The sequence below is a fragment of the Ylistrum balloti genome, unplaced genomic scaffold (genome assembly GCF_031769215.1).
Source record: "Ylistrum balloti isolate Yb309-2 unplaced genomic scaffold, AGI_CSIRO_Ybal_v1 Utg370126, whole genome shotgun sequence".
Classification (NCBI taxonomy): Eukaryota; Metazoa; Mollusca; class Bivalvia; order Pectinida; family Pectinidae; genus Ylistrum; species Ylistrum balloti.
The window spans coordinates 1,431,777-1,575,955 of record NW_026782140.1 but is presented as its reverse complement, the minus strand read 5'-3'; the positions used below and the strand labels follow the sequence as shown (position 1 = coordinate 1,575,955).

The following is a 144,179-nucleotide window of genomic DNA, read 5'->3' as shown; positions in this document are numbered from 1 at the left end:
CTCCAGCCCCCCGCTGTGAGTCCGCTGTTGGCCTAGATGATTCGGGCGAAAGAGTTGTATTTGCTGCACGTAATGGATAGAATTATCGCAAACAAACACTGAATGCAGCATTAGGTCGTTTTAGAAGTTGGAGATTCATTGAAGTATTCTAAACATCTATTTTTCGGCTGTTATCGGATCTCCCATTAATCTCTCCTCATGCACCAATTTGCTCGATGTGTCATCACTTTACGAGCTGTCAGCACGTGATTGCGTTTTCATCCGCACGTGCACGAATTTACTGACCACCAGTAAGTGTGTAAGTAGACGCACATCAGGAATTATTTTTCGAAGAGGTAATCTTGTAAATACAACACAGAACAGTTTTAGTGGTATACCACAAAATGGCTTTGTGGAATTTTCATGATCAGAAAAAAATGTTTTGGGAAGAAGGATCTTTGTGTTTGAAATTGTTATGACGGGTTTGTGTTACAATTTTCATATGTAAAATATCTACTGGAAATATAATGAGGGTGTTGTTTTCTATACATGTATATCAATTAGAATTAGTAAGGGCCCTAGTTGTTTTCTATACATGTATATTAATTAGAATTAGTAAGGGCCCTAGTTGTTTTCTATACATGTATATTAATTAGAATTAGTAAGGGTCCTATATACATGTATGTTTTATATATACATGTATATTAATTAGAATTAGTAAGGGCCCTAGTTGTTTTCTATACATGTATATTAATTAGAATTAGTAAGGGCCCTAGTTGTTTTCTATACATGTATATTAATTAGAATTAGTAAGGGCCCTAGTTGTTTTATATATACATGTATATTAATTAGAATTAGTAAGGGCCCTAGTTGTTTTATATATACATGTATATTAATTAGAATTAGTAAGGGCCCTAGTTGTTTTCTATACATGTATATTAATTAGAATTAGTAAGGGCCCTAGTTGTTTTATATATACAGGTATATTAATTAGAATTAGTAAGGGCCCTAGTTGTTTTATATATACAGGTATATTAATTAGAATTAGTAAGGGCCCTAGTTGTTTTATATATATATATATATATATATAAATTTCAAAGTTCATTGCTTTCCACCTAAGACCTTATGGAGAATACCTACCATCTTACTTGAAAGACACCATGCAGCAATCTACCTGAAGATACGCTCTTGGTAACTATGGATGTAGTCTCCCTGTACACCCAACATCCCACATGGAACACCAGGGAGTCCAAACGTCCTTCAACAGATAGTCTGTTAGAACTTTTGAAGTTACTGCTCATGTTGAACAACGTTCCCGTCAACGGAGAGTATTATCTACAAATCAGATGTACTGACATGGGCACCAAGATGTCACCATCATATGTAAATATATTGATGGACCACCTTGAGTCTAGGCTACTTGCAGCAGCCCCCTCGAAACCACTCAACTGGTTTATATTCATTGATGACATTGGGATCAAGTGGACATCTGGTAGATAATCTCTTGAGAATTTCATTTGTTTTGTAAAAGAATTCAATAGGACCATTACGTTTACTGCTGAAAAACACTTTCTAAGACACTTGTTCATCACGCACCAACGGAGAAATAAGCACGGATTTATACGGTAAACCCACGGATACTCACCAATACCTTCACCCGTCTAGTTGTCTCCCATCCCATAACACAAGGGGCATTCCATACTCCCAAGCGTTGAGAATCAGACGTATTGTGTCTGACGTCAACATCTTTAGACACAGTTGCTTAGAACTGAAACCCCCTCTACTCAACAGGGGATATAAGGCAGCTCTGATCGACAGTGAAACCGAAAGAGTTAAAGAACTAGACAGGACTAGTACACTTGAATACCAAGTCCGACCAAAAACATCTAAATATTTACCTTGTGTGGTGACCTTTCAACCCAGCATACCACCATGTCAACAAACTTCCAAAAACATTCAAATCGTGCTGTCGTTCAGTAAACTTCAAAACATTTTCCCGGAACCACCAATATTAGCTTGCTTATCGCGGACCGAAAAAGATCAATGACTTGGTGGTGAGCGGTGAGCTACCAAGAACTTCTCACACTCCTGCGACTGGCTGTTTCAAAACATGTAACAACAGTAAGAGGTACAAGCTTTGTCCGTATGTGAGGTCAACTGCCAGAACTACCACATCCTCCAGTCTGTATCCTGCATATCGGCCAATTTTATATACTTGATTAGGTGTGCAATTTTCCATTTGCAGTATGTGGGGGGAGACCAAAACACCACTTAATGTTAGGATCAACAATCATCGATGTCCTATCAAAAAGAAACGCCCGGATCTGCCTGTAGTAAGACATTTCAACATGCCAAGTCATTCATGGCATGACTTTCAGGTGGTGCCTATTGACCACTGCAGGAGTTGGGGTGACCAGCAACGCCTCGTAATCACTGGACAACCAACGCCAAACCTGTTACCTACTTGGCATGAACGAGAGACGATCTTGCTATTAAAGACTGGTCCGATCGATCATTCCTGGCAGTCGGCAACTAGTATTTTATCACCCACCTGTCCGTCCCCTTTGAAAAAAGATTTTTTTCCCAAATAAACTTACTTGCTCTTTCTATTGCAGTTTTTACTTAATTACTACATCTTCCTTCCTTCCTTTTTGAGACTGGCGCCGTTTATTAACTCTAGTTCGGCAGTAAAAATATTCGATTTTATGGGGCGACTTTTCATTGGGGGCTATTTGACGATATTCAAAATTATAAATATATATATATATATATATATATTGTGCATTTAACTGATTTTTCTTATCAAATCACTTTGTAGCTACATAAACATTTACCTTTTTTACAATAAATTTTCTTATCTTTGATTAAACAATTCCTCATTTAAAATGTGGCCGAGATATACTGGTAGACTACTTTCCTCGGAGTGTGACAAGCAACTGTTTTCGTTGCGATCACATATACGCTCAGTGTCTAGAGTGAAAAACATACCGAGATTGATATGAAATATTTTGATATTTTAATCACCATCTTCCATACAACTACTTGGGATGGGTTTTTGTTGTTGTTGGTTATGAAGGGACTTTGGCGTCCATCGGCCGAAGGGATTATCGAGACACATACATTTACACCACCGCCCTCGATTTAGATTTGTAACTTTGCATTTGTTTTATATTCTATGTATGTGATGTAATTTATGTAATATTTGTGTCTTGATAAAGGGGCAGGTTGCCTCGAAAATTAGACAGTGTACTTGTCCGTACGGTTGCTATCACTTAATCGATCATATATATATATGAATTGAAAATAGTAGGGGTTCTCGTTACATATGTGTGTGTATGTGACGGAATTCATCATCGCTTTCTTAAAAATAAGTTAACGAGAAAATTGATTTGGTTTCATCAATGTATATCAGTTAAAATTAAACAGTATATGAATTATTTCTTACGGAAAGATCTAAATGAAATCAGATATTGCAAAAAGAAATTAATAACATACAATGTGTGTTTACATGTTGAATAAGTACCCGGAAGTGGACTGTAACGTTAGGATGTACGAGACAGAAGTGACGTTTCTACTCCCGACAAATTATCAACCTTGTTATCTCTTTGAACTTATTCCTCGTGACATCCCAGTAGATAAGACAGCAAACTTCTACACTTGGCTGTGGTCGTATTTTACACTCCCTTCCGATTGTTTTCAACAACAATACTAATGTTTAAATATGCGAGACAGTATACATTTACTACACTCCTTTTTCTCAAAACATTCTAGCGACCAAATTACTACCATGTGTTACTCACAAACGACAAGGAAATTCCGTTGGTTTGATTCGATCTTAGTTTTAAATCAGGGAGTCTTCACGACACTGCCGGGTGTTAGATAGGCTAGATCTGACTGAGGACATCAATCAGTCCCTCAGATACACCAACTCGTAAAGTAAAACCCGTTTTAAACCTTTGCCAATTCAGGTTGGCGCCTCCGAACGAGTTTCATTGAAGCGTAGACCAGAAAAACGGAACCACTTAGGCGCTTCTTACGACTCCAGAGTGATGGAGACACAGGCAACAGGAAAACCAGCGTGTAACAGGATTTAAAGAGAAATTCCAAAGAAATTCGATTCTTTATGAATTGATTGAGGAGATTTCTTATAATGGGAAACAATTTATGATATATCAGTAGTAACGTAACTACTGTACAAAGTATCACGTATGTCACGATACCAAATACATAACACAGAACGTATGTCATGATACCAAATACATAACACAGAACGTATGTCACGATACCAAATACATAACACAGAACGTATGTCACGATACCAAATACATAACACAGAACGTAATGATATCAAACACATAACACAGAACGTATGTCATGATACCAAATACATAACACAGAACGTATGTCACGATACCAAATACATAACACAGAACGTAATGATATCAAATACATAACACAGAACGTATGTCACGATACCAAATACATAACACAGAACGTATGTCACGATACCAAATACATAACACAGAACGTATGTCACGATACCAAATACATAACACAGAACGTAATGATATCAAACACTTAACACAGAACGTAATGATATCAAATACATAACACAGAACGTATGTCACGATACCAAATACATAACACAGAACGTATGTCACGATACCAAATACATAACACAGAACGTAATGATATCAAACACATAACACAGAATACATAACACAGAACGTATGTCACGATACCAAATACATAACACAGAACGTATGTCACGATACCAAATACATAACACAGAACGTAATGATATCAAACACATAACACAGAACGTAATGATACCAAATACATAACACAGAACGTAATGATATCAAACACATAACACAGAACGTAATGATACCAAATACATAACGCAGAACGTAATGATATCAAATACATAACACAGAACGTATGTCACGATACCAAATACATAACACAGAACGTAATGATATCAAACACTTAACACAGAACGTAATGAACACACATAACACAGAACGTAATGATATCAAACACATAACACAGAACGTATGTCACGATACCAAACACATAACACAGAACGTAATGATATCAAAAACATAACACAGAACGTACCACCAAACACATAACACAGAACGTATGACATAACACAGAACGTAATGATATCAAATACATAACACAGAACGTACCAAATACATAACACAGAACGTAATGATACCAAATACATAACACAGAACGTAATGATATCAAATACATAACACAGAACGTAATGATACCAAATACATAACACAGAACGTAATGATATCAAATACATAACACAGAACGTAATGATATCAAATACATAACACAGAACGTATGTCATGATACCAAATACATAACACAGAACGTATGTCACGATACCAAATACATAACACAGAACGTATGTCACGATACCAAATACATAACACAGAACGTATGTCACGATACCAAATACATAACACAGAACGTAATGATATCAAACACATAACACAGAACGTAATGATACCAAATACATAACACAGAACGTAATGATATCAAACACATAACACAGAACGTAATGATACCAAATACATAACGCAGAACGTAATGATATCAAATACATAACACAGAACGTAATGATACCAAATACATAACACAGAACGTAATTATATCAAATACATAACACAGAACGTAATGATACCAAACACATAACACAGAACGTAATGATATCAAATACATAACACAGAACGTAATGATACCAAATACATAACACAGAACGTAATGATACCAAATACATAACACAGAACGTAATGATACCAAATACATAACACAGAACGTAATGATACCAAATACATAACACAGAACGTAATGATACCAAATACATAACACAGAACGTAATGATATCAAATACTTAACACAGAACGTAATGATATCAAACACATAACACAGAACGTAATGATATCAAACACATAACACAGAACGTATGTCACGATACCAAACACATAACACAGAACGTAATGATATCAAATACATAACACAGAACGTATGTCACCATACCAAACACATAACACAGAACGTAATGATACCAAATACATAACACAGAACGTAATGATATCAAATACATAACACATAACGTAATGATACCAAATACATAACACAGAACGTAATGATATCAAATACATAACACAGAACGTAATGATACCAAATACATAACACAGAACATAATGATATCAAATACATAACACAGAACGTATGCCATGATACCAAATACATCACACAGAACGTAATGATATCAAAACACTTAATACAAAACGTAATGATACCAAACACATAATACAGAACGTAATGATATCAAACACATAACACAGAACGTAATGATACCAAATACATAACACAGAACGTATGTCACGATACCAAATACATAACACAGAACGTATGTCACGATACCAAACACATAAAACAGATCGTATGTCACGATACCAAATACATAACACAGAACGTATGTCACGATACCAAACACATAACACAGAACGTAATGATACCAAACACATAACACAGAACGTAATGATACCAAAATACATAACACAGAACGTAATGATATCAAACACTTCACACAGAACGTTTGTCATGATATCAAACACATAACACAGAACGTAATGATACCAAACACAAAACACAGAACGTTTGTCACGATATCAAACACATAACACAGAACGTAATGATACCAAACACATAACACAGAACGTTTGGCGATATCAAACACACAACACAGAACGTAATGATACCAATCACATAACACAGAACGTATGTCACGATACCAAATACAAAACACAAAACGTAATGATATCAAAACACTTAATACAGAACGTAATGATACCAAACACATAACACAGAACGTAATGATATCAAACACATAACACAGAACGTATGTCACGATACCAAATACATAACACAGAACGTAATGATATCAAACACATAACACAGAACGTAATGATACCAAATACATAACACAGAACGTATGTCACGAACGTAATGATACCAAACACATAACACAGAACGTAATGATACCAAATACATAACACAGAACGTATGTCACGATACCAAACACATAACACAGAACGTAATGATATCAAACACATAACACAGAACGTAATGATACCAAATACATAACACAGAACGTATGTCACGATACCAAATACATAACACAGAACGTAATGGTATCAAACACATAACACAGAACGTAATGATACCAAACACATAACACAGAACGTAATGATATCAAACACATAACACAGAACGTAATGATACCAAACACATAACACAGAACGTATGTCACGATATCAAACACATAACACAGAACGTAATGATACCAAACACATAACACAGAACGTAATGATATCAAACACATAACACAGAACGTAATGATACCAAATACATAACACAGAACGTATGTCACGATACCAAATACATAACACAGAACGTAATGATATCAAACACATAACACAGAACGTAATGATATCAAACACATAACACAGAACGTAATGATACCAAATACATAACACAGAACGTAATGATACCAAACACATAACACAGAACACCAAATGCATAACTAATTCCTAAGCTGACAAAATATTACCCTATCTGTCATACAATCTTACCCCAGCTGTCATACAATCTTACCCAATTATTTTTACATGGTGTGTGTTGTTATTGATGGACGTTACATGGTGTGTGTTATTGATGGGTGTGACATGGAGTGTGTTGTTGGTGGGTGTAACATGGTGTGTGTTGTTGATAGGTGTAACATAGTGTGTGTTGTTGATGGGTGTGACATGGTGTGTGTTGTTGATGGGTGTGACATGGTGTGTGTTGTTGATGGGTGTGACATGTTGTGTATTGTTGATGGGTGTGACATGGTGTGTGTTGTTGATGGGTGTGACATGGTGTGTGTTGGTGGGTGTAACATAATGTGTGTTGTTGATGGGTGTGACATGGTGTGTGCTGTTGACGGATGTTACATAGTGTGTTGTTGATGGATGTGACATGGTGTGTATTGTTGAAAGGTGTTACGTTGTGTGTGTTGTTAATTGGTGTGACATGGTGTGTGTTGTTGATGGGTGTGACATGGTGTGTGTTGTTGACGGGTGTGACATGGTGTGTGTTGTTGATGGGTGTTACATGGTGTGTGTTGTTGATGGGTGTTACATGGTGTGTGTTGTTGATGGGTGTGACATGGTGTGTGTTGTTGATGGGTGTTACATGGTGTGTGTTGTTGTTGGATGTTACATTGTGTGTGTTGTTGATGGGTGTTACATAGTGTGTGTTGTTGATGGATGTTACATGGTGTGTGTTGTTGATAGGTGTTACATTGTGTGTGTTGTTGACGGGTGTGACATGGAGTGTGTTGTTGATGGGTGTTACATGGTGTGTGTTGTTGATGGGTGTTACATGGTGTGTGTTGTTGATGAATGTGACATGGTGTGTGTTGTTGATGGGTGTTACATGGTGTGTGTTGTTGATGGGTGTGACATGGTGTGCGTTGTTGATGGGTGTTATATGGTGTGTGTTGTTGATGGATGTTACATGGTGTGTGATAATAACGGATGTGTTACTGACGGGTGTTATTGGTATGTGTTATTGATAGATGTCACGTGATATGGTTTTATTGATGAGTGTTGTGTGATGTGTGTTTTGATGGATGTTGCATGCTTTTTGCTAGTGATGGGTGTAATGTTGTGTCTGTTGTTGACATGTATGATGTGTTTTGTCCCGTTAATAATTTTGTGTGTGATGCTAGAGATGTTGCATCCTTTATGCTAACGGTGGATATAATTTGGTAGGTTTCATTGACGGGTGTTACGTATTATCTACAATATTTTGTGATATTGTGACTGTTGTTAAGAGGATAAAACTGCCAGGAATTTGTGAGATCATTTAGTGAAATATTTGCCCATTACATCAGCCAGATGTGCGATATGTATTTTATACAGAGATAGCGAGTCATTCAGAACACGTGTAATACATATGCGATGTTTATCAATCCAATGTCTTACATGTCAAGGGCAGACAACTTTTCTGGTGCCGGTCGTGTTCATTGATAACATTAATTATCAGCCCGGGGGTTTGATATATACACATGGAGCTGATGACTTACCTCGTTCAGTAAAGAACGGCGCACGTGGTGATTAAACAGAAATTAGTACAGAATGTTTTAGCGTCTCGTAAATAGGGCTGCCAAAATTAATGCATGAATACAAGCTATTTATTTTCATTAGAGCAAATGTAACGAAAACAACATTACGTCATCCTTTATATTTCACTTCCAATGTCGTTATTGCCAAGTAAACACGCTGTTTTATATTTTATTGTCCGTCCACTATCACACCTTGTTTTATATTTTATTGTCCGTCCACTATCACACCTTGTATTATATTTATTGTCCGTCCACTATCACACATTGTTTTATATTTTATTGTCTGTCCACTTTCACGCCTTGTTTTATATTTTATTGTCCGTCCACTTTCACACCTTGTTTTATATTTTATTGTCCGTCCACTTTCACACCTTGTTTTATATTTTATTGTCCGTCCACTTTCACACCTTGTTTTATATTTTATTGTCCGTCCACTTTCACACCCTGTTTTATATTTTATTGTCCGTCCACTTTCACAACTTGTTTTATATTTTATTGTCCGTCCACTTTCACAACTTGTTTTATATTTTATTGTCCGTCCACTTTCTCGCCTTGTTTTATATTTTGTCGTCCGTCCACTTTCTCGCCTTGTTTTATATTTTGTCGTCCGTCCACTTTCTCGTCTTGTTTTATATTTTGTCGTCCGTCCACTTTCTCGCCTTGTTTTATATTTTGTCGTCCGTCCACATTCTCGCCTTGTTTTATATTTTGTCGTCCGTCCACTTTCTCGCCTTGTTTTATATTTTGTCGTCCGTCCACTTTCTCGCCTTGTTTTATATTTTGTCGTCCGTCCACTTTCTCGCCTTGTTTATATTTTGTCGTCCGTCCACTTTCTCGCCTTGTTTTATATTTTGTCGTCCGTCCACGTTCTCGTCTTGTTTTATATTTTGTCGTCCGTCCACTTTCTCGCCTTGTTTTATATTTTGTCGTCCGTCCACGTTCTCGCCTTGTTTTATATTTTATTGTCCGTCCACTTTCACGCCTTGTTTTATATTTTATTGTCCGTCCACTTTCACACCTTGTTTTATATTTTGTCGTCCGTCCACTTTCTCGCCTTGTTTTATATTTTGTCGTCCGTCCACTTTCTCGTCTTGTTTTATATTTTGTCGTCCGTCCACTTTCTCGCCTTGTTTTATATTTTGTCGTCCGTCCACTTTCTCGCCTTGTTTTATATTTTGTCGTCCGTCCACTTTCTCGCCTTGTTTTATATTTTGTCGTCCGTCCACTTTCTCGCCTTGTTTTATATTTTGTCGTCCGTCCACTTTCTCGCTTTGTTTTATATTTTGTCGTCCGTTCACTTTCTCGCCTTGTTTTATATTTTATTTCGATCGCCTTATTCGGTCATCAATAATATTCATCAATTTGAACGTAGTTTCCCATTCAAACATTGAACATCGGTACTTACTACAGTTATGTAGTAATTCACAAGTCACTGCTTGTACCATTCATATTTCTGTAATATTTATAGTCAGTTCACTAAGCACATATCTGTACTATTTATAGTCAGTTCACTAATCATATGTCTGTACTATTTATAGTCAGTTCACTAAGCACATATCTGTACTATTTATAGTCAGTTCACTAATCATATGTCTGTACTATTTATAGTCAGTATATCTGTACTATTTATAGTCAGTTCAATAATCATATGTCTGTACTATTTATAGTCAGTTCACTAAGCACATTTCTGTACTATTTATAGTCGTTTCACTAATCATATATCTGTACTATTTATAGTCAGTTCAATAATCATATGTCTGTACTATTTATAGTCAGTTCACTAATCACATTTCTGTACTATTTATAGTCAGTTCACTAATCACATGTCTGTACTATTTATAGTCAGTTCACTAAGCACATTTCTGTACTATTTATAGTCGTTTTACTAATCATATATCTGTACTATTTATAGTCAGTTCAATAATCATATGTCTGTACTATTTATAGTCAGTTCACTAATCATATTTCTGTACTATTTATAGTCAGTTCACTAATCATATATCTGTATTATTTATAGTCAGTTCACTAATCATATTTTCGTACTATTTATAGACAGTTCACCAATCATAACAACATAACCTTGACCCAGGTTATTAATGAATGATCACGTTATTTTTCCGTTTGTTACTATCTACAAATTTACACGTACAGAGCTGCTGATACCAATCTCATCTGATACCTGTTTTGAAAACATGCCAATGATTTTTTCAAGGCCTTTACTTGTTTTTAAAAAGAATGGAAGAAAGATGTCAAATTCGGGTATGTAATGGTGATCCTTGCTTTGTTGGTTTCCTGCGAGCCTGTGGAATGCGACGGAACAACAACAACAACAACAACAACAACAACAACAACAACAACAACAACAACAACAACAACAACAACAACAACAACAACAACAACAACAACAATACTGAAAGACAAAGAAAATTGGACATTCGAAAATTTATCAGATCATGTAGCTCATCAAGATGTGACTATTTACACACAATGTCAAAGGTTATAAAGACATGACCCTTATATACAATGTCAAAGATCATAAGTACACAATGTTAAAGGTAAAGAATGACCAATGTTAATAACACCAAAGTGTCCGAAGTACATTACCAATCATACACAACTTAAGAACATGACCTGTGATAGACAATAACTCTACATTACATACATGTCTAACTCTTCCCTACATACATGTCTAACTCTACACTACATACATGTCTAACTCTACACTACATACAAGTCTAACTCTACAGTACATACATGTCTAACTCTACACTACATACATGTCTAACTCTACACTACATACATGTCTAACTCTACACTACATACATGTCTAACTCTTCCCTACATACATGTCTAACTCTACACTACATACATGTCTAACTCTACACTACATACATGTCTAACTCTACACTACATATCTAACTCTACACTCCATACATGTCTAACTCTACACTACATACATGTCTAACTCTACAGTACATACATGTCTAACTCTACACTACATACATGTCTAACTCTACACTACATACATGTCTAACTCTACAGTACATACATGTCTAACTCTACACTACATACATGTCTAACTCTACAGTACATACATGTCTAACTCTACACTACATACATGTCTAACTCTACACTACATACATGTCTAACTCTTCACTACATACATGTCTAACTCTACACTACATACATGTCTAACTCTACACTACATACAAGTCTGACTCTACACTACATACATGTCTAACTCTACAGTACATGTCTAACTCTACACTACATACACTAACTCTACATACATACATGTCTAACTCTACACATACATACATGTCTAACTCTACACTACATACATGTCTAACTCTACAACTAACTCTACACTACATACATGTCTAACTCTACACTACATACATGTCTAACTCTACACTACATACATGTCTACTACATGTCTAACTCTACATACATGTCTAACTCTACACTACATACATGTCTAACTCTACACTACATACATGTCTAACTCTACACTACATACATGTCTAACTCTAACTCTACACTACATACATGTCTAACTCTACACTACATACATGTCTAACTCTACAGTACATACATGTCTAACTCTACAGTACATACATGTCTAACTCTACACTACATACATGTCTAACTCTACACTACATACATATCTAACTCTACACTACATACATGTCTAACTCTACACTACATACATGTCTAACTCTACACTACATACATGTCTAACTCTACAGTACATACATGTCTAACTCTACACTACATACATGTCTAACTCTACACTACATACATGTCTAACTCTACACTACATACATGTCTAACTCTACACTACATACATGTCTAACTCTACACTACATACATGTCTAACTCTACACTACATACATGTCTAACTCTACAGTACATACATGTCTAACTACATACACATCTAACTCATACACTACATACATGTCTAACTCTACACTACATACATGTCTAGTCTAACTCTACACTACATACATGTCTAACTCTACACTCTACACATACATGTCTACATACACTACATACATGTCTAACTCTACACTACATACATGTCTAACTCTACACTACATACATGTCTAACTCTACACTACATACATGTCTAACTCTACACTACATACATGTCTAACTCTACACTACATACATGTCTAACTCTACACTACATACATGTCTAACTCTACACTACATACATGTCTAACTCTACACTACATACATGTCTAACTCTACACTACATACATGTCTAACTCTACACTACACATCTAACTCTACACTACATACATGTCTAACTCTACACTACATACATGTCTAACTCTTCCCTACATACATGTCTAACTCTACAGTACATACATGTCTAACTCTACACTACATACATGTCTAACTCTACACTACATACATGTCTAACTCTACACTACATACATCTAACTCTACACTACATACATGTCTAACTCTACACTACATACATGTCTAACTCTACACTACATACATGTCTAACTCTACACTACATACATGTCTAACTCTACAGTACATACATGTCTAACTCTACACTACATACATGTCTAACTCTACACTACATACATGTCTAACTCTACACTACATATCTAACTCTACACTACATACATGTCTAACTCTACACTACATACATGTCTAACTCTACACTACATACATGTCTAACTCTACACTACATACATGTCTAACTCTACACTACATACATGTCTAACTCTACAGTACATACATGTCTAACTCTACACTACATACATGTCTAACTCTACACTACATACATGTCTAACTCTACACTACATACATGTCTAACTCTACACTCCATACATGTCTAACTCTACAGTACATACATGTCTAACTCTACACTACATACATGTCTAACTCTACACTACATACATGTCTAACTCTACACTACATACATGTCTAACTCTACACTACATACATGTCTAACTCTACACTACATACATGTCTAACTCTACACTCCATACATGTCTAACTCTACACTACATACATGTCTAACTCTACACTACATACATGTCTAACTCTACATGTCTAACTCTACACTACATACATGTCTAACTCTACACTACATACATGTCTAACTCTACACTACATACATGTCTAACTCTACACTACATACATGTCTAACTCTACACTACATACATATCTAACTCTACAGTACATACATGTCTTGCTAATTGTATACACAACGATATATGTATTGGTCTTCTATCATATAAACACGATGACAGGCCAATCCTAGATCCATCACGACTTTGTCCCAATATAATTTCTGACTAAATCATATGTCTATTAAATTGGTTGACGATGGGAAAATACATATTTACAAAATTGAGACAGCCTAACCGTAAATAGACTTTAAGAGAATCATTCATGTGGAACGAGGGCGGTATAAAATTGCAAGATAATTTCTCTGCCAAGTGTTCATGTTAATTGTGGGTTTGGATATCCTCATTCGAGGTAAATCAGGAGAGGTGTCATGTGTATGACACGGTGTCACGTATTCCGATCCATGCTGTTTTGCCCACTGACACACTTTTTTAACTTAAATGTTTTTGTTGACATTTCAATAGTCAATTTTCAGCACAAAATACCTGTGAGTATACATGTATATATAAAGTGTAACCTGTGACTACATGTATCGGTTGTTACTTGTGAGTACAGACATCAAGTGTAACCTGTGACTACATGTATCAGTTGTTACTTGTGAGTACATGTTGGTGTTGTTACTTGTGAGTACATGTATCAATTGTTACCTGTGACTACATTTATCCGTTGTTACTTGTGAATACCTGTATTAGTAGTTACCTGTGGGGCGAGGTATTAATTGCTACATTTGACATTTAACAACTGATACACGTAGTCACAAGTAACAATTGATACATGTAGTCACAGGTAACAACTGATACATGAACTCACAAGTAACAACTGATACATGAACTCACAAGTAACAGTTGATACATGAACTCACAAGTAACAACTGATACATGAAATCGCAAGTAACAATTGATACATGTACTCACAAGTAACAATTGATTCATGTACTCACAAGTAACAACTGATACATAAACTCACAAGTAACAATTGATACATGAACTCACAAGTAACAATTGATACATGTACTCACAAGTAACAACTGATACATAAACTCACAAGTAACAACTGATACATGAACTCACAAGTAAGATATAGCGTTTAATGAATATTCTATCACCGTAACTACATGGACAATATTCCAACAGCTCTCTTTATCGTTGCATTCACCTACTCGTTCCGTCAGCTTTGGGTCGGCGTAACGTATTCCCGATGTCCGATAGCGTGAATGACATTAGACAAGGACCATTGCATAACAGGTTATCTGGTATTTCAGTTTCTAGAACATCTGTATTTGGAAATGGCAGACAAGTATAAGTGATGTGACAGTCCCGCCCGACCTGTAGTCGTGAGTGATTACACCCAGAGAACCACAAGTAGTATTTCGCGTGTCGTCTGTCTATCTTCACAGGCTAAACTAACTTCCTATAGGCTGACGGGTTATGTACACCTAATCTTACATTTCAATGGAAACCTATCCCCATGTACTGGCTCTGTATACAATATATCTTGATAAAGATGCAGAATGTTAATGAAGAAACATGACATGCCATTTTAACATGCTTTGTACCATTTACACGCCCAATTCATACGTTTTATTCCGAAAGAAACGTCTTTTGTTTGAAATATCAAATGCCAAGATATTCATACCAAAGAACTTAAAATACCAAATTGAATTAGAACACAAAAAATGATTAAATACATTTACATATTTGACAAGGGGGAATAAGAGTCGAGTGTAATTACATCACCTCATTGATTATGCTTGAACAGCCCCGCCCGAGGTGTTGGTAATGTTGATATCCTATATATCAGGGTAAAATCAATATTCGATATGTCGGCGTGAAGTCTATACCAGGTGTACCGGGAGTAGAGTTTACACCAGTGTACCGGGGGTAGTGTTTATAACAGGTGTACCGGGGACAGAGTTTACACCAGGTGTACCGGGAGTAGAGTTTACACCAGGTATACCGGGGATAGAGTTTACACCAGTGTACCGGGGATAGAGTTTACACCAGTGTACCGGGGGTAGTGTTTATAACAGGTGTACCGGGGACAGAGTTTACACCAGGTGTACCGGGAGTAGAGTTTACACCAGGTGTACCGGGGATAGAGTTTACACCAGTGTACCGGGGATAGAGTTTACACCAGTGTACCGGGGGTAGTGTTTATAACAGGTGTACCGGGGATAGAGTTTACACCAGTGTACCGGGGGTAGTGTTTATAACAGGTGTACCGGGGACAGAGTTTACACCAGTGTACCGGGGATAGAGTTTACACCAGTGTACCGGGGGTAGTGTTTACACCAGTGTACCGGGGATAGAGTTTACACCAGTGTACCGGGGGTAGTGTTTATAACAGGTGTACCGGGGACAGAGTTTACACCAGGTGTACCGGGATAGAGATTATACCAGGTGTACCGGGGATTAAGTTTATACCAGGTGTACCGGGGGTAGTGTTTATACCAGATGTGCCAAGGATAGAGTTTATACCAGGTGTACCGGGAGAGGAGTATATACTAGGTGTATTGGGGATAGAGTTTATACCAGGTGTACCGAGAGAAGAGTATATACCAGGTGTACCGGGAGTAGAGTTTATACCAGGTGTACCTGGGATAGAGTCTATAGCAGGTGCACCAAGGTTGAGTCTATACCAGGTGTACCAGGGTTGAGTCTATACCAGGTGTACCGGGAGAGGATTATATACTAGGTGTATTGGGGATAACATATATTGTTCCCACTATAGATATATGATTGTTCCATACTATAAATATATAACTGTTCCCTACTACACATATTGATATGTTCCCCACTACACATATGTTATTTTGACAATGTCAATCGCGATGTATAATGTTTTACACGAGGTAATGTAATTGTGGGACGGAATTATATTTGACCTTGCAGAAAACCACAGTCAATGTGGCTTGGTCAGACACACGTCTATTTCGGACGATTGCGAGGTGGGTGGTGTACCTTGACCACAGGACTTCCGGACTGGACTTTCCAGACTAAAACGTGTTTGTGTAGGCGCGTGACGTCTAATCATCATTATCTGTAATCAAAATACCCACGTTATTTCCCAATACACCACTACATCCGGAAGTGTAATCGAGCTCTCTCTCTGAAGGTACCGATCACACGAAAGCGGCATGGAGAGCGGGAAGTGTCCTAAAGTATCATCAGTGTTCTTATTCTGCTGAAAAGTGACAGTTGCTGTCCCTTTATTGTACCGTTATATATGGCGTTTAAACCGTGTTTCGCAGAATACGCAGAAGGCTGAGGGGTAACATTTAAGCGAGGCTGATTCAGCGTGTGAACTGTCCCTTCCCGCCTCCACGATCTCCCTAATAACCCCTCCCCAACCTCCCACACACCACATTCCTTACAAGTCAATCATACACTGCCAGGGAGGGGGATAAAGGCAGAGACGGCAGGGTCGGTCCGGTAATTAAAGATGAAAAATTCAAAGCTATCTATCTTCCTTATCTCAGCGGGATGGTTTAGACTATTCAAGAGAAACACATTTGAGATAGTCAAGGAATGGTGACCCGTACGAAGTAATACTATAATATTTTCAAATTGCTTATCTGAGAATCAATGTGTTTGCAATGTACTTAAAATGTAGCGCTGTTCAAAATAAATTATGGTGATTGTATGACGTCATTTGATTACTGTCTTGTTGCTTCCTATGTGAATTGTTTGATGGCTTTGTGACACCGTTTGAGTGCTATTTGATACTATTTAATGTGTAAATATTTGTAACCATGTGACGCTTTCTGATGAATGGAAAACAATTTGATGCTAGATACTGTTTGATGACTGTGATACTGTTTGATGACTGTGTGATACCGTTTGATGACTGTGTGATACCGTTTGATGACTGTGTGATACCGTTGGATGACTGTGTGATACTGTTTGATGACTGTGTGATACTGTTTGATGAGTGTGTGATACTGTTTGATGACTGTGTGATACTGTTTGATGAGTGTGTGATACTGTTTGATGACTGTGTGATACTGTTTGATGAGTGTGATACTGTTTGATGAGTGTGTGATACTGTTTGATGACTGTGTGATACTGTTTGATGAGTGTGTGATACCGTTTGATGACTGTGTGATACCGTTTGACGACTATGTGATACCGTTTGATGACTGTGTGATACTGTTTGATGAGTGTGTGATACTGTTTGATGACTGTGTGATACCGTTTGATGACTGTGTGATACTGTTTGATGACTGTGTGATACTATTTGATGACTGTGTGATACTGTTTGATGACTGTGTGATATTATTTGATGACTGTGTGATACTGTTTGATGACTGTGTGATACCGTTTGATGACTGTGTGATACTGTTTGATGACTGTGTGATACTATTTGATGACTGTGTGATACTGTTTGATGACTGTGTGATATTATTTGATGACTGTGTGATATTATTTGATGACTGTGTGATACTGTTTGATGACTGTGTGATACCGTTTGATGACTGTGTGATACTGTTTGATGACTGTGTGATACTATTTGATGACTGTGTGATACTGTTTGATGACTGTGTGATATTATTTGATGACTGTGTGATACTGTTTGATGACTGTGTGATACCGTTTGATGACTATGTGATACCGTTTGATGACTGATTGATACTGTTTGATGACTGGTTGATACTATTTGATGACTGTGTGATACTGTTTGATGACTGTGTGATACCGTTTGATGACTGTGTGATACCGTTTGATGACTGTGTGATACCGTTTGATGACTGTGTGATACTGTTTGATGACTGTGTGATACCGTTTGATGACTGTGTGATACTGTTTGATGAGTGTGTGATACTGTTTGATGACTGTGTGATACTGTTTGATGACTGTGTGATACTGTTTGATGAGTGTGTGATACCGTTTGATGACTGTGTGATACCGTTTGATGGCTATGTGATACCGTTTGATGACTGTGTGATACTGTTTGATGATTGTGTGATACTGTTTGATGACTGTGTGATACCGTTTGATGACTGTGTGATACTGTTTGATGAGTGTGTGATACTGTTTGATGACTGTGTGATACCGTTTGATGACTATGTGATACCATTTGATGACTGTGTGATACTGTTTGATGAGTGTGTGATACTGTTTGATGACTGTGTGATACTGGTTGATGACTGTGTGATACTATTTGATGACTGTGTGATACTGTTTGATGACTGTGTGATACTATTTGATGACTGTGTGATACTGTTTGATGACTGTGTGATACTGTTTGATGACTGTGTGATACTGTTTGATGACTGTGTGATACCGTTTGATGACTATGTGATACCGTTTGATGACTGGTTGATACTGTTTGATGACTGGTTGATACTGTTTGATGACTGTGTGATACTGTTTGATGACTGTGTGATACTGTTTGATGACTAGTTGATACTGTTTGATGACTATGTAATACCGTTTGATGACTGTGTGATACTGTTTGATGACTGTGTGATACTGTTTGATGACTGTGTGATACTGTTTGATGAGTGTGTGATACTGTTTGATGACTGTGTGATACTGTTTGATGACTGTGTGATACCGTTTGATGACTGGTTGATACTGTTTGATGACTGGTTGATACTGTTTGATGAGTGTGTGATACTGTTTGATGAGTGTGTGATACTGTTTGATGACTGTGTGATACCGTTTGATGACTGTGTGATACTGTTTGATGACTGGTTGATACTGTTTGATGACTGTGTGATACTGTTTGATGACTGTGTGATACTGTTTGATGACTGTGTGATACTGTTTGATGAGTGTGTGATACTGTTTGATGACTGTGTGATACTGTTTGATGAGTGTGATACCGTTTGATGACTGTGTGATACCGTTTGATGACTGTGTGATACCGTTTGATGAATGTGATACTGTTTGATGAGTGTGTGATACTGTTTGATGACTGTGTGATACCGTTGGATGACTGTGTGATACTGTTTGATGAGTGTGTGATACTATTTGATGACTGTGTGATACTGTTTGATGACTGTGTGATACTGTTTGATGACTGTGTGATACTGTTTGATGACTGTGTGATACTGTTTGATGACTGTGTGATACCGTTTGATGACTGTGTGATACCGTTTGATGACTGTGTGATACTGTTTGATGACTGTGTGATATTGTTTGATGACTGCGTGATACTGTTTGATGACTGTGTGATACCGTTTGATGACTATGTGACACAATTTGATGTGTGACTGTTGACAGTGTGACGCTGTTTGCTAACTATGTGACGTGAATTGATGACTATTTGATGACAATTTGGTCCCGTTTGCTGACAATGTGACGCCATTTGATGACCATGTAACACCGTCAGATGACTGTGTGACCCCATTTGATGACCTCGTGATGTTGTTAGCTGACTGTGTGACACTTTCTGATGTGGTTCGGTTTTTGATGACTGTGTGGTACTGTTTGATGACCTGGTGATGTTGTTTGCTGACTGTGTGACACTTTCTGATGTGTTGCGGTTTTTGATGACTGGGTGACGCCGGTTGTTTGCAGTATTTATATCGTTTCATGGCGTGGTCGAAAGCTTTTTTGTCCGAATTATGCAGTTTGATAGTAAACCCCAGTGCAACGCCGTCTACCGACAGAACCAAATATAACATCGTTTGATGACACACATCTCTCCCCGATATAACCTTTTCAGAAGCTGAACCTTCAAAGCGTGTAGTCATGCATGCTGAAATGATACGTACTTCACAAGTGCTTGTGAAAGATATAATATTACATAACAAAATACCTTCATCTACTTTAAATATCCGCTATAAACACTTTGATATCCAGTTTATACGAGTACAGTCGTTAATGTCAGAAGTCGAGGGAATGTTCTACTGTTGTTGACAGTAGCTCTTCAATCTTATACAAACTATTTCTCAGTTTGACACTCTGAATGTGGATAATGTTTACTGACCTCTCACTCAGTCTTAATGTGGATAATGTTTACTGACCTCTCACTCAGTCTGAAGGTAGATCATGTTTACTGACCTCTCACTCAGTCTGAATGTGGATAATGTTTACTGACCTCTCACTCAGTCTTAATGTGGATAATGTTTACTGACCTCTCACTCAGTCTTAATGTGGATAATGTTTACTGACCTCTCACTCAGTCTGAAGGTAGATCATGTTTACTGACCTCTCACTCAGTCTGAATGTGGATAATGTTTACTGACCTCTCACTCAGTCTTAATGTGGATAATGTTTACTGACCTCTCACTCAGTCTGAATGTGGATAATGTTTACTGACCTCTCACTCAGTCTGAAGGTAAAACATGTTTACTGACCTCTCACTCAGTCTGAATGTGGATACTGTTTACTGACCTCTCACTCAGTCTGAATGTGGATAATGTTTACTGACCTCTCACTCAGTCTGAATGTGGATAATGTTTACTGACCTCTCACTCAGTCTGAAGGTAAAACATGTTTACTGACCTCTCACTCAGTCTGAAGGTAGATCATGTTTACTGACCTCTCACTCAGTCTGAATGTGGATAATGTTTACTGACCTCTCGCTCAGTCTGAATGTGGATAATGTTTACTGACCTCTCGCTAAGTCTGAGGGTAGATAATGTTTACTGACCTCTCACTCAGTCTGAAGGTAGATAATGTTTACTGACCTCTCACTCAGTCTGAAGGTAAAACATGTTTACTGACCTCTCACTCAGTCTGAAGGTAGAACATGTTTACTGACCTCTCACTCAGTCTGAAGGTAGATCATGTTTACTGACCTCTCACTCAGTCTGAAGGAAGATAATGTTTACTGACCTCTCACTCAGTCTGAAGGAAGATCATGTTTACTGACCTCTCACTCAGTCTGAAGGTAGATAATGTTTACTGACCTCTCACTCAGTCTGAAGGGAAGATCATGTTTACTGACCTCTCACTCAGTCTGAATGTGGATACTGTTTACTGACCTCTCACTCAGTCTGAAGGGAAGATCATGTTTACTGACCTCTCACTCAGTCTGAAGGGAAGATAATGTTTACTGACCTCTCACTCAGTCTGAAGGTAGATCATGTTTACTGACCTCTCACTCAGTCTGAATGTGGATACTGTTTACTGACCTCTCACTCAGTCTGAAGGAAGATCATGTTTACTGACCTCTCACTCAGTCTGAATGTGGATACTGTTTACTGACCTCTCACTCAGTCTGAAGGTAAAGTTTTACTGACCTCTCACTCAGTCTGAATCTCACTCAGTCTGAAGATACTGTTTACTGACCTCTCACTCAGTCTGAAGGAAGATCATGTTTACTGACATCTCACTCAGTCTGAATGTGGATACTGTTTACTGACCTCTCACTCAGTCTGAAGGAAGATCATGTTTACTGACCTCTCACTCAGTCTGAATGTGGATACTGTTTACTGACCTCTCACTCAGTCTGAAGGAAGATCATGTTTACTGACCTCTCACTCAGTCTGAAGGTAGATAATGTTTACTGACCTCTCACTCATTCTGAAGGTAAAACATGTTTACTGACCTCTCACTCATTCTGAAGGTAAAACATGTTTACTGACCTCTCACTCATTCTGAAGGTAGAACATGTTTACTGACCTCTCACTCATTCTGAAGGTAAAACATGTTTACTGACCTCTCACTCATTCTGAAGGTAAAACATGTTTACTGACCTCTCACTCAGTCTGAAGGTAGAACATGTTTACTGACCTCTCACTCAGTCTGAAGGTACTGACCCTCTCACTCACTCATGTGGGTATTGTTTACTGACCTCTCACTCAGTCTGAAGGTAGATCATGTTTACTGACCTCTCACTCAGTCTGAAGGTAGATCATGTTTACTGACCTCTCACTCAGTCTGAAGGTAAAACATGTTTACTGACCTCTCACTCAGTCTGAAGGTAGAACATGTTTACTGACCTCTCACTCAGTCTGAAGGTAGAACATGTTTACTGACCTCTCACTCAGTCTGAAGGTAAACCTCTCATGTTTGATGTTTACTGACCTCTCACTCAGTCTGAAGGTAGATCATGTTTACTGACCTCTCACTCAGTCTGAAGGTAAAACATGTTTACTGACCTCTCACTCAGTCTGAAGGTAGATAATGTTTACTGACCTCTCACTCAGTCTGAAGGTAGATCATGTTTACTGACCTCTCACTCAGTCTGAATGTGGATACTGTTTACTGACCTCTCACTCAGTCTGAAGGTAAAACATGTTTACTGACCTCTCACTCAGTCTGAAGGTAGATAATGTTTACTGACCTCTCGCTCAGGCTGAGGGTTGATCATGTTTACTGACCTCTCGCTCAGTCTGAATGTGGATAATGTTTACTGACCTCTCACTCAGTCTGAATGTGGATAATGTTTACTGACCTCTCACTCAGTCTGAAGGTAAAACATGTTTACTGACCTCTCACTCACTCAGTCTGAAGGTTAAGATGCTTACTGACCTCTCACTCAGTGTGAAGGTAGATCATGTTAACTGACCTCTCACTCAGTCTGAAGGAAGATCATGTTTACTGACCTCTCACTCAGTCTGAAGGTAGATCATGTTTACTGACCTCTCACTCAGTCTGAAGGTAGATCATGTTTACTGACCTCTCACTCAGTCTGAAGGTAAAACATGTTTACTGACCTCTCACTCAGTCTGAAGGTAAAACATGTTTACTGACCTCTCACTCAGTCTGAATGTGGATGATGTTTACTGACCTCTCACTCAGTCTGAAGGTAGAACATGTTTACTGACCTCTCACTCAGTCTGAAGGTAGAACATGTTTACTGACCTCTCACTCAGTCTGAAGGTAGATCATGTTTACTGACCTCTCACTCAGTCTGAAGGTGTTTACTGACCTCTCACTCAGTCTCACTCAGTCTGAAGGTAGAACATGTTTACTGACCTCTCACTCAGTCTGAAGGTAGATAATGTTTACTGACCTCTCACTCAATCTGAAGGTAAAACATGTTTACTGACCTCTCACTCAGTCTGAGGGTTGATCATATTTACTGACCTCTCACTCAGTCTGAAGGAAGATAATGTTTACTGACCTCTCGCTCAGTCTGAATATACCTACTGTTTGAAGGTAAAACATGTTTACCCTCTCACTCAGTCTGAAGGTAGATCTCATGTTTACTGACCTCTCACTGACAGTCTGTGAAGGAAGGTAAAACATGTTTACTGACCTCTCACTCAGTCTGAATGTGGATGATGTTTACTGACCTCTCACTCAGTCTGAAGGTAGATCATGTTTACTGACCTCTCACTCAGTCTGAAGGAAGATAATGTTTACTGACCTCTCACTCAGTCTGAATGTGGATGATGTTTACTGACCTCTCACTCAGTCTGAAGGTAAAACATGTTTACTGACCTCTCACTCAGTCTGAAGGTAGATCATGTTTACTGACCTCTCACTCAGTCTGAAGGTAAAACATGTTTACTGACCTCTCACTCAGTCTGAAGGTAGATCATGTTTACTGACCTCTCACTCAGTCTGAAGGTAAAACATGTTTACTGACCTCTCACTCAGTCTGAAGGTAGATCATGTTTACTGACCTCTCACTCAGTCTGAAGGTAAAACATGTTTTGACCTCTCACTGTAGGAAGTGTACATTGGTTTACTGACCTCTCAGGAGGTGGACGTTGTGTGGGGTCTGTAGGAGGTGGACGTTGGTTGGGGTCTGTAGGAGGTGTTTGTTGGTCGTGTCTGTAGAAGGTGTAGGTTGGTCAGGTCTGTAGGTGTACGTTTGTTGGGGTCTGTAGGAGGTGTACGTTGGTCGAGGTCTGTAGGAGGTGTACGTTGGTAGGGGTCTGTAGGAGGTGGACGTTGGTTGGGGTCTGTAGGAGGTGTACGTTGGTCGGGGTCTGTAGGAGGTGTACGTTGGTCGGGGTCTGTAGAATGTGTACGTTGGTCGGGGTCTGTAGGAAGTGTACGTTGGTGGGGGTCTGTAGGAGGTGTACGTTGGTCGGGGTCTGTAGGAGGTGGACGTTGGTTGGGGTCTGTAGGAGGTGTACGTTGGTCGGGGTCTGTAGAATGTGTACGTTGGTCGGGGTCTGTAGGAAGTGTACGTTGGTGGGGGTCTGTAGGAGGTGTACGTTGGTCGGGGTCTGTAGAATGTGTACGTTGGTCGGGGTCTGTATGAGGTGTAGGTTGGTCGTGTCTGAAGGAGGTGTATGTTGGTCGTGTCTGTATGAGGTGTATGTTGGTCGGGGTCTGTAGGGGTTGTACGTTGGTGGGGGTCTGTAGAATGTGTAGTTTGGTCGTGTCTGTAGGAGGTGTATGTTGGTCGTGTCTGTAGGAGGTATAGGTTGGTCGGGTCTGTAGGAGGTGGACGTTGTGTGGGGTCTGTAGGAGGTGTTCGTGGGTGTTGTCTGTAGGAGGTGTTTGTTGGTCGTGTCTGTAGAAGGTGTAGGTTGGTCAGGTCTGTAGGTGTACGTTTGTTGGGGTCTGTAGGAGGTGTAGGTTGGTGAGGTCTGTAGGAGGTGTAGGTTGGTCAGGGTCTGTAGAAGGTGTACGTTGGTCGTGTCTGTAGGAGGTGTACGTTAGTCGTGTCTGTAGAAGGTGTACGTTGGTCGGGGTCTGTAGGAGGTTTACGTTGGTCGGGGTCTGTAGAATGTGTACGTCCGTTGGGTCTGTCTGTAGGAGGTGTACGTTAGTCGTGTCTGTAGAAGGTGTACGTTGGTCGGGGTCTGTAGGAGGTTTACGTTGGTCGGGGTCTGTAGAATGTGTACGTCCGTTGGGTCTGTCTGTAGGAGGTGTATGTTGGTCTGACTCTTTAGGATATGTCGGGTGTCTATAATATGATTCAGGAATAAAATATATTAAATATTGATATAAATAGTTTACAACGGAGTGGATGATAGTTATCATAAATTTGTCTTACTACACAGTGAGTTATACAAAGAAGTTCCTTTATCGCTGATACTTCCTCAAGTTGGGTGCTTATCCTGATCGGATGACAGATCGTATGAGAAGAGTTCCGCATGATTTCATTCTAAGATACACGTGTACCTAAATATAGGAACAGCTTTACCGCGAAAGGAGCTATTATGGCCAGTTTAGTGAGGTATTTGGTGAAACGGTATTTACTCAAATAGCCCAATCTAAACCGGAGAGATTCAAAGAGGGTGTGTCTTAGATTCATGCATCAACCCATTGTCCCCTTCAGCCGCTCTAAATGCATATTACATGATCCTATTTAAGATAAATTTTACTTGTTACAGGTCATCCATAGGACTCCTGACCAACACACCGTGAACAACTGACAGACCCTCGACCATATCATACACTTCAGATACCATATGTCGTAAATCTCATAAGACGTCTAGACCGTCGTACACCTCCTACATACCACTCTACCGTCGTACACCTCCATCAGATCACTCTACCGTCGTACATCTCCTACATACCACTCTACCGTCGTACATCTCCTACAGATCACTCTACCGTCGCACACCTCCTACAGACCACTCTACCGTCGTACATCTCCTACAGACCACTCTACCGTCGTAAACCTCCTACAGATCACTCTACCGTCGCACACCTCCTACAGACCACTCTACTGTCTTACACCTCCTACAGACCACTCTAACGTCGTACACCTCCTACATACCACTCTGCCGTCGTACACCTCCTACAGACCACTCTAACGTGGTACACCTACAGACCACTCTACCGTCGCACACCTCCTACAGACCACTCTACCGTCGTACATCTCCTACAGATCACTCTACTGTCGTACACCTCGTACAGACCACTCTACCGTCGTACACCTCATACAGACCACTGAACCGTCGTACACCTCCTACAGATCACTCTACCGTCGTACACCTCCTACAGATCACTCTGCTGTCGTACACCTACAAACGTAACGACCGCCGTTCATCTCATACAGACCTTCCGACTACCGTATATCTCATACAGACGTCCTGACTGCCGTACATCTCATACAAACCTTCCGACCCTTGTACACCTCCTTCAAACCTTCCGACCGCCGTACGTCTCATACCGACATCCCGACCGCCGTACATCTCATACAAACCTTCCGACCCATGTACACCTCCTTCAAACCTTCCGACCGTTGTACCCCTACTATAGACCTCCTGACCGTCCTACACATCCCAAAATGTACTGACCCTGCATCTCCTATATACCTTCCAACCGGCATAAAGATCCCACAATATATCTCCGACCGTCAATCCCTATATACTACTCGTTTTGCCGGAAAATATATATTTACATATATGTACTAATCTTATTGCAAATGAACCGGTATAGACCTTAGTGTATTAAAGCAGTGCATGTTGTATTACTGACTAATAATATCTGATTTTGAAACCAAACATCTTTATTTACAAAATATTAATGCGCAACGCATTTTATCAAAAAATATCGAACCGTAGTACTTTACTGAAAAATGTTTTATTTCAAGACCGTTCCGGGACACAGGGTACGTGTGACCCCAAAATAAGATCACCGTAATTTGTTTACCTAAACCTATGCTACACGTCCGGTGCATGCCCCGAGAGAAGACATAAATGGACTGTGTTTAAATAAACAAATACCGTAGCTCTGTACTGAACGTCAAGTTCTTGGGGTTGGCGAGAACCCTTATCTTCCAGGTGTAAGCAAGAAAGGGGACACCATTTCCGCGGAGCACGTTTTGGAATCAAAATAGATCAAGACTTCTGAAAATAACACCACTTCGCCAGATGGCCCCCTCTGAAGTGAAGGATGCCTTACATGACCTTCTCTACTTCTCGCCACCAGTTTTTTTCCCTTTTAAATGTTTTTTCCCACTCCTGACTACTTAATGGGAGCCTCATGGTTATCTCAGGTTGCTCGTGAACAATATGTTGTTAATGTGCGTAAGCATATCTTCGATTCGTTGACAGGTTTAATGTTTAAATGTGAGATTGATTTCTTTCATCAAATCGATAAAATCTGTGTCATACTCAGCAAGAGTGGGGCACAGAACCAGTGTTCCTGGGGGTAACTTATGTCTGATGTAGAAAATAAACGATGGGTGCTACCGTCTTCTCTGGGGAAGGCATTTAACAAATCGCACAGCTGAGTATTTGTCCTTTACATCCTAGAGGTATTTAAATTGAAACCATAGTAATATCCTAACTTTGATATTTGGTAAGACAAGAAATACAAATCCGAAAAACATTCCAGCACATCATCAGTATGTCGAAAATTGGAATTGGCAAAGGATGTAAAGTTTAAAATCATAAATTGCTGAAGTATCTTAAACTGATTTTTTTCGAAATCAAAATATTAACCTAAACAGCAAGTAAAGGTAGTATTACACAGAAACCAGTAAATATCAACGTATATATACAAATACAGACCTCGACATCAAGTACAGGTCAGCTTATACAGGGACCTCAACATCAAGTACAGGTCAGCTTATACAGGGACATCAACATCAAGCACAGGTCAGCTTATACAGGGACCTCAACATCAAGTACAGGTCAGCTTATACAGGGACCTCAACATCAAGTACAGGTCAGCTTATACAGGGACCTCAACATCAAGTACAGGTCAGCTTATACAGGGACCTCAACATCAAGTACAGGTCAGCTTATACAGGGACCTCAACATCAAGTACAGGTCAGCTTATACAGGGACCTCAACATCAAGTACAGGTCAGCTTATACAGGGACCTCAACATCAAGTACAGGTCAGCTTATACAGGGACCTCAACATCAAGTACAGGTCAGCTTATACAGGGACCTCAACATCAAGTACAGGTCAGCTTATACAGGGAACTCAACATCAAGTACAGGTCAGCTTATACAGGGACCTCAACATCAAGTACAGATCAGCTTATACAGGGACCTCAGCATCAAGTACAGGTCAGCTTATACAGGGACCTCAACATCAAGTACAGATCAGCTTATACAGGGACCTCAGCATCAAGTACAAGTCAGCTTATACAGGGACCTCAGCATCAAGTACAGGTCAGCTTATACAGGGACCTCAACATCAAGCACAGGTCAGCTTATACAGGGAACTCAACATCAAGTACAGGTCAGCTTATACAGGGACCTCAATATCAAGTACAGGTCAGCTTATACAGGGACCTCAGCATCAAGTACAGGTCAGCTTATACAGGGACCTCAACATCAAGTACAGATCAGCTTATACAAGGACCTCAGCATCAAGTACAGGTCAGCTTATACAGGGACCTCAACATCAAGTACAGGTCAGCTTATACAGGGACCTCAACATCAAGTACAGGTCAGCTTATACAGGGACCTCAGCATCAAGTACAGGTCAGCTTATACAGGGACCCCAACATCAAGTACAGGTCAGCTTATACAGGGAACTCAACATCAAGTACAGGTCAGCTTATACAGGGACCTCAACATCAAGTACAGGTCAGCTTATACAGGGACCTCAACATCAAGTACAGGTCAGCTTATACAGGGACCTCAACATCAAGTACAGGTCAGCTTATACAGGGACCTCAACATCAAGTACAGGTCAGCTTATACAGGGACCTCAACATCAAGTACAGGTCAGCTTATACAGGGACCTCAACATCAAGTACAGGTCAGTTTATACAGGGACCCCAACATTAAGTACAGGTCAGCTTATACAGGGACCTCAACATCAAGTACAGGTCAGCTTATACAGGGACCTCAACATCAAGTACAGGTCAGCTTATACAGGGACCTCAGCAGCAAATAAAAATAAGTTGATGTATGGACCTATAATCTGTATTATACATCCCAGGATTTTTTCTCAATATCAGTGATAATGCTCGTGTCAAATTCTGAGTTGAAAAGGCGTTCGTGAAAGTGGGATCGGATATTGGCTATAGGTGCTGTACGAGAGTATTACAAGTATTTAAAGGGATGCAACCCCAGCATTTGTGAGTACTGTAGATCATACAGACAAAAATTTAATATCTAGCTCAAGTCTTTTCGTGACTTATTACAATAGGTACCAAACATCACTTCCTAGTACATATTTTTATTTTTGTTTAATTCATTGTGTTTTTCACTATGTCGATTACCCTTGATTTTACCAGTTGACCGAAATACAGGTTTAATTCGTGTAAACACGAAACAACTGTTGCGTTCAGTATTGTATGTCAACATATCATTCTAAATATAAATTCATGTATCTACATGTCAACAAAATCATAATAAAAACTCACAATTGATGCAATTATTTCACCCTTAATATGTATACAGAAAGTAAGACCAGGTGTTTGGGATGGGTAAGCGTCTTCCGTTTCATTAACATCCGATGTGTAAATAAAGTTTAAATAAAGTAATGTCACCACGTTCTTAAATGAGAACAAGGTATATAACACCTAAACTCAGAGGCATCCTACACATAGATAACCTGATAACCTGCTCCAGGAAATAATGTGTTCCTTTATGAGATAATTATTGGATATTAAACCCCCACAGTCTTCATCAAGCTCCATCTCTTGGAATTCTATGTCATAGCTTTATCTTAGCGACATCTGTAATTTATTAGAAAGGGAAAGTTCCTAACAAACTACAGAAAATTATCGCTCAGTAAGAGGCAATCAAGAAATAAAGAAGAAACATAGAGCATGAACCCAGTATTTAGGAATCGCCCTGAATGTATACGGAATACCAAGCTAAATGGGAGGCCAAGAAATCAAGAAATGAATTTGAAAAAGAGATAGCAAACAAACGTTAGGTAACAGCTAATCCGATTTTGAAAAGCGGAAAGTGAAGTTAGAAATAGCGGACTTAAAACCAACGGCGGGAATCAAACAAATTTAGATAGTGGTACAGAAAAACGCAGATTTGATGGAATTTTCTTACCAGTGATTTCACCACTAGATAAAATACCTATAATATAGAATAATAAAAGTCTTTCCAGGAGTTATCCTTAAACAAAAACCAAACTAGAAAACGTCTTATGAACTTTGACGGAACCATACGAGCAAGATGATTTGCATCCAAATCATCTGAAAGAACTAACAGGTGTCCATAGCCAACCGCTATCATCAAATCATTTACTGAAGGTGTTCTGCTCTGGAAAGAAGCTAATATTAAAAAGAGTTCAAATTCAGACCCAGGAAATCATCATCCTTTGTAAAATAATAGGAAAGCTCATTAGTTATCAGATTTCTACCAGGAGGGTTTCCAATAATTCAGATGTTGATAGTTCTGGACGACTGAACAAGAATGCTGGAGAGGAGGTAGATGTTATTCGTAGATTTTATAAAAACATTAAGTAAAGTATCCCTTCCTCGCTACATCGTTGAGTACAATAAACTGGACAGAAACCTTAACAACAGGCATAAAAGAGTAAAGATGAATAGATTATCATCCAAATAACATGACTATTAAATCGGAATCTACATGGAGGCGTACTAGGCCCTATCCTATCCGTTATTTAGACAGAGCCCCAAAAGAAACGCATGTCCGAATAAAGATACGTTTTGATAAGAAATTTAAAAAGGAATTGAATTTTTACTGAGTTATTCAATAGTTTGTTAAAATTGCAATTAAACAAAATGTGGCTAGATTTCACTTCATAAACTTTACAATTTCTATTGTTTATTTAATGAAGGTATCTCCGTGAAAGGAAAATCACAAATCAGTCAATAATGCGCCTGTCCGCCTTGGGCATTGGTAAAGGCTGTGTAATGTCGTCTTATGGAATTGCCGAGAGGCTGGAAGAATGCCTGGAGCAAATTGTTCTATTCCTTGAGGAGTCTCTGTTCCAGCTGTGTGAACGTCAACAGATTCGACCACCAGCGATTCTTCTCCCAATTTCATCCCACACATGTTCTATCGGTGCCTTATCTGGTGAAAGAGACGACCAAGGCAGGACATTCACTTTATTCTGTGTAAGGAAACCCATAGGTACTCGAGCCGTGTGGGAACGGGCGTTGTCTTGCAGGTAAAACTGCTGTTAAGGCTGTGCAACAAACCAGAGAACGACGTAAGGCCTAAGAACGCCATTCCTGTGTACCACTCCTGTTACACGATTACGGAAGACGTGAAGGGGTGTCAGATGGTGGAAACTAAAGGTTCCCCACACCATCACGCTGCCGCCACCCCACCTGTTAGCATGCAGGACACAGCGACGTTCGTTACGTCGACACCACACACGCACCAGGCCATCAACATGGGAAAGATGGTATCGAGACTCGTCTGAGAAGAGAACTCGTCGCCAATCAACAAGATTGGTCTAGATAAGAAGGCGAGTTATCCGGGTGTAGCAATCTTGGGCCTGAGGTTGTTAATCCTTGGTTTTCCCTTCCGGGATCGATCAGAAACAGAGTCCGTATGTTGAAAGCGTTCAGCAAGACTGTGATAGTGCTAACATGACATACCAAGCGCCTGGCTACAATAGTGGCGGAAGTACCCGCCTGCAAACTTCCAAGAGTCATTCCTCTCTGCAATTGTGTTACTCGTGGCATCGCGTTTCATGAGCATTATTCACGCTACCCTCACCGAATGAATGTTTTTGGGACGGACCACTTTATAAAGGATATGTATCGGTGGAAATTCATACGTATTGGCAAAACCCGTGTATGTACGTGCAGAATAAACGATTTTACGCATTGCGCATGTGTCGGTGTGAACAATGTCGGAAGTGACCAAAAAGCATGTCATTCAACCATTTTCACTCACAACTTATATTATTGATATTGACAGTAGTATACAAAAGGTCACATTAAAAAGTTTTGACGTGAAAATGTACTTTCTATGGGGTTCAGTATATATTTACGACATGCCTGAATAACATACCGAATGAAACAAAACGTATATTGCAAATCAGGAAGATGAAGACATACAAACGGATCTAGTTTCACCAGAACACCTGAATAACATTGACCACCAGAAGAATAAGGAACAGAAGACTTTGGGGGACACCATCAACAGAATCAAAATGACAAAACGAAACCTCTTGAAAATACTGAAATTGAAAAAGGTTTGGGTGTGTCAGTTGGAAAACTGGATTTCGTTTCCACCACCACAGCTCTATATGAACCCTCTGTATACTCAGTAGATATTTTACATACTTGAACGAGTCAATGTTTCAATAATATTCAAACATTTAGTCAGGCCACACTTGGAATATGCAGCTTGTGCATGAAATCGGTAAAATCTAAAAGACATACAAATCATCGGAAATGTCCAACGGGTGCAACCAAACTTATCCTAAAGTTTAGGGATCTTCCATACAGCGAACGTGCCAGGAGGATACTGAAACTTCTAACTCTAAAAAACGTAGAATGAAATTTAATCATCGTCTTCAAATTCATTATATATTGATGGAAAAGTGACCTGTGAACATTTGCTACAAAAGGACATGTGGTCACAACTTTAAACATCACAAATGTCGCTGTAACATAGAACTAAGACGGAAAGTTTTCACATTAGAGTTGCGGATATGTGGAATCATTTGTGAATGTAAATACCGTTTGAACATCAGCTGGTTACACACTACCAAGAAATCATTGATGAATACTAGAACTTATATCAATCCAACGTTGATTATTTGTACATTGAATGTATTTATTTGTTACGGAAACAACTGGCTTTTAGTCAACGTCAATAATTTTGAAAACAGATGGACATGTTAGTGATGACAGTTGGGTCCTGGTCATGCCGTTACTGTTTTATCTTTCCATGTGCCACTCACGAGAATGATGTGTAATATATGTTACAACAAGAGATCCCAGTGGGATCTTGGCGCCCACCATTTGAGGAACCTGCATATGAAATCTGAGAAAGATCCATCCAGTACTTTCCCAGAAATAGCGGTAACAAACTTTTACTTCCAAAATCCAAGATGGCTGCCTGTCGGTCATCTTGAATTCAAATCAGTCCAAAAAAGGTACAATGCACAACTAGGGACCATGGGGAAACTGCATATGAAATTTGAGGGAACTTTCCAAGAAATAGCGGTAACAAACTTTTACTTCCAAAATCATTGCCTGTCGGTCATCTTGAATGAAAAAAAGGTACAATGCACAACTAGAAACCTGTATATGACATTTGAGAAAGATCCATCCAGTACTTTCCCAGAAATAGCGGTAACAAACTTTTACTTCCAAAATCCAAGATGGCTGCCTGTCGGTCATCTTGAATTCAAATCAGTCCAAAAAAGGTACAATAAACAACCATATATGAAATTTGAGAAAGATCCATCCAGTACTTTCCCAGAAATAGCGGTAACAAACTTTTACTTCCAAAATCCAAGAACCTGTATATGACATTTGAAAAAAGGTACAAATAGGGACCATCCAGTTCTTTCCCAGAAATAGCGGTAATAAACTTTTACTTCCAAAATCCAAGATGGCTGCCTGTCGGCCATCTTGAATTCGAATCAGTCCAAAAAAGGTACAATGCACAACTAGGGACCATGGGGAAACTGCATATGAAATTTGAGAAAGATCCATCCAGTACTTTCCCAGAAATAGCGGTAACAAGAATTGTTTACGGATGGACGACGGACCACAGACGCAGGCGATTTGAATACCCCACCATAATCCTAATAAATGCCATCCAGCATGTGACTATCATGATGCAAGCATTTCGGGCACACAAGCAGTGACATTCAAACCCAAAACAGAAGTTCTTCTTGGCTGATTGTCAGTAATGAATAGTGCACTCTAGTTTAACACAGATCTATATCTATGTAAGTCTGTGTGTTAAATAAAGTTATAATTAGCATAGGACAACAAAATGGGTAGGTAATTTAAGTATTGAGCTGTCTTATTGCATTTACAGTCAATATAAATGACAGTGTCTTCCAGGCAAACACACGGCATTGTGTTTCAACCAATATAACGCTTGACAGCAAAGCTTCAACATTTATACCAACAGTAAAAGACATAAGGTTCAAGTTTCTGACAGAACACAGAAATGTAATTGGACAAACACGTGTTTTATTGTCGCAGAATAACAACTGATTTATAAAACAAAAGTAATCTTTCACAAGCTTGTAACTCTCAAGTAACCTGCCTCCCACCCCAATAGTTTCCAATCAAAAGTTACAGGTTGTGGTATTTGTTAGAATGAAGTTAAATGCTGCTAGTTGGATTAGTCAAAACTCTGACATGATGTTTGGCTTCTCCACCATGATCATGTATTAATGGTTTGATGTTAAAATGTTATCTGAAATGAAACAAGACAATATGGAGTATTAAAATCCCCCACCAAAGGTGAAATTATAAACTAAGAATGCACAGATGAAAAATGTGTGCAGGAACTAATTCTAAACATAGAATGTTCAACCATATACAACAATAGTCAGTGCTACTAATGCAAATATTTCTTCCATTTTACAATCAAATCACCCTCAGTGACACCATGAATTCCATGTATCTTGTTGTTTAATTTTTATAAAAATGGTATCACCTATTTCAAGTCTAAAGAAAAAGGTAGTGACCTACTTTTGATAAATGACACACTCTCAAGTTCTAGTGACAAGTTGTGAAGGAAATGGAGCCTGGGGAAAATTTTGTTTTAAAGTTCACTGAAAGGACCTTATTTTGGTTTGTTAAACTGCCTTATCCTGATCAACCCAAGCCCTCAGTATAAAGTTTCAGTGATAAGTAGTTTAGAAAGTGGAGCCAAGATTCTTTCTGTGAGATGTATGTCAAAGGTCAAAATGTAGGACAGAGTGGCATAGTTTTCATGTATGACACCCCCCTCCCCCCAATCTCACTTACGTAAACCCATGCTTTAAGTATGGAGTGACATGTAGTGTAATGTAGGAGACTAAGCCAAGACAAGGTAAAGGGCAGAACAAGAACTGTAGAAGGAAGGATAGAAATATGGAGGAATGAAAGGAGAGATGGACAAATAAAAAATCCGCAACCCCATCCACCCCGTTCCTGATTGGGGACTTAAAAAGTCTGAATACGTAGTTATCGGCATAAATATGACATTTTTGCTTAATTGTTGATTAACAAAACCTGCCACCTAAAAACATTTTAATCTAAATCTGTTATCAATCCATCCTTATCTGTTTTAGGGGTCGATACATCAGGCTGGAATTCATATTTTAACGAGATGCAACTCTCAGTCCCTGAATATATACACAGTCCAGACAATATAAATCTTTCTGTAGAAATATAAAGTAAAATATATAAAATATACCATCAAAAACATGAGGAACATGGTTACTATAAATACAAACAAATCTCTGAGCAGCCATTGGTCATATCTGTTAAATCATAGTCTAAAAAATGATTCACACATTCCTCTGTACACAGCACATACATCCAGAACTAATAAAGAGGCTCTGAAAAAATAGTTTTTAAATGAATATCTGAATATCTGCAAGAATGAAACCATTAACATGGTTCTTTACACAAAGTCCTCACTACATAGCACTTTTGTCAGATTTCCTGACTGAAGTTGGAGGGAAATCTCAGTACTTCTAACCACGGAGACATATATTAGAAGTATGGTTTGTCTTTCTCCCACAGCCCCTGTATAATGGTATCAACATCAGTGGAAGGGAAACGATCAGCGAAGGATTGGATGAGACCAGTCACATTTGAGTCATAACTCTTCAGATCTACTGTGCTGCCTGAAAAAGAAAAAAAACACAAATTTGGCACTTCTAGCTGAATATTATCATGTTTCAAATTTATGATATTGCCTACATTTGATATAATATCCGTCACCGATACAAATCATGTCAATTTCGAATTTGGTGGAAAAAATATAATTTCTCCAATTTTTTCACATAAATAGAAAATTTTGGTTAAAATTCACATGTGCATTTACATACCATTGACGACAGTGTTGTGCTGGACAAACATTTTCCTTGGCTGTTTCCTGGCAAGGACAGTGGCACGTCTCGTCAAAAAGTGGGGTTCCTCGCGATCATGTACATCTGAGTAGTATAAATACAAGGCCTTTCCTGCCTCAACATCACCTGTGGACTTGTACACCTGGTTAAAACAATATCATAAAGGTTGCTATTAGACTTATTAACTTTGTTACTATGATATCATCAAGGTCACTACTGGACATGTAAAACTGGTTTACACATCGAGGTCACCACTGGACATGTAAACCTGGTTTACACATCGAGGTCACTACTGGACATGTAAACCTGGTTTATACATCAAGGTCACTACTGGACATGTAAACCTGGTTTACACATCAAGGTCACTACTGGACATGTAAACCTGGTTTATACATCAAGGTCACTACTGGACATGTAAACCTGGTTTACACATCAAGGTCACTACTGGACATGTAAACCTGGTTTATACATCGAGGTCACTACTGGACATGTAAACCTGGTTTATACATCGAGGTCACTAATGGACATGTAAACCTGTTTTATACATCGAGGTCACTACTGGACATGTAAACCTGGTTTACACATCGAGGTCACTACTGGACATGTAAACCTGGTTTATACATCGAGGTCACTACTGGACATGTAAACCTGGTTTACACATCAAGGTCACTACTGGACATGTAAACCTGGTTTACACATCGAGGTCACTACTGGACATGTAAACCTGGTTTATACATCTAGGTCACTACTGGACATGTAAACCTGGTTTACACATCAAGGTCACTACTGGACATGTAAACCTGGTTTATACATCAAGGTCACTACTGGACATGTAAACCTGGTTTACACATCAAGGTCACTACTGGACATGTAAACCTGGTTTACACATCGAGGTCACTACTGGACATGTAAACCTGGTTTACACATCAAGGTCACTACTGGACATGTAAACCTGGTTTACACATCGAGGTCACTACTGGACATGTAAACCTGGTTTACACATCGAGGTCACTACTGGACTTGTAAACCTGGTTTACACATCAAGGTCACTACTGGACATGTAAACCTGGTTTACACATCGAGGTCACTACTGGACTTGTAAACCTGGTTTATACATTGAGGTCAGTGTTGTATACTAACCATTTAATTGACATCTTGCATTAAGACTTAATTAGTATACAATGAAAAATTCCTTTACAAGAAAAGATGAAATGCAGAAAAGTTAAAGTCTGTTCCATAAAAATTATAATGAAATATACATTGTATCTCATTTTTCTTTGAAATACCAGTACAGGGGATTCTACCTTTGCTAACAAATTTTATAGTCAACATGAAAAACCTACCTGAAGCTTCCTGAGGAAGTCACCAATAGCTGGTTTGCCAACAGAGATGATCTTACTGCGATCCAACTTGAGCAACATGTCCTCGCTTCCATCAGCAGCAGTGAAGTATTTTATTGTGACCAGTCCCTTACCAGCCTCCAGCAACACCCTTAGGATCACAAATCGGGCCTGCATGTGAGCCTAAAATACATAAATGGGTATTAAAGCCCTCTAAATAATAGCAGTAGTAGTAGTAGTGGAAACAATTATCAAATGATAAAAACAAAAATGATGTTATAGAAATAAAGTTAACAAAACATCAACATGTTAAATTCAATAACATTGTGTTACAACTATACTGTTGGCTCAAAATCACAAATCAGGCCTGCTGTGGTTCTACAAAATACAGGTAATAGATTCAAACTCTCAGGAGCACAAATCAGGCCTGCTGTGGTTCTACAAAATACAGGTAATAGAGTCACACTCTCAGGATCACAAATCAGGCCTGCTGTGGTTCTACAAAATACAGGTAATATATTCAAACTCTCAGGAGCACAAATCAGGCCTGCTGTGGTTCTACAAAATACAGGTAATAGATTCAAACTCTCAGGAGCACAAATCAGGCCTGCTGTGGTTCTACAAAATACAGGTAATAGAGTCAAACTCTCAGGAGCACAAATCAGGCCTGCTGTGGTTCTACAAAATACAGGTAATAGAGTCACACTCTCAGGATCACAAATCAGGCCTGCTGTGGTTCTACAAAATACAGTAATAGAGTCACACTCTCAGGATCACAAATCAGGCCTGCTGTGGTTCTACAAAATACAGTAATAGAGTCACACTCTCAGTCACACTCTCAGGATCACAAATCAGGCCTGCTGTGGTTCTACAAAATACAGTAATAGAGTCACACTCTCAGGATCACAAATCAGGCCTGCTGTGGTTCTACAAAATACAGTAATAGAGTCACACTCTCAGGATCACAAATCAGGCCTGCTGTGGTTCTACAAAATACAGGTAATAAAGTCACACTCTCAGGATCACAAATCAGGCCTGCTGTGGTTCTACAAAATACAGGTAATAGAGTCACACTCTCAGGATCACAAATCAGGCCTGCTGTGGTTCTACAAAATACAGGTAATAGAGTCACACTCTCAGGATCACAAATCAGGCCTGCTGTGGTTCTACAAAATACTGTAATAGAGTCACACTCTCAGGATCACAAATCAGGCCTGCTGTGGTTCTACAAAATACAGTAATAATGTCACACTCTCAGGATCACAAATCAGGCCTGCTGTGGTTCTACAAAATACTGTAATAGAGTCAAACTCTCTGGATCACAAATCAGGCCTGCTGTGGTTCTACAAAATACAGTAATAAAGTCACACTCTCAGGATCACAAATCAGGCCTGCTGTGGTTCTACAAAATACAGTAATGGAGTCACACTCCCAGGATCACAAATCAGGCCTGCTGTGGTTCTACAAAATACAGGTAATAAAGTCACACTCTCAGGATCACAAATCAGGCCTGCTGTGGTTCTACAAAATACAGGTAATAGAGTCACACTCTCAGGATCACAAATCAGGCCTGCTGTGGTTCTACAAAATACAGTAATAAAGTCACACTCTCTGAATCACAAATTTCTAATTTGTCATCTAACACATGACATTTTGAAATGTAATGTGTTTTGTTGCTGGTAAGTAAGTTCCTTGAGAACTAGGAATGTCAAAAGTACTTATTGTGTAAGAAAGTACTAACTTGTCTCCAAGCACCTGTTTCTGGAGAGTAGAACTCGAGAGCCAGCAGACCAGCACGGACCATATTCAGCCAGTTGATGTATATTACATCATCAGCAGCATCATCAGTATGGCCAAAGATTCTGACAACAAAGAAAAAGGTGAGATTTACTGAGGTTTAAATGAAACACTGCCTATCTCCAAGCCTTCAGAAACACTGTATATCTACAGAACCTCTAGACGCTTCGAGACTTAGTGAAATCATCATACAAGTAATAGGATTTCCTCCTGTTGTTTTCACAATTCCATAAATTAGACCTAACTGCATGCCATCAATACAATGGCAGCATAAACATCATACGATTACCATCGATTAAATATCATGGCATGTAAGTAAGCAACTAAATCTTAATCTTTGTCCAGGCATTAATTTACCTCGTAACACAGAGCTGATAATAGCGTGCTATTGTAATTTCATTGTAAGATAACAATATCTGAAATTTTGCTGTGGGTTGAAAGAATCCATACAGGTAAATATTTTGTTCAATTCATGAGGTGTCAGTTACATTGTTATCATAGCTTATGGTCCCTGCAAAAACTTCCATACATTGTAAAGTTCTATTTATAAAACTCAATTCATGAGGTGTCAGTTACATTGTTATCATAGCTTATGGTCCCTGCAAAAACTTCCATACATTGTAAAGTTCTATTTATAAAACTCAATTCATGAGGTGTCAGTTACATTGTTATCATAGCTAATGGTCCCTGCAAAAACTTCCATACATTGTAAAGTTCTATTTATAAAACTCAATTCATAGAGGGGTAAGTTAGTAGTAATATGTAGGTTTAAATATCGGGAACACACAAAAACTTTGATACATTGAGAAATTCAAAACATCGAAGTTCGATTCATAAAAGTTTGACTGTACTTCAGTTGTCTACTGATACCTTAGGACCTCTGCAGAAAGACAAAGGTAGATTCCAACACATTCAGCACGACATTCTTCGTAACTGGAAGCTATGGTGGTAAATTTGCCATCCCACGACTCATTGTGTTCATACCACTTCTCTACCTGAAAAAATCAAGTTTGGATGTAAACATTATTTATTTGTCCATGTTCCTTATCAAAACTACTTTTCTATCTGTAACAAGTGTTACTGCCTCTCTTAAACAGGTAGTATTATATATATTCTACAAATGTAATACTGGTAACAATGTTACTTTCCCTCATAAACAGGTACTGTTAGACATATCCTACAAATGTAACACTGGTAACAATGTTACTTTCCCTCATAAACAGGTACTTTTAGACATATCCTACAAATGTAACACTGGTAACAATGTTACTTTCCCTCATAAACAGGTACTTTTAGACATATCCTACAAATGTAATACTGGTAACAATGTTACTTTCCCTCATAAACAGGTACTGTTAGACATATCCTGAAAATGTAATACTGGTAACAATGTTACTTTCCCTCATAAACAGGTACTGTTAGACATATCCTACAAATGTAATACTGGTAACAATGTTACTTTCCCTCATAAACAGGTACTGTTAGACATATCCTACAAATGTAACACTGGTAACAATGTTACTTTCCCTCATAAACAGGTACTGTTAGACATATCCTACAAATGTAATACTGGTAACAATGTTACTTTCCCTCATTAACAGGTACCGTTAGACATATCCTACAAATGTAATACTGGTAACAATGTTACTTTCCCTCATAAACAGGTACTTTTAGACATATCCTACAAATGTAACACTGGTAACAATGTTACTTTCCCTCATAAACAGGTACTGTTAGACATATCCTACAAATGTAATACTGGTAACAATGTTACTTTCCCTCATAAACAGGTACTGTTAGACATATCCTACAAATGTAACACTGGTAACAATGTTACTTTCCCTCATAAACAGGTACTGTTAGACATATCCTACAAATGTAATACTGGTAACAATGTTACTTTCCCTCATAAACAGGTACTGTTAGACATATCCTACAAATGTAACACTGGTAACAATGTTACTTTCCCTCATAAACAGGCACCGTTAGACATATCCTACAAATGTAATACTGGTAACAATGTTACTTTCCCTCATAAACAGGTACTGTTAGACATATCCTACAAATGTAATACTGGTAACAATGTTACTTTCCCTCATAAACAGGTACTGTTAGACATATCCTACAAATGTAATACTGGTAACAATGTTACTTTCCCTCATTAACAGGTACTGTTAGACATATCCTACAAATACAACAGTGGTAGTATAATATCATGCAGTGTGTTACCCACCTTTTTATTTGTTTCTGGGTCAGTCACTGATGCCACATCAAAGTTGAGATTTCCTTCTTTATCCTGTGTAAATGAATATTCAGATATTAGTTATTAGTCACTTATATGGAAAAACTTGATTCATCTTGACTCAGACAGCTGTCCACCACCCCATGGTATATCCAAAATTAATTGTATTCAATAGAACTTGTCAGGAGAACTATGAGAGGCCTTTGTGTATTCAACATTAACAGTGATTGTAACAAGAGTACTACAAAAAACACCCACCTTGACAAACAACTTTCCACTACCATGGCCGAGTAGTTCGTGTAAACCCACTTGGACTTCAAATGTAGTTGTCTTCAGATTAACAAATAATTCCTGCAAGCAAAAAGTCAGTTACTTTTTTAAAAAATGGTAAAAATGCATATTTTCACATAATTGATAATTTCTTCATCACAAACTATTAATGATACAAAATATACACACTGTGATCCTGAAAACTAGATTCACAAACTTTATCATTGGGTATGGATATATTGACGAACTCTGATCCTAAATAAACTGACCTTGTCCTCCTCAGCCAGAAAGCTGATCTTGTCCATGGTGTCCTTGTAGGCAGATACTATGACATTTCCCAGAGACACATTCTTAAATCCCTCTGATTGGCGGATGTCATCGTCTGATTTCATGTTGTATAGAGAAAAATCCATAAAACAAGCCATAACTAGAGGTCAGCATGTATGCATGTAATATATATGTATATACCTATAATATAGCTGTACAAACAACCACTCAGCACGTATAAATATCTAGGACATGCTGTTTCCCTAAAACAAAACCTACAAATGAAAAGTTCTGCAGATTTCTTTTAAAACAATCAAAATTATATTTCAATGGATTGAAATTTCATGATCTTCATGTAAAAGGACACCTTATACCCATGTGTCTCATTATTTCTTTATACTCATGTGTTTCATTATTTTCTTATCCTTACATGTCTCAATATTTTCTTATATCCAAGTGTCTCAATATTTCCTTATACCCATGTGTCTCAATATTTCCTTATACCCATGTGTCTCATTATTTCCTTATCCTTACATGTCTCAATATTTCCTTATATCCAAGTGTCTCAATATTTCCTTATACCCAAGTGTCTCAATATTTCCTTATACCCAAGTGTCTCAATATTTCCTTATACCCAAGTGTCTCAATATTTCCTTATACCCATGTGTCTCATTATTTCCTTATACCCATGTATCTCATTATTTCCTTATACCCATGTGTCTCTATTTCCTTATACCCATGTGTCTCATTATTTCCAGACTTAATTTTTCATAATCATTTTCCTGTACCACGGACTAGCAAAATTATCATCCCCATGACAATAGCATGCTATAGAGTACATCAGTTAATTTTTTTCAGATAAAGTCAGGATTCTTTTAAGACATGAGTCTGACTTACAGTTTGGAATGTTGATTCCTGCTGGAATGCCAGATCCTCCAAATGCAAGGACGTCAAGAGAGGTGAAGTCAGGTCGTAAGAATTTGTCCTTCTCAAATGATGCTGGCCATGGCAACAGTGGTAGAAACTTCTCTGCGTTGGTGACAAGATTGGTGAACTTGGCACTCATCTCTTTATTAACTACGGCCACAAAACCTGACACGATAAATAATTTCATCTACAACACCAATAGTGACAAAAACTTCTGATGTAATTCCAGGTGGCATATCCAGTTTTTATAGTTGTCTGTTTCACTGAAACTAGCTATACCCATTCTTTAGCTTGTCATCAGTAAATAAAATGATCAAATAAACATCTGGTAGAGGTACACATGGTTGGAATATCAAAATACCTACCTTAAAACACTACTCTTGATTTGAAGATCCACTGACCTACCCTCAAACACTTCCTTCATTGTGAAGATCTACTGACCTACCCTCAAACACTCCCCTCATTGTGAAGATCCACTGACCTACCCTCAAACACTCCCCTCATTGTGAAGATCTACTGACCTACCCTCAAACACTTCCTTCATTGTGAAGATCTACTGACCTACCCTCAAACACTCCCCTCATTGTGAAGATCTACTGACCTACCCTCAAACACTCCCCTCATTGTGAAGATCTACTGACCTACCCTCAAACACTTCCTTCATTGTGAAGATCTACTGACATACCCTCAAACACTCCCCTCATTGTGAAGATCTACTGACCTACCCTCAAACACTCCCCTCATTGTGAAGATCAACTGACCTACCCTCAAACACTCCCCTCATTGTGAAGATCTACTGACCTACCCTCAAACACTCCCCTCATTGTGAAGATCTACTGACCTACCCTCAAACACTCCCCTCATTGTGAAGATCTACTGACCTACCCTCAAACACTTCCTTCATTGTGAAGATCTACTGACCTACCCTCAAACACTCCCCTCATTGTGAAGATCTACTGACCTACCCTCAAACACTCCCCTCATTGTGAAGATCCACTGACCTACCCTCAAACACTCAACTCATTGTGCATATTTACTGACCTACCCTCAAACACTCCCTTCCTTTTGAATATTCACTGACCTACCCTCAAACACTCCCTTCCTTTTGAATATTCACGGACCTACCCTCAAACACTCCCTTCCTTTTGAATATCCACTGACCTACCCTCAAACACTCCCTTCCTTTTGAATATTCACTGACCTACCCTCAAACACTCACTTCCTTTTGAATATTTACTGACCTACCCTCAAACACTCCCTTCCTTTTGAATATTCACGGACCTACCCTCAAACACTCCCTTCCTTTTGAATATTCACTGACCTACTCTCAAACACTCCTCTCATTGTGAAGATCCACTGACCTACCCTTAAACACTCCCCTCATTGTGAAGATCCACTGACCTACCCTCAAACACTCCCTTCCTTTTGAATATCCACTGACCTACCCTCAAACACTCCCTTCCTTTTGAATATTCACTGACCTACCCTCCAATGCTCCCCTCATTTTGAATATCCACTGACCTACCCTCAAACACTGCCTTCATTGTGAATATCAATTGACCTACTTCAAACTCCCCTGCCTCAATTTAAATACCTATTTTCTACCCTCAAACTCTCTCCTCAATTTGAATATCAGTTTTCTACCCTCAACCTCTCTCCTCCATTTGAATATCATTTGACCTACCCTCAAACTCGCCCCTCATTCCAAATGGGTCTCTGTATGATTCAATGAAGCCAATGTACCTGTGAACATGAAGGAATGAAAATACTGAAACAAAAATGCACAAAAAACAAGAGTACTGCAGGGCGGAACAATATACGCCTGTCAAAAACTATTTTTGTAATAAACCTTCATATGAAGTTTCAAATTAATAAATGAAAAATTACTCAAGTTATTGAGGGGAAACCTATTTTGCAAATGTACCAAGGGCCATAACTCTGTAAATAATGGGCGAAAAATTTTGGTTATTGATCTTGACCTGGCTCTGGCTTTTATGGTAATAAACCTTTATGTGAAGTTTCCAATTAAACTGTAAAAAATTTGACAAGTTATCGATCGGAAACCTATTTTGCAAATGTACGAAGAGCCATAACTCTGTAAATAATGGGCGAAAAATGTTGGTTATCGAACTTGATCTGGCTTTTATGGTAATAAATCTTCATACGAAGTTTGAAATTAATCTGTAAAAAATTCTTCAAGTTATTAAATGGAAACCTATGTGCAGCGGCCTGCCCGCCCACGTGAAAATATAACATGTCCCGACGGGTGTATAAAAAGGATTGTTCTACAAAATATATATCTTTAATATCGTTCAAACTACGAATAAAAAATAGCATTTAGGGCCATTATAAGTAAAGGTCAATTATAATCTAGTCGAAAAAGATTGCTTTGCTGTGTTTATACTGCCCTGTTAACAGGAATGGGCAATTTGATGTAGGATTTCCTTCTGGTTGGCTTCACTGAACATCATGTGACAAGCTTGCTAAATGTAATCCAGAACCCAACATTAGAAAATGATTTGTGATCTGATGTACATATCTACTGTCAAAGTTATATAATACTTACGTTTCCACAATAGGACCTGTGTTTTTGATCCAATGTCTCGACCCGTTTTTGTGTGAGGGTATAGATCCCGAGGTGAAACTCTCAATGTATTCCTCCAGCATGTTCCTCTCTAGGTCATTGGCAGCGTATTCCTTCAAACATACATCTCATTACACACAAAATTTTGGTACATATTACAGTAAATATAAGAAAATTAGTACGTCTATCTAAATTAAACCAAATTTATCTGTCATTGATCTTCTTCAAGATAAAAACTTCAGTTCTGAAACAGACTTGGTTATTATGTCTGAAGAAAGTCTGTCCATCATAGTGGTCAGTATTGTATATATATATATACTGGTGATTATGTCTGTAGTAAGTCTGTCCATCATAGTGGTCAGTATTTTATATATATATATACTGGTTATTATGTCTGTAGTAAGTCTGTCCATCATAGTGGTCAGTATTGTATATATATATATACTGGTGATTATGTCTGTAGTAAGTCTGTCCATCATAGTGGTCAGTATTTTATATATATATATACTGGTTATTATGTCTGTAGTAAGTCTGTCCATCATAGTGGTCAGTATTTTATATATATATATATACTGGTTATTATGTCTGTAGTAAGTCTGTCCATCATAGTGGTCAGTATTTTATATATATATATATACTGGTCATTATGTCTGTAGTAAGTCTGTCCATCATAGTGGTCAGTATTTTATATATATATATATATATATATATATACTGGTGATTATGTCTGTTGTTTGTGTGTCCATCATTGTGGTCATTATTTTATATATATATATATATATATATATATATATATACTGGTGATTATGTCTGTAGTAAGTCTGTCCATCATAGTGGTCAGTATTGTATATATATATATTGCTGTAACAGATTTTCACTGCTTGATTAACTAATTAAGTATGATTTTATTCCATTCAGTCCCATCTGAATGAATCAGTAGCAACCTTAGGAACATAAGAAAATATATAATTTAAACTGTCCTCGAAATCTTTGTCTGCCTTACGTTACAGCTATCTTGCCTACCTGTGCCTTTTTCAAATTTTCTGCCACCAAGGACATGAGAGGAGAGTAGTCTCCCCTTGTGACACGGAACATACAGGGCTGTGAGGTGGAAGTTGGTGTAAACTCATGACTACCCAAAATTCCTTCCTGACATCCTTTTATTGGTCCATCTGAAAAGTCACAATTGTAACAAATTTTATAATATTACTAATTTTTCCTAAAAGCTGATTGGTCAAAAACACAACTCATACATATATAATTGTAGGTTTGAAAAATTGCCATGTTACACCAAAACAAACAGAATCCATGTATACAAGGTGAATATAACAGTCAAAAATCATGCCAGGTGTCTCATGGGTGAATATAACAATTGACCTTCATCGCTGACCTGTTATTCGATGCTTTTCACATATCGATCATCATTTCTGATAACTGACATTCATCAAAAAAACTATATCAGTCACATATCATGATTCCAGGCCTTCATCAGGAATCATTTGAAGGATTTAACAAATCTGACCTGTCTGGACATGGATATGACTCCGGATCATATTTCTTTTCACAAATATTGCTGGCTTCAACCATTAGCAATACATCGTAACTGTCTGTCTTCTGGTTAAACAGACAAATTTTTCTACTGTGACCTCGAAAACACTAGGTAAAGGTGATTTCTTTTCACAAACTTCATCTGGATTTACCCTAGAAACTTACCACACAACATGGTTCTAGGCTTTTTGGTTATTGAGAAGAAGCTATTTAAATGTTTAAAAATATTTGACCCCTGTCCTGGGACATTGAATATATAAATCAAGGGAACTTCTTTTTGCAAATTTTGTTTGGTTTTATTCCAGGAAGTTACCAGCCATATATCATGATTCTAAGCTTTTTGTTTAATTGGAAGCTGTTTTAACACACTTGACCTGATTTGAGTGAACATGATAATTTAATAACCAGAGAGGGTTGTATGTCCTCGAGGCCATCATTAAACATCACCTTTGAGGAAACAGGTCAACGGTAGTGTAATGGAATAGAAATTTTAATTAAATTCCAACATATATAGGTAAGAAAAACACTCTGGTGTACATTGATGGATGAGTATTTCTCTAAGATTTTACAACACCATCTGTCTCATTGATCTCAAGTTATTAAGTAAGTGGCTAAGAGGTGTATCCTCCTGATTTTTTACCCAAAGCAACTTCTAATCTGAGCTATACAAACACATTTTCAAAAACATCAAAACAAATTTCCCAAGTACAGTCTCAGCATTATGTGTTTACAATACATTGCATAACTAGCACTTTTCTCTCGATCTCATTATAGGTATGCCGTGGGAGCCTCAAACTACCCACGCAGCCTCTTCACTTTTAAACAATATCTGGATAGTGAAGCATAAACAATGTAGGCCGCACTTACAAAAAATACAATTTACAGTGAAGATTTTCGATTTCATTTTAAATATGATTAATTAAACAGAATATTGTTTAAGTTTTAACAATGACATAACCTACCTTTTTTATTAAAAAATGCACAGGTGTAAGTGCCACCTACACATACATGCAGATGAGTACACTGATGCGTAAAAAATTTGCGAAAATGCATGTTAGGATACTAGACAGATCGGGCGAGATAGAAAAAACTAGGATGGGGTATTACATGGGATATTCCTATCTGAGGGGTGAGTAAAAAGTCTGTATTGTATTTATGTAAAAACTTGTTTGTATCTAAGTTAAAGTGGTCATTTTCATTAAACTCTGTTTAACAGTTTAAAAGTGCTATTGGTATATGAAAAGGTCAAAGAAGTTATGTATCTCCCTGTATGTATTGGTGAATTAACAAAAACACTCACCATCTGTTGCTACGGAGGCCAATCTTACTTCATAACTGGTTTTGCCTCCCTGAGTTGTCTTAAACAACCTAGTGTTGTATGGACTCAGGTCCTAGTGTGAAAAAACAAATCATTCTTAAACAGGAGCTATGAAATAGTCAGTGCTTAAATTTTTTTTATGAAATAACCAGCTTTTCAAAATTTTAGACAGAGAGAATCCTGTTACATAAGTCACATGTTATATGAAGAAAAGTTAATTTATTTCTAAAAGTTGGAATATCACAATATAAGTTGTCAGTTGCATGGAAAAAATAGCATTTCACAAATAGAAATAAATCGTTAAATAACGCCAAGTATAATTTATAAAATCCTGTAAATAGATATATCAACTGGCTGTATGCTCTGATTAGGCATACATAAATATATCAACTGGCTGTATGCTCTGATAAGGCATACATAAATATATCAATTGGCTGTATGCTCTGATAAGGCATGCATAAATATCTGCTAGCTGGTATGGAACAAGCGTACAGTGTAATACTGCTGGAGTAAAAAAACAAACATTGATTATTCCTTATGTAGCGTTTGAACAAGGTTTACTTACTTTTGCTGTCAAAAATTCTTGAGCAATCTTTGCATCATCTAAATCACAGTTGGCAGAAAAGTATGATGTTGTGCCCTGTAAATATCATTTACAAAAATCACTGTATGAGAGGAGTATGTATGGTGTAAATACAGAAAGGATTGACTGTGGAGACAATTTACTGTACATATGTATGTATAGGTTTCTACCATGGATACACTACACTGTACATATATAGTTTTCTACCATGGATACACTTCACTGTACATATACATGTATAGGTTTCTACCATGGATACACTACACTGTACATATATATGTATAGGTTTCTACCATGGATACACTTCACTGTACATATACATGTATAGGTTTCTACCATGGATACACTACACTGTACATATATAGTTTTCTACCATGGATACACTTCACTGTACATATACATGTATAGGTTTCTACCATGGATACACTACACTGTACATATATAGGTTTCTACCATGGATACACTACATTGTACATATATATATATAGGTTTCTACCATGGATACACTACACTGTACTTATGTATAGGTTTCTACCATGGATACACTACACTGTACATATATATAGGTTTTTACCATGGATACACTACACTGTACATATATATAAACAGGTTTCTACAATGGATACACTACACTGTATATATATAGGTTTCTACCATGGATACACTACACTGTACATATATATAGGTTTCTACCATGGATACACTTCACTGTACATATGTATAGGTTTCTACCATGGATACACTTCACTGTACATATATATAGGTTTCTACCATGGATACACTACACTGTGCATATATATAGGTTTCTACCATGGATACACTACACTGTACATATGTATAGGTTTCTACCATGGATACACTACACTGTACATATATATAGGTTTCTACCATGGATACACTACACTGTACATATATATAGGTTTCTACCATGGATACACTACACTGTATATATGTATAGGTTTCTACCATTGATACACTACACTGTACATATATATATATTTATATATTTATATAGGTTTCTACCATGGATACACTACACTGTACATATATACATATATATATAGGTTTCTACCATGGATACACTACACTGTACATATGTTTAGGGTAAATATGTACTGTCTAGTCATCATCTTTAACTATTACTTCAGTCTTTCTCTGTGTTGATGAGAACTGCACACAAGTCTTGGGCACATCATTGTCACTAATGCTGTTATTTACATTTGTATTAAGGAAATTTGTTGTGTTAATGTCAGTTTGCAACAATGCTGAAATATGCTAACAAGACTGCACAAAAACTCATTAAAAATGAATGGATGTTTCCTCCAAATTGTTTTCCTGGTCTTTTTAGATAAATTCCAAATGAAAGACTTTTCACCTCAGCAAGATTGGAAAATTGGGGCAAAACAGGGAACACAATTGCTGATTTCATTTTCTCTAAGAAAAAGATATGTCTTAAAGACTTCAGGAATATTGATGAATTGTCAGGGATATAATCTACAGTCCCAAGTATAAGTATATCCTCAAATTCATCCTTTAACATGGTTGAACCGTTATGACAATGGTGCTCCTTGTCGTTATAATGCTACTTGAAACTCTGATAATCAGCAAGTACTCTTGTCATTTAAGGAAAGAAAATAAAGCGTTTAGTTTTTCACATTCCAAGAATCTAAAGCAAGACAACAAACCCTTTCAAGTAAAGTCTTCCTCCCTGTTACTTTGGCATTACCTTCTCTCCAAGTCCCAGTTCTTTTTGTCTCTCAGTTAAACCAAACATCCTCTCACTCACTGACTCCCACAATGCCTTGATTCCAATGGCATCTTTTTCATAAGCAGCACTTTTCATCACCACAGCCTCAAACTTTTCCTGTGTACAAAAAGAAACATAACACTGTTTCTGACAGGGCTGCTGAATAGAAAGTTTTGAAATAAAAAACCTAACACTTAGATAATGTTCAGCACTTAACCAGGCTAATGTTTTATGATATTTTTTGTAAGAAATACAGATTTGGAATTTTGATCCTCCTTAGAGTCAAGTTAAGGATTTCTGTTTAAACCCTGATATTTGAACATGTAATTATAGAGAAGTTAAAATTTTATTTTGCCATCTTCATTGCATAAAAACTTAATAAAACATGTACACAAGTGTATTGATATGCAGTTATATACCCATGTGTATTGATATGCAGATATATACACGTGTATTGATATGCAGTTATATACACTTGTGTATTGATATGCAGTTATATACACATGTGTATTGATATGCAGTTATATACACATGTGTATTGATATGCAGTTATATACACATGAGTATTGATATGTAGTTATATACACATGTGTATTGATATGCAGTTATATACACATGTGTATTGATATGCAGTTATATACACATGAGTATTGATATGTAGTTATATACACATGTGTATTGATATGCAGTTATATACACATGTGTATTGTTATGTAGTTATATACACATGTGTATTGATATGTAGTTATATACACATGTGTATTGATATGTAGTTATATACACATGTGTATTGATATGCAGTTATATACACATGTGTATTGATATGCAGTTATATACACATGTGTATTGATATGTAGTTATATACACATGTGTATTGATATGCAGTTATATACACATGTGTATTGATATGTAGTTATATACACATGTGTATTGATATGCAGTTATATACACATGTGTATTGATATGTAGTTATATACACATGTGTATTGATATGCAGTTATATACACATGTGTATTGATATGGAGTTATATACACATGTGTATTGATATGCAGTTATATACACATGAGTATTGATATGTAGTTATATACACATGTGTATTGATATGTAGTTATATACACATGTGTATTGATATGCAGTTATATACACATGTGTATTGATATGCAGTTATATACACATGTGTATTGATATGCAGTTATATACACATGTGTATTGATATGCAGTTATATACACATGTGTATTGATATGCAGTTATATACACATGTGTATTGATATGCAGTTATATACACATGTGTATTGATATGCAGTTATATACACATGTGTATTGATATGCAGTTATATACACATGTGTATTGATATGCAGTTATATACACATGTGTATTGATATGCAGTTATATACACATGTGTATTGATATGTAGTTATATACACATGTGTATTGATATGCAGTTATATACCCATGTGTATTGTTATGTAGTTATATACACATGTGTATTGATATGTAGTTATATACACATGTGTATTGATATGTAGTTATATACACATGTGTATTGATATGCAGTTATATACACATGTGTATTGATATGCAGTTATAAAAACATGTGTATTGATATGCAGTTATATACACATGTGTATTGATATGTAGTTATATACACATGTGTATTGATATGTAGTTATATACACATGAGTATTGATATGTAGTTATATACACATGTGTATTGATATGTAGTTATATACACATGTGTATTGATATGTAGTTATAAAAACATGTGTATTGATATGCAGTTATATACACATGTGTATTGATATGTAGTTATATACACATGTGTATTGATATGTAGTTATATACACATGAGTATTGATATGTAGTTATATACACATGTGTATTGATATGTAGTTATATACACATGTGTATTGATATGTAGTTATTACCATTATAACTTACCTTTGGTAAATTTGGAATGATCTTGCTGTCTCCAAATGATTTATAGTTCCCCATGTTTGCATAGAAGGCCGAGGCATAAATCAACACTGCCTGTAAAGATACACATTAGGTACAGGTAGTTACAAATTCCTTCATTTTATAGGTACAGGTAGTTACAAATTCCTTCATTTTATACATTATGTACAGGTAGTTACAAATTCCTTCATTTTATACATTATGTACAGGTAGTTACGAATTCCATCATTTTATACATGGTACAGGTAGTTACAAATTCCTTCATTTTATAGGTACAGGTAGTTACAAATTCCTTCATTTTATACATGGTACAGGTAGTTACAAATTCCTTCATTTTATACATTAGGTACAGGTAGTTACAAATTCCTTCATTTTATACATTAGGTACAGGTAGTTACAAATTCCTTCATTTTATAGGTACAGGTAGTTACAAATTCCTTCATTTTATAGGTACAGGTAGTTACAAATTCCTTCATTTCCTATAAATTTCATAAATGTTGCATTTCTTTGATGAAACTTCTCTGAAATCCGAGTCACTTGTGTCTTTAAAAACAATCAATCAATAGAGTTTTTACAATGACCAAATACTGAACATTTCAAATATCAGAACTTATGTAAGAGAATCTGACAAAATTTAATGAGTGGTTTTAATGAAATCTTACAAATCATAAACAACACAAATCCCCTCAGGTTCTACCTTTACTTACGAGCAATACAGAAGGTAGTCAAATGTGAGGAGTTTGGTCTGAATCCTTGAAAACATTAAGGCTCTCGAGTGCTAGACACTAAGATTTTCTAAAAAAATTAATCGCTACCTTGACTCTACAAAACCAAAACTAAAAATAATCTGTGATATTATGGCCCTCAAAATATCAAGTTTGGTCAAAACCCCTCTGACAATGAAGCAGGTAGAATGCTAAATGATTTTATACAAAGTAGTAATGGCAGCCTCGAATTTGACCTCACAACCCTGAAACTCCAACTTGTTTGAGATATTATGGTCCTCTATAAGTGTGGGATGTTTGCTTGAGATGCCTTAAAAAATTAAGTTGCTTGAGCATTGACAAGGAAAAGTATATGTATGAACAGAGAGACCCATGTTTCCCCTCAATGATACTCAATGTAAAGTAGTTGTAAGACAACAATGAACAAACATGAGTTCCTACCTGAAAATCGTCTTCTGTCAGAGCGCCATCTTTTGTCACCGCCTCCTTTAGCTGGTCGACTGTTTGTCCCCGGAAAACTTTTTGCAACAACAAAAAAATTCCTGGTGATTCGGGAGATGTCTAAAAAAAAAAAAAATTAACAAAATTGATAATACTGACCAAAATAAAACCAGAGAGGTTACTGGGGCTTATATATTAATAACCTGTGTGGATCGTTTACCAATAAGTTTATAGAACTGAAATTTATCTATAACTTACCAGTATCATAACTTACTGATGACTGACCTGAACCATGGTTCACCTACACCTATAACTTACCAGTATCATAATTTACTGATGACTGACCTGAACCATGGTTCACCTACACCTATAACTTACCAGTATCATAACTTACTGATGACTGACCTGAAGCATGGTTCACCTACATCTATAACTTACCAGTATCATAATTTACTGATGACTGACCTGAAGCATTGTTCACCTACACCTATAACTTACCAGTATCATAATTTACTGATGACTGCCTGAAGCATGGTTCACCTACATCTATAACTTACCCGTATCATAATTTACTGATGACTGACCTGAACCATGGTTCACCTACATCTATAACTTACCAGTATCATAACTTACTGATGACTGACCTGAAGCATTGTTCACCTACATCTATAACTTACCAGTATCATAATGTACTGATGACTGACTTGAACCATGGTTCACCTACATCTATAACTTACCAGTATCATAACTTACTGATGACTGACCTGAAGCATGGTTCACCTACATCTATAACTTACCAGTATCATAATTTACTGATGACTGACCTGAAGCATTGTTCACCTACACCTAGAACTTACCAGTATCATAACTTACTGATGACTGACCTGAACCATGGTTCACCTACATCTATAACTTACCAGTATCATAATTTACTGATGACTGACTTGAACCATGGTTCACCTACATCTATAACTTACCAGTATCATAATTTACTGATGACTGACCTGAACCATGGTTCACCTACATCTATAACTTATCAGTAGTATAATTTACTGATGACTGACCTGAACCATGGTTCACCTACATCTATAACTTATCAGTATCATAATTTACTGATGACTGACCTGAACCATGGTTCACCTACATCTATAACTTACCAGTAGTATATTTACATAATACTTATGTGCAGTATACTTTATGACTTACCTGTACCAGAACAATTAGACCCCCATACCAGGAGGCCTGAGATATATAGTGTGAATACAGCTTCTCCCTGTCTGTCAGACTCCCAAATGCGGCACAACAGTCCAACAGGCATAGACCAGTGTCATTTGGCATCACATATTGGGAAATGTCAGCCATGGTGCTACAACTGTATGTATAGGTACAGGAAAAGTTACTTCATGTTGAATATATGAAACAGCTTTAAGTATGTGTTATGATAAAAAAAATTTTGAGTAGACAGATGGTCAATGCAGTCCAATAAAAAATGTTTAATCGTGAATGGCTCATCACAGCCTATGCATCGAGGATTATCTTTGCCTTTCAACGTATATTAATGTTTAAGTATTGACAGGCAATGACAACATCGTCTAAATGGTTTTCACTATAGCATGGAGACCATTCACTGATGATAGGTTTTACAGAGTGCAATTTATTATTGGTATATTGATTCCATTCCTCCTGCTACTGTGCTGTTTAAAATTATTTAATAAATGGTTTAAAATCAGTAAAATAAAGTTTAAAAACACAGTTTGGAGCGATAAAGCTTCCTTTGTGGCACGATCTGCTTTTTCATTGCCTGGTATTCCCATGTGCCCAGGAACCCAGCAAAAAGCAATACGAAAGTTAAAGGCAAGTTCATGATATAGTATTAATGTATTAGGAATAAAAATGTTTTCGATATTTCTATAGCTAAGACTTTGTAGTACAGAAAGAGAGTTTGAATGGATAACAGTTCTCATTACTTTATTTTAATATAGGGTGAGTTAGATAGCTCACGCTTCAACCGAGAACATTGAGGCGTTGTTTAGAAGCGGGCATCCATAGGCTTCATCTTGTATAACCATGGCCACGGCAACCTTATCGTTATCTGAACCACCAGAACATAAATGTAGAAATGTTTTATACTTTAACTGCAGTTTCAAAAAGGATGAACAATGGGTGCAACCGTCAGTATCTGATTCAACCATTTCATGAAGTGAAAAGTCAACTTTCTGTGAGTTCAAGAGCCAGGGTGGAATTTCTTTCATTCAAAATGACTGAATTTGGTCAATATCAATATTTGTGTTTTGTAAAAGAATGCTAGTCCATAAAACCGAATGGTGGAATGGTCTTTGGTTTATTTTGAAAGAAGGTTTTATATTTTGGATCAAATACAAATGATTTGAAGAATTTGACTTTAGCTTGATGGTGTATTGCAATGCCGATATATTTCGATGGCTATATAGTGAGTGTTCGTTAGCCTCTACATAGGTCTGAGTCTGAGACCCTGGTTTGATCTAATTAGAGCTCTATAAAGTGTTCGCAAAACTTTTCTATCAGCTCCCCAACCAGTGTGTGACACTTCCTTTAGAATATTCAGTGTTTTAAGGTATTTGGCTTCAAGATATCTTGTATGTGAAAGGAACAACAATTTCCTGTCTGAGAATTCGGTTTGTTCAACAAACGGAATGGGTACACCACAAAGAGATAAATTTGGTTCGTCGTGTTCTTTCCATGTTTGACAAAAATGCATACAAACTATTTTTGATTGAGAAAATCTAGATCCATTTTCATATGCCCAAATTTGTAGTCGATTCAAACATTGTTGTAGTTGTTTTTCGATGGTATCCATATGCTTGGATCGATAGCATATAAAAACTAACATTTCTATTACTACCAGTTTATCACAAACAGAAAGTAAAAATCCCCGGTCGTTTAACCCAAACACATTCTTTGAAAAGTAAAACATATAGTTTTCTTAGCATATATAACTTGATCATAAGAAGCCTATCTTAACATGAAGTAACAATTCTCCGAAAACATGACACCAAACTTACGTTATACACTAGGCCTACCAACGTATTTTCTTAGTAAACCGTAAGCCGGCGTCCGAAAGGGAGACCACTCGAAAGATAATCAGTCACGTTTGTCGTATCAATAAACCAGATATATCTATGTACCTTGGTGACTAATTTAGATCTGTTTCTTGTTTTCGTTTTAATTCGGTTTTCGATCAATTCCCACTATTACATAATTGATAAAACAAATACAAGCAGGAAGTACTTCGATGACATCTATTATATGTATAAATATTAAATATCTCCCCTTTTCAGTATCAATCCTCGGTAGTATAGTGGTGAGTATCCCCGCCTGTCACGCGGGAGACCGGGGTTCAATTCCCCGCCGGGGAGGATTACTTTTTTTTTTTTTCTCCTAATTTCTCCTCCATTCAATATACTAAGTTGTTGTATTTTTTTTTCTGTGCTTTCCGAGGTATCGCTTCTAATGGAACTGTATATTTTTTACTTTTATATTAATATTATCTATTTAATATTTTTTTAATGTGACATTGTATGTCAGATTCGGGATTATATTGAGTATGACATCACCAGACTAAGACGTTTATGGATGGCTGGCACACGTACAGACAGGGCTAGTCATTAAATGGGAATTAAATAAATCTAGATTCAAATTACTAACAGAATTTCTTAACTGACACAAAATTATATTTGTTTTCCTGACTCCATTAACTTTAAAATAAAAGAGCACAGGTGTTGAGCATCTCGGATTGAAAAAAAAAACAACATCTTTTTATTGCACTAACGGACATTATGGGATACAAGCATTATGTGTCATTCCATTAAGACATAATTTTAGGGGGAAAGCTGGTAATATATAATTGAGTTCTTGCTAGTGGAACATCAAAAAGTCTATTATGAGATCAGTGTTAATATTGATGTTAGGTTGAATTGAATCGTAAACATGAACAGGACAAATATTGTTAAACATCATAAAAATGAAATATCTTGTGAAGGTGACAACGTTTTTACAAGTTTTACAAGTAAGCTAGATACTCTGTATAAGATATGGTGACTTGTTCCACGGCGCAGGCTGATGATTATATGTGATGCCTCAGATTGACTCAAGGACGTTATTCTCACGTTGTATACATTTTGCCCATCCATATCTGTATATTTTAAAACTGGACATATAAATGACATATCAATCAAGTTGACTGTTATATATTTTAGTATTCTAGGATGTTTATTCTTTTGTAAGTTACTTTTTATAAATATGATTTACATTATTTGAACAGTCAGCATGACTGCCGAAAAAGATTTGTACATGTATAGCCAAGTTGATGGAATACAATTCAGGATGCAATATATCATAATCATTATTAAAGGCACCGATCACGATGGAATATGTAAAGTGTGCCAGAGAAAGGACATGATCATATCATATTGACGAATCAATAAAAAGAAACAACAAACGAGCTGACGAGATTTCATTTTATTGACATTTCGTACAAGCATGCGGTTGACAAATTAGTTGTTTATACCACACATATTGTTTAAACCAAAGTATCTAGCATACCATGTTCCATTAACGCGTCCACCTTAACTAACGTGAACTCTGCTCCATTAATGCGACCACCTTAACTGACGTGAACTCTGCTCCATTAAGGTGTCCACCTTAACTGACATGAACTCTGTTCCAATAACGCGGTCTATCTTAGTTACCTAGGACACATTGTTCCGCTAACTTGGTTTAACTGCGATGAACTAGATCACCTAGTTCCACTAACGCGTTTTACCTTTGTTACATGGAACGTTGTGTTGAACTAATGCAGTCTAACATTGTTAACTACTGCAGACTTTTCTGTTAACATAGTCTAACTTTGCTACTGCTTAACGTACGCGGATTAACTTTGTTAACAAGGAAATCTTGTTCTATCAGTACACTGTTAATTAAAGCGATCTAACTTTCTTAACTAGGGCATCCCTTTTCAATAACGCGGTCTAACTTTGTTAACCAGGAAATCTTGTTCCACTAACGTGGTCTAACTTTGTTCACACTTGGACACTCCGTTCTACTACTAGGATATCCCGTTTTACTAACAATTTGTTTCTCTGGCGTGACCTAACATGGCTTACTAAGACACCCTGTTCCACTAACGCGGTCTAACTTTATTACACACCCTGTTACACTATGACACTGTTTCTCTAAAGCGATCCAACATTGTTTGCACTAGGGCATCCTTTTTCAGTAAGGAGATTCAACTTTGTTAACTAGGACACATTGTTTCAGCAACACTGTCTAGCATTGTAAACTAAGACATCTCATTTCAGTACCGCGGTCTATATTTGCTAACAAGAACATTTTGATCACTGCCGAAGTCGGGCTAAAAAAGACACTCTACTAAAGACGTTGTACTAAAAGATCCGACTTTATTAATTACGATAATCAGTTGCACTGATGAGGACTAAGTTTGTTTACCAGGACATCCTGTACAGCATGATTAACTAAGACATTTCCTCTCACTAACGCGGCGAAACATTGTTTTCATTAGGGCAGACTGTTCCACTAAGACTGTCCGACTTTGCTAATGACGTTGTATCACACCCGTTTCCCTAACGCGGTCTGATTTTATCAACCACAAACCCTGTTTCAGAAACACTGTGTAACTTTATTAACGAACACAAACGCGGTGAAGCTTTGTTAACTATGAGACACTCTGTTACACTAACGCGATCTCACTAGGATTAACTGGAACATTCACAGAGTTAAACTCTATTAGAAGTAAGACACCGTTTTTGACATGAAAGATGAATAGTATCTCTCTTAGTTAACTAGAAATGTATTTGCTCCTTTCACCACCGTAAATATATCTCATACCAAAACTGATACCAGAAGTATATAGGTCACTCAACTATTGAATATGCTATTTCTGTCACTCGAGTTAGTTATTTTTCAAAAAGTTACTTTAAAGAAACTCGATGGATTGACTTGTTCTATTCCCGCTGTTAGGTATGTGATTATATGACCTGTAGTGAAATGTCACAAAAATAATAATTTAAGAAATATGTGGAAATATCATAATTTATTACGAATCATAACAAGGAATCAACGGCTTTGTTATCTTTATTATATTACAAAAACAATCACAAACTAAATATTACATCGTTTAATTTCCGCGAATTTCTTAAGCGTCCTTCCGGTCAAACTTCCTTTGGCAAGCAGCCAACCAAAAGGCGTTAAATGTGTGTTGATGCGGTAGAAACATTCTTTTAACCAAAAGGCGTTAAAGGTGTGTTGGTGCGGTAGAAACATTCTTTTAACCAAAACGCGTTAAAGGTGTGTTGGTGCGGTAGAAACATTCTTTTAACCAAAAGGCGTTAAAGGTGTGTTGGTGCGGTAGAAACATTCTTTTAACCAAAAGGCGTTAAATGTGTGTTGATGCGGTAGAAACATTCTTTTAACCAAAAGGCGTTAAAGGTGTGTTGGTGCGGTAGAAACATTCTTTTAACCAAAACGCGTTAAAGGTGTGTTGGTGCGGTAGAAACATTCTTTTAACCAAAACGCGTTAAAGGTGTGTTGGTGCGGTAGAAACATTCTTTTAACCAAAACGCGTTAAAGGTGTGTTGGTGCGGTAGAAACATTCATTTGACCAAAACGCGTTAAAGGTGTGTTGATGCGGTAGAAACATTCTTTTAACCAAAACGCGTTAAAGGTGTGTTGGTGCGGTAGAAACATTCTTTTAACCAAAACGCGTTAAAGGTGTGTTGGTGCGGTGCGGTTAAAGGTGTGTTGATGCGGTAGAAACATTCTTTTAACCAAAACGCGTTAAAGGTGTGTTGGTGCGGTAGAAACATTCTTTTAACCAAAACGCGTTAAAGGTGTGTTGGTGCGGTAGAAACATTCTTTTAACCAAAACGCGTTAAAGGTGTGTTGGTGCGGTAGAAACATTCTTTTAACCAAAACGCGTTAAAGGTGTGTTGGTGCGGTAGAAACATTCTTTTAACCAAAACGCGTTAAAGGTGTGTTGGTGCGGTAGAAACATTCTTTTAACCAAAACGCGTTAAAGGTGTGTTGATGCGGTAGAAACATTCTTTTAACCAAAACGCGTTAAAGGTGTGTTGGTGCGGTAGAAACATTCTTTTAACCAAAACGCGTTAAAGGTGTGTTGATGCGGTAGAAACATTCTTTTAACCAAAACGCGTTAAAGGTGTGTTGATGCGGTATAAACATTCTTTTAACTGCGATTAATCTTATTATTGTAATTATAATAATATATATGACATTTTAAATTCAACACGACGTAAATATTTAGGCTATGTCGCAAATCTGATTTCAAATTATAACTAGTTATTGTTGATATTTTTTCTAACTCATCCTGATATAAGATAGCAATAAAACCATTTGGTACTGAATGTCTTTGTGTACTATATAACACATAAAACATCCAGGTTCAACACACAGAATATCTCTGACAAATGTCGCTACAATGCTAAGACATACAGAAACTTACATAGTAAATATATATATATATTTTATACACAGCACAGTTTTACATCTACCTAGTAATTAACGTTTATTTACACAACGCTGTACAAATTATTGTCCGTTTGAAAAGGATAACATTCATAGCAGTTACTAAGTATCATAGCACATTTTGTGTGTTAACAGAGTTGTCTATAGTGTCACACTCCGGACAGCTGTTGGCGGGACGAGAAAGGAGTTGAGCAAGCCGGGTAGAAAGGCATGGGGTTATAATGGTCGGCGAACACACAGCTGGGCGGGGCTTGATCGGCACATATCTGGTAAGAGCTGGTGGCGGAAACCATCTGATGACCTTCACTCATCAGTTGCGACAGAGTCAGCGACTGTGATTGCAGTGACGACGTCATCGGCGACGACAAGGGTGGTGACGTCATCAGCGGCGACAAGGGTGGTGATTGGGGAGGCGAGTTTTCTGCGGGGCACTGAGAGTATGGATAGAAAGCTGTTTCTGGTGGTGCTGGGTAGCCATTTCCACTCGATGATGGCAGCTGATGGGGGACATCAGCCAGCTGATCGTACATGACATGTGTCGGCGGTAGATAATGGAGACTGAAAATAAAACGAGAAGATTAAACTAAAATTGACATCAATTGTTGACTAAATCTATCATTCATTACATTATAGCAGGAAGCAACGTATATGTAACAGAACAAAATTTAGAAAGTAAGCAAAGGGCGCTAACTCCGTTTATTAACTTTATGCTGAGGGATGATTGGCACAACGTCTACATCTACTTACTTGGAAGATGGTCGTCTGTGCCACGACAGGTCGCGTCTACTAGTGATGGGGTACGTAGGTGCCGATAGAACGTGACGCCTGGACACGAACTTTGGTTGGACGATGTTACTGGGAGCGGGAGCTGTGTCCTGGTTAAAAATTTGTTTCCTCATCCACGTCACGTGACTTTCCTTAGACTGACGCTTGAACTTGGAACGTCTGTTTTGGAACCAAATCTGAAAACAGATTAAGATGGCAAATGTTTACATGTTCCTTCGTGAGAATATACTAATACGTGATGTTCGTTATACAATTATTGGGTTTTACGAACATGTCACAAGCTGGTCATGTGACACTGGTCAATATCACATGTATTATATGTTATCTAGTCCATAGGGGAAATCAAGATCAGCATCTAATAACAAAAGATTTCACAAAAAACCAACTACATCTTCGGAGTCCAAAGGTTTTACAATCGATAAGTAACTTAGCTATAATATTCACACTGGTGTAGTACACCATCACCTCACCTACAAGGGCTCGCATACAATGTATAGATATAACCCAACCCCCTCCATGACCCCTGGTCTGACTAAAGAAAATTTTCTTGAGCTATCTTGTATGCATTTCGAAAGAGGATATGTATGACCTTTAGCCCTATAACCTTGACAAATGTACTCAAGTGTTGGACATGATGATTATACTATGATGTGACTATGAACTGTTTGTCCGGAGGTTCGTAAGATATCTATTTCGAAAATGGCCATGGTTGACCTTTGACTTTAAGCTTGACCGATGGCCACCAAAATCTTATCACGTGTAGAATGTGGAATGGTGATTGGAATATGTACTCAAGTTAGGCTGACCTTCATGCGACCTTGACTGATGACCACCGTTTATATCTGGTAGTGACCGGTCGCTTGGCAGAAACACTTTGAAGATCTGCGGTGGAACAAAGTCTGTCTTTGATTCTGCTGCTACTCACTGACCATTGATAACCAGGTTTCTTTTTCACAGTTAACGTTAAGTCTTAGAAAAGGGGGGTGGGGTGGGGGCGTGGTTACAGCATTCCATTTCGTATGATACAACAAACCAATGACATGGGACATAGTAACTTACTGACACCCGGTCGAGGCTGACGTCTAATCCCAGGGCCAAGTCCTCCATGGTGGCGGTATCAGGGTAGTGGGAAATACCGAACTCCCTCTCCAGACGTTCCAACTGGAGATTAAGACAATGACTATCAGTAAATACTATCATTGTCGCCCCTCAACTAACATAAACGCCCGCCTTATCTACTTAGCACTTTAAAGAACGTATCTAAATCCTTACCTTGATACGATATCGTACACAAGAATCTTCTATCCGACACCTTCCTTATTACTGAATCTGTAATTGTCTGTTGGACATTGTATAATTGTTCCTCACTACTGAACTGTTGTCGGCTATTGTAAATTGAGTAATTCGTCCTCATTACTTATCACTGAACCTGTCATCGTTTTCTGTTCTTCTAAGTTTCTACACAATTCCCACTATACACGTGCTATTCACTAACATTTGTACATAATTCCCGCTATACACGTACTATTCACAAACATTTGTACATAATTCCCGTCATACACGTGTGATTCACTAACATTTGTACAGAATTCCCGTCATACACGTGCTATTCACTAACATTTGTACATAATTCCCGCTATACACGTGCTATTCACTAACATTTGTACATAATTCCCGCTATACACGTACTATTCACAAACATTTGTACATAATTCCCGTCATACACGTGTGATTCACTAACATTTGTACAGAATTCCCGTCATACACGTGCTATTCACTAACATTTGTACATAATTCCCGCTATACACGTGCTATTTACTAACTGTTTTATATAATTTCCGCTATACACGTGCTACTCATCAACCTTTGTAAGTAATCCCCGCTATACACGTGCTATTCACTGACATTTGTACAGAATTCCCGCTATAAAAGTGATATTCACCAACATTTGTACATACACCAACATTTGTACATAATTCCCACCATACACGTGCTATTAACGAACCTTTGTATATAATTCTCACTATACACGTGCTATTCACATGAATTAATTTGTGTGTTTTATTTGCACAATGTGTACTGACCTGTTCCGGTGTGTACTTGATCCTGTTCCTCTGCGAGCACTTCTTGTCGGACGGAGCCCCCATGGTCATATCTGTAATCAGACAATATATTATTGAACACTGTAGCTTTTTTTAACGAAAAAATTCCATGTTTGAGAATGATCAGCCAGTTCTTTTACAGAATGACGTTCCAAGGTACATGCAACAATACACATGATCGCGATTATTTCTACGGGTCAGATGTCCAGCTCGCGGCCAACGTTATCTCAATTACGCCAATCTTTCAGATCAATTAACGTGTGCATACCATGCAGACAGAAGGGTGAGAATAAGTTAACGATAGTTATTTTATTCCATTTCACATTCATAAATGTATTGTGATTGGGTAAAAGGAAATGGAGATTGAATTTATTAAACAATTAAACAATTATTGAGATAGCCTACTGCTGTCCGGCTACTGACCTGCCCCGAACAAATACTGTCATGATGTCATCAATTTTTTCGAGCTTGTATTCAATGAATTATGTCTGTATAAACTAATGTGAATGACATCCATATTTTGTGTCCCTTGATCATACCACATTTTGACCGCATACAATTTACGCTAACTAATTAAGCAAAGTAATGTCGGGTATTACATTTTGTAAATTGTGATAATCAAATTCAGTTTCCGTACCCGTTCAACTAATTACCTATAATTAAATTTAGATGATATCATTGTGTATCATGACAAAGATAACGTATATCGAACGTATGTAAAACAAATCCACTACACCACAACCCATTAGCTTCAAAATCTTCCCATGTTTCAGCTTCATTTTTCCTTTTATTTTTTTACGAAATATTGCAACGTAGTTTTTTTTTTTTTTTTTTAAACCTGAACACCTCTCAATAGGTTGTTTTTATTCGTTGCATTGAATTTTAATTGCAACAGCACCATGTGTGCTAATGACTCTACACCAACATACACGACTTCAGGAAAACAATATGAGAAATACACCTAAGGGATTACGATGGGAGTGTCTTTGTCTCAAAATGGAACATTTAAACGTCGCTATGTCCAAATTGTACAACATATTTAAATGAGTAATTAGATATGCAAATTTTACCCGATTTTCTTATCTACGCTAGATCAGATACTACCTATTATGAAAAATGTAATTAACAAGGACTAGAAAGGTTAGTTTTTAATTTACAAGTGATTACTTATGACCTTTTTCATTTTCTATTGAACATTTTTTTTATTATTATTATTGAAACGCAGTAAAATGATCAAATGAACTTGTTTATATTTAATATTATGTCACCAGCCAGTTACCAAGAATCAAAGCAAGGATGTGCTTTTGTAAGGATTATACATAAACATGGACAGTGTTAACACAAACTGAAATAGTGATTTTATACTGTAATACGGGCTATTTTAAAGAATACACAATGAATGTATACTTCGTTTGCTCAATAAAAGATCACACTTGTGTAATGTTTAATATATATATATATATATATATACTCATGGAAAATGTTAACACATACTGAAAGAGAAATTTTCTATGAAATCTTTTTTTCATTATTATTGTTTGTGTGTGTGTGTGTGTGTGTGTGTGTGTGTGTGTGTGTGTGTGTGTGTGTGTGTGTGTGTGTGTGTGTGAGGGTACGTGTGTAAGGGTGCGTGTGTGTGTGTTTGTGTATGTGTGTGTGTGGTGCGTGTGTGAGGGTGCGAGGGAGAGTGCGTGTATGTGTTTTAGTGTGAGAAAAAGAAGTCGTGAGGGAATGGAGTGGAGAGCAACCAAACATTGTTGATGTCGAAAAAGAGAGAAGAATGGATGGGAGACAGGACTATCAAGAAGTGGGGAGGTACTGACAGAGGGAGGGGACCCTTAAAATGGGGAGAGGAACCTTAAGGTGGGAAAGGGATCAGTCAAGGTGGGAGAGAGGACAATAAAGGTGGGAGAGAGGATAATAAAGGTGGGAGAGAGGACAATCAAAGGTGGAAGAGAGGACAATCAAGGTGGGAGAGAGGACAATCAAGGTGGGAGAGAGGTGGGAGAGGACAATCAAGGTGGGAGAGAGGACAATCAAGGTGGGAGAGAGGTGGGAGAGGACAATCAAGGTGGGAGAGAGATGAGAGAGAACAGTCAAGATGGGAGATAAGTCAGTCAATGAAAATTTGAGACATTATCTACATCAGAGTTATGAGAGAGAGAGAGAGAGAGAGAGAGAGAGAGAGAGAGAGAGAGAGAGAGAGAGAGAGAGAGAGAGAGAGGTCAATCTACGTGAGAGAGATAGGGATAGGAGTGGTCGATGTACATGAGGGAGATTCGAGAGCGTGCGGACAATTAATATTGATGAGGTGGTTCGGGAGACAGTGGGCAGGCACTCAAGATGGAGACGTGCGGATAATCTACATAAAGGAGATAAGGGAGAGTGTGGACAATCAGAATGGAGTGGAAAAGGGTTGGTTAAAGAGAGGAAAAACAGGATGGGGGAATCTGGGAGAAAGTAGGAAATCTACGTTAAGGAGATTCGGGAGAGAGCAAAGAATTTACACCAGATATATTCGGGAGAGAGTGTCTGAAAAAAAACCCAGACAAGCCTTGGTACTAAGTAAGCTAACGTGATTTTGTATTTATGGTTGTTAAATAAATATTTTAGGGTATAACAGATAACTCTGTTAATTACTTTCCGTCATTATATAGAATGGAAATATTCCGTCAATAAGTTTTTTTTTAATTTTGTTCGTTCATTGGTCATCTTATTGTTAAAAATGATATTTGATTCTCAGTCACCAAGGGTACGAATTACAGAGCACTATCGCGTTAGTATTAAGTGTATCCACGCGAGGCACTAACCTTCAGGCTGTGACAGTTTAATCTTTTTGTGCTACTCTACAACACTTATCTGTAGATCTCTAAAATTTGAGTTATTTTGTTGTTTTATCCTTTCAAAGGACGACGTGTAACATATATCATTTGAGGCATGACATAATTCTAAATAACATGTTTTAGTTTATAATTATGTAAGGTTTAACACGAGTCCCTAGGGTTCTAACTGTCACTACAGTACAACTGCTGTAATGTTTAACACGAGGCCCTAGGGTCCTAACTCTCACTACAGTACAACTGTTGTAAGGTTTAACACGAGGCCCTAGGGTTCTGTCACTACAGTCCAACTGCGGTAAGGTTTAACACGAGGCCCTAGGGTTCTGTCACTACAGAACGACTGTTGTAAGGTTTAACACGAGGCCCTAGGGTTCTGTCACTACAGTACGACTGTTGTAAGGTTTAACACGAGGCCCTAGGGTTCTGTCACTACAGTACGACTGTTGTAAGGTTTAACACGAGGCCCTAGGGTTCTGTCACTACAGTACGACTGTTGTAAGGTTTAACACGAGGCCCTAGGGTTCTGTCACTACAGTACGACTGTTGTAAGGTTTAACACGAGGCCCTAGGGTTCTGTCACTACAGTACGACTGTTGTAAGGTTTAACACGAGGCCCTAGGGTTCTGTCACTACAGTACAGCTGTTGTAAGGTTTAACACGAAGCCCTAGGGTTCTGTCACTACAGTACGACTGTTGTAAGGTTTAACACGAGGCCCTAGGGTTCTGTCACTACAGTACGACTGTTGTAAGGTTTAACACGAGGCCCTAGGGTTCTGTCACTACAGTACGACTGTTGTAAGGTTTAACACGAGGCCCTAGGGTTCTAACTGTCAATACAATACAACTGTTGTAAGGTTTAACACGAGGCCCTAGGGTTCTAACTGTCAATACAATACAACTGTTGTAAGGTTTAACACGAGGCCCTAGGGTTCTAACTGTCAATACAATACAACTGTTGTAAGGTTTAACACGAGGCCCTAGGGTTCTGTCACTACAGTACAGCTGTTGTAAGGTTTAACACGAGGCCCTAGGGTTCTGTCACTACAGTACAGCTGTTGTAAGGTTTAACACGAGGCCCTAGGGTTCTGTCACTACAGTACAAGGTTTAACACGAGGCCCTAGGGTTCTGTCACTACAACAGTGTGTTGTAAGGTTTAACACGAGGCCCTAGGGTTCTGTCACTACAGTACGACTGTTGTAAGGTTTAACACGAGGCCCTAGGGTTCTAACTGTCAATACAATACAACTGTTGTAAGGTTTAACACGAGGCCCTAGGGTTCTGTCACTACAGTACAACTGCTGTAAGTAATGTAAAAGATGTACAACATACACTGTCGTCCCTTGTTGATACTTCTGTCTGAATTGTGAATTAAACAAATTTTGACAAAAACTTATTTAAACAATCGTAAACATTACCCCCCCAACCCCCCTACCACAGGGACAAATGTGCCATAAAACTCACAACGTTTGTAAACTTCCATCCATAAAATGTACTGGATTCTACTCTATAGGGTTCTTTAGAGACTTAAGGTAGGTTTTGATTTACAATAGGAATATGGTAAACTTATGGTAGATTTTGATTTACAATAGGAATATGGTAAACTTATGGTAGATTTTGATTTACAATAGGAATATGGTAAACTTCAGGTAGATTTAAGGTAGATTTTGAATTAGAAAGCATGAATATTCAAGTCGGTATGAATATTGATATCTAGATTTAAATATCTCATGAATATGCTACATCTAATTAACCTCCACAGTATCCTGTGAATATATATTACTCTTAGATATTACCACGGACTTAAATACATACAAGTCCGTGATATTACATTGCTAAATATCCATGCATGTCATCCTCTCAGAAACATATTTTACAGGAGAAATAATGAAGATTCGTTATGCTTAATTCTTTTTAGACACACATTTGTATGTAATAACTTAATCAACTGTTAAGTCTGTTTTCTCCCGTTTGCATGTCAAATACAGAATCCGAAGAAAGCGTTTTATATAACAACACGTTCTTGTCACCCATTTCGTACCACATGCTAAAAAATGCCGAAATTTCGATCACACGTCGTGTCAGTCAAGCGTCTTCACTAAATGTTGTCTTTTCTCTTTGTACATTGTACTGTGTAGCTGTTCATGGAATGTCCGATATTTTCTACGAATTGAAATAGCATTTATTATAATGTACCACAAACAAAAACTGTATACTTTTTCAGTACTTATATATAAAAAATACTTATGTTATCTAAAAAAAATATGTAATTTTTCTCTCCCGTATACCTATTTCATCGATAAATGTCTATATTCCTTGTGCGACTTAATGTAGAAAATAAAATCATATGGCCTTTTATAAGAAATTATTTCTAGTGAACAAAAATCAATAAATAATAATATCACATATTGCGAATTGGGTAAGTTCTCCTGTGAACTCAGATTAAAACATTGGTTTAAAGCTGTACGCAGTGAGAATTGTTTCCATGTGTTATATATCAGTGTGGTAACTTTAACTATAAGGAATGATTTAAATAATCTAATATTTGAAAATGTATGGTTGAATCCGTGCATTGTTAAAAAAAAGATTAACTTTGTTCAAGAGAAACGCCTATCCGAGCCTCTCTAGATACATCAAGTAATTTTTTTTTCTATATAAACATATTTAGGTACAAAACTGCTCTCTTCAATTCTATCTAAGTATATACTTATTGCTTCGCCAGATTTTGTACTTCTCAATTAAGAACCCATTAGTTACTTTTAAAAGATAATAATTATCTATATATCATGCTATTGTGTATTGTACTCAAAGGGCCAGTGGCATTTTATGAATATTGAAATCTTAATAGCAATTCACTATATAACTAAGTCTGTGAAAATCATTAGGAAACCTGACGTTTTAGCTGTAAAGTTAGGAAATATTTACCGTATATAGAAAGCCCTTGTTCTATCGACTTTTAATTGGTTAAGTTTAATTAGTTTATTAATTAATGAAAAAGAAGCAACATTTGACTCACCTAACAGTGATTGTGGTGTAATATTCCTGGAAAAACAGGCGAATTTCTGCGACAACCTGCCGGTATGATGGTTTCGCCAGTAATGGTAAAGTGTGATGACTGCGTTCAGGTTTTCTTCGTGTTGCATTTCAGCAATTAATTAGATAGAAACAACTCCATTTTACCATAACATACCTTCTTTTTCATGTTTACCGCGTGTATACGTAACTGTGGGTAGGCTTCCTAAACAGGTAGGTCGAGTGATAACTGTTAACACATAAGCCAAATATACAGAGGAAATGACCTCTAAAACAACAAAATAGAGGTCACAAGTCATTAACGAGATACCTGTTAGGGGAATCATCTAAAGACGCCGCCCTGCCCCTCCTCCCTGTTGTTGTCTTAGGGAACTCGCCTTATTCCAACAGGCGGATTATCTCAGGTCTCTGATGTTTCCGATCAGATAGACACATAAACGAGCCAAATCGCTTACAGTTTTATTTATAATATGCATCCCAAATATGTTTCAGACACAAAAAATTCCAGTTTTGATATTCATGAATGTTTATTCAAAAACCCGTTTTTTGTGTATGGATCAGCAATAACATATTACACTGTAGTTATATTTAAGTGGAGTACTTGTCTATGAACTGAATGTTAAATACAATAATCATAAAGTATGGGGAAAAGACACTTTGTTTATATATATTTTGTATACATGTTTAGTATACAACAATGCTATTTAAGAACGGGTATGGAGAAGATTAATACACACTATGCCTGTTATGTATTCCAAATATATATATATCTTTTTCAGGATCAGACGCCGCCATTTCGAATAGGCAGCTTCACATTGTACGTTGCTATCTTGTAAGAACTGCTTACAAAATTACTTTATATTACAAATGAGAGAAAACCAGAAATGGTACAAGGCAATTATTTGACGGAAAACAAACTTATTCAACATTCGCTACATTTGTATCAGTACAGGAAAATCGGCGAATTTCAATGGAGTGTCTAGAAGTCACCGGTTTGGTTGGTCGGTCAAATTTACCAGCTATATCACTAGTGAAAAGAGAAGATCGTCACTGCACTGGTGTGCTTTCGTCAAACTTGTAAATTCCTATATTTCACTGGCAAAATATAATAAATGTATACAAAGTAGGTTTCTCACTTTAGTATGCCACCACGCTGCTTAAGAGAGTATCCCCTATAATTAAATGATATCCATACGTTAATTTCAATACTAATTACTTAATCTCTATAGATCACGGTATTGAGTTTTTTCATCATGAAATATTTAGTCCATGTTGGAGATAATTTTCTATTCGTCCATCTTGCAATAAGACAAACCATCGTGTTCATAAGCCCTGGACTCGTGTTAAATGTAGACATTTTTACAACTTGTATCGACACAATTTATTTTCATTTAATTCCGAAAGTCATACCAACAGGACTTGGCTATGTCTTGTGGGATTCCAATGTAAGTATAAACGCTGTGAAAGGCTGGTTTAATATAAGTAACTGAGATCAGAAGGTGACCATATATGTAAATATGTTACGTAGAACATTTGAACACCGGTGACTTTTTGCAAATAGTGGGGATGACTTTAATATGTCATCAAATTTTCCAGACTACGATAATTTACAGGTATATGATGAATTGTATTATCTAATTACGAATACTGAACAAAACAATGTATTAAAAGTTGCCAAATTAGGTAACTCTCCCGTCATCGTTAACATTCTTAACGATTTTTTTTTATAAACATAAGGAGAGATCGCGCCAGTCTTTCACAATTGTTTAATATTATCTTTGATATGGGCGTCTTTCCCTCGGTCTGGTCAAGGAGTATTGTTTTCTCTTTGTTCGAATAAGGTGAGGCCAATAATCCAAATAATTACAGAGGAATCACTTTGGTAAGTTGTTTTAATAATAGACTACTAGAATGGTCACATTGCAATTTTTTTCCACAAAGTCTATCCAAGATGCTTATCTTAAAACTTATATCGAAATTACGACTTTCATCCCATCTGTATAGAAGAAGGTCGTTATCGTGGTATTCCAAGGCAGAATATGTTATGTCGGTTTTGTAATCGAAATCAGGTAGAAGATGAGTCACATTTTGTTCTGATCTGTCCAATATATGTAGATATTCGTAAAAAGTTCATTAAAAAGAATTATTGGAACCGTCCATCTTCATATGAACTTGTCCAGCTGCTATCTGTATACGTAACAGAAAGGAACTTTGTACCTTAGGAAATTACCTGCAATCGAGTTTATTTGTCTACAACATTATATTTATTGTTGCCTTTAACCTCTGACTACACCACTCTATACATGTTGTTACCGTCCATCCCCTGACTACACCACTCTATACATATTGTTGCCTTTAACCTCTGACTACACCACTCTATACATATGTATGCTCTGTTCGAGCATTTATTTGATAATGTTGATAGTAAATGTTGTCACTTTATGGTTCTATTCTAGCCTATGTATTCTTATGTAAAGTCAATGTACACCTATATTAAGTAACTATACAAGAGCTGTCCATCTTCCGGTCAGTTATCTATCCTGTACATGATAAGGACAGATTATTTACACTAACTAAATACGACCTACACGATTATGCTTTATATATGTTGAAACAACGTCTTTGTGTTTCATATTACTTACGTATCAATTATGTGTTGTTATGAATGCTTATGAGCAGTAAGACTTCAAGTTAAATAAACAATGAACTTCGTCAGGGACGTATAATTTCTGTATCGTACTTTCCTGATGTAATATTTGAAAACTAGAGTGAATTAATGAACTACATTTTACGTTATGAAAATAGAAGATACAAACGTTATTTGGCTTCAGGTGTACTTGTATCAGCTGAAGTGATGTATCAAAACGTGATACTCCGTTTATTATCATGTATATCACACCAGGGTCACCCTGACGTAATATCTGGTGTATCATAACGTGATACTCCGTTTATTATCATGTACATCTCACCAGGATCACCCTGACGCAATATCTGGTGTATCATAACGTGATACTCCGTTTATTATCATGTACATTACACCAGGGTCACCCTGACGTAATATTTGACGTATCGTAATGCGGTACATTTATCATGATGTAAATTAATCATACCATTGAAATTTGTAATCCTGACCATAATGTGATACTCGTTTTATTATGACGCGCATTTATCATATATATGTTATACACATAAATCCTTGTTAACATGACATATATAACACCTGGTATATATGACATGTCATACATAACACCTGGTACATATGACATACATAACACCTGATATATATGACATACATAACATCTGGTATATATGACATACATAACACCTTGTATATATGACACATAACATCTGGTATATATGACATACATAACACCTGGTATATATGACATACATAACATCTGGTATATATGACATACATAACACCTGGTATATATGACATACATAACATCTGGTATATATGACATACATAACACCTGGTATATATGACATACATAACATCTGGTATATATGACATATAATATGCCTGGTTTATTTTATACAGGAATATGGACTACACACATTTATCACAGAGTAACAACAACACCACTTGTAACAATGATGATATTTTATTGAAGTCTATTTTAATCTCCATCTTCAAACACATTTTTAAGAATTTATCTACTGTATCTCTGATCTCCTTGATCTGGAATATTTACAACTGTTCATTCAGTCACAGTCTCAGGTGAGCTTAAACTTCCTTGATCTGTGATAATGTAAATAAAGTTGTACATTCCCAGCACAAACACCCAGTAAATATCCACCAAGGTTTCCTAGTACACATGTTATTGGCCACACCTGTAAAAAATATCTGTATATTATTACATTTCTTTTGCTGTAACGTAACATACATCAAAGGCTATTCCAAAGTAACTTCATTTTCTCCATGTACAAGGATGTAACAACGCCGGAAAACTTTTAAAAAACAATAAAAACAAAAGACCCTAGAGGGACCTTGGTGCCCAACATTGTTCTATCTTCATGTTCTTTAAGAGCTGGAGTTTTTCTCTCTACTCTTCTCTTATTTACTCTTAATTATATGAAATATAACAGCAATAATAATCATTTACGGTCAAATTAAAAAATGGTCACCTTTAAGTATTTTGTTTTTTTTCCAGTCGTTCCCAAAGTGAAAAGGGCACAAGGGATCTGAGGTAACCTACTTAAAAATTTTGAGACATCCATCTTGTACTTTTCAAGAAACAGTGATAAAAAACTTTGATTGTCCAAATTCTTGAAGGTCATCTATCAGTGATCTTGCTTTTTCTGGTACATTTAAATTGAAAGGACAAAACTGATGACCAAAAGAAACCTACATACATGCATGAAATTTGAGTACTTCCAAAGAAATAGCTATAACAAACTTTCATTGTCAATCCAAGATGGCTGTCTGTCATCCATTTGGTTTTCTGATCAATCCCAAAATCAAAAACGGTATAACTAGGGACAAAAAGGGAATCTACATATGGAATTTGAGAATGACCCCTCTCCAGTACTTCCACAGAAAAAATGACTACAAACTATTACTATCAAAATCCATGATGGCTGCCTGTTGGCCATGTTGTTTTTCAGATCAGTCCAAAATTGGGATAATGCACAACTAGGGATCAACGGGAATCTATGTATGAAACTAGAAAAAGTACCATCAAGTACATCTCATGCACAATAAAGATTACAAGAATTTTTAATGGACAAATGGATGAGATATGAACCAGGAGCACGTGGTGATTAGAATAGGTCACCTTCTGATCTGCTGGTGGGATAAAAATGGTTTCCATATTCAGGTCAAAAAGATATCTCCGATAACTGTTGTAAAGATACTGATGGTTACTGTAAAAACATACCACTGATTAGTGTTATTGTAAAGATACCACTGATAACCATTGGTATAATGTAACAGCTATAGTAAAATGGGGATCTGATGCAGCCTCGACCGGAGGCGAAACTAGTCGACAATAAAGTCTAACTAGAGCTGCTAAACCAGCGACACTTGAGTTTTGTTGTACCCTTACTTATAGTAAAAAATACCATTGATGACAGTTACTAAACAGAATCCATGATATTACCAATCTGTCTGGTTCTTACCTGCCAGGGTCTGTCCCAGTCTAGAGGAATGGGCAAGGCTCCCAGCCATGCACCCAGAACACTTCCTATGGAGGAATAGTAGAGGATTGACTCAGCACCTACATCAGGACTGAAAAAGACGGTGAACCCATTGTCACACAGCGTATATGACTATTGTTATCCTTTTGTTCTGATTTTGATACCCAATATGTTTACCAATGTTTACACTGATTCAGTAATTTTGTTCATTCTCATCGATATGTAGAAGAAATTACAAACATTTACCAATTTTGAGCATACACTCTAACCCAGGTTGAGAAGTTTATCCCCAGCACACACAGGCTTGGTAGTACAGTAGTAGTTGTAAGCAGCAGGGCAAAGTGGAATGTTTCCGCTACAGAACTGTAACACAGATAAACAGTGTTTACACATAAATATCATTGAGTAAATTTCTCTGCTACAGATCGAACACCAATACTCTTACCAAACATTTTCCACTAAATGAGTTACATCTTTTGACTTAAATAAAACAGTACTGCATTATCATATGAATGATCATCCAATTTGCATTATCTCCAGTAAGATTAAGCATGAATGTAACATATCAAAGCGAAGATGACCATCTCCAGTTTAGCCATTTTCAAGCCATTACATGACATTACTTCTATCATACTTAATTACTGAATGTCAAAAATGTGCTTACGTAATAAATGGAGCACCAAACAGGACAGCTATGCAGTGGAAGTTGACAGACCCAAGAATGAGAACACCACACACCTTTAGTATATTTCTAACCTAAAACAAATTTCATGCATGATAAATGCAGAATCTTGCTCGATTTATTTGGAGATTAGTACATTTGTATATGAAATAGTAGGAGCCTATAGGATTTGATATGCTAATCAGATCAGTTAGTTTCTTGTCTCCATGGTATATCGTTAATCTCTATATAAAGGACAGCTGTCATGACATGCCTCTCAATACACTTATGCCTTAGTAGCTGTCTTTATAGACAGGTCTGACTACAATTGATTGCCTGTGACATGATCACTCTTCCCCGGGATGTAGTTTATAATCAGAATTAACAGCGATTAATGATAGAGGATGTCGATCTGATCTGATCCTACTACAACGTCGACACCTGTGTCCAGTGGTGCATATTTAGCTTGATAATCCCCTGACATTAGACATTTTAACAGACGTGGCAAACACCCTTTAGTCCAAACGTCAAACTAGTGTGGTGACGAGAAGAAACTTGCGTTCGTTCTTTTTTTTCCATAGCAAATTTTCAGCTTTCTCCAATGAAAATTAAAGATAACTCTGAAGAACATGCATGCAGTTGATGTCAAAATGACTTACTTTAAATACAACGGGTTTAAGCTGTGCATACTTTGGTACTGCAATTGCATTCACAACTATTTGAAATACAGTTAAAAAAACAATGAAGAACTCCACAGCAGTTAGACATTCATTTATAACGTCAAAAGGTAAATTTGTATTCATGGGAATATAAACAATTAAAGTTATTATTATAACAAGACACAAATGCGCTCTAATCAGTAGGTTAAACGTGTCTTTGTTCGGAAGCCGCAAGTTTATGGACGTCGACATCTTGTATTGTGTTTATCCCCTCCACACAGGAAAGAGCGATTTTTCTGACGCGTTGATTACGTCACTTCCGGAGTCGAAACGTGTCAAAACAAAACCATGCTTACGCGTCATGACGCAGCTTGCATCCTTGTTCCCATTTGTGTTGTTAAAAAGAAACTATACAGCGATATGAGCCATAGGATTATATTAACTGATTTGAACCATCTTTTAGATGCAATATTACCATAACTCCATCAAAACATCATAGCAAGTAAGGTAAGTACACAAAAGCTGCCACGCCCCCATTTTGACAGTTAACGGGAAAACCTTATGGTGTGCGTTATAAATAAAACACTTGTTACATCAAGAACAAATATACAAGAACTTTCGTATTCGCCGTAGTCAGAACAATTTTTGATAACAAACACCGGACACGTTTTCCTGTTCAGGTACATGCATTTATGAGCAAGACGTTGACATTTCGACGGACAGATGTCTGGTGTAGGTTTCAGATGAAAATCGAGGTATCTTTTTCCTGCTTGGACCGATTAAACACATATCAAATATAGTGTCTGTTAAAAAATTGTTAAGGGCATGTTTACCATTTATCGTCTCATATATACATATATATTTTTACAATAGTACACGTATGCGGGAGTGTTGAATGTTATGAGCCTGGCATTGTGTCGTTATTGCAATTATATTTTAGGTTACAGAATGAGAGACCTACCTCCCGAGCTCCTGATACAGATCTTTCAGTACCTGAATGCAGTTGATCTGTGCAATGCAGGTGCCGTGTGTAAGTACTGGAGTTCTATCAGCACATCTGAGCCTCTTTGGAGGAGACTGTGTGGCACACTTGAAATGAAGTCGGATCTCATTCAGAATGACCGGGCACTTGGGTACTCTTGGAAGGTAAGACTACACATTACAGGTGTATTCACATTTCAGTTAGCTTTCAGACCATTTGTAATAGTATCAACAGCTGTTCTGTTTTAAACTGTTATTGTAAACAAACCATGTTACTTAGTGTCTTGTGTGTCTTTACCATCTTGTATTTTGTGTTGTCTCTACCTCTTACATATTGTGTTGTCTTTACCATCTGATGTTATGTGTTGTCACAACAATCTTCCATTGTTATCTTGTCTCTGCCAACTTGCACTGTGTATTTTTCTCTTACATTTTACAATGATCTTACAATGTGTCTGTCTCTACCATCTTACAATATGCCTGTCTCTACCATCTTACAATGTGTCTGTCTCTACCATCTTACAATATGCCTGTCTCTACCATCTTACAATGTGTCTGTCTCTACCATCTTACAATATGCCTGTCTCTCCCAACTTACAATGTGTCTGTCTCTACCATCTTACAATCCTGTCTCTACTATCTTACAATGTGCCTGTCTCTACCATCTTACAATATGCCTGTCTCTACCATCTTACAATGTGTCTGACTCTACTATCTTACAATGTGCCTGTCTCTACCATCTTACAATATGCCTGTCTCTACCATCTTACAATGTGTCTGACTCTACTATCTTACAATATGCCTGTCTCTACCATCTTAAAATGTGTCTGTCTCTACCATATTGCAATGTGTCTGTCTCTACCATCTTACAATATGCCTGTCTCTACCATCTTACAATGTGTCTGACTCTACTATCTTACAATATGCCTGTCTCTACCATCATACAATGTGTCTGTCTCTACCATCTTACCATGTGTCTGACTCTACCATCTTACAATATGCCTGTCTCTCCCAACTTACAATGTGTCTGACTCTACCATCTTACAATGTGTCTGACTGTACCATCTTACAATGTGTCTGTCTCTACCATCTTACAATGTGTCTGACTCTACCATCTTACAATATGCCTGTCTCTACCATCTTACAATGTGTCTGTCTCTACCATCTTACAATGTGTCTTGTCTCTACCATCTTACAATATGTCTTGTCTCTACCATCTTACAATGTGTCTTGTCTCTACCATCTTACAATGTGTCTTGTCTCTACCATCTTACAATATGTCTTGTTTCTACCATCTTACAATATGCCTGTCTCTACCATCTTACAATATGCCTGTCTCTACCATCTTACAATGTGTCTGTCTCTACCATCTTACCATGTGTCTGACTCTACCATCTTACAATATGCCTGTCTCTCCCAACTTACGTGTCTGTCTCTACCATCTGACAACGTGTCTTGTTTCTACAATCTTACAATGTGCCTTGTCTCTATGGTCTATTGTCTTATATCATATCTTGGTTCTTGACATAAGATTATTTTAATCTAAAATGAAGAAACATTTCATGCTATGGTTTGGAATTCCAGTAACTCTGTCAGTAATTCTCTCCCATCAATCTGACTTGTTTCAGGAAGTATATATGATGAACCATGGCAGTCAGGGTACAAGGCGACAGTGGTTAAGAGGCTGTCATAGCAACTTCACTTCCTACCAACAACTGCCTAAACAGATCATGTGTACCATGGATGTGGAGGGATGGGGGCAAATCTTTGAAATGGAATTAGAGAGATAATTTTCTGAAATTAGACCATTGTAGTGTTGTTCTGAAGTGTTTGAAGTGCTGACTTTAGTTTTCATTGCAGAATTTTAGTTTTAGGTTGAATCTTGTATGTTGTATTCTGTATTTTGTTTCTGAAATTATGTTTTTGAAAACATAGATGACAAGATCATTTGTTTGTTATTTATATTTCCTAATGTCAAAAAGTCATTTTATGTTATGAGAAACATCTCTTAAGATCCTCAATTTTATTGTGAATGTAAAATATGTATTGGTACCTATATATACATATCAATGTTGTTGTACATGTCATGTATTCTTAAAGCAGATTTTAATATATAATTTAAGTATCATCATTATTACAGGAGTTATGTTTATAAAAATAATCTAGTCAGGAATGTGAGTGATAATGTATGTGATCACGATGTTTGTCCATGAGAAAGATTATTTGATATATTAGGGAGGGGGGTAAGTGTATCCATGTGAGTAATAATGTGTGCCTATGTTAGTAACAATGTGTGCCTATGTGAGTAACAATGTGTGCCTATGTGAGTGACAAGGTATGTTGATGAGAATTGGTGTACCTATGTGAGTAACAATGTGTACCTATGTGAGTGACAAGGTATGTTAATGAGAATTGGTGTACCTATGTGAGTAACAATGTGTACATATGTGAGTGACAAGGTATGTTAATGAGAATTGGTGTACCTATGTGAGTAACAATGTGTGCCTATGTGAGTGACAAGGTATGTTAATGAGAATTGGTGTACCTATGTGAGTAACAATGTGTACCTATGTGAGTGACAAGGTATGTTAATGAGAATTGGTGTACCTATGTGAGTAACAATGTGTGCCTATGTGAGTGACAAGGTATGTTGATGAGAATTGGTGTACTTATGTGAGTAACAATGTGTGCCTATGTGAGTGACAAGGTATGTTAATGAGAATTGGTGTACCTATGTGAGTAACAATGTGTGCCTATGTGAGTGACAAGGTATGTTGATGAGAATTGGTGTACCTATGTGAGTAACAATGTTTACCTATGTGAGTGACAAGGTATGTTAATGAGAATTGGTGTACCTATGTGAGTAACAATGTGTACCTATGTGAGTAACAATGTGTACCTATGTGAGTGACAAGGTATGTTAATGAGAATTGGTGTACCTATGTGAGTAACAATGTGTGCCTATGTGAGTGACAAGGTATGTTAATGAGAATTGGTGTACCTATGTGAGTAACAATGTGTGCCTATGTGAGTGACAAGGTATGTTAATGAGAATTGGTGTACCTATGTGAGTAACAATGTGTACCTATGTGAGTGACAAGGTATGTTAATGAGAATTGGTGTACCTATGTGAGTAACAAAGTGACAAGGTATGTTAATGAGAATTGGTGTACCTATGTGAGTAACAATGTGTACCTATGTGAGTGACAAGGTATGTTAATGAGAATTGGTGTACCTATGTGAGTAACAATGTGTACCTATGTGAGTGACAAGGTATGTTAATGAGAATTGGTGTACCTATGTGAGTAACAATGTGTACCTATGTGAGTGACAAGGTATGTTAATGAGAATTGGTGTACCTATGTGAGTAACAATGTGTACCTATGTGAGTGACAAGGTATGTTAATGAGACAATGTGTACCTATGTGAGTGACAAGGTATGTTAATGAGAATTGGTGTACCTATGTGAGTAACAATGTGTACCTATGTGAGTGACAAAGTATGTTAATGAGACTTGGTGTACCTATGTGAGTAACAATGTGTACCTATGTGAGTGACAAGGTATGTTAATGAGAATTGGTGTACCTATGTGAGTAACAATGTGTACCTATGTGAGTAACAATGTGTACCTATGTGAGTGACAAGGTATGTTAATGAGAATTGGTGTACCTATGTGAGTAACAATGTGTACCTATGTGAGTGACAAAGTATGTTAATGAGACTTGGTGTACCTATGTGAGTAACAATGTGTACCTATGTGAGTGACAAGGTATGTTAATGAGACTTGGTGTACCTATGTGAGTAACAATGTGTACCTATGTGAGTGACAAGGTATGTTAATGAGAATTGGTGTACCTATGTGAGTAACAATGTGTACCTATGTGAGTGACAAGGTATGTTAATGAGAATTGGTGTACCTATGTGAGTAACAATGTGTGCCTATGTTAGTAACAATGTGTGCCTATGTGAGTAACAATGTGTGCCTATGTGAGTGACAAGGTATGTTGATGAGAATTGGTGTACCTATATGAGTAACAATGTGTGCCTATGTGAGTAACAATGTGTGCCTATGTGAGTGACAAGGTATGTTAATGAGAACTGGTGGACCTATGTGAGTAACAATGTGTACCTATGTGAGTGACAAGGTATGTTAATGAGACTTGGTGTACCTATGTGAGTAACAATGTGTACCTATGTGAGTGACAAGGTATGTTAATGAGAATTGGTGTACCTATGTGAGTAACAATGTGTACCTATGTGAGTGACAAGGTATGTTAATGAGAATTGGTGTACCTATGTGAGTAACAATGTGTACCTATGTGAGTGACAAGGTATGTTAATGAGAATTGGTGTACCTATGTGAGTAACAATGTGTACCTATGTGAGTGACAAGGTATGTTAATGAGACTTGGTGTACCTATGTGAGTAACAATGTGTACCTATGTGAGTGACAAGGTATGTTAATGAGAATTGGTGTACCTATGTGAGTAACAATGTGTACCTATGTGAGTGACAAGGTATGTTAATGAGAATTGGTGTACCTATGTGAGTAACAATGTGTACCTATGTGAGTGACAAAGTATGTTAATGAGACTTGGTGTACCTATGTGAGTAACAATGTGTACCTATGTGAGTGACAAGGTATGTTGATGAGAATTGGTGTACCTATGTGAGTAACAATGTGTACCTATGTGAGTGACAAGGTATGTTGATGAGAATTGGTGTACCTATGTGAGTAACAATGTGTGCCTATGTGAGTAACAATGTGTGCCTATGTGAGTAACAATGTGTACCTATGTGAGTGACAAGGTATGTTGATGAGAATTGGTGTACCTATGTGAGTAACAATGTGTGCCTATGTGAGAAATGTTCGTTTTACTCTCAGTACCTGTCAGTATGGATACAGAAAGGATTGATGCATACCTGTCAGTATGGATACAGTAAGGATTGATGTGTACCTGTTGGATGTAACAAGTGTTTGATAGGTTTTATACTCATTTTTTATACAAGTAACATTGTTTGATGCTCATCAATGGCTGTGCTTTACTTGCAAATATAAATATACAAAATATTGTAATATGTGGTCCAATAGTAGATATAGAAACGGTGTGCTCTGGATTTCCCCGAGATTGGATATTCAGTCACTATAACAATATTTCATGGCCTAAATTTCATTATTTGAAAAGAGTCCATAATAAAAAAGTGAAAAAATGAAATAAGATTTTGATAATTTTGGCTTGAAAAAGTAGTTTTAGAGGCCATAGATTTGGTCTAAATCACCCCTTCATGTACATCACTGTCATCAGTTGCAACAAAAACTGCAGACATAGAAACTGGTTTTTTTCCTGATTTTCTGATGGCAGTCCTGTATGAATAGTTTTATTAGAAACTCAGCTATATATCAGAACTGCAGAAATATCTCCAAAAAGAACAAAAAGTAATCAATAAAAACATCAGAAACAAAAATACCAGAAATAACATATTATCTGGTGGACCAAGCACAACACATCTGGCAGACAAAAAACAACCGATTATCTATAGGACTAAGGAACAGTACCTGGAGCACAAAGCACAACATTAATCTGATGGGCCAATTTATCCTGTTTTGTGACAATGTTCAGAACAAATGGCAGCCATCTTGAATATGATACATATCAGGAATTCTATTATTACTAGACCATAAACACAACCCATTAATCACAGTTCTTCCTTTATATACTCAACTAAAAAAGAAACACACAGTTAAATTATAAAAATGGCCTATGGTATTTTGGGAAATTTATACAAAACTTTATATTGATGTGAAGGGACAAGTCTCCTCTTTACAATAATGTAAAGGAAATGTCTGTGTGAAGTCACTCGTGTCGTCAGTAGGTACTCAAAGTGGGATACCTGTGAAAAACAAAACGACACTTCAGTACCTGGTGTGGGCATGGATTCTCCTACTCATTGAATTCATGAGAACAATAATTTGCCTTAAGGGAATGTTGTTCCATTCTTGTGTTAATGCTGCGATCAACTGGGCGCAGTTAGTTGGGGGATTTTGACGTTTCCTAATACGCCTGTCAAGCTCATCCCACAGATGTTCAATGGGAGACATGACAGAGCTATATGAGGGCCATTCCAGAGGCTGAACATTGTTTGCTGTGAGAAAATCAAGACAGACTCTGGCAACATATGATCAAGCATTGTCTTGCTGGAAAATTAGGCTATAACGTCTGAGAAGTAGAAGGACATATGGTTGAAGGATCTGGTCTCTGTATCGAATGGCATTGAGGTTTGGATCCAGGACCATGTATGGGGATTTTACTCCATGGAAGATGCCTCCCCAAACCCAAGCCATTACAGAAGCCCCACCAAATCTATTGCTTTCAACCATGCATGCATTGGCAAACACTCACCTTGTCTACGATATACTCTTTTTCTTCCGTCTGAGCGATACAGACAGAATCTAGACTCGTTTGTGTACATCACATGCTTTCTACGACGCATCCCAAACCCATTTAGACCATGTCTGTACATCCAGTCAAGAGAAATACTTGCTACTTCAGTGGTGTCAGATGTGGCCCGACATAAGGTCAGCATGCCATGATTCTCTCGGCACGCAAGCGGTTCCTGGCAGTTTGAGCACTAATGGGTTTGCCATAAGTACCTAAGGCATGCGAAGCAGTCTCTACAGCAGTCTTGAATCTGTTGTGCAAGTGCGACAATCGAATCGCCCTGTCTTGTTGTGCGGTCTTTACATGCAAACCGCCGATCCTGGGACATGTCATGTGACAGCAGTTTGGCTATGACCATCCATCAACATGGCAATTGCTCCACCTCTCTGAATTTGCATTAAGAGTTGCATTTCGGTCAAAGGCAAAATCAAAATTTCAACGTGGAGAATTAATGTGGCTGAACTTCGAGTATCTGTTGTAATTATTTGTTTGAAAAAATCTGGCTTGCCTTGATCACGCCACATGATTTGGACTAAAGAAGCTTACAAAATCAGACAATGACATTATCACCCTTGGCTGATTTTAGGGTAGATTCCATTATTTCTTAACAGCTAAGGTGTACTGCAGGGGGGACTTTGTGCATTTCTTTTTTTTGTTGAGTATTTGATGGGACAATAAACACAGCTTTTTAATTGGGAGTCCATACTTGGTATGATGGGATCATACACACAACCTATTAATTTGGGTCCATACTTGGTATGATTGGACTATACACATAACTTATCAATCAGAGTCTTTTAAGATGGCAGTTGTGTTGAATGTAACAATGGTATAAATTTTTCTCCTAAACAAGTACAGACAATGTGTGATTAGTTGTGTCTCTGGATTACCATAGACCCAGGAGATGTAGCACCAGCAGGAAATGTTCTAGATGATGACCAGTGTGGCGAGACATAACAAGTCCATCCACCATGAGAACTGATTGTAAATACCCAAGAAACAAACATTATCAGAGTAAAAAAATGTATTAAAAAAAGTTTTGAGTTAGTAACAACCAATAAATATTAATGGAAAATGTCCATGAACAAGTTTTAGTGAAAACAAAGATTATTTCTCTCTCATTCATCACATACACAAATTTACATACCGGTATTGTAATTTGTTTGGTATGATAAATACAAAATTCTGATTTTTGATGAACATTTTAAAATCTGTTGCCAATTCCCTTTTCTGTTTTAAGCATATATACCTGAAGCTAAAAAAATGACAAAAGATTCTTTAGACAACTAAATTCACCATAAGAGGCGTCTGTCCATTCATTATCAAAATAATCATATTAAAAAAGGGACATCATCTTAATATTTCGGGGATAACAAAAACGTCAAAGTGGAAAATATGAAAAGTTAAACTTGAAAAAAAAAAAAACATGAAAATTACGATATTTTGCAAAGGAAATCAATATGTCTCTTTGAACAACTCTTCCATCCTGAAATCTCTTGTACCAATCTACAGAAGAACAATCCCATACAGACACACAGTGTAATTTTCCCATACAGACCCTCAATATAAATCTCTCATCCCTCTCCTCCACTGAACTCTCCTAAACACGTGTATAAATTTCTCCCATACAGTAGAACATTAATCTTACTACTCCCTCACAGAGCTCTCCCATACAAATCCTCACTAGAAATAAAAATCATAATACCCTCAATTTTACATGAAGTAAACTAAAAATAAATCTTAAGTCAGCATTAGTTTTATAGAGGAGTTTCAAGCAAATAAGAATTTCAAAAGTTTAGGAGGAAAAAACCCAAATATGCAGTGAGATAGATAAAAGAATGAGTGATACAGATAATGTAGCACATTATCTCGCTGGTCTCCAATACATGTGGCTATGACAAGAACAGTGTATCTAAGCCAGCCATTGAGCTCTCAAGACACATTCAGAAAACAGCACTTTCCATTCTCAAACATGATGATGTTTGTATTCCATCAAGACATCATGTGATGACAACCACTTAAATAACACACAAAATAAACAAGTTGATGGCTATAGTCTGTTAGGTGTCAACTGCCTTTGGACTGATTTGTGTAGGGTAGTAAGTCTTTGGCGGGAAATCCATGTATTACTAATAGTATTATCACCATGGCAATGAAGGGAGCTAGCAACAACCACTGTAGGTCCTCCATCACAAGGGTGTTAAATCTGGGAAGAGAAAAACCATCATCAGTAAAAGTTATAGCTTTAATACAAGATTATGGTAACAGTGTTCACTTGTTTTTGTTACTAGTCTATAGCTTTTATCTCAGTTACTCCAACTTAACTATCGGGAAATCTGTACTGGGAGACCAAGAGGACCATAACTGACATTTGTTTCTTTATATTAACATTGAATTTCCTGCCTTGGCTTATGGCTAATTTTGGTAAGGAGTAGGTAACTGTAACAGGTGTTACCTATTTTTGGACAGTAAAATTCGAGCTCAATCCAACTGGTGAAAATTTGAAATAGGTGTTGCACCGGAAAACCATGATTGTGCAATCATATTGTAAAATGGCCTCTCTTGATGCCATATCAATGTTTTGACAAGGTCCAAAAATAAGAACACTTTATTGGCTACCTTTCCTTAACATTCCCACCAAATTTTAGCTCAATGGCACCTTTGGAACTGGAGAAAAGTTTGAAATATGTTTTTCAAGATGGCGGCAATTATGGCCATTTGGTCAGGATCATCTCAGGATCATTTCATGCAAGTCTGAGCTCAATCCCACTGATGGGTTTGAAATGTCAAAAGTTAACACACGTTGCACGACAGATGACGACGGATGACGACCGAGCATTATACTCTTGGCCTTGTAGGACAACACCCTCTTTCCCAGATCTCTAAATGATAAGTAATCTACATACCTTAATGGATAGGTATCCTGGAAAATCTGACCATGCTGATTAGTCATGATTACTGTCACATGACCAAGCCTTGGCTCTTCCCAAACTGGAACAATGACACTGTATTCTCCTGGTCGATCATATTCATCAGAAAACAGTAAATTGCTGCCGAAGTACACCTGGATTTAATTCAGAGAGAATAATCTAAAACAATATCACCACAGTTTGAACACAATTTTATCTTCACACCAAGGTTTTATATCCTGATTTTGTAAAAATATAGGAAATGAATCTTTATTGTATGTTGAGCCAGTGATCACTACAGTAGGTTGAATTAGTGGCAACTTTTACCATATTAGGACCACTTCAGTTTGTATATGCCGATCCATACCTACTAAATGTTTTTAATGGACTCAGTCAATATAAGTACCTTGATCTTGTAAGCATTGTTCGTGTTGCCTGTTGGATCAATTATCTCAAACTGTACAGTAAACTTTCCACCAGTTACCTCCCCTTCTGACTTTGTAAACCAGGTGACGTAGACACCAAGCTGTTGAGTACAGAGACCATATAATACTATAGTAATAATGTCTAAAAAATACACTATGTCATGATTATTACATCAATGCGATATTCTATAACATCAACCATATCATAAATATATCAATGTGATACTTTATTATGTCAAATCCTTCTTGTGTCAGTTTGGCTAACCAGACAATGCTGACAATCACTGATGGTAGTCTCATAGAATATGTTTTTTTTACATGAAAAAAATCTGAAAAGTTACATGGGTTTTTACCTATTCCTCAGACCCTCCCCCCTACCCCCAACCCCTCCCCCCAAAAAAAAATGCCTGCATTACAAGTAAATATCTACATTATATTCATATTAAGTATGTAATATGCATATGTGATATGAATCATCCTGCTCCAATTCAAACCTGATGAAGTTTAGAGTCTGATGTCATGATACCATGAGGTAAATATTTACAAAATCTGTTGAGAGATTCCACAGATATGACACTGATTTGAAACAGGAACAAGCATGATGTGAGGGGACGAAATGGGACACAATATGATGGGGGGGAACATTGGCAAAACTCTATATCCCTCCTAATAAAATGGCTGGGGCATAAAAACATGTACTCATCATATTTACCTTATTTTCTGCATATGAGAAGTCATTGGCTGATTTGATGTTGGACTGTAGAGATCGCAGGTGTGTTTCCCTTACATTGTCCTCATCTATTCTAGTAAATGGATCCTCCACTTCATTCTCTGAGCCAAGACAAATAATAGTTCCATCGTTTGTGGCAATTACAAGCTCCATCCCTTCAGCTTTGTCTACAAGATCATGTGACAAGATCTGAACCAATGATGATTCCCCGAGAGGGTATTGGGTCTTACAATCCAAAGTAGTTGATACAACATGTAAAGACCCATCATCGGTCAAGAATACCTGAAAAAGTCATACACATGATAAACATACCTGAAAAAGTCATACACATGATAAACAGTCCTGAAAAAGTCATACACATGATAAACAGTCCTGAAAAAGTCATACACATGATAAACAGTCCTGAAAAAGTCATACACATGATAAACAGTCCTGAAAAAGTCATACACATGATAAACAGTCCTGAAAAAGTCATACACATGATAAACAGTCCTGAAAAAGTCATACACATGATAAACAGTCCTGAAAAAGTCATACACATGATAAACAGTCCTGAAAAAGTCATACACATGATAAACAGTCCTGAAAAAGTCATACACATGATAAACAGTCCTGAAAAAGTCATACACATGATAAACAGTCAAGTTCTGTTTTATTACGTTTAGCACTACACTGTGTATATCTGATACAAGGTGTACTATATACTGGTAATATTAACAAAAATAGCACAAAATAAAATACCAAGTTATATTTTTACAGAGAAGATAACGAAATATATATATATGTCTAGTTCCCATGGACTAGCTGTACCTAGGATCAGCAGAAAATAATAGGACTGCCAAATCATTCTAAATGTATCCTATACATTCAATATTTGATGAAACATATTCTGTAAATTTAATTACTAAAACTTGGATGTCTTAGGGTGTTTTCCCAGGTTTTGTTATTACCATGTCTGGGGCAGAGTGAGTGGTAGACAACTTAGTTATAAGGATATCAGAGGTCAAAGTTCGTCCTGTTCTGATTGGCCAGCCTGGTAAGGTAGATCCATTCTTTCCATCCAGAGCAAAAATATTTCTAAATTATACAACAAAAAAGCACAATAAGAAATAATATAATTGTATTGTACAAGTACAAAGCAGTTATAACAGACTGAGAATTTAGAATTCAACACATCTACCTGTCAGAGGTCATGGTTCATACTCGGTTCTGTTATACACTTCTACCTGTCAGAGGTCATGGTTCATACTCCGTTCTGTTATACACTTCTACCTGTCAGAGGTCATGGTTCATACTCGGTTCTGTTATACACTTCTACCTGTCAGAGGTCATGGTTCATACTCGGTTCTGTTATACACTTCTACCTGTCAGAGGTAACAGTTCATACTCGGTTCTGTTATACACTTCTACCTGTCAGAGGTCATGGTTCATACTCGGTTCTGTTATACACTTCTACCTGTCAGAGGTAATGGTTCATACTCAGTTCTGTTATACACTTCTACCTGTCAGAGGTAACGGTTCATACTCGGTTCTGTTATACACTTCTACCTGTCAGAGGTCATGGTTCATACTCGGTTCTGTTATACACTTCTACCTGTCAGAGGTAATGGTTCATACTCAGTTCTGTTATACACTTCTACCTGTCAGAGGCCATGGTTCATACTCGGTTCTGTTATACACTTCTACCTGTCAAGAGGTAACGGTACATACTCGGTTCTGTTATATACTTCTACCTGTCAGAGGTAATGGTTCATACTCAGTTCTGTTATACACTTCTACCTGTCAGAGGTAACGGTACATACTCGGTTCTGTTATACACTTCTACCTGTCAGAGGTAATGGTTCATACTCAGTTCTGTTATACACTTCTACCTGTCAGAGGTAACGGTACATACTCGGTTCTGTTATACACATCTACCTGTCAGAGGTCATGGTTCATACTCGGTTCTGTTATACACTTCTACCTGTCAGAGGTAACGGTACATAACACTTCTACCTGGTTCATACTCAGTTCTGTTATACACTTCTACCTGTCAGAGGTCATGGTTCATACTCGGTTCTGTTATACACATCTACCTGTCAGAGGTCATGGTTCATACTCGGTTCTGTTAAACTCTAATCTTACCCATCATTGGTAGTGATGATGACATCTAGGGCCGTGTCTCCATTGAAGTTGTACAGACGACTGCCTGGAGATGAAGTACCTGATATTTCTGCCTCCCAGACAGTGTCTCCATCTACACTAAAACAAAGCACATTTCCACCAGTATCCACGACAACTATATCTAATCTGTCATCACCTGTAATGTCTGCCACGGTGATCTACAAAAGAGAAAGATCACTTTACTTTTTAGCCAATAACATTTCCTACCATCATACTGTCAAACTTGTATGAATCAAACTTTGATGATTTGAAATCCTGAAAGTTTTTGTCTGGTCCCCAATTTTATTCCTATGTATTATTACTAACTTATCCCCTTATGAATCAAAGTTTTATAAATTGAAGGTTTCGATGTATCAAAGTTTTTTTCACGGACCGTTAGCTATGATGACACCTCATGATTCGGGCAAAACATTTATTTGTGCTGTACAGGTATTTTCGCCCTGTGACAAAATTTCACACATTTCAACCAAGAGTGCTACTTGATAAAAATTGAATTGCTGACTTACAAGCCATGATATCTATCAAAGATAATGGGACGTTGTGTGATGTTCACTGATGCCATTGTGGTAATGACATTTATTTACGTCTAATTCACGGAATTTGGAAAACAATCGGAGGAAATCCTGTCACTTGTTGGATGATTTCACTCATTCCGAAAGCCTCACTTTTTAGGTTTAAGCATAAAAGCATGAGAAACACAGTGATCTATCTGTCATTCATGCCTTCTCGGACTGATTTAGACTAGCCATTGTCAGAACATTGGCAAACACCCTTATAATTTCTACGACCGAAGATGTGTGATGTTAGTGCTGTCGTTTCTGGACAGAATACATTATGATATTGATTTGCTTTCTTTTGAATTCATTAGTGCCTATAACGTTTATGCATCAGCCTTCAAATAATTACTGCAACATGTGAAGACCACTTTAATGCTGCGCGTCGTTTCTTTTAAAACCGACCCGTAAAATACATATACCATGTGACATGAAGGATCAATTTCTCATTAATTTCTATTTAAAGTTATGTTTTGTTCATGAATGAAAATATTTTGTTTAAAAATAAAAAAAAAAACAACTTTTCATTTACACTTGTGTTTTGGTATTTGTTGTTTGTTCAGGTAGAAATATTGTGTCATCAACTATATATAGTCATAAACACGAAAGCATCCATATAACCAACTTCAAAACATTTAAGTTTTATTATGTATAAAAAACAATTAATTTTTACTGTTTACTATTTTTTCTTGAATCAAAACTGATTTTCTTGTGAAACATCAATGAAAACAAGAAATCCCAGAGGGATCTTGCCACCCACCATTGTTTGATCTTTATATGCTCTTTGAAAGTTGAATCCCTTCTTTTCACTTCTCTGTTTTTGCTCTTAATGATAATCAATTTTACTATGCTTTTGCAGAAACAGCAATGATAATCTTTCATTCCAAATTCAAAATGGCCTGGAAGCTATTTTTTCCCTTCTGACCAGTCCCAAAATAAAACAGGCACAGTTCGGAACAAATGGGAACTTACATATGAAACTTGAGAAAGATCCATCCAATATTTCTCAAGCAATAGTGATTACAAAAATTGTTTATGGACAGACAGACGGACGCACAGACAACAAACAATCTGATGATGGTGGACTAAAAATTACAAATCACTCCGTGTAAGCAACATCCATCAACAGTTTATCACAATATATCACAGACCTGATTCATCAGGAACTACTTTACATACCTGATATCACAGACCTGATTCATCAGGAACTGGTGTACATACCTGATATCACAGACCTGATTCATACATACCTGATATCACAGACCTGATTCATCAGGAACTGGTGTACATACCTGATATCACAAACCTGATTCATCACGAACTGGTGTACATACCTGACCATGGACACTGTTGACTGTGATCGGCCAGCCCTTCCTCATGGCTCCTTGATGGTCAAATACATACACCCTTCCAGCTGATGTTCCCAGAACAACCTCTAGAGTACCACCTTCACTGTCAAGGTCAGCAACAGTTGGAGAGAACAGATTATAGGCCGGAAATACAGACACAACCTTGAAAAACAAAGATTACACACACATATATATATATACATTGTATCATTCATGATATATAGAAGATAGAGCTGGGTAAGCCTATTAGAAGTTGGATGATATTTCCTCAGTCCGCCTGGATACCCAGAACTATGCAGGGTGACAGGAGGATAAATAAGACTATTAAGATGTAGAATCACAATATTGATTGGCTTCTACTCTTTAATATACTTGATATATATTACACCACTTGTAATATAGTGATTCCAGAGAGTGAATCTGTATACTTTCAGGCTATAGTTATCATCAGTCGAAACACCCATTCTTACTACAGTTTCATTATAAATTTGTGAGGCGTCACAATAAGTTTTACCTGGGTAAGGTCCAGCACCTTCGTCCAGAGTGGGGTCAAAGATGTTAGGTTGACCACTGTAACACCAGCCACAACATATCGCTCTAACTCAGTGAAGTTGCTCATCTTGTGTTTCTCCAGCTGCTGAGGAAACCTGCACAGACATGATGTGGCTTCTATATGTACTAAGCATTCTTTCAAGGTTTCTCTATTCAATTACCCAATAGGATAAAGGACAACAAATGTAAAAAAATGTATTTCATGTGACAGAGGCACTGCAACTGTTTTATCAAATAAACAAATCATCTTTAAATAAACAAACATGTTTCATGGACAAGAAAGCATATATATACACAAAACTACATAATGATAGATTAACTGATCAATAGTGATTATTATTTCTGAATTATTTCTGTATAACTATTATTTAGAAGTTATTAACAATAAATTAAAACATATTAGAATAAAAAAGCCTGTCTGTTGCTACTTGTGTTGCCTGAATGACACAAATACAGGATACAAATTTGTATGTCCAAATCTCAGACCATCACACAACCTATTGGTGAAGCGCAACATTGAGAAAATAATTTCAACCTAATTCCAATCACCTGTCACTGTTACCTCAATATAACCTTACCTGTACTCCACACAGAAGTAGAACATTGGTATAACTAGTTCCTCCAGTCACCTGTCACTGTTACCTCAATATAACCTTACCTGTACTCCACACAGAAGTAGAACACTGGTATAACTAGTTCCTCCAGTCACCTGTCACTGTTACCTCAATATAACCTTACCTGTACTCCACACAGAAGTAGAACACTGGTATAACTAGTCACCTGTCACTGTTATCTCAATATAACCAGCCACCTGTCACTGTTACCTCAATATAACCTTACCTGTACCTCCTCCTCATACAGAAGTAGAACATTGGTATAACTAGTTCCTCCAGTCACCTGTCACTGTTACCTCAATATAACCTTACCTGTACTCCACACAGAAGTAGAACATTGGTATAACTAGTTCCTCCAGTCACCTGTCACTGTTATCTCAATATAACCTTACCTGTACTCGATACAGAAGTAGAACATTGGTATAACTAGTTCCTCCAGTCACCTGTCACTGTTACCTCAATATAACCTTACCTGTAGTCCTCCTCCTCATAGAAGTAGGACACTGGTATAACTAGTTCCTCCAGTCACCTGTCACTGTTACCTCTATACCTTACCTGTAGTCCTCCTCCTCATAGAAGTAGGACACTGGTATAACTAATTCCTCCAGTCGCCCGTCACTGTTCAGGTCAGCTAGTACAGGTGTAGACAGAATGTGGGGGTCCACAGCTATATAGTGGTCTTCCTGTGTGTAAGAAAACTCATATTTTGGTACAACCCTACATATTGTACACGTTAATCCCCCCCCAACACAAAATTTAAGTACATATTTCACTTTTTCATACTTTTTTCAATATGCAGGCCAGGGAGTTTAGAATATATCTACACATTTAATGAGTCAGTGCTCCTGATATTTTTTAACTAATAGGTAACTACCCTTACTTTTCAAACCTTAAGGATAAAATCTTATTTTTGCTATGCAAGTATATTTAGTTTCCAGTATGAAATAGGATTGTCATTCACTTACTTGTTCGATGTTTTTTAACCTAATAAATTGAAATGACTGTTGCTCTTTTATTCGAATGAATAACAAATTTTAATCAACATTGCTTCAGAGTGGGAAATAGTGTTGATATAATGCATTTTTGCAACAAAGTTAGAAACGTATTAAAACACAGTCTATGTGGAGCACTGATTAATATTTCTAAACTGCATTTACAAATTCCGGAGTGTGTAAAATATATCTGTACACTATGAGAGTATTTGTAAACTATAGTTGCACACTCTTAGAATATTTTTATCATGTTCCTGCACACTGTGAAAATATTTTTTTTTAATGTATTGCACCCTCTAGGACCAGCATATTTTAAAAATATACCTGAACACTCTTGGGATCAGTCTGGACATATCTGTTGATGTCGTTATGGTGAACAGATATCATGTCCAAGTACCAGGTTCTTGACACAAAAACTGGGGCAACCTGTCAAAAAATAAAACCATATTTTAACAGGCCAGATGTAAGACATATAGTGATGAACTAAACAATCCTTTCACACTGCCTCTGATGACAACAAGAAATTACCAAGAGAGAAATTGACTGTGGGTTGAACAATAAAAAATTAAAATTTCTTCACATTCACACATCTTTTGTGTCAGCTTCAACGAAAAGTAAATATATATTTCTCCATTATATCAATATTGCAAAAAGAAAAAGTTAATTTTATACATTTATCCTGGTCCTGCCACTGTCAGACACACCTAACACATAAAATTCTGCTGTATTTGGAAGTGATGGCAAAACAGCTGTATTTTGGAATGTGCATTATTTTGACCTAATTACTTTCTGATTTATTTAAATATTACATTTAAAATATGAATAACTATTTTAATAATCAATTTTATTTGTATTTTGTCAGGCATAATTCAGCCTTACATCAATATTAGGTTAACAAAGACTGAACAACAAATTGTTGAAGTTTCGATAATCTGCATTTTTAATAAACATTGTGGAATAAATAGAATGCACTTCTGTATATAGACAGTGTCTTAAAATATAAGCTTCATTTTGGCTGAGGTTAAAAAGACAAGAGAGGCTTACATCTGAAGACACTGACCATATATATTCTATATATTAATCAAAATTCATCAGCGAAGGCTTAACCTGATATCTCTTATGTTTAAGTCTAGATCCATCTGGTCGGTAAAACAGCAACTCGCCAGTAGACATGGTAAATAGGAGATCCAGCATTCCATCAGCATCAGCATCAAACTGAAAGTGAGGAAAATTTTAATAAATTACTCTACTGTTCATGTGATTTTTACATTAATTCCCTGCTCTTTTTCAAACTTAACATAAACCATAATATCCTCACTCTTAACTTCAACCCTAAAAGCTCACTATGACTTCAGCTCTGAAGCCCTAACTTTAACTGTAAGACCATTGCTCCAAACCATATCCCTAGATGGTAACTTGCCCTTGATATAATATGACAGAATTTCTTTTCTAAATGTATGTACCAGCCTTGACCCATCTATGACTGTATACAAAAAGGTGTTACCTCCCCTGAAAGGAGCACATTAGTGAGATCAAGATAAGCACGTTACATAATTTGACATGTCGAGAATGGATGATTTGGGTGGTTGGGTGGTGCAGTAGTAATGGCTTTCATCTAGCTGTCTGGGATTTGATTCACGGTACAAACATGAAAAGGTAAGTGGTCACCTACCCAACCAAGTGGGTTTTCCCCAGGTGCTCTGGTTTCCTCTCACAATAACACCCCTCGCACACTTACATCAACAAGAGTGATCAGTATAAGTTAAATATTAACTTTATGTTGTCGTAAAATAAATAAAGATTGTATAGACCCATGATTTGCCTATGGGAGTAACAAGTGTATAATTTTGCAACATTAATGTTATGATTAATAGAATGACATACAGTTCAATTTATCATTGTTTTTCTGAAACTACTGCATGGATCTTTCTCTCAATTCACATAGGTTCAACTACTTGAAACATGATTGTGTAGACTTTACCTGAAGCGGACTGGCGTATATGGAACTATCAAGGTTGAGAGCTGGCCACTTGGACTCTGACAAGACTTTTCCCGTCTTGGCATCAATGACGGACATACTTTCACTAAATGGTGTAGCAACAACATCCAAAGACCCATCTCCATTGACATCGGCTATCAACGGGGCGGAGGCAAAGGGAGAGTGAGCAAGCTCTGCAGTCCACAGCGTATTCAACGAATATCCACATCTGGAAAAATATTGGATTACAGATAAAATTCAAACATGATGATGGTCTTGCATATTATTTTGATTAACAAACTGGCAATGACACATTTGTCTTTTCCAAAAGGAAAAGACAACATGTAAGGAGAAGATAACTCACAAGCGAAATGTTGCATCCTGTAAAAATGTTATAATTGGATAAGGTAATCCATTTCAAAACACATTTTACAAGACAGTTAAGGTGGTGCAGTGTTTACAGTTCATAGTGACTTCCAACATATTTTTGTTATTGGAGAGTGAGGTAAAAAAAAAACACCTCTGTGCAATGTGAAAGGTATACATGTATTTCTAAAGTTTAACAAGGCTTTTTCTGTCTATTCCACAAGATTTTTTTTCCGAGCATACATATTAAGCAGACTCTTGAGAGTATGTTTTGACAGGTAAAACGAGTTTTCGCTCAAGAGAGTTTGAAGGGATTTGTCTATTACACACAAATTAAACCATTTTATTGTTCAACTTCTAAAATTGGCAAATGCAAACAATGGTAAAATGTAAGTCCGGTCATTAATCTAACATTACGTGACACAAACTCACTTTACTCCTGACAGGAAGAGCTGATACATTTATATGGTAATAAGTAACGTACTGTTGTGTAAAATCTGCCCATAACCTGATCGGTCGTTATCATGGCGGGGGAGGGGAGGGGGTAAAGAAACATCGCGTCTTTTATTGGAAGGTAAATCTGAATTACTTCCATGGATTTTGATTAAGTGACATTTGACATATACGACATAATGACAACAACTATTGTACTGTACTGTGTTTATAATAAACATCATTTATAGGCAGTGTGCTCTTGTTATCTTAACCGAGAACAATTTCGGTACGCGAGTAAGTCGAACGGATGCAAAAATAAAAGAATGTTGCTACCTCATTCTTTCATATCCATCAGCCTTCAGCTTCGATGCCAAATGTTCCTCTGCAATTACACCGAATAGAAGAAATGAACTGAAAAACACAATTCTACAAGGTTCCATGGCTTAGTTTGATGCAAGCGGCCATATTTGTCTGTCTAAAGCTAAAGCCAACCGCGGGTCTTAATCCGGAAAGCAGAAAAGGGCACACATATGGCCTATTCTCCCACTTTATAATGTAGGAACTTGGGTAGAATACAGTTTACTAGTTAGCTGTCAGTATCAATGAAACTAATAATCAATGTGCGTCATTAAAGTATCAATCCGTTAAAAGTGTATAAGTAAATCGGTCATATTTTCAATAAATGCAACTGTTGATATCCCGTATCGATATTCTGAACATTAAGGTATATCACTACAAATCATTTTTATCAAAATATCGAATTCTGGATGTAAAGAAATGTTTCTTGTATAAAAGCATGTTTATAAAGATTCGTTACTGATAATACATCTATGATATCATTATTTAGTTAAAAAGATTTAGATATCAGTAATTTCACATTGTGAAAGTATATTAAAACGACTTCTACTTTAAATGACGGTACTTATCTGAACGTCACAATAACACATAACTAAAATAACATTTTCTTTTGGAAACAATGGTAACCAATAAATATATTATATAACCTACATGATCAGGACCATCACAAAACATATAACATCAAAGTTTAGCTACTTTTTTTCCAGGAGTTTCCATTGTTTGGCCTAAAAATATGCCCCCCCCCCCCCACACACACACACACGCTGATCTCAAACTATTCCATTGCTTTTGCTAAATATCAATATTTTGATGCATTGCCCAACATATGTTTTTAAGACAATGCAAATTCAAATGTCTCATTCAGCACAATTTTAAGATTTGTGACGGTGAAGACACCATCCTTACGGTATGGAAAGCGTGTGTTGGTACTGATATTTGTGGTCATTGTAGACAATTGGACGACAGAATACAATTAATTATACATTTTGATTAAATTTAGAAATCTTATTTATCAACTTGTGGAACTAACACAATGTATGAAAAATAACAGGAAACAACAAACGTGTTTACATCGAATCAATAATAACAACAAAAATTGTTTACATACAAAGTACGTAAAAACTTTCTCATTGCCAAAATTCAATCTAAATCTAAATGTTTACAAATGTTAGTCCAAAGACCAGGATCTACTTGGAAATGACGTTTGGTTACTTGGGTGGGTTCTGGTGTCATTGTAATGACGCTAGAAAACATATACCAAATAACACCATCAATCAACGACCAAAAAACCCTGTTCTTTCCTATGCAGTGCATCGTTTTGACCTCAACTGAATCATGATCTATATCCTGTATAATGCCTGGATATGGTCTCCCATCATACTCAACAACAAACCACCTACCAAATTGATCCGGTTCTTGCAGTAACTGGATGAGCCCAGCTGAAGATATTGAGACTTCCACATGACAAGCCTGATTTTCAGCAGACCTGCCTTTGTCACTTCTAAAGGCTACCTCTTCTATATTGGTAGGACCTTCACTTACACGCTCTACCTCATTTTCTTCAGTAATGTGAACCTTTTTCAGCTCGAGACATTCGCATTCACGTGGCCTTTTGCAAAAGGCATCTTACCTTAATGGAGGATGTTCCCCGATCGCTTAAAACCTGATGCAGGGACATTGTACCGGGGACTGCTTTAACTGTACTTGGAATGGTGACATCGATTGCGTGAATAGCAGCATCGGGAATCATGTACAGTTTAACTGACAAATCAAGTTTGGATAGCTCATGAAAAAGAGCATCTGCATCGGTGATATCTTCACCATTCAACATGTACTCAAGAGATAAATAAACAGGGTGACATTATTTCCGATATCTTGTGATAGCGTTGTTAAAAAACAATGAAAAATGGTGAAGCAGCTCTTCAGGTTACAGGCCATCGCGATGATTATGCAAGGTCAAAGGACGTATTGTTACGCGTCTTAGGGAAACTGGGCGGGTTGCTGATAGACCTAAGTCTAGGCGTCCACATGTAAAGTCACAACGCCGGACAGGTTTATTCGTCTCGAGAATTTGCGTAATCGGCACCTTACTGCCACTGAATCTGCCCTTCGTACCATAGGTAATCATAACCGTCATGTTCATGCAAAAACTGTTAGGAAACGATTGCGGGAAGTTGGCCTGCGGGCACGTCACCCGTTTGTAGGTCTGCCCCCTTACCACTGCTCGTCGCCAGCGTCGTATGGCTCGGGTGGCGGTACATGCCCCCAGAATATTACCATGGAGACAGTGGAGGCGGGTCATGCTTACTGACGAGTCCCGGTTCACCCTGTTTCGAGCAGACGTTCGACGTCGTGTATATCGGCGTTTTGTACGTTTTGCCGATTGCTGCGTAGTAGAGACGGATAGGTTTGGAGTTGGATCTGTCGCGACTTTCTCACTAACAACAATATCCACCCACTGGACTGACCGCCATACCGCCCCGACCTATACCATATTGGGACCAGCTGGATAAACAGGTTCGACGACGCCAGTCTCCCCCTGTTACTCTGGCCCAACTTAGAGCAGCCCTCTTGGAAGAATAGGCCAACATCCCAATGAGGGGGATAAACTCACTCATGAATTCAATGAATAGGAGAATCAGGGCTGTGGAGAGAGCGAATTGGGGACATATCCGGTATTGACTAGCCAGCTTCTACAGTCAATTTCGATTTCAGATTACTGTGTTCTCTTACCCTTGCCTTACCAAATCACTTACCAGATACAATTCGTTCATTTTGCAGTTTCTTCTGTATGGAGTAATCTTCATTCTTACTTTAAATTATTGAACATTATATCCTCGACGTCTTGCCTAGAATCATCTTCAAAGTTTAACCTGCGTTTCTTTATCCATTGAGTATATATGAATGTTTAAGGTAAGTATACTCCATCCGAAGACGGGCAAGGACAACTTCGTTTGGTAGTTGTCTCATAGCACGGAGACCATTCACCGATGATAGGTTTTATGGAGCGCATTTTATTATCGGTATATTGATTTCATTCCTCCTGCCACTGAGCTTTTAAAATTGTTTGATAAATGGTTAAAAATCAGTAAAATGAATGGTCTTTGGTTCCTTTTGAAACAAATGTTTATAATTGGGATCAAATACAAGTGAAAAGACAGGATTTCAAGGATTTAACTTTAGTCGAATGGTGTATTGCAAAGCCAATTCATTTCGACGGCTATATAGTAATGGCTAGTTAGCCTGTACATAGAGGCTTGCTGTAGGTGTAGCCTTAAAAGCTCCGGAAGGGAGCCTCAGACCCTGGTGATGAACAGTGTCTAATTGGAGATATGAAGGTCTAGCAGATATACACACAATGGAACCGTGCTCTAATTTTGATCTAATAAGAGCTCTATAAAATTTTAGCAAAACTTTTCTACCAGCTCCCCAACCAATGTGGGACACTTCCTTGAGAATATTCAGTGTTTTAAGGCATTTGACGGTAATCTATTATATATGTGGAAGGAATGACAATTTCCCGTCGAATATTACACCTAGGAATTTGGTTTTTTCTACAACTGGAATGGTTACACCACAAAGAGAGAGATTTGGGTCGTCGAGCTGTCTCCGTCTCCGCATTTGACAAAAATGCATACAAACTGTTTTTGATTGTGAAAATTTAAATCCATTTTAAATATTTCTCAATGAGACAGAAAGACGTTCTAGCCTTGGTTACAGCATCAGCATCATACTCAGGACAGAAAGGTATTCTAGCCCTGGTTACAGCTTCAGCATCATACTCAGGACAGAAAGACATTCTAGCCCTGGTTACAGCTTCAGCATCATACTCAAGTCAGAAAGACGTTCTAGCCTTAGTTACAGCTTCAGCATCATACTCAAGACAGAAAGACATTCTATCACAGCTTCATCACCTTACAAGTCAGAAAGACATTCTAGCCTTAGTTACAGCTTCAGCATCATACTCAAGACAGAAAGACATTCTAGTCTTGGTTACAGCTTCATCACCTTACTCAAGACAGAAAGACGTTCTAGCCTTAGTTACAGCTTCAGCATCATACTCAAGACAGAAAGACATTCTAGTCTTGGTTACAGCTTCATCACCTTACTCAAGACAGAAAGACGTTCTAGTCTTGGTTACAGCTTCAGCATCATACTCAAGTCAGAAAGACGTTCTAGCCTTAGTTTTTTTTTTTAAAAAAAAATTTATTTTATTTTTCAAAGCATTTTAAACATACAGATAAGCAACCTTGCACACTCCACACATCAAAGTACTTGTACACCTCATGCATCCTATCATTGTATAGTCATCATCATCATCATCATCATCATCATCATTATTACTAGATATACAAGTACACAAACTTTCACACCCCCACATACCACAAAATGAGAGAAAAAAAAAATACGAAAATGTATTGAAATGGAGAGAGTAAATAATATGGAGAGAGAGAGAGAGAGAGAGAGAGAGAGAGAGAGAGAGAGAGAGAGAGAGAGAGAGAGAGAGAGAGAGAGAGAGAGAGAGAGAGGGAGAGAGGGAGAGGGAGAGAAAGAGAGATAGTTTACTGGGCTAGAGGTCAGATCTGATCATACTCAGTACAGAAAGACATTCTAGCCTTAGTTACAGCTTCAGCATCATACTCAGTACAGAAAGACATTCTAGCCTTGGTTACAGCTTCAGCATCATACTCAGGACAGAAAGACATTCTAGCCCTGGTTACAGCATCAGCATCATACTCAGTACAACAAGACATTCTAGCCCTGGTTACAGCTTCAGCATCATACTCAGTACAGAAAGACATTCTAGCCTTGGTTACAGCTTCAGCATCATACTCAGGACAGAAAGACATTCTAGCCCTGGTTACAGCATCAGCATCATACTCAGGACAGAAAGACATTCTAGCCTTGGTTACAGCATCAGCATCATACTCAAGACACAAAGACGTTCTAGTCTTTGAGCATCATCATCATACTCCCCCCTACACACACTCACATACACACACGGATATTAATATTAGTGAAGTGAGTGGTTCTGATTTTTCATTTAGTAAACATCAACTGTCATCTGACCCATATAAGGAAAATGATACTAAACATAGTAATTGTCTTTATATTTTATCCAATAATTATCGCTTTAAAAACTGCCGACAAAACGTTTCCAAAATCTGTTAGCTTATCTTCGCATCGAAGTTTGAGGAGGCATATAGTTTTGTTTGCTTTTCCGGGCTATTCCGATATTCGCCGAACTGTCCCGGTTATGAACAACGTGCCTTTACGGGCGTTATCGGGATAGTATTAAGCTTTCAGACAACTAAGACAACTGCAGGTTACGGTGCTTTCGACCTTTTACCTTAGGAAGGAGGTTCCGAGATGGCAGCTCTCGGGAAATCCTCGTTATTTTGCAGGTGTCTGATCTCATCAAAAGTGATCAGGGGTTCCAAACAATTATCACAGGTAAGTTATACCTTAAACCACTACGCTAATACATAAGTTACTGTAGAATACTTCCATTACCCAAATAGATATACCGGTGCGTGTCACAAATCAGAACGCGTGGCCGACAGGTGGTCCTGTAGGGTACCGGCGGGGATATTGTTTACATATGTACATAAATTTAGGATGGACATGTCGGTATTGTATCTATAGATAAGAAAACAATTTAAAGGAAATGGCAGACTTTAAATATCTCATAGGTCGATTCGAAAATATACTGGGTAAAGTTTGATTTATTTGAAATACCAAATTTACACCAGGATATTTTTATTTCTAATGTGCATGTCTGTTATATAACGCTCTGTTGGTTTGATAATGCTGGCACTATGATATCATATTTGCAGTCTCACATATATATATATATATATATACTCAAATTGGTGTAAACTCCGAATTTTTCATAAAAATAGCAAAAGCATATGTGGCGGGTGTCACGTGTTTTTGCTCTATTCGACAGTGATAAAAAACAGCTGTATTTTAGCACGTGCATTGATTCGACAAATTGACTTTCTGAACATACTTAAATATTACGTTTAAACATTTAAAAAGTTGTTGAAATAAGCGATTTTAAATTTTCTAATGAAAATTCACAAAGTCGCTGTTTTATCCTCTGAAGTTCGGAACTATATTTTCGCGAGCAATTATTTTGGCGTCCGTCATTAGGCAATTAACACAGATTGAACAACAAAACTGTTTCAGTTTCAATACTCTGATTTTCAATCAATGTTGCAGGATAAATAGAATTCATGATCAGTGTCTTAGAATATTAACTGCGTTTTGGCGAGAGTGAAGAAGGACAAGCCAGTGAGCCTATGGAGAGCAACTTTGTTTTTGGTCCCAGTTCATGTTTTCTTTATGTATATACAGTTGTACATATAGTAGTATATACATTTGTATATGTATGTACAAATTCACCATTACTCATCCTCTGTATTACATTTCTCTGCAGGATACCGCCATCAGACATGGACTCGTGGGCATGGTTGGAAGGTATATACACACCCTAATTACTTGTCTGTTTCTATGTTTATATAAGGAAACATTTAAGCTTGATATTACGATAATTACTACAACCAGTGCTATCTAAATAGTGGCGATGTTGGACAGCAACGTCGCAAATCATTTAAGTTAAATTCTCTTGAAATGAAGTGGAGTAGTAAAATTCTACACCATTAACCTGCGACAAGGACAAACCACAAAAATTCAGATATAGAAAATAGCCCTGTCTTTCCAACACAGATGTTTGGGAAATCGTTGTAGAAAAGACTCACGGGTGAACAGCACCCTTTAATACAAATTTACAGTACAGCAAGACAACTAACTTAACGGATTCTACAGCTGTATCTTCCTTATGTGTCTCATCGGTGATGCCAAGTAAAAAACGGTTTAGGAAGAGGATAAGATCTGAAGTGTATTGTTCCCTGGTACAATATTGTTTAGAAAGAAGATAAGATCTCAGGTGTATTGGTCCCTGGTACAATATTGTTTAGAAAGAGGATAAGATCCCTTGAGAAATGTTCAGTGGTATAATAATGCCTAATGCTTGCTACCTACCGTGTCCTATACCTTTGCTGTATACTACTGTATCTTAACTGTTATATGTTAACTACATACATCTTGTCTCCTACTGTCTTTCAGAAAGCAAACTTTTACAAACAAACACGGCAACAGTTTAAACGACTTAAGATCAATTCCAGATGTCCTTCAGCAAATTCGGCCTAACAAAGCTAATCTTTCTAGACCGTTTTTCAAGACCAGACATCAATATCTGTCAGATTAGTTGTCTGATATTTTGGTCCTTGTATGTAAACACTGTTATATAGTGAAATACAAAGTACATCTATATACATTATATGTAAAGTCTATTATATAGTGATATACAGAGTACATCTATATACATTGAAGTTGTGGAGAACATATTTCCAACACAGAAACAAATTATTAAACCGTCGTTGGTAACATCGAAACATTGTCTAATTACATTCAATGATACAATCAAATAACGCGGCTAAAATAAAACTGATTATTCATTTTTGAAAAAAAATTTTCCTTTCTAATTATTTTGATTTAGATCTCAGTATATTTTCCTGTTTCTTACAATAATTACATTTTGTTGATAACCAAACTAACTCTACCTACACATCATCCAATTTATCAAAACACAAAATAAAAGAAAATGCCAAAATGTCAATAAAACTAAGACAAAAAACATCGAGAAAATGCCAACATGGCAACACAATCATAATACAAACTCAAATGCCATAAAAGACCAGGTGTTCCGGAAGAGTAAACGTCTTCTGCTTCCAAGTAAGTAATGTCTCAATCGAGAACAAGGAATACAACGGAACCAACATCCACACTAACCAATATTAAATACATCCAGCATCATGTCCAGCAAAATATGAACAAAGTGAGATTTACTCGTGGTGTTGCGGAAAGGTAAGCGTCTGCTTCATCGACGACACCTGCCATGAGAATCTTTGTCAGTCCAAGTAAGTAATGGCACCTCCTCCAATAAGAAAAATGTATTTATCAATGGAATCAACAGGCAAACTTTCCTTAATAAGACCAGACTCTTTGGGAATACCGGTTAATAATAATACGGACCTTCCTCGCTTGTTTTAGATTGATAAACATCACAAAATCCGTATAAACGCACTTCTTTGCTGTCGCGTGTAATTGTTCAAACAAACCTACATGCGAGTTTTTTTTTTCTACCATCCGTTGTACCGTTGGAGCTAGGGTGACACCGTAAAATCCATATGTGGAGTAAACGGGATGGGAATTTTAAAAGAACTCCAGAAATACATTTTGATTCATCTGGAACATCCGTTATTTCATCGATAAGGGCATTTTCAAAACTGTATAATAACCTACTCTAATCTAAAGCAGAAAGGAATGTTTTCTTTCCAAAACAACAATTATATGATTATCTCATTAAGGCGTGTGTTAGGGAACTACGTCTAAAGTGAACATACACTGCGAATGAAACGTTTGATGAATTAGACGGTAAGATCTGCCGAGACATGTTTGACACACCAAAGCGTATTGACTGTCCTACTCTGTTGGCGGACTTCTTATTTTTAATATGCGTGTGTGTATGATTCAGTTTAGTTCATTTTTTGGCAATGCTGTATCTCACTTCTGATTTTATTTTAAGATGCCATTCACTTGTTGGTCTTTTGTAGAATCTGTACATCAAAACCCTCGCTAAATCACTCTAATGCATTAATTATATCGTTAATGTCCTTTTCATTGAACGACAAATGTATTGATCAGGTCCCCTGGATTTACCCTCCACAATTCTAAAGTAAGGCCACAACAGACAAGGTTTGATCGTTTTCTCAGTACACTGTGATCTTATCACTTTAATATCGTATCGTTAATATATTTCTGGATTATATTGTTTACATGTCACAGTTAATTCGATATTCAAAGCCCATGTCCAGCTATCACGATATCCGTGATAGGGGCCGACACCTGACTGGGGGAAAACAAGTCGGGCTTTCGAGAGATATGTGTAAATGAGAAAGTTTCGTCAACGCTGTCGCGATCTGTTGGGATACTTTCCTATTTCCCGTCTTAGATGTTTTTACGTCATTTTTTTTATACACAAACTGATTTCGTCCTTGTAAACGTGCTTTCAATTTCAAAATGTGATATTTCTTAGACTGGGCCAGACTTTTGAAAGCCAGTATTATCTCTTCATTTTCCAGAGCACATTATCTCAATCTCCTTTACACGTGTCTTTGTTCATTATTTTGTTGGCGTTTCATCAATAATGGTATAGAATTTCGACTTCGTCAGCCTATTTTTAATTATCGATAAACGGAACAGTTGAGTAGAATATTTACTTATTTATTAATTTATATGTTTACTTTTTTTTTCTAAATTACAGAACACCACTGATCCGGTTGAATAAGCTCAGTGACGAAACAGGTAATATACTTAGTTTAAAAATGTAACTTGTCTATAATTTTACGATCTCGGATTTCCTGTTTAAACATGTACGTACTTATCAAAGTTTCCTATCACACACAATAATTTATCGCTTCAAACTACTTGAAACGTACATTGTAATACATGTTACTGATTTGAAAGGTTGCGAGATCCTGGCCAAAGCAGAGTTCTGTAACGGTGGAGGCTCCGTGAAAGACAGGGCAGCATTGTTCCTCATTAAGGATGCTGAAGAAAAAGGTGACGTCTCTTTCAGTATTTCTAGTAATTATCAAGTCTATCCATCAGTATTTTAAATTGTAAATGACACAAAGTTACCTTTCAACATTTCATATCTAGGTCTATTAAAACCGGGAGGCACGGTGGTAGAAGGAACAGCCGGAAATACTGGGATCGGACTAGCACACATTTGTCTTGCTCTCGGTTACAAATGTGTCATTTACATGCCAAATAACCAATCACAGGTGAGATCAGCCACAAGTGATTATCCAGTCACAGGTGAGAATAGCGATAAATGATTACCCAATCACAGATGTGTGTGTATTTGTTGGTGTTATGGACGGTTGTAGTGTATGGTGATGTGTGTGTATTTGTTGTTGTTATGGACGGTTGTAGTGTATGGTGATGTGTGTGTATTTGTTGTTGTTATGGACGGTTGTAGTGTATGGTGATGTGTGTGTATTTGTTGTTGTTGTTATGGACGGTTGTAGTGTATGGTGATGTGTGTGTATTTGTTGTTGTTATGGACGGTTGTAGTGTATGGTGATGTGTGTGTATTTGTTGTTGTTATGGACGGTTGTAGTGTATGGTGATGTGTGTGTATTTGTTGTTGTTATGTATTTGTTGTTGGTGTTATGGACGGTTGTACGTGTGTGTAGTGTATGTAGTGATGTGTGTGTATTTGTTGTTGTGTGTGTATGGACGGTTGTAGTGTATGGTGATGTGTGTGTATTTGTTGTTGTTGTTATGGACGGTTGTAGTGTATGGTGATGTGTGTGTATTTGTTGTTGGTGTTATGGACGGTTGTAGTGTATGGTGATGTGTGTGTATTTGTTGTTATGGACGGTTGTAGTGTATGGTGATGTGTGTGTATTTGTTGTTGTTATGGACTGTATGGTGATGTGTGTGTATTTGTTGTTGTTATGGACGGTTGTAGTGTATGGTGATGTGTGTGTATTTGTTGTTATGGACGGTTGTAGTGTATGGTGATGTGTGTGTATTTGTTGTTGTGGACGGTTGTAGTGTATGGTGATGTGTGTGTATTTGTTGTTGTGTTATGGACGGTTGTAGTGTATGGTGATGTGTGTGTATTTGTGTATGGTGATGTGTGTGTATTTGTTGTTGTTTATGGACGGTTGTAGTGTATGGTGTGTGTGTATGTGTGTGTATTTGTTGTTGTATGGTGATGTGTGTGTATTTGTTGTTTTTGTTTTGGACGGTTGTAGTGTATGGTGATGTGTGTGTATTTGTTGTTGTTGTTATGGACGGTTGTAGTGTATGGTGATGTGTGTGTATTTGTTGTTGTTATGGACGGTTGTAGTGTATGGTGATGTGTGTGTATTTGTTGTTGGTGTTATGGACGGTTGTAGTGTATGGTGATGTGTGTGTATTTGTTGTTGTTATGGACGGTTGTAGTGTATGTATTTGTATGTGTGTGTGTGTATTTGTTGTTGTGTTATGGACGGTTGTAGTGTATGGTGATGTGTGTGTATTTGTTTTTGTTGTTATGGACGGTTGTAGTGTATGGTGATGTGTGTGTATTTGTTGTTGTTATGGACGGTTGTAGTGTATGGTGATGTGTGTGTATTTGTTGTTATGGACGGTTGTAGTGTATGGTGATGTGTGTGTATTTGTTGTTGGTGTTATGGACGGTTGTAGTGTATGGTGATGTGTGTGTATTTGTTGTTGTTATGGACGGTAGTAGAGTATGTAGATTAGTGTGTAAGTTGTTGTGTATGGACGGTTGTAGTGTATGGTGATGTGTGTGTATTTGTTGTTGGTGTTATGGACGGTTGTAGTGTATGTTGATGTGTGTGTATTTGTTGTTGTTCTGGTCGGTTGTTGTGTATGGTGATGTGTGTGTTTTTGTTGTTGGTGTTATGGACGGTTGTAGTGTATGGTGATGTGTGTGTATTTGTTGTTTTTGTTTTGGACGGTTGTAGTGTATGGTGATGTGTGTGTATTTGTTGTTGGTGTTATGGACGGTTGTAGTGTATGGTGATGTGTGTGTATTTGTTGGTGTTATGGACGGTTGTAGTGTATGGTGATGTGTGTGTATTTGTTGTTGTTGTTATGGACGGTTGTAGTGTATGGTGATGTGTGTGTATTTGTTGTTGTTGTTATGGACGGTTGTAGTGTATGGTGATGTGTGTGTATTTGTTGTTGTTGTTATGGACGGTTGTAGTGTATGTTGATGTGTGTGTATTTGTTGTGTATTTGTTGTTATGGACGGTTGTAGTGTATGGTGATGTGTGTGTATTTGTTGTTGGTGTTATGGACGGTTGTAGTGTATGGTGATGTGTGTGTATTTGTTGTTATGGACGGTTGTAGTGTATGGTGATGTGTGTGTATTTGTTGTTGGTGTTATGGACGGTTGTAGTGTATGGTGATGTGTGTGTATTTGTTGTTGTTGTTATGGACGGTTGTAGTGTATGGTGATGTGTGTGTATTTGTTGTTGGTGTTATGGACGGTTGTAGTGTATGGTGATGTGTGTGTATTTGTTGTTGTTGTTATGGACGGTTGTAGTGTATGGTGATGTGTGTGTATTTGTTGTTGTTGTTATGGACGGTTGTAGTGTATGGTGATGTGTGTGTATTTGTTGTTGTTATGGACGGTTGTAGTGTATGGTGATGTGTGTGTATTTGTTGTTATGGACGGTTGTGGTGTATGGTGATGTGTGTGTATTTGTTGTTGTTATGGACGGTTGTAGTGTATGGTGATGTGTGTGTATTTGTTGTTGTTATGGACGGTGTGTGTGTATGTATGTGTGTGTGTATGTGTGTGTATTTGTTGTGTGTGTATTTGTTATGGACGGTTGTAGTGTATGGTGATGTGTGTGTATTTGTTGTTGGTGTTATGGACGGTTGTGGTGTATGGTGATGTGTGTGTATTTGTTGTTGGTGTTATAGACGGTTGTGGTGTACGGTGATGTGTGTGTATTTGTTGTTGTTATGGACGGTTGTAGTGTATGGTGATGTGTGTGTATTTGTTGGTGTTATGGACGGTTGTAGTGTATGGTGATGTGTGTGTATTTGTTGTTGTTGTTATGGACGGTTGTAGTGTATGGTGATGTGTGTGTATTTGTTGTTGTTGTTATGGACGGTTGTAGTGTATGGTGATGTGTGTGTATTTGTTGTTGGTGTTATGGACGGTTGTAGTGTATGGTGATGTGTGTGTATTTGTTGTTGGTGTTATGGACGGTTGTAGTGTATGGTGATGTGTGTGTATTTGTTGTTATGGACGGTTGTAGTGTATGGTGATGTGTGTGTATTTGTTGTTATGGACGGTTGTAGTGTATGGTGATGTGTGTGTATTTGTTGTTGTTGTTATGGACGGTTGTAGTGTATGGTGATGTGTGTGTATTTGTTGTTGGTGTTATGGACGGTTGGGAAGACGTCCCGCCAAGCATGTTTCCATACCATTATAATCCACCATGAAATTTGTGGGTTATTATATATCGTTGTTTAAAGGTCGTTCACATTTATGTAACATTAACAAATAATCTGATCAAACAGAAACAGCATATACAGAAAATCTAGCTGAATTCCTTTAAATGATAAATGAAGACATTTATTAAAACGAAGGTCGTCATTACGTACAACTGGTTTTCTTGGCCAGTTTTAATAATCTCCGGTGTCATATTTCATTCATCTTACTGAACCAATCCTAATCTTGTCATTGGAAAGGATTTGACCCGTGGATAGATAGTTATATTAAGGACCTCGGTGACATATAGTATTTATTGTTATACTGATCACTCAGAGGGATGCATGCCATGGGTTCCTCTTTGTTCATCTAACCAGTCATTGGTAATCTGTTTGTGTTATTTAAACAAAAATTGCTTATAATCAGGATATAACTTGACTGGATGTGGACATTACGTTTATTCTAGAATTTTTTATCGTAACGTTACAAGTCTAAAGACCCTTTTTGAAACTGTTGAGATTTATAAAATTGTGTGATATCTGAATGATGTTAGCCTATATTTCAGACTATGACTACCATTTTAATAATTCGTGATGATATAACCATTTCAGATTTTTAGCATTTGTCTTTCACCTTGTAGTTAGCTTGATGTTATTTCCATTTTGGATTACAATGTGCTTCACCGGTTGATGGTCCTAATGATCTTTCATGTGTTTACGGGCCGTAACGATTGCAATAATAATAATAGTAATACTATTATCATTAGGCCGATAGATATGCACAAAGTCTCAGTAACGCCGTATGGACTAACCAGTTTGACAACACAGCCAATAAAAGGGCCCATATAGAGACTACTGGACCAGAGATATGGCAACAGACGGGTAAGTTGTAGCGACGTGACGTTTACCATGGTGAGATCTGACAACAGACGGGTAAGTTGTAGCGACGTGACGTTTACCATGGTGAGATCTGACAACAGACGGGTAAGTTGTAGCGACGTGACGTTTACCATGTTGAGATCTGACAACAGACGGGTAAGTTTTAGCGACGTGACATTTACCATGGTGAGATCTGACAACAGACGGGTAAGTTGTACTGACGTGACATTTACCATGGTGAGATCTGACAACAGACGGGTAAGTTGTACTGACGTGACATTTACCATGGTGAGATCTGACAACAGACGGGTAAGTTGTACTGACGTGACATTTACCATGGTGAGATCTGACAACAGACGGGTAAGTTGTACTGACGTGACATTTACCATGGTGAGATCTGACAACAGACGGGTAAGTTGTACTGACGTGACATTTACCATGTTGAGATATGGCAACAGACGGGTAAGTTGTAGCGACGTGACGTTTACCATGGTGAGATCTGACAACAGACGGGTAAGTTGTAGCGACGTGACGTTTACCATGGTGAGATCTGACAACAGACGGGTAAGTTGTAGCGACGTGACGTTTACCATGTTGAGATCTGACAACAGACGGGTAAGTTTTAGCGACGTGACATTTACCATGGTGAGATCTGACAACAGACGGGTAAGTTGTACTGACGTGACGTTTACCATGTTGAGATCTGACAACAGACGGGTAAGTTTTAGCGACGTGACGTTTACCATGGTGAGATCTGACAACAGACGGGTAAGTTGTAGCGACGTGACATTTACCATTGTGAGATCTGACAACAGACGGGTAAGTTGTAATGACGTGACATTTACCATGGTGAGATCTGACAACAGACGGGTAAGTTGTAGCGACGTGACGTTTACCATGTTGAGATCTGACAACAGACGGGTAAGTTGTACTGACGTGACGTTTACCATGGTGAGATCTGACAACAGACGGATAAGTTGTAGCGACGTGACGTTTACCATTGTGAGATCTGACAACAGACGGGTAAGTTGTAATGACGTGACATTTACCATGGTGAGATCTGACAACAGACGGGTAAGTTGTAGCGACGTGACGTTTACCATGGTGAGATATGACAACAAACGGGTAAGTTGTAGCGACGTGACGTTTACCATGGTGAGATCTGACAACAGACGGGTAAGTTGTAGCGACGTGACGTTTAACATCTGAAAACAGACGGGTAAGTTGTACTGACGTGACATTTACCATGGTGAGATCTGACAACAGACGGGTAAGTTGTACTGACGTGACGTTTACCACGGTGAGATCTGACAACAGACGGGTAAGTTGTAATGACGTGTTGTTTACCTTGGTAACAATTTAATTGATTTTTCTAAATTTTGGACTCGTTGTTGACAACTTTGATGTCGCAAAATGGGAAAGAAATATAAAGTAAAAACGGTCATCTGACAACAATATAATAGCAAACGGTTTATGAAATGTACCGCATCATTGGTACCGAACCAAAGGTACCGCATCAAACCTTATTGTATATTATAGTAAGAGGTGCGAGTTCTAGTATTGTCCTTTTACGCCATCACTTTTCTTATGAACATGTTAGCTGAATCCGGATTTCAATTACATTTACAGCCTACTCAAACCTTGGCTGGCATTGTGCTATTGGGAACTCGATGTATTCACAAAGATATTTTAGTAAAATAAACATGTAAATAAGCTATGTTCTTTTCTTAGCAAGACTTATCGAAAGGGACTTCAGACTATTGTCCTGATTGATAAGTACTTATACCAGGGACTTATACTAGACATATTCTGTATAGTTTCTATATACTTTTGATTTAACATTCGATACTTTACAAACAGATGGAAAGGTGAACGCTGTAGTATTCGGTACTGGAACTGGTGGTACGCTTGCAGGTAAGTAGGCATAAATGAGTACACACATACCCATACTCATCTAGATTTGAACACGGCCGGATTGATATCTAATGATGTTAAATCGACTGAATTACAAATGTCTTTTTCTATTAATTGTCGATAATTTACGCTATGTATATCTTTATATATAGAGTGTACTTTGTTATATAGATAAGAGGTTGATCAATGGTTTACTGTGAAATAGATTTATATACATAAAAACAAGAACAAAAAAACAAGGGAGATAACTACGACAACACAATAACAGCGTGTATATCAAACTCATGATCATATATGTACAGTGTAAATGATACAGATACATGACATACGAGTTCCAATGATTCATAGTGATACAGACGTGTGTTGTTTGGCTTATCACTAGGTGTAAAACTTAGTGTAGGAATGGAAATTGTGTGTATAATTGGAAATTTGCCCGCGGATATTTTCGTTACAAGAAGAACAGTATCCCCCGTAGAAATGAAAAGAAGACTGTGTATATCTCTGTTCATAGTATAGTGGACTTCTTAGAATATAGTGAGTCACATTTTATTATCAAAGGAATAAACACATGCCAGTCCATTTATAAGTTGATTTAGGTGTAAGCCACACACACACACACACACACACACACACACACAAAATTCAGATCCTTACAGGAGTTTATATGTTGACAGTGAGCGACGAGGTAAGGATTGATGTAAGTCTGTAATGGGTACATCATATACTAAGCTCAAATACCATTCTCAGTACTTGTCAGTTTAACTGAAAGTGAAATTGAATTATAAGGTATTTGTGACCTGTTTTGGTAAATTGTTCCGTCTCACATGGAAATAATGACAGATCAGCTATGAAAGGCAACTGGATATACACTAGACTGTGGTAAAACCTTACTACTACAATTCTGTACAAATCAAGCTAGGGATTCTGTAACGATCCCCAGTTTACTTAGACAGTCTCCCTGTAAATCTTTTACCCTGGTCTCAGTGAACGTATTATAGAACCATGACAATGTGTCGGCATTTTGTTGGTTGTTTCCTACGAAATATGCCATATGGTAGTCCACAGTGGAACTCTATTTGTACCGTCGTTTACTTTGTGAAGAAAGTTAAATGTTCTAGACGAGCCATCAATCGAACGATGCTGATATGGATTCTTCCTACTTTTAGGAACAAGTGAGGAAGGTTTGTAATCATTCATTCATGAATTTCTAAATTTCTATAAACTGAAATTACATGTCGTCATAGAGAATTGGTAAGTAAGGGTACAGTATCTATTCCTTTATAATAATAAACTTTATTTATTTTACAACAATTGCGAAGCAAGTTTTTCCAACTTATATTAATCACTCTTGTTGGCTCTGATGGAAGCGCGCGAAGGGTCTTAGTGTGGGAGGAAACCGGAGTACCCAGGGAAAACCCACGTGGTCGGGCAGGTGACCTCATACCTTTTCACATCCCTATAAGAAAATAAGAAATATTCCATTACCTGTTGATATCCAACTTAAACTATTTGATTCACTTGTGTCACCTATTCTATTATATGCATGTGAAATATGGGGATTCGAGAATGTAACTAGCGTTGAAAAAATACATCTACAATTTTGTAAAAGAATTCTTAAATTAAGAAGTAATACCCCAAATTATATGCTATATGGGGAACTTGGTCGTCATCCACTAGAAATTAATATTAAGACTCGAATGGTGACTTTTTGGCATAGAATTATTACAGATGAGAATAAATTATCATGTATACTCTATAATTCAATGAACAAACTTCAGTCACAAGATCAAATCGGTTTCAAATGGTTGAAGTCCATAAAGTCAATACTAGATAACACTGGATACAGCAGTGTATGGAATAACCAACATATATATACTGTTGATAGAATCTTTTTGAAGTCTAAAGTTAAACAAAGATTAATTGATCAGTTTATTCAGAAGTGGTACCATGACACTGATATTTCTTCACGTGGAGAAACTTACTCAATCTTTAAAAGCCAATGGGAATTAGAGACTTATTTAATTAAACTAAACCCAGAAGATAGAAAAAACATTGTGTAGATTTAGAACATCTAATTGTAAGTTACCATTTCATTTCAGTAATAATTACCATAACTTTAGTATGCAAATACAGTACCTACACCCATCTTTGTATCCCAACAACAAAAGATTCAAAAGAAAAACAATCCCGCCCTCCCTACGATCCATGAGCCATCACGGCAGGAACGCAGAGTGATCTCCCTTCCTCTTACCTTTATGGCTGCCGACGAGTGCGGGGGTGTCTGAGCTAAGTGCTTTTCTTACTCCTTCTCTTCGTACTGCCATTGTCGTTTGAGTATATTGTTACTCTATTAGTAGTCTATAAACCCATCTCCCAACTTATATTGTGAAATTAAGTATTGTCATTTGTTTATTTTGACCGTATTTCCGGCCGTTTTTTCCTCCACGTATTCGAGTGCGTGACTACTTGTCTCGTTGCTCGGATTTGCGTGAAGTTGGAATTTGTTTTCTTGCTGCTTTGTCGGCCGTGTTGTACGGCCGTTTTATTTATGCAGTGCAATCTTGCTGCGTACGGTAGGCTTTGTGCTCTCGGTCGTAGTTTTTTGATTGTTCGAGAACTTCGTTTCCGGCCGTGGTTTTCCTCCGTGTGTTCGAGTGCGTGACTACTTGTCTCGTCACTCGGATTTTCGTGAAGTTGAAATTGTTTTCTTGCTGCTTTGTCGGCCGTTTTGTACGACCGTTTTCTTTTTTTGCAGTACAATCTTGCTGCGTACGGTAGGTTTTATGATCTCGTTCGTAGTTTTTTGATTGTTAGAAAACTTTTTATCCTTGTTTTCATTGTTACAATTTTTTATTGTTTCGATGCTGGATAAAGGTGCCGGGTTTACGTCGGGGGTCAGCGCATGGATGTTCCTATTTCTATAGATAATGGGAACCCCATGATACCTGTCCCATTTGCCGACATTACAGCCAGACCTCACTATGTGAACTTTGTTTGCACATGGAGTCTGCTGCTTAGGCTCCCATGCCTTTCCAGCTAACTTTCCGCCGGAAGAGGGATTCGTCCTCTTCTTCCGGTAAGGGAAGTAAGCTTTTTAAGACCTCCCTCCTGAAGTTCTGAACCAGAGCGTTCCTGCTGGGGGTGCTCTCGTTCCACCGAGCTCCGCCCTTCAGCAGGGGGTGGCTCCCCCTGTCCAGGTGCGTCCTGGAGTAGGGGTGGGGGGGGCAGCCCGACCCTGACTCGGCGCAGTCAAGGGTCGAATTGGCCGGTAGCTCTCGATAGGCGGCGGTGTTACCGTCGGAAAGGGACTTCCGGTCGAGGTCTCTGATTCCTTCAGGGATCTCGGCACGCCAGGTGGCGTCGTTGGTGGGGGCCGCTTTGACTCCGGAACTGTGCCTTCGGGTATAGGTTCAGGGGCCACAGACTTTTTGTCAGGATTGTCTGTGGCTACGGGGATTAGTGACACTTGAGTTCACTAATCCTGGTGTCAGCGCGGGGTCTGTTTTCCCACCCTCACAGGCTTCTGGCTCTGGGACTTCCGTCCCAATCCAGATTTCCCAGTGCAGGGTTTCCCAGGGGGTTTTCCTCCAAGGGTTTGGGGCTTCAGGCCAGGAGTCCGGTTTCCGGTCTCCCTTTCACCCGGGCTCAGGGAGTAGGGGTGCCTGCGGGCACTTATTCCTGGGTCGCCCAGGCCAACCTGCGGATGGTTTTGGGTACCAACAGTTACTCAGCAGTTACGGGCTTAGCCCGTACATGTCTGGGTTTCCACCTGGTGGGAGTGGCGGTTCATCCTGGTCCTTTGGACAGGATGTCCAGCCCCAGACTCAGGCAGGCCATCTTGGCCAGTTCTGGGGTCACTCCCGGCCCGCTGGACCGTTCCCATTCCCTCAGGGGTTTGGGTTTTTACCCCATGGGTCTTCACTCGTGGAACCCATAGGGGTTGGTCTCTCCTCTAGGAGATGTTATAGCAGTGCGGAATCCCCCCAATGTTCTGCTACTTCGGGGGCCTTGTTGGCCAGTCCTATAAAGGTTTGCCAGACCTTAAGGACTTCCGCCTCCAGCGCGGACCCGTCGGTCTCCTGTTCCCAGGGGTCGGCTTCGGGTCTCCGACCCAAGCCTACAGCTACAGCTGTTGGTCGCGCTGCGTCCAAATGCCATAAAGAGGAGTTCCCCTCTGCGGAGATGGCTCCTCTGGTGGCCCCTGTTCCTCCCAAGGGGACTTCGGTCTCTATTGAGGAGGAGATGGACATCGAGGGTGCGGGCTCGGCAGAGGAAGACGATGTCATTCATCTTTCTCCTGGGCCAAGAGGGTTCACAAGGGGAAGATGGCCCTGAGACTGCTGAAGCCGAGGCTCAGCATGTGCTTTCTGGGATGCGGGTCCTCCGGGCCAACATCTCCCGGATTCTCAGGGCGGAGGTTTGCCCACCGCCTCAGCATCGTCGGCGCCTGAATCCACCATCCTTCTGGGTTCCCTGGTGGCTCCTCGGGCTTCCGTTCGCTCAGATCGGTCTCTGCCAGAAGGCAATATCATGTCTTCGGTTCTGGCCACGGCCCGGGCTCCGGTTTTAGAGAAGGACTCCTTCTCTACCCGTGCTCCCGGGTTTGTCGGTCTGCAGCTCAGTGTTGGTGAATTGTCGGAGGCTTCAGCTTCCGACTATGCCACACATGATGGGCATCTGGCCTCTCAACCAGCACAGCTGGAGTTGAGACAGCTGGCTGCCTGGCCCGGCAAATCAATGGACCAGGTGGTGCTCGATCCCAAAGAGCACCACAGGATGGAGAGAATGTTGCACCTCTCCATCCAAGTTCTGTCATACATAGACTTCCTGACAGTTTGTCTCTACAGGGTATCCGATTTGCCTGAGTGTCGGTTATCCGAGACAGAACAGCCGACATACAGGACACGGCAGCCTTGCAGGTTCTCTGCTCGTCAATGCCGTGTTGGCTAGGCAGTTTTCAGTTCTGAAATTCCGCCCAGTCCAGTAACCCTACCGTTTCCGCTTGTTGAATGCCCCCTTCTAGGGCTCTACCCTGTTCAGGGGAGCTCTTCCTTGGGTTCAGAAGGATATGAAGGAGGACTCGGTCGCCTCAGCACTTCTGGTGAAGAGGTTTCAGGCTGAGAAGGCCAGTGCCTCGCAGGGGTCAGTGCCTCCTAAGAAGAAGGCGAAGTCTTCGGCTGCTCAGTTTTCTGCACAGCCCAAGTCCCAACCTCACTTCAACGGCAACAAGGGGAAGGGTAGGAAGGGTAAGAAACCTCCTGGGGGCAAGAAGAAGGGTTCCTGACTATTTCTGCTTCTTGGCTGCGAAAGGCGAAGGGTATGGCCGGGTGGACGGTGGTTCTCCATTCCCGGGCTCATGTCCTTCTCCTGCAGGCTCAGGCTCCGGGTGGGCAGATGATTCTCTGGTCTGGCAGGGGCTCGATCTGCCCCATCCGGAACTCCCTGTGGGCGGACGTCTCTCTGCTTTCCTTTCCTAGTGGCAGGATATTACAGAGGACGCTTGGGCTTTTGTCGGTGGTCAGGGAGGGTCTAGGTATTCCCCTTCTTCAGGATTCGTCCCTCGCCTCCTGGCCGTTTTTGTTTCTTTCCTCCTCCCCGGGATTCAGAAAGGGCACGGGTGCTCCAGGAGGAAGTAGGGACCATGCTGCCAAGGCAGAGATGCCCTTGGGGCTCACGACAGCTCCTTTGGTGTTCACCAAGTTGCTACTGGTGTTTCCTTCACTCCTGCAGAATAGACGTCCACATCTATTTCGACGACTCCCTCATGCCTCTTTTGGTGTGGGAATCGTTAGTGAAGGACACTCGTCTGGTCCTGAAACTCTTGCTCAGAGTCGGCTTCATTCCTTCCAGAGAGAAGTGAGAGGTTCCTTCATATTAGGACTTCTTCTTCCTGGGGAACCATTTTGACATGGTTCGGGGCTTAGCCCTTCCACCTCTGGAGAAGTTTGAGAAGGTCAGGGCTCTGGCTCTGACTTTCATCACTTGGTCGCTTGTCCAGGTACATTGGTTCCTCAGTTTTCTGGGGTATCTCAACTCCTTGGCATATGTGGTCCCCCTAGGGAGGATTCACATCGGACCTCTCCAGATGTTCCTCCTGTCTGACTGGGTTCCGTCATCCAGGAGGCCTGGATCCCGCTTACCCAGTCGGTCAGGGAGTTCTCTTGCTGGTGGACCATTCAGGAGAACGTTTTCCACGGGGTACCTCTGACCAAGCCTATCCCCTCTATGATCCTGTTCATGGACGCGTTCATGACAGGAATGTGAGCTTACCTCGATGGCCAATGCCGCTTGGGGGAGTGGTCTGGCGAACAACTCTCGGAGCACATCAGTGTACTCGAGATGAGACTGTTCATTTGGCTCTGCAGTCCTTTAGGGGTATCCTGCAGTCCAAAGTGTGGCTACCGACAACAGTTGTCGCGTATCTGGAGAGACAGGGGCCACCAGGTCTCATGTCCTGTGTGCCCTCTCCATCCACATCCATCTTCTCTGCCAGGACATGCAGTTGACCATAGCGGTCAAGCATCTTTCTGGCAGGCTGAGTGTGTCGGTGGCCACTCTCCAGGCGCCACCAGCCGGTGTTGACGGAATGGCAGCTGTGTCCCTTGATTTTCAAGGGGAATTGTCAGGCGTGGGACAGACCTATTATAGACCTGTTTGCCACTTCCCTGAACAACCAGCTGCTAACCTTCGTCTCCCCGGTCCCAGACCGTAAGGCGTGGGCTGTGGACGCCCTTTCTCTGGAATAGGAAGGGACGTATGCATATGCATTCCCTCCCTTCAACCTGGTGGGCAGGGTTCTACAGAAGTTCTGGGAGCATCACTGCTCCTTACTTCTGAGAGCCCCTCTGTGGCCGAGGCAAGCTTGGTTTCAGGAGCTCTTGTCGTTTCTGGTGGAGGAGCCCTTGGCTCTCCCCACCAGACCGAATCTCCTTCGCCAGCCTTGGCCCAGAACGACACACTCTTGACCAGAGATCCTCCACCTTCACGCGCTGAGGCTATCTCTGGAAGCCACGCCAAGGCAGGCTTTTCTCAAGAGGTGTCAGATTGCATTGAGCAATCAATCAGGGCTTCCTCTTCTGCCGTCTACCAGTCACGTTGGATGATCTTCTGTGATTGGTGTGTCGGCAAGGAAGCTTATTCATTCGAAGCCTCTGCATTTGATTGCGGAATTCCTAATCTCTCTGTTTAGGTACCGCTATCTGCCACCTGGCACTATTGCTGGCTATCGTACAGCTATTGCCAGAGTTCTTGCTTGTTATGGCAGGAAGGAGATCGGTTAGTCCTCCTCTCTTTCTGCCCTAATTAGAGGCTTTGCTATGAATAGAGTTGTTTTTAGCGAAGAATCAGGTTCCGGGGTTCTCGCACGATCCCATCAGGATCCTGGCTGTGACTAGCTCGGAGGAGCGAGATAGGTTGCTTTGTCCTTGTCGGGCTCTTAGGTTTTATCTTGATCTCTCGATCCCGGTTTCCAGGTGGGTTTGCCAGGTGATTTAGTATGCTTACGAGCATTTTGATGATCTGGCTCGGGCGAGAGCGAAAGCGCGGTCTCACGAGGTCAGGGCCCTTGCTTCATCCTGGGCCCTTCTCTCAATGAGTCCTCCTTTCAGGAGGTCATGTCTGCAGTATTCTGGCAGGGCAGGGATACCTTAACAGATTTTTATCTGTGATCCCTAGCTTCCCACTCAGAAGGCCTGTATTCATTGGGACCTTTGGTGGTGGCATAGTCAGTGGCTGGGCCTCCTCGTTAGCCCCGGGCCATGTCTTTCCGTACGGCGGCATGTGGGTACACCTGCTCTTTCACAGAGAGGTCCCTTCCTTCACTTTAGCACTCTGTTCTCCCTCCCTACTACTTTGGTTGTGCTGAAGGGGCTGCCTGGCTTCTAGTCACCACTACGGTAAGACGAATTCGCATACTAAAGTTATGGTAATTATTACTGAAATGAAATTGAGGTTTTTTAATGTAAAACCAATTTTCATGATGTAATACTTACCATAACTTTATGGAGTCCCACCCTATCCTCCCCTCTTCCTTATCTGCCTGGCTGCCCCTCTGTGGGGTTTACGCCATAAAGGTTATTAGAGGAAGGGAGATCACTCTGCGTTCCTGCCGTGATGGCTCATGGATCGTAGGGAGGGCGGGATTGTTTTTCTTTTGAATCTTTTGTTGTTGGGATACAAAGATGGGTGTAGGTACTGTATTTGCATACTAAAGTTATGGTAAGTATTACATCATGAAAATTGGTTTTACATTAAAAAACCTCAAATCGAAACTGGTAGATGGACAGGTGTACCTCGCCAGGAAAGAATTTGTTTATTATGTAATTTAAATATTGGCGATGAGCATCATTACCTTTATCAATGTGAAAACGACTATATTAAAGAAATACGTCAAAAATACTTACCTAAATACTATTACCAACAACCAAGTGTTTTGAAAATGAAAGGAATGTTCACTATTTGTAATGCCCCTTTACTTCGGAAAGTAACAAAATTTATACAAAAACTAGAAAAAATACTTAGTAATTTCTGAATTAATTGTATGTATCTAAAATTATATGTAAGTATGTATGGGCATGTATGTACACGTATGATTGTATGTATGTATGTATGTATGTATGTATGTATGTATGTATGTATGTACGTATGTATATACATTGTATGTAGGTATATGTTATGTATGTGCGTGTGTATGTATGTATGCACGCAGCATTACATGTATGCTGGTATGTATGCACATTTCACTATGTATAATGTATCTGATTATTTGCAGACAATATGTAACAATGTATCTGATTGTATCTTATGATTGACCTCCTGTTACACATTTATGGTGTGTCTGGAGTGATAAATAAAACTTGTAAACTTGTAAACATTCCGGGAATCGAACCCCGGACGGTTAGGTGAAAGCGAGTGCGTTACCACTGCGCCACACGACAACCCCTATATAGCCTTTAGTATAAAGGACATCGGACAATGTCCCCAGACAAGACCAAGTTAAAACCTACATTATTTTTAACACGATATATTACAGGCGATACAAACACCGTCAACTCTATGAAATTTTCTTCGCTTAAAAATGATATATGACAATCCCTTGAAAAATGATGTGGTCGTCCGTAAGCGTGAAGCAGTTTGTTTTTCTCATACACAGCACGTTATGAACGTAAACAACTCCAATCCTACTTTAATAAGTGACGTCATCTTGATTATTTCTCACGTTTCTAATTCCTTACTAAAAAATTAATGACAAAAAACTAAAATAAAAACGTACAGGTAAGGACCATTGATGTGATCACTGAGCGCGAGATGAAAGCTTATGTAACAGTGGAATTACGATGCCTGGGAGGGACGGTGATTGATGGACGAGCGCATCACGTGCATGTATCTATGTGGATTTGACAGCTATGAACTACTGGTATTAATACACATTTAAACACCTGTCTGTGTGCTTTCAGTACATTGTGGTATTACATGTTTATCAACCTTCGATTTAATATTAAGATATGCAAATTAGGTAATTTGTTTGAAATGATTAGAGTTTTAGAATATGATCATGAATAACATCTTATTTCCGTATGGTTGTGTGACCACATTTGTCAGACATCCTAGGTGGCACTGAACCTGCATTGTTTGTCTGTACAGGTGTTGGTACCTACCTCAAGGAAAAGAATCCCGGTATACAGGTGTTCCTGGCCGACCCTCAGGTAACATACTATTGATGAGATCGATGAGTCATTGCTTGTTTAAACATGTACGTCGGTGATATATGAAGCATTACCACCCTTTCATCGTACAATACAGAGATTTATGATAGTTTTAACTGACATGGTTTATTGTGCTCAAATTAATTTTAGTTAATATGCTATGAACACGTGCGTTTGGTGCATACGTCTTCAAATAGATCTTAACAATACGATGGCTGTGTGATGTAAAAATCGCTAAAACTGACTCATTCTAATATATACATAGACAAACACTGAATCAAATTTAAACACTTTGAAGTCTGTATAAAAATATAGTCAATATACGGAAAAGGTTTTTTTTATATTTCAAACATTTAATTGATATGAATATCAAAAGAATGAGACAGCAGAATGAATCTCCGAGCACGAGTTATCTTTTTATATCTCTTTCGTTTCTCGAACTGACATTACGATTTTTCGAGAATATTTTCTGGTGCCAAAGTGTGATACAACATCAGTTAAATAAGGTAGAATTGTGATATAATGAAGAAATCACGTGCTGGTGAACCGTTATCGTGCCGGATATATATACTACGTTAGAAAAATAAACCAGGTTTACGATGACAGGCAGATAGCGTGCTTTAGATATATACCATGTTAGAAAAATAAACCAGGTTTATGATGACGGACATATATCGTGACGGATATATATACCAAGTTAGAAAAATAAACCAGGTTTATAATGACGGGCAGATAGCGTGCTTTAGATATATACCATGTTAGAAAAATAAACCAGGTTTATGATGACGGACAGATATCGTGCCGGATATACCATGTTAGAAAAATAAACCAGGTTTATGATGACGGGCAGATAGCGTGCTTTAGATATATACCATGTTGGAAAAATAAACCGGGTTTATGATGACAGGCAGATAGCGTGCTTTAAATATATACCATGTTAGAAAAATAAACCAGGTTTATGATGATGGGCAGATAGCGTGCTGTAGATATATACCATGCTAGAAAAATAAACCAGATTTTTGATGATTGTGAAATAAGACACTTGTGATAGGATATGTCATCTCACTGCATTAGATGTATATCAAATTACAGTAATATCGAAATTGTTGGCTATCATTGTTTTCAAGGGAAGTGTCCTGTGCAGCTATATTAAACATGGAACACTAGAGAGGTCAGAGGGAAGTTCCATAGCAGAGGGCATAGGTCAAGGTCGAGTGACCAACAATCTAAAGGACGCACCCATTGATGACGCAATGACGATACTGGACACTGATGCAGTTGCCATGGTAACCGTTTCTAAGTAGTGCAGTAAATTATGTATATAGATAATACATTTATGTGAATTTTAAATCGTTCTATATGAGTGAAACATCAAGATTACGATGTAAAGTCAGTTAACAACAAAGACGGTCTATAACAAGTTAAATAATTATATACACAAAAAGAAAAATAAAGCGTTGTTCCCGAGTAAAACGGAATACAATCTGTAAATGTGCTGTGATTCTGATTTTCAGACATTTCGGCTGCTTCACGAAGAGGGTCTGTTCGTGGGGGCTTCGACAGGGCTAAACGTGTCCGCAGCACAACAGGTAGCCAGACGCATGGGACCTGGCAACACTATTGTCACATGTCTATGTGATACCGGTCAGGTAGGTTTACTATGTGATTACTGGTGACCTAAACTATGGTTACTTGTCCACGAGAAATGTAGACACTTTGGTCACATGACATTGAGATTTGTGCAAGTAGACACACTTTAATCACGTGTCTACGTGATATTATCAGTAGGTATACATTGGTCTCGTACTTGGGCTCGTGTGTGATTAGATTTAGATATATTTTTGTCACGTGCCTATGTGATTAGACAGGTAGATAAACTTTGTCACGTGTCTAGGTGATTAGACAGGTAGATAAACTTTGTCACGTGTCTATGCGATTAGACAGGTAGATAAACTTTGTCGCTTACCTATGTGATTAGACAGGTGGATAAACTTTGTCACGTGTCTAGGTGATTAGACAGGTAGATAAACTTTGTCACGTGTCTATGTGATTAGACAGGTAGAAAAACATTGTCACGTGCCTATGTGATTAGACAGGTAGATAAACTTTGTCACGTGTCTAGGTGATTAGACAGGTAGATAAACTTTGTCACGTGTCTATGCGATTAGACAGGTAGATAAACTTTGTCGCTTACCTATGTGATTAGACAGGTGGATAAACTTTGTCACGTGTCTAGGTGATTAGACAGGTAGATAAACTTTGTCACGTGTCTATGTGATTAGACAGGTAGAAAAACATTGTCACGTGTCTATGTGATTAGACGGATGGATAAACTTTGTCACGTGCCTATGTGATTGGACAGGTAGATAAACTTTGTTACGTGTCTATGTGATTAGACAGTTAGATAAACTTTGTCACGTGTCTAAGCGATTAGACAGGTAGATAAACTTTGTCACGTGTCTATGTGATTAGACAGGTAGATAAACTTTGTCACGTGTCTATGTGATGCGCACTTACATTTAGTTTCATATCATTTTAAATCAACACATTGATTTACCGTATGATGCTTTGTAAACGATTTCACAGACCCTGTTATACTGTTATACTGAAATCAAATTAAAAATGTCGATGTTCATCGAACATACCATTCACAATTTAAAATGAACGACATGTCTTACTCTTCTGCGCCAGTTTCTTACTGACTTGAATAAGTATGAGGACTGCCATGTGTCAAATAAATTTCATATTTATAGACAGAAACATTACAGCTCTCGAATTCTAATATTATCATGTCCCGCGTGATTCGATATTCCGGATCTTGTTCCAGTATCACGGTCTATGAGATAGGTGTCGAAACAGTTTTACAAAGTCGTGTATCGGAGGATGCAGGTTGACTAAGAATATTGGAACTATCGAGGTTTAGGTTTGGAACAATCGAGGTTTTCGAATTGAGGTTTAGGTTTGGATTAATCGAGGTTTTGGTTTGGAGCAATCGAGGTTTTGGTTTCGAACAATCGAGGTTTTGGTTTCGAACCATCGAGGTTTTGGTTTGGAACAATCGAGGTTTTGGTTTGGAACAATCGAGGTTTTGGTTTGGAACAATCGATGTTTTGGTTTCGAACCATCGAGGTTTTGGTTTGGAACAATCGAGGTTTTGGTTTGGAACAATCGATGTTTTGGTTTCGAACCATCGATGTTTTGGTTTCGAACAATCGATGTTTTGGTTTCGAACAGTGCCATTTGGTTGTGCGATATCGAGTGCGATCTGTTCATCACAATTTTACATGCAGGTCGTTCCATTGTTGTATAAAAGAAATATTATAACGAGAAAAGGTCACGACCTGTGCTGCCTTTAAAGCAAAAGGTCACCCACTCTTCAGGAACAAATGTTCTTATACTACAACTAAACGTACAAGGATATATTCTCATCAAACTGCGTTATAGGCGTGAAGATTCCATTGTATGAATTTCCCATGTCTGGATAGCTACATTCTAGTATCACAATCCATTGGTTTTTTACATATCAAAGTCTATTTGATATTCAAGGCTTGTTCCCAATATCGACAACTGACAGTAAACTCACAACATAGGGGCCCAAGATATGCTGGTCGATTATCATTATGGGAAAGGTTTACGTTGTCAAAATGTTGAATATTGCGAGTATGTTTTTTAACCATTTCATTTTGGAACGTGGTATAACTTCCTTCGATTGGCTAAGATTTGCATGGCGGGTATCTTTGAGGAAGCAGAGGACGCTTACTCTTCCAGAGCACACGGTCTTATTTTCTCTTTATACTTGTTATAGATTTTCTGAGAACATTTTTTCTTTGTTAATGTTTTCCCTTAATTTGATCGAATTTGAGTTTGATTTTGTTAAAACGTCGTAATTGTGTTAACTACGAATAGAAAATTTTGGATCCAATAACTTTACACAATGCCATATTGATACCGCGTGCTGTTTTTCAAAATTTATCATTACAATATGAATAATGCCGTTACCGCCTTTGTACCATGTTTTTTTCAGCGATACTACGGGAAACTGTTTAGTAGAAAAGTTCTTGCCGAAAGAGGTAAATATGCCAATAGTTTTGAGCCCCATACATTCTAGATATCTCTGTCCATGTGAAGCGATCTGCATGTATTTACATATTTTGAAGACTACTTTAAATGATTTACGGATTACTTTGGTTTATAGTTATCGTAAGCAATTAATTAAACATAACTTATTAAAGTTAAATTAGTGGGGTTTGTATCCCATTAACTACACTTTCACATGCACATTTATTATCAGATAATGAAAGATCGATATACGATATGTAAATTAATTTCCAAGGATCAAAAGTAATCACCTACCGTATATAATCACGTCAATCATTTGTAAAAACAACCATTTGATGTGACTTGCAGATTAAAACACGTGTTTCTTTGAACAGGTCTATTAGACTGCATCCCTGAGGCATATCAACGATCACTTCATTAAACCAGCACGACCATGAACGGTCCTGTAATTAGACAATCATGGACATCCCTGTAATTAGACAATCACGGACAGCCCTGTAATTAGACAATCATGAACATCCCTGTAATAAGACAATCATGGACATCCCTGTAATTAGACAATCACGGACAGCCCTGTAATTAGACAATCACGGACAGCCCTGTAATTAGACAATCATGGACATCCCTGTAATTAAACAATCATGGACATCCCTGTAATTAGACAATCATGAACAGCCCTGTAATTAGACAATCATGAACAGCCCTGTAATTAGACAATCACGGACGGCCCTGTAATTAGACAATCATGAACAGCCCTGTTATTAGACAATCATGGACATCCCTGTAATTAGACAATCACGGACAGCCCTGTAATTAGACAATCATGAACATCCCTGTAATAAGACAATCATGGACATCCCTGTAATTAGACAATCACGGACAGCCCTGTAATTAGACAATCACGGACAGCCCTGTAATTAGACAATCACGGACGGCCCTGTAATTAGACAATCATGAACAGCCCTGTTATTAGACAATTATGGACAGCCCTGTAATTAGACAATTATGGACAGCCCTGTAATTAGACAATTATGGACAGCCCTGTAATAAGACAATCATGAACATCCCTGTAATTAGACAATCATGAACGGTCCTGTAATTAGACAATCATGAACATCCCTGTAATTAGACAATTATGGACAGCCCTGTAATTAGACAATCATGAACATCCCTGTAATTAGACAATCATGGACCTCCCTGTAATAAGACAATCATGGACATCCCTGTAATTAGACAATCATGAACGGTCCTGTAATTAGGCAATCATGGACCTCCCTGTAATTAGGCAATCATGGACAGCCCTGTAATTAGACAATCATGAACATCCCTGTAATAAGACAATCATGGACATCCCTGTAATTAGACAATCATGAACGGTCCTGTAATTAGACAATCATGAACATCCCTGTAATTAGACAATCACGGACAGCCCTGTAATTAGACAATCATGAACATCCCTGTAATTAGACAATCATGGACCTCCCTGTAATAAGACAATCATGGACATCCCTGTAATAAGACAATCATGAACATCCCTGTAATTAGACAATCACGGACAGCCCTGTAATTAGACAATCACGGACAGCCCTGTAATTAGACAATCATGGACAGCCCTGTAATAAGACAATCATGAACATCCCTGTAATTAGACAATCACGGACAGCCCTGTAATTAGACAATCACGGACATCCCTGTAATTAGACAATCACGGACAGCCCTGTAATTAGACAATCATGGACAGCCCTGTAATTAGACAATCATGAACGGTCCTGTAATTAAACAATCACGGACATCCCTGTAATTAGACAATCACGGACAGCCCTGTAATTAGACAATCATGAACATCCCTGTAATTAGACAATCACGGACAGCCCTGTAATTAGACAATCATGAACGGTCCTGTAATTAAACAATCACGGACATCCCTGTAATTAGACAATCACGGACAGCCCTGTAATTAGACAATCATGAACATCCCTGTAATTAGACAATCACGGACAGCCCTGTAATTAGACAATCATGAACATCCCTGTAATTAGACAATCATGAACATCCCTGTAATTAGACAATCACGGACAGCCCTGTAATTAGACAATCATGAACGGTCCTGTAATTAAACAATCACGGACATCCCTGTAATTAGACAATCACGGACAGCCCTGTAATTAGACAATCATGAACATCCCTGTAATTAGACAATCACGGACAGCCCTGTAATTAGACAATCATGAACGGTCCTGTAATTAAACAATCACGGACATCCCTGTAATTAGACAATCACGGACAGCCCTGTAATTAGACAATCATGGACGGCCCTGTAATTAGACAATCATGAACAGCCCTGTAATTAGACAATCATGAACATCCCTGTAATAAGACAATCATGGACATCCCTGTAATAAGACAATCATGGACAGACCTGTAATTAGACAATCATGTACATCCCTGTAATTAGACAATCATGGACGGCCCTGTAATTAGACAATCATGAACAGCCCTCTAATTAGACAATCATGGACATCCCTGTAATTAGACAATCATGTACATCCCTGTAATTAAACAATCATGAACAGCCCTGTAATTAGACAATCATGAACAGCCCTGTAATTAGACAATTATGGACAGCCCTGTAATTAGACAATCATGAACATCCTTGTAATTAGACAATCATGAACATCCCTGTAATTAGACAATCATGGACATCCCTGTAATTAAACAATCATGGACAGCCCTGTAATTAAATAATCACGGACAGCCCTGTTATTAAACAATCATGGACAGCCTAGTAATAAAGCAATCACGGACAGCCCTGTAATTAGACAATCATGAACGGTCCTGTAATTAGACAATCATGGACAGCCCTGTAATTAGACAATCATGAACATCCCTGTAATTAGACAATCATGAACAGCCCTGTAATTAAACAATCATGGACGGCCCTGTAATTAGACAATCATGGACAGCCCTGTAATTAGACAATCATGGACAGCCCTGTAATTAGACAATCATGAACGGTCCTGTAATTAAACAATCACGGACAGCCCTGTAATTAGACAATCATGGACATCCCTGTAATTAGACAATCATGGACAGCCCTGTAATTAGACAATCATGGACATCCCTGTAATTAGACAATCATGAACATCCCTGTAATTAGACAATCATGGACAGCCCTGTAATTAGACAATCATGGACGGCCCTGTAATTAAACAATCACGGACAGCGCTGTAATTAGACAATCATGAACATCCCTGCAATTAAATAATCACGGACAGCCCTGTAATTAAACAATCACGGACAGCCCTGTTATTAAATAATCACGGACAGCCTAGTAATAAAGCAATCACGGACAGCCCTGTAATTAAACAATCATGGACGGCCCTGTAATTAGACAATCATGGACAGCCCTGTAATTAGACAATCATGAACATCCCTGTAATAAGACAATCACGGACAGCTCTGTAATTAGACAATCACGGACAGCCCTGTAATTAGACAATCATGGACATCCCTGTAATTAGACAATCATGAACAGCCCTGTAATTAGACAATCATGAACATCCTTGTAATTAGCACGAATGGTATAATCAGACATCGGTATGGTATAGCTAGTCAGTAACGGTCGGTGTATTGATTAGACATTCACGGACGGTGTGATTACACAGTCACGGACGGTATAATTAGATAGGCACGGACGTATAACACTTTACGCGTCAAAGATCTATCACACAACCACGTACTACATACCAGGGCGCGTCAAAGATACAACAACGTACGATACTTCAGGTAGCATCGAAGATCTCTTCACTATAGAACCACGAACGATTTTCCTCTACGATATCCAAGGGCGCATCACAGATATCTTCGCTATACAGCCATGTACGATATTACAGGACAAATCAAGTTTCTCTTCAATATACTACCACGTGCGATATCCAAGGGCACATCAGATGTATCAAAAGTTCTTCACTAAACAACCATGTACGATAACCTTGGGCGCATCAAAAGTTTCTTCACTAAACAACCATGTACGATAACCTTGGGCGCATCAAAAGTCTCTTCACTAAACAACCATGTACGATAACCTTGGGCGCATCAAAAGTTTCTTCACTAAACAACCATGTACGATAACCTTGGGCGCATCAAAAGTTTCTTCACTAAACAACCATGTACGATAACCTTGGGCGCATCAAAAGTTTCTTCACTAAACAACCATGTACGATAACCTTGGGCGCATCAAAAGTTTCTTCACTGTACAACCATGTACGATAACCTTGGGCGCATCAAAAGTCTCTTCACTAAACAACCATGTACGATAACCTTGGGCGCATCAAAGGTCTCTTCACTAAACAACCATGTACGATAACCTTGGGCGCATCAAAGGTCTCTTCACTAAACAACCATGTACGATAACCTTGGGCGCATCAAAGGTCTCTTCACTAAACAACCATGTACGATAACCTTGGGCGCATCAAAAGTTATCTTCACTAAACAACCATGTACGATAACCTTGGGCGCATCAAAGGTCTCTTCACTAAACAACCATGTACGAGACCCTTGATAACCTTGGGCGCATCAAAGGTCTCTTCACTAAACAACCATGTACGATAACCTTGGGCGCATCAAAAGTTTCTTCACTAAACAACCATGTACGATAACCTTGGGCGCATCAAAAGTTTCTTCACTAAACAACCATGTACGATAACCTTGGGCGCATCAAAAGTTTCTTCACTAAACAACCATGTACGATAACCTTGGGCGCATCAAAAGTTTCTTCACTAAACAACCATGTACGATAACCTTGGGCGCATCAAAAGTTTCTTCACTAAACAACCATGTACGATAACCTTGGGCGCATCAAAAGTCTCTTCACTAAACAACCATGTACGATAACCTTGGGCGCATCAAAAGTCTCTTCACTAAACAACCATGTACGATAACCTTGGGCGCATCAAAGGTCTCTTCACTGTACAACCATGTACGATATCAACAACTTTCCATTTGGCATACATGTAGAGTATTCCTGTGCATAAATTCCTGTTGGTAAGAGACTCGTGAATCAATAGACATATAAATTGAACTCTTTATTTCACACGATGGACAAAACACAGAACAATGGAAGAAATACGCTTCTAAAATATGATAAAGATTTTTTACTCATTTGGATACGAAAGTGAGAGCAATGTCACGCGCGTATTAACATTGAGCGCGATGTTGTTGTGAACTGTGATGTTCGTTAAGTATTCGTGGTAAAATCATATCAGTTTGTTCGACCAATTCCACTTTGTATTCCAAGTTATTAAATGTAAATTATGAAAGTCAGACAACACTGTTTATTCTTCTGTTACCTTTTTATCCCATCAGCTACAAAAAAAAAATCTTCCGATTCCCGCCGTTCAAGAAAGAAATAGCATCATCTGAAAATCTCCTGTTGGTGTAGAAACCTACCAGACTATGGCTGGTCAGTAGGGATATACCCCTAGACTTTGTGTAAACGGTCATCTTTAGATAAGCGCATTGATTCAATATTGATGATCCATGGATTAAAGATTCCTCTTAGAAATGACATGACGAAAGCTAGGTAGATTTGACTTGGTGACCGAACGGTCTATTTCCCAGAAGTAAATATATGATAGTATTTGCAGATGTCGATCAAATTGTTATAAGTTACAAAACATTAATGAATGAAAGTGGTAGCTGGTATCTCGTCATCCGTATCAACATTTCATTTGTCAATGTTTTCATTTCGGAATATTATCATTATTATTCTCTTTATTGCCTCCAAAATGAAGAGTACAGAGAGCATAGAACATGGATAGAAAACATTTGGTAACATAAATACATGATAAATAGTACATACATGTATATATAGTTACACATGCACGGGAAACATCAAATTAATAGAATATCATAGAGTTTATGTGGAAGAGTTTACATATACATAGTAAGTTTTAATTCCACATGTCAAGTGTATGTCATATGAATTAGGATTCACTTTGAGGCTTATAATATGGGCAGCATAATGATAAATAAGTATTAATACACTTGTGTAATACAATAATGTGTAAGGTATGCACTAGAAGGATAAATTTGTAGGCCCGTATCACACAGGGGTTGGGGAGCCCTCTACCAGCAAGGTGTTACAGGCCCACAAATTTACACAAAATTATGTAAATATATCATACACATACAACATATCTTCATTTCTAACATAATTAATATAATTGATTCATACATTAGGTATAGTAATATTTGCACATTTTGTAAACATACGTGATTGATATTAATCTAAAATCAATCAACTCTTCTTCACTAACATTGTGGTTATTCTTTCCTCCAATCAATATATGTAGCATTTTGGAGTCTGATAGGGAGTGTAAATATACACTAAACATTAATTATACAGCACTACAAGTATATACTCAACAAAAAAAAGCACCTGTAAATGAGTGAAAACAAAATGAAGTTTGTGCAATATTAGAAAATGGTAATCTTTTACATTACAAAATCCAAGGGGGTTATAGTTGATCTCCCAACTCGGAAAGTATAGTTACACTGTAGTACTAAATGTGTTATTGGGTCATGATATAGAAACACACATTTATGACATAATTCCATTGTCGTCAAGTTTCGAATAGTTACTACTATTTTCATTATATATTGTATATTTTCCCTGTGTTGGGGTAACTGGAGCGCTAGTTTCCATAAGACGTTAGCTTTAAGCTGGTTTTGTATTTCAGCGAATCTTGAGAAATCAGTATCATCTTTCATACGTTCAATAAAATTATGTTCTTCATATTTCATTACAGAAGTATACATAATACATTTCCAAGTACATTTCTTTGGGAATACTCCAGTTTCAAAGTGCCCCCCTCCCAACCCACCCCAACCCCCCGTGTAAATCTTTAATTACTTGGTTCACCGCACCCGAAGGACAAAAGTGAACAATATGGATACCGCAGCATCCTTCGTCTGCCGTCGGTTACCTTTTCCTTTCCATCCCTTCTATCAATGAACGACTGATTGTAACCAAATTTGGTCTTAGGCATCCTTTGGGGAAGTGGAAGTAATTCTGTATAAACGATTGTTCTGGGTCCTCCGGGACCTGAGGGGAAGGGCCGGGGAAAATCTATCAATTTCTTAAAATCCATTTTGTTCTTCACAATTTCAGGATATTGTCCAAATTTTGTCTGAAGCGTGATTGGGTTACGGGAAATCAGTTCTGTATTAACGGCGAGCCTCACCCTTCAGGGACCAAAGGGGCAGAGCAAAATGGAGGGATATATCAATTTCTATAAAACCTATTTTGTTCTTCATAAACTGTAGGATATTGTCCAAATTTAGGCTAGGGCATTCTTGAGTGAAGGGAAATCATCTTTGTATACAAGGTGGGTCTAACCCCGCTGTGACCAGCGGGACAGAACCAATAATGGAGATATAGTGAATTCCTCATCTTTTCTTATATAGCTACTTGGCATTTACGGTTGAACGGATTCTAACCAAAATTGGTCTGCAACATCCTTGGGGAAAAGAGAACTGAAAATTCACCAATTTCTATAAAAATCTCTCTTGTTCTTTAGGAACTGCAAGATGTTCTCCAAATTTGGTCTGAAGCATGCTTGTGGAAAGAGGAATCCGTTTTATATAAATCATCGATTTCGGCCCCCTGGGCAGGAGGGGCGGGAAGAAGTAGGGAAAAATGGCAAATTCTTTAAAACCTTACTCCTTCTCAAGGAATGGTAGGATTGTGCCCATATAAAGTCGGAAGCATTCTCTGGTGAAGGAGAATCAATTTTGTGTTAACGGTAGGTTTTTGTCCCCTAGGACGAAAAGGGCAAATTCTTTATAATCCTTCTTCGTGTGTTGGAATACCTGGAAGTTGTACCAATTCGGCCAGAAGCATGCTTGGGTGAACGCGTTTAATTGTGTGTGAACAGTGGGTTTCATACCTCTTGCGCAGAAGGGCCGTATAGTTCAAATGGAGCATTTCTTTACAAATCCTGTTGGAATGATTAAGTTTTGTCCGAATTTGTTGCATGCTTGGTGAAGATAACTTGTACAAACAGTGGATCTAACACAATTGGGGAGGAGGGGTTAGGTATTATAGGGCAAATAGGGATAAATATTCTAAATACTTTTCCTTTAGTTTAAATGAATCAATTTCAGCAAACAAAACCAGATGAGCGTTACACACCTTATAGGACTTATTTTCTATGTATTAATCTTCATATGTTTTATAAGACCCAAGTAAATATTTATATGTTTTTGTTAAGATCCTCATGTAAATATTTGTTTGTTTTTGTTCAGATCTGTATCATTATTGGGATTTTTCAGGATCTCGTGTAAATCTGTGTTTGGTTTTATTGATTGACATTTTGTTTTCGTTATATCGATTTCGAGTTATAATTTCCTTCATAGTGATTATTCTATTGCTGTCAATTATTTTACAAGTCAAAACGACGTATCTGGGTATATTTCGTCTAAGTGTACTTTTGTACTGTTGTAGAAGAAAGACATTGACTAAAACCAGAGCTTATTATCAAATACAATAAGCACTTGTTAACTGATGTTAATGTAATCACTAATTTGCCATAAACATCCGGGAAAAGCTATCTGTCTGCTACGTTGAAAGTGGGCAGTGTAACATGCGTGGTAAGGATTACTTGCCCTACCCTAATGTTGATGTTAAGTTATAATCTATGCAGTAATACAGTGATGGTAACAGTACATCCTGTTGTAGATTGTAGATCGTACAAAAGACACACAAATGAAAAATAGCTCATTCAGAGAGTGTAAAAAAGACACACAAGTGAAAAATAACACATTCAGAGAGTGTAAAAAGGATACACAAATGAATTATATAAAAAAGTGAATATTACATTTTAATACAAAGATTATATAAAAAAGTGAATAGTACCTTTTAATACAAAGATTATATAAAAAAAAGTGAATAGTACCTTTTAATACAAAGATTATATAAAAAAGTGAATATTACATTTTAATACAAAAATTATACCAAAAAAAGTGAATAGTACCTGTGTAGAAAAGACACACAAATAGATATTACTCATTAATACAATTTTAGAGTTAGAAACACTAGAACCAAACAATGAATTACATGTCGCAGTTGATTCGATATTTCTGGGTCCGTTCCCATTCTGACGAGTTCCATGGCAGAAGTCGTCGACTGACGGACAAACTCGTAACACAGGAGGTGCAAGATTTACGGTCGTCATGGTGATCTCATTGAGAAATATTCTATTTCTTTGTGTGACATGAAGCTGGAAGTATTTGATGCTCGTTAGTGTGCCTGTTGGTTCTGATGTTGTATACCTTGTTCTCATTTGAGAACATGCTATCCTAAATGAAGCATTAGCCGCTTATTCTTTTGAAACGTTTGGCCTTATTCTTTTTCACACTTTTTCATGAGTCTCCGTATTATTCTTTCTTTTGTTTATAATTTGCTTTGTTTGACCTCGGATTTTATTGACATGTTGGCATTTTCTTCTTGTTTCTTTTTTTCACACTGTCATTTCGTCCTTCTAGGAATCGTCAGTGATGCTAATGGCCTCAATATTGAAGCCTAGGAGGCGACTGCGGAAAACCGTAAGTGATCGAAAGACAAAGTCAAAATCTAGACGGAGAGGTGCACTAGCCCAATAATTAAAAGAAATGTTGTAACTTTCTCATAGATTTGGGCTAACGAGCTTTTTTGCTTGTGAAACCACCTTCAGTTCAATGGTAAACGTTAATTTCCATGGAAGTCAGCAAACAATGCAACGCAAATTATCTTATCAGTTCTTGTTCTGGAGATGATAGATGCTAGTAAAAAAATAACACTTGCAGTCCCTACGGGCGACAGATCATACTTACTGGACATGTATCTTGTCGATATTGGTGACCGGTCACATTTACGAGTTACGTTTAAGTGGCGACACTGGTGACAGGTCAACGTCACTAGGTATATTTAGTGGCAATACAGGTGACAGGTCACAGTCACCAGGCATGTTTAGTGGCGACACAGGTGACAGGTCAACGACACTAGATATGTTTAGTGACGATACAGATTACAGGTCACAGTCACTTGATATGTTTAGTGGCGACACTGGTGACAGGTCAACGTCACTAGGTATGTTTAGTGGCGACACCGGTGACAGGTCAACGTCACTAGGTATGTTTAGTGGCTATACAGATTACAGGTCACAGTCACTTGATATGTTTAGTGGCGACACTGGTGACAGGTCAACGTCACTAAGTATGTTTAGTGGCTATACAGATTACAGGTCACAGATGACAGGTCAACGTCACTAGGTATGTTTAGTGGCTATACAGATGACAGGTCACAGTCACTAGGTATGTTTAGTGGTGACACAGATGACAGGTCACAGTCACTAGGTATGTTCAGTGGCTATACAAACTACAGGTCACTAGGTATGTTAAGTGGCGACACTGAGACAGGTCAACGTCACTAGGTATGTTTAGTGGCTATGCAAACTACAGGTCACAGTCACTAGGTATGTTAAGTGGCGACACTGGTGACAGGTCAACGTCACTAGGTATGTTTACAGGTCACAGTCACTAGGTATGTTTAGTGGCGACACAGGTGACAGGTCACAGTCACTAGGTATGTTTAGTGGCGATACAGGTGACAGGTCAACGTCACTAGGTATGTTTAGTGGCGATACAGGTGACAGGTCACAGTAACTAGGCATGTTTAGTGGCGATACAGATGACAGGTCACAGTCACTAGGTATGTTTAATTGTGACACAGATGACAGGTCACAGTCACTAGGTATGTTTAATTGTGACACAGATGACAGGTCACAGTCACTAGGTATGTTCAGTGGCTATCACTGGTTCGTATTATAAGATAGAGGTTACTAAGATCACCGCTATCATTGATTCCTACTGTTCTGTTCGCTGTTTTGACACCTGATGGACGAAAATAATGTCAATCGTGTTATTGCATACGTCATCAATTGATGTGTGCACATGTCTGAATTGATTTCCCCAATCAGAGATGATTTATTATCTCGTGGCAGTGCACGTCATCAATTGATGTGTGCACATGTCTGAATTGATTTCCCCCAATCAGAGATGATTTATTATCTCGTGGCAGTGCACGTCATCAGTTGATGCATTCACTTGTCTACACCTGATTTCCCCCAATCAGAAATGATTTATTATCTTGTGACAATTATATAATGATTTATAGTTGTTAGGCTATAACTAATTTCGTTCTTATATTATAGGACGTAAACCTGAGATAACAAAATATTGTTGATCTAAACTAAACCGGTCAAAAGAAGTCTTCGAGGATTGGGTTTCAAATGTCTTTCGCAAGAAATATATATATATTTTTAATTTTAGAGTAAAACATCTATCTCTCCTTCATAGCTTTTTTTGAGTAGTGAAGGAAAAACTAAGCTCACCGCCATCACTGATTCCAATAGAGGTTACTAAGCTCACCGCCATCACTGATTCCTGTAGAGGTTACTGAGCTCACCGCCATCACTGATTCCTATAGAGGTTACTGAGCTCACCGCCATCACTGATTCCTATAGAGGTTACTAAGCTCACCGCCATCACTGATTCCTGTAGAGGTTACTAAGCTCACCGCCATCACTGATTCCTATAGAGGTTACTGAGCTCAACGCCATCACTGATTCCTGTAGAGGTTACTGAGCTCACCGCCATCACTGATTCCTATAGAGGTTACTAAGCTCACCGCCATCACTGATTCCTATAGAGGTTACTGAGCTCACCGCCATCACTGATTCCTATAGAGGTTACTGAGCTCACCGCCATCACTGATTCCTATGATTCCTATAGAGGTTACTAAGCTCACCGCCATCACTGATTCCTATAGAGGTTACTGAGCTCACCGCCATCACTGATTCCTATAGAGGTTACTGAGCTCACCGCCATCACTGATTCCTATAGAGGTTACTGAGCTCACCGCCATCACTGATTCCTATAGAGGTTACTGAGCTCACCGCCATCACTGATTCCTGTAGAGGTTACTAAGCTCACCGCCATCACTGATTCCTATAGGGGTTACTAAGCTCACCGCCATCACTGATTCCTATAGAGGTTACTATGCTCACCTCTTTCACTGATTCCTATAGGGGTTACTAAGCTCACCGCCATCACTGATTCCTACAGAGGTTACTGAGCTCACCGCCATCACTGATTCCTATAGGGGTTACTAAGCTCACCGCCATCACTGATTCCTATAGAGGTTACTGAGCTCACCGCCATCACTGATTCCTATAGAGGTTACTGAGCTCACCGCCATCACTGATTCCTATAGAGGTTACTAAGCTCACCGCCATCACTGATTCCTATAGAGGTTACTAAGCTCACCGCCATCACTGATTCCTGTATCGGTTACTAAGCTCACCGCCATCACTGATTCCTGTATCGGTTACTAAGCTCACCGCCATCACTGATTCCTATAGAGGTTACTGAGCTCACCGTTGAGTGTCTTTTTAATAAAAGGTGCCGTTCAAGTATAAGTCTTACACAACCCTTTTAACTCTTTCACTTTTCGCCGTGTAAATAGTTTACTTTTTCATTTATCGTCGTATATTTTTTACCTTCTAGGGGTCACTGTGTAAACATATCAAAATCAAGAAAATACCAACGTGGCAACATAGTCATAATCCGAACCTAAATTCCATAAAATTAAGGCAACATATAAACAAAACAAAAACAATATTTACACGGAGAATCTTGAAAAAGTACAAGGAGGATTGAACCAGGTATTCCGAAAGAGGAAACGTTTTCTGCTTCATCGACGACACCCACCATGTAAACTTTCGTCAATCCAAGTAAGTAATGTCACTTTTTCAAATGAGAACAAGGTATACAACAACGGAACAGACAATTTAACAAGCATCAAACACGTTCATCTTCATACCACACAAAGAAATAGAATATAAGCTATGTTGATTTTGTTGTAGTTAAAGATCGAGATAAGAAGCTAGTGTAGAAGGGTCTGTCGTGTCTTAGATTTCTAATTCTGGCAGGTATACTCAACAGACAAATGCATAATTTAATTGTGCGTTTCTTTTATTGTTTGATATATACAATGGACGTAGTCAATACATTTCTTGCTATTTAATGACGTCATCAATATATTTGAAAGTAAAATGGCAAGGATTTTGCGACCTGTTTTTTATAAACTCTTCAATAAATTCATCCTCGTATGAAAACAAAAACAAGTCGGCCAACAGAGAGGCGCTGTTGGTTCCCATAGGTATGCCAATAGTCTGCTGGAAGATCTTACCACCAAATTCAGCGAAAATGTTGTCAAATATAAACTTTTTAATGATTTCGTCCTCTGTATATTTCTTCTTCGATTTGGACATATTTTTTGTATTTACGAACTACGCTTCAGTATAGTTCCCAACCATAAACGTTCTCAAGAGAACGAAGGCGTTATAGAAAAAATGTTATAGAAGAGGGTGTTAAAGATTGGTCAAAAGCCCTTTGGAGTCCTTAAAAATCTATACTATTAATTCCACTTTGGAGTCCTTAAAAATCTATACTATTAATTCCACTTTGGAGTCCTTAAAAATCTATACTATTAATTCCACTTTGGAGTCCTTAAAAATCTATACTATTAATTCCACTTTGGAGTCCTTAAAAATCTATACTATTAATTCCACTTTGGAGTCCTTAAAAATCCACATACTATTAATTCCACTTGTTGAGTAAACAGTAACACAATACGACTACCTCGGCTCTAATAGTACTTATAATGATTGTTAGTAGTTTCGACAAAGGTTTGTTTAAACAGCTAGACAACCCAGTAATAAAACATTGTGTTTTGTTTTCATTTTCGATTTCCAGCTGCGAATTCTTTTACGAATGATAGACCATATGGACTTAACCCACTCAGGAAGTGAATCCAACGCAGTACGTTCTCGTTTTGCCTATTCTCTGGTACAGTTTTCAACAGACTCCATAAGTATCTTGAAATTCGCATTCCAATTAACGGACGATGCATTGCAATAATCGATTAATCGACAATAATCATTGGGATAATTGTTCACTTAACAGCTATCTCTATGTGTTTCGAGAAGACAAGGAATAGAATCCGTGCGGATAATGATAAACATTCATCCCACCATCAAGGTTTTTTCTTTATGTCAGTAAAAACAGCGTGTCATATTTAACAAAAAAATCGTTATGATCTTCATACAACCTATGGCGAAGTTGTCCTGACTTGAAATTCTGGAAAGTATTATGTAATGGATACAGTCACGTTTTTATTCATCAAAACAGGCATAATCAATATATCTAAGTGTAGTTCATCTGTCATTCCATCTTTCCTTGATGAAGCAGAAGACGCTTACTCTCCCAGAACATCTGGTCTTATTCTCCTTGAATTTTGGCAGGAGTCTCCGTGTAAATCTTTCATTTGTTTTTATTTTGACCGATAGATTTTTGAGTCTAGATTATAATCATACTTTTAAATTATCATTGATTTAATATATATAAATTAACGCTGGTATACTATGATTACTATATTTTCTTTTTTTGATGGAGTTCAAATTTTATTTTCTAATGTCCGAAGTAATCATATAAAAATTATCCCGTTGTTGTGGACACTTGGAACTCGCGGTGACCAGCACGTAGTTAAAAAGCCATTACATACTCTCGGTTTACGGAGCTGTAATGAATTTCCAGCTGTGAAATAATATACACATTCAGTGAATGCCGTGCGTCAAATTAAGGACAACTTAGTTATTTATGATCTCCATGTAGTACATTGACGTCATCCATGTCTTCAGTCACACATATGATTCCCTAATTTAAACTGACTGTGCACTTTTTCAACAGAGGCAGTCTTATCTTTATTTTTGGAACAGCTATTTGTAGTAAATTCCTGCTACTGAAGGTTGTGTATGGTTTTTCTTGCCGAACAAATATAGTATTCTCCATGCATTAATAAGATATTGAAAAATGTGGGGGAAATTAGCCACATCAGCGTGTTTGATCTGAGGGACAAATGATCGGTTCGTTTTACCACAAGGTTGTAAGTTTGGATATTTCTAAACGCAGGATTGAAATGTGGCATGATCACTTTTTTCCATTATTGATAAAACAATCCCTTTATCAAAATCGATAATCTGTTGTATAACAAGAACAAAGAAATATCAATATGGAGATCTTGATAAAGTCAATTTTCAGATCAGGTGTTCTGGAGTTGTTCTCACATTAAAATCTAGGTCAAATTCACGCCATGATGAAGGATAATATAAATTACCACCATCAACGAGTTTCAAACAATTTTAACTTCATATGGTTTTTAAAAAAATTGTACAAAAGACACAAGTGAATGGCACCTTTTCGTACAAATGAAGAGATAGATGCAACAGAGCTTAGCAATGAATAAAACTGCATCATACAGCTGTTTCGTCTTTTCTAGGTTTAGCCAATGATACATTGGACTTCAAGTTTGAAGCAAATAAAGCGAATGAAAAAAATCCAAAACGACGAAATTTATATATACTAAAACGAAAAAGAAGCGCCGTGTAACCTTAAAAGATTCTTTTAAATGATAGAATTTAATGTTACATTATTTCATTCATTTTTGTATACAATTTCATCTGTTTGGAACCATTTGTTGAAGGTTCTATCAATTATCAATGCTAATTATGCCAAAAATATCCCCCTTTTAGCGATGACCCTACTTGTATTGCGCAACACGGCCGGACATTTCAGTATCTTGTGTGTCCTCCATGCGCAGCTGTCGCAGCCCTGATTCTTCTATGCATGGAATTCATCAGGGTGTTAACCCTTGCAATGGGGATGTTATTCCATTCTTCATGCAAGGCACGTGTGAGCTGGACCAGATTAGTGGGGGCATTTGGACGTCTCCTAACTCTCCTATCCAATTTGTCCCACAAATGCTCAATTGGAGACAAATCTGGACTGAATGCTGGCCAATCGATTGGGATTACGTTATTGTTGGCAAGAAATTGCTGACAAACTCTAGCGACATGGGGCCGGGCATTGTCTTCATGGAATATCAGGTTCCGTGCTTGCACACATGGCACGGCAAGTTGGCGAAGGATTTCGTCTCTA

The 144,179-nt window shown here is 38.0% G+C and overlaps 7 protein-coding genes and 1 non-coding gene across 8 annotated transcripts; 3 read left to right on the top strand and 5 right to left on the bottom strand.

Annotated features, from left to right (window-relative positions):
- Window positions 1–24,930: 24,930 nt before the first annotated feature.
- On the bottom strand, window positions 24,931–27,332 carry LOC132550495 (uncharacterized). The gene is made up of 2 exons (XM_060214565.1): window positions 27,199–27,332; window positions 24,931–25,699 (listed from the first exon to the last, which is right to left on the bottom strand). Exons 1-2 carry the CDS (start codon window positions 27,330–27,332, stop codon window positions 24,931–24,933), a joined length of 903 nt encoding a protein of 300 aa, XP_060070548.1.
- Window positions 27,333–35,184: 7,852 nt separating this feature from the next.
- Window positions 35,185–57,914, bottom strand: LOC132550507 (dipeptidyl peptidase 3-like). Its single transcript, XM_060214577.1, has 19 exons — window positions 57,870–57,914; window positions 56,035–56,200; window positions 54,829–54,948; window positions 53,648–53,737; window positions 51,686–51,823; window positions 49,942–50,016; window positions 49,359–49,449; window positions 47,534–47,682; window positions 46,493–46,623; window positions 45,611–45,669; window positions 43,897–44,091; window positions 43,002–43,114; window positions 42,721–42,813; window positions 42,454–42,516; window positions 41,091–41,215; window positions 40,165–40,285; window positions 38,427–38,606; window positions 37,063–37,225; window positions 35,185–36,858 (listed from the first exon to the last, which is right to left on the bottom strand). The coding sequence occupies exons 2-19, from the start codon at window positions 56,188–56,190 to the stop codon at window positions 36,725–36,727; spliced, it is 2,196 nt and encodes a 731-aa protein (XP_060070560.1). The 5' UTR covers window positions 56,191–56,200; window positions 57,870–57,914; the 3' UTR covers window positions 35,185–36,724.
- A 237-nt stretch (window positions 57,915–58,151) lies between these two features.
- Window positions 58,152–58,223, top strand: Trnad-guc (transfer RNA aspartic acid (anticodon GUC)). The gene has a single exon. It is a non-coding gene; the product is annotated as a tRNA-Asp (tRNA).
- Window positions 58,224–62,516: 4,293 nt separating this feature from the next.
- LOC132550505 (paired box protein Pax-6-like) lies at window positions 62,517–65,306 on the bottom strand. The gene is made up of 4 exons (XM_060214575.1): window positions 65,238–65,306; window positions 64,213–64,314; window positions 63,115–63,329; window positions 62,517–62,925 (listed from the first exon to the last, which is right to left on the bottom strand). Exons 1-4 carry the CDS (start codon window positions 65,304–65,306, stop codon window positions 62,517–62,519), a joined length of 795 nt encoding a protein of 264 aa, XP_060070558.1.
- Window positions 65,307–74,745: 9,439 nt separating this feature from the next.
- Window positions 74,746–77,837, bottom strand: LOC132550536 (phosphatidylinositol-glycan biosynthesis class F protein-like). The gene is made up of 5 exons (XM_060214629.1): window positions 77,586–77,837; window positions 76,930–77,021; window positions 76,512–76,628; window positions 76,248–76,356; window positions 74,746–74,960 (listed from the first exon to the last, which is right to left on the bottom strand). The coding sequence occupies exons 1-5, from the start codon at window positions 77,835–77,837 to the stop codon at window positions 74,844–74,846; spliced, it is 687 nt and encodes a 228-aa protein (XP_060070612.1). The 3' UTR covers window positions 74,746–74,843.
- Window positions 77,838–77,942: 105 nt separating this feature from the next.
- Window positions 77,943–81,013, top strand: LOC132550511 (F-box only protein 48-like). Its single transcript, XM_060214581.1, has 3 exons — window positions 77,943–78,092; window positions 78,526–78,731; window positions 80,195–81,013. The coding sequence occupies exons 2-3, from the start codon at window positions 78,534–78,536 to the stop codon at window positions 80,354–80,356; spliced, it is 360 nt and encodes a 119-aa protein (XP_060070564.1). The 5' UTR covers window positions 77,943–78,092; window positions 78,526–78,533; the 3' UTR covers window positions 80,357–81,013.
- Window positions 81,014–86,055: 5,042 nt separating this feature from the next.
- LOC132550506 (uncharacterized) lies at window positions 86,056–98,513 on the bottom strand. The gene is made up of 13 exons (XM_060214576.1): window positions 98,407–98,513; window positions 97,276–97,501; window positions 96,402–96,509; window positions 95,619–95,720; window positions 94,858–94,985; window positions 93,651–93,783; window positions 93,122–93,298; window positions 91,195–91,391; window positions 90,021–90,147; window positions 89,053–89,352; window positions 88,322–88,441; window positions 87,913–88,070; window positions 86,056–87,212 (listed from the first exon to the last, which is right to left on the bottom strand). Exons 1-13 carry the CDS (start codon window positions 98,511–98,513, stop codon window positions 87,074–87,076), a joined length of 2,022 nt encoding a protein of 673 aa, XP_060070559.1. The 3' UTR covers window positions 86,056–87,073.
- A 5,287-nt stretch (window positions 98,514–103,800) lies between these two features.
- Window positions 103,801–128,502, top strand: LOC132550494 (uncharacterized). The gene is made up of 12 exons (XM_060214564.1): window positions 103,801–103,884; window positions 104,873–104,913; window positions 107,822–107,862; window positions 108,025–108,120; window positions 108,220–108,344; window positions 112,293–112,407; window positions 114,265–114,318; window positions 123,961–124,022; window positions 125,150–125,308; window positions 125,537–125,671; window positions 128,047–128,092; window positions 128,456–128,502. Exons 1-12 carry the CDS (start codon window positions 103,801–103,803, stop codon window positions 128,500–128,502), a joined length of 1,005 nt encoding a protein of 334 aa, XP_060070547.1.
- Window positions 128,503–144,179: the final 15,677 nt, after the last annotated feature.

Coding starts and splice junctions, on each gene's coding strand:
- LOC132550505 (XM_060214575.1), bottom strand. CDS start 65,306: ATGACCATGGGGGCTCCGTCCGACAAGAAGTGCTCGCAGAGGAACAGG. Junction 64,315..65,237: donor TCAAGTACACACCGGAACAG/GTCAGTACACAT, acceptor CTTAATCTCCAG/TTGGAACGTCTGGAGAGGGA. Junction 63,330..64,212: donor TCAGCCTCGACCGGGTGTCA/GTAAGTTACTAT, acceptor ATCTGTTTTCAG/ATTTGGTTCCAAAACAGACG.
- LOC132550506 (XM_060214576.1), bottom strand. CDS start 98,513: ATGGAACCTTGTAGAATTGTGTTTTTCAGTTCATTTCTTCTATTCGGT. Junction 93,784..94,857: donor TATGAGGAGGAGGACTACAG/GTAAGGTATAGA, acceptor ATGTCTGTGCAG/GTTTCCTCAGCAGCTGGAGA. Junction 88,071..88,321: donor ACAATGCTTACAAGATCAAG/GTACTTATATTG, acceptor AATTAAATCCAG/GTGTACTTCGGCAGCAATTT.
- LOC132550511 (XM_060214581.1), top strand. CDS start 78,534: ATGAGAGACCTACCTCCCGAGCTCCTGATACAGATCTTTCAGTACCTG. Junction 78,732..80,194: donor CACTTGGGTACTCTTGGAAG/GTAAGACTACAC, acceptor GACTTGTTTCAG/GAAGTATATATGATGAACCA.
- LOC132550536 (XM_060214629.1), bottom strand. CDS start 77,837: ATGTCGACGTCCATAAACTTGCGGCTTCCGAACAAAGACACGTTTAAC. Junction 77,022..77,585: donor TTAAACCCGTTGTATTTAAA/GTAAGTCATTTT, acceptor AATTTGTTTTAG/GTTAGAAATATACTAAAGGT. Junction 74,961..76,247: donor ACTGGGACAGACCCTGGCAG/GTAAGAACCAGA, acceptor TATTTTTTACAG/GTGTGGCCAATAACATGTGT.
- LOC132550494 (XM_060214564.1), top strand. CDS start 103,801: ATGGCAGCTCTCGGGAAATCCTCGTTATTTTGCAGGTGTCTGATCTCA. Junction 108,121..108,219: donor TAAGGATGCTGAAGAAAAAG/GTGACGTCTCTT, acceptor TTTCATATCTAG/GTCTATTAAAACCGGGAGGC. Junction 128,093..128,455: donor AAAAGTTCTTGCCGAAAGAG/GTAAATATGCCA, acceptor TTCTTTGAACAG/GTCTATTAGACTGCATCCCT.
- LOC132550495 (XM_060214565.1), bottom strand. CDS start 27,332: ATGTACGGCGGTCGGGATGTCGGTATGAGACGTACGGCGGTCGGAAGG. Junction 25,700..27,198: donor AGATATACGGTAGTCGGAAG/GTCTGTATGAGA, acceptor CACCTTCTACAG/ACACGACCAACAAACACCTC.
- LOC132550507 (XM_060214577.1), bottom strand. CDS start 56,190: ATGGCTGACATTTCCCAATATGTGATGCCAAATGACACTGGTCTATGC. Junction 51,824..53,647: donor TCATTCCAAATTTACCAAAG/GTAAGTTATAAT, acceptor TTTTGTACACAG/GAAAAGTTTGAGGCTGTGGT. Junction 50,017..51,685: donor AACTGGGACTTGGAGAGAAG/GTAATGCCAAAG, acceptor TGATATTTACAG/GGCACAACATCATACTTTTC.